Source organism: Siniperca chuatsi, linkage group LG16, assembly GCF_020085105.1.
Source record: "Siniperca chuatsi isolate FFG_IHB_CAS linkage group LG16, ASM2008510v1, whole genome shotgun sequence".
NCBI lineage: Eukaryota > Metazoa > Chordata > Actinopteri > Centrarchiformes > Sinipercidae > Siniperca > Siniperca chuatsi.
This window is the reverse complement of record NC_058057.1, coordinates 8,431,534-8,575,712: the sequence shown is the minus strand read 5'-3', so window position 1 is coordinate 8,575,712 and position 144,179 is coordinate 8,431,534. Positions and strand designations below refer to the sequence as shown.

General features: G+C 41.4%; 4 protein-coding genes across 9 annotated transcripts in view; 1 reads left to right on the top strand and 3 right to left on the bottom strand.

The window, feature by feature from the left end:
• The window catches only part of LOC122862816 (centrosomal protein of 128 kDa-like), a 43,717-nt gene extending 31,996 nt beyond the window's left edge, over window positions 1–11,721 (bottom strand). Inside the window, exons 1-14 of one of the 3 annotated variants that reach the window (XM_044168525.1) lie at window positions 11,505–11,720; window positions 10,916–11,111; window positions 10,610–10,696; window positions 9,881–10,007; window positions 9,520–9,638; window positions 9,083–9,174; window positions 7,943–8,015; window positions 7,261–7,383; window positions 4,522–4,608; window positions 4,004–4,078; window positions 3,678–3,825; window positions 2,506–2,645; window positions 1,095–1,166; window positions 614–799 (exon numbers count right to left, since the gene is read on the bottom strand). In XM_044168525.1, the coding sequence (XP_044024460.1) occupies window positions 614–799; window positions 1,095–1,166; window positions 2,506–2,645; window positions 3,678–3,825; window positions 4,004–4,078; window positions 4,522–4,608; window positions 7,261–7,383; window positions 7,943–8,015; window positions 9,083–9,174; window positions 9,520–9,638; window positions 9,881–10,007; window positions 10,610–10,696; window positions 10,916–11,111; window positions 11,505–11,560 (1,581 nt within the window). In that variant the 5' untranslated portion in view covers window positions 11,561–11,720. Of the gene's footprint in view, window positions 1–613; window positions 800–1,094; window positions 1,167–2,505; window positions 2,646–3,677; window positions 3,826–4,003; window positions 4,079–4,521; window positions 4,609–7,260; window positions 7,384–7,942; window positions 8,016–9,082; window positions 9,175–9,519; window positions 9,639–9,880; window positions 10,008–10,609; window positions 10,697–10,915; window positions 11,112–11,309 lie in introns of all 3 variants that reach the window. The other 2 variants (XM_044168526.1, XM_044168527.1) reach the window with 2 other exon arrangements.
• Window positions 11,722–11,995: 274 nt separating this feature from the next.
• Window positions 11,996–32,539, top strand: tshr (thyroid stimulating hormone receptor). Its single transcript, XM_044168528.1, has 10 exons — window positions 11,996–12,655; window positions 18,838–18,909; window positions 19,953–20,027; window positions 22,969–23,043; window positions 23,710–23,784; window positions 24,547–24,624; window positions 25,276–25,344; window positions 26,681–26,758; window positions 29,567–29,755; window positions 30,233–32,539. Exons 1-10 carry the CDS (start codon window positions 12,486–12,488, stop codon window positions 31,686–31,688), a joined length of 2,337 nt encoding a protein of 778 aa, XP_044024463.1. The 5' UTR covers window positions 11,996–12,485; the 3' UTR covers window positions 31,689–32,539.
• Window positions 32,540–38,163: 5,624 nt separating this feature from the next.
• gtf2a1 (general transcription factor IIA, 1) lies at window positions 38,164–47,075 on the bottom strand. 3 transcript variants are annotated; one of them, XM_044168532.1, is made up of 11 exons: window positions 46,826–47,075; window positions 45,062–45,163; window positions 44,617–44,824; window positions 44,165–44,229; window positions 42,775–42,850; window positions 42,450–42,574; window positions 41,837–41,941; window positions 41,420–41,482; window positions 41,195–41,359; window positions 40,696–40,785; window positions 38,164–39,798 (listed from the first exon to the last, which is right to left on the bottom strand). In XM_044168532.1, exons 1-11 carry the CDS (start codon window positions 46,853–46,855, stop codon window positions 39,691–39,693), a joined length of 1,137 nt encoding a protein of 378 aa, XP_044024467.1. In that variant the 5' UTR covers window positions 46,856–47,075; the 3' UTR covers window positions 38,164–39,690. The 3 variants fall into 3 exon arrangements, with proteins under 3 accessions (XP_044024467.1, XP_044024465.1, XP_044024466.1); XM_044168530.1 differs by having other exon boundaries at window positions 41,195–41,482; window positions 46,826–47,074; XM_044168531.1 differs by lacking the exon at window positions 46,826–47,075 and adding an exon at window positions 45,573–45,716 and having other exon boundaries at window positions 41,195–41,482.
• Window positions 47,076–50,141: 3,066 nt separating this feature from the next.
• Window positions 50,142–110,140, bottom strand: ches1 (checkpoint suppressor 1). Of its 2 annotated transcripts, XM_044169360.1 has the most exons (7): window positions 109,706–110,140; window positions 90,239–90,359; window positions 80,730–81,329; window positions 69,318–69,469; window positions 62,807–62,865; window positions 55,227–55,335; window positions 50,142–54,086 (listed from the first exon to the last, which is right to left on the bottom strand). In XM_044169360.1, exons 3-7 carry the CDS (start codon window positions 81,309–81,311, stop codon window positions 53,528–53,530), a joined length of 1,461 nt encoding a protein of 486 aa, XP_044025295.1. In that variant the 5' UTR covers window positions 81,312–81,329; window positions 90,239–90,359; window positions 109,706–110,140; the 3' UTR covers window positions 50,142–53,527. The 2 variants fall into 2 exon arrangements, with proteins under 2 accessions (XP_044025295.1, XP_044025297.1); XM_044169362.1 differs by lacking the exon at window positions 90,239–90,359.
• Between the last annotated feature and the right edge of the window lie 34,039 nt (window positions 110,141–144,179).

The following is a 144,179-nucleotide window of genomic DNA, read 5'->3' as shown; positions in this document are numbered from 1 at the left end:
AGTGATACCTAGTCAATAAACTGCAGTGAGATTTAACTCTCTCCCGTAGTTTTGTGCTTTCTTGTCTCTCTCCTCTCCTTCTATCGCTTTCAGCAGGTATTTCTGCCTCTGATTGTGGGCCACCATTCCGATTATTATTACTTTATTAATTTTATTACCACTACATTATTCTCTCTCTCTCTCTGCTTTAAAGAGGAACTCCAGTGATTTAGTACTGAACTTCCATGAGTTAAGGGACTTAAGGGGAAAGATTAAACAAAGGCTTTTAGTCCCTAGTACCGGTCAAAGTCCAAAGTCCCTGGATCAAAGCCACAGAAGACATTATACAACTGTTTTCACAGGCTGAGTAGTACTCCTTAAGACGGGTAAACTGATCTTCATGTGTAAAATCAGTGGATTGACCCTTTAAGGTAAATGGGGTGAAATCATTTTTCTCACTTCAAATGCAGTTTTACAAGTCCCCTCCTTCCACTAGCAATATCTTGAAATAAGGCAGATCAGTCCACTAGACTCAATGAGTCGTTAAGATTGATTTTTCAATGTGGAAAGACAGCCAACATTATAAAGATCAGCAGTCAAAAGTGGTGTAATGAAGGCATCTGCCTCAACCGACCTGCGAGGCCTTGTCGGTATGGAACTGAGCCTGGGCCATCGCCTCCTCCAGCTCTTTCTGCAGTCTCCTGCACTTTGCCCTCCACTGGCGCACAGCCTCTTGGGCCCTGGTCTTCAATTCATCTCTGCTCCTTGTGCTCTCCTGGAGTAATGCCTCCGTCTCCCTGCTCTCTGCCTGCCCTCGGCTCTGAAAGGATGAGTGAATTTATAAATAAAGGGTATATTCATTCTTTGTAATCTGAATCAGTGTTTTTTAACCATGGGGGGGGGCTAATTCTGAAGGATCTCATTACTGCAGCGTTAGTTTTTCTATTCTTTACATTGTAATTTTGTGAACTTGTGGTCCAGAATGAGGCACTACACACAGTATGCTTCCAATTTAAATTGCCACTAGAGAAAGCAGCCCTTGTTGCGAGTCCTTGAATTAAATTACCTATCAACTGATGAATTACAGTGTGACGCGATAACCAATATTAAAATACCTGTATCTCCCTCAACTGTTCCAGCATTCGTAGCTGCTGTTGCTCCCGCCGCGCCAGGTCTGATGACAATTCCTGGTATATAGAAAAGAGAAAGGTCAAGGACGTGTGTGTGTGTGTGTGTGTTTGTGTGACTACTACTGCTAATGTGAGGAAAAGGACAGAAAGGCAGGAGAAAGGGAGACACAGGGGTGTGGAGGAATGGGTTTAGAGCTGTGGAAGCTAGAAAAGGGAAGAAAAGGACAGCTGATGTTTAAAGAAGGAAGCAAAAAAGAAAAAAGGTATGAGAGATTTAAAAAAAAAAAAAAAAAGAACCATAAAGGGCGGGTATAGCAAGCAAAGAAGAGGACAAAAGGCAAAGACAGAAAGGTCAAAAAAAGGTTGAGACTGTGTTTACATGCTGTCTACAATTGGATTATCTGCAAGGCTGGTCTGAAAAGAAGTCTGAAAGGAGAGTTGCACTGGATATAACTTAATAGCCACACGAAAATCACAATCACAAGTTTGATTCAAGTCTAAAGCTAGGGCAAGTAAGGTTAGCCTGGTCCCATCTAGGTATTTATACTGAATAAGACTGTCAGTTAGGAGTAATTAGTCATAGACTGATTAGTCACAGACCTATTAGACCGTATATAAATTCAGTCACTGAGAAATTGAATCTTCCACCCTATTCTGCTCATTATACTTAATTTTTGCTCATTTACCATTAGACATTAAACATTTTCAACGTCTATTTTGATCTAAACATAAAAACCATAAGAGGCGCCCCAGGTGCTACACGCAAACACCAACTTCATTTTTTCACACCTACTCTGCAATAAGGGAAGTGTGGGAGTTTAAACACATTTTCAGTGAAATACACATCAGAGATTATAGGAATGTGCCAATGCTTAAAGTGCAGCTATTTCTACTAGCATTTTATTGATACCCACCGTAGCCCTGAATACCCCTGCTTAGCAAGGGAATGTGTTTTCTTTTTTTTTCTAGATTTTTTTATTTATGTCTTGTTACAGTGATGGAAGTGACACATTGCACCAGTTTGAGAAGGATAAATGACTGCTGGTTGACTTCTGATCTCCTCTTCCAACTGTCACTTCATCTGACGATTTTTAAGAGGATCAAGTGGCATGGAGTTGGCGGAGGATGCGACCACGGATGAGAGGAACCCGACAAACTGAAATAACCCTGCTCAGGGTGGAGACGCCAATACGGGAAAAGTCAAAAGTATGCTTGTGTTGTGTTCATTTGCACTCCAGCTGAAAGATCCTCAGTGTTTCCCATGTATTCTTCAGAGTAAAGAACAAATGGATGAACTAGATGACTAAAGAATTACATGCAATGCCTTCTTTGAACCACTGGTTCCCTTGTTGTTTTACATAAAAACCCATTGTCACACAATTTCTCTGATACATACCTCCACCTGTAAGCTGAGTTGGACTCTCTCTTTCTCCTTGCGGTCCAGAGTCCTTTTCAGTTCTTCAACCTCACTGAGGACTGAGGCCGTGCACAGCTGGACGCGCATGTCTGACACTTCTTTTTCTAGGTACAAGCGATCTATACACATGTACATGTGCAAGAACACATGCATAATTAAAGTGTTGTTAGAATTGGTTTCTACATGTGGAGACAAGAAAAGTAGAACACATAGTGACAAGGAACTTGACGTGACTGATGGATTAGGGAACACAAGAAATGCACCGTACCTTCTGCAAAAAGGAAAAAAGCCTCTGCAACATTATTTTGAGTGAGATAAATATTTAAGCAGAGTCCATTTTGAATTATTTTCTAACCTTACTCTGAAAATGTTTACCTCTTTACCTACTATATTGAAGGCTGATATGCATGGCTCACTGTGAATCACATCTCTTGGTCACTTGGGGCAGACCAAGATAAAGGTGAACAGAATATAAATGAAGTGATAAGAGTGAATGAAGCAGGATTCTCCATTATAAACAAAGATGCTGATATACAAACACTAAGTACTATTGGTGATGTCATCATAAAGTAATTCACCATCTGAGTTGAAAATTCCCATTGCATATTGAACTACTATAGAACTTTAGACATTTTTATAAAAATCTGTTATTTTCTAACTTTCACTGCCTTATAAGGCTCTTTGATGCCCTAAAATCAATACCATTACAAAAAACAGTGAGGCACTGAAAGGTAAGATTTTCAATACTTTTACTACTATCTACTCTCAATTTTCTCTCCTTTTATGATCATATATTTTACATTCTTTTTCTCTTCTATTTCTGCGCTATGGTCCAATCAATTCACTCTCAAACACTCCACTTGCCCTGTCTTCACTCTTGCTGGCCCTGTATCGAATCTCAGACCTCTCTCTTCCCACTGCCCTGCATTCACCCATTCTCCTATTCTTAAAGGTATTTTGATCAAGCACTTGGCAATGCATGTGTACTGTCTGAAGATTTCCTTCAAAGAGAAATTGATACACAAAAATAACAAGACAATGCCAGCTATTTCTATGGCTACAGAGTTGGCATAGCAATCTTTTAACCTGTCTATTTAACCTGCATCCATATCCTCTCTGTCCTCCTGTTTATCCAGACCTATATTCAGTACCTGGCCCTCGCTGTCCAACTTTTCCATCCTCCCTGTCAGTGTGGTTGCCATGTGGCTGAGCAATGGGCTGAAAACTCTCCAGCCGGGCCCTCTGAAGCTCAGTCTTCTCCTTCCTCATCCTCAGCAGCTCACCGCTCATGTCCTCCACCTGGGCATCATCAGCCATGTAAGCAGACACAGAGAAAGACATCTGACTGTCTGAGAGTGGCACTAACAGCACTAAGGTTCTCTTAGAAGACGCTGCACTGTTTATTGTTTTGTCTCCTGAGGTTTACTGCACATCCTGCATATACAATCATGTACAGTACACACAGATATAAACAAACCTGTTGAACAAGGGACTCTCTGCTATCCTCAGACTGTTCTAGTAGTCGTCTAGCTCTCTCCAGTTCCTGCTCCATCTAAGGAGAGCACAACAATAACAATGTCAAGACAATACAAGTACATTATGAACAAGTGTTTTGGAAATTGATGTGGAAGTAGCAGGAGCCTGGTGTGATGTGTTCGAAGGTTCGGAATGAGCATGGCCCACAGTATATCATTAGGTATGCAGCATCTATGATCTACAAATTTAGACTGTATACAATTTGAAATAAGGCACAATTATGAAAGTGTTAGGAAGGGGTTCTATTACATATTCAACAAAAAAGTTTTGATATACTAACTGCCTAAGTAAAAATGTGAATGCTAATTACTACTGATGCCAATTTCTGTAAAATGATGCAGAAAAATTAGGCAGGAACTTTTATAGGGCAAACTTTCATAAAATCAAGTCCCTAATAACTTACCAAAGATTTTTACTATTTTAATACAAAAACATTCCATTAAGACTAAATATATTCACCTTGGACATTTCCCTCTCTGCTTTCTGTAGCCTGGCTGTCATGGCCTCGTCTCTCTCATGGGCTTGAACTTGGCGTCTCCCTGAAGTCTACAAAACACAATATACAGTTGACAGCATGTATTATTATAAGAGCACACATATATGAGTAGTGTAAGAATGCAACATAAGAGGTGCTATTGCATCACAGCATCTCCCATCTTGTTTTCTTGGAAAAATATACTGGCATCATGGTGGATTTGTACAAGAGCTTAGATCCCACTCAATCCCACTCATTCTGAGCAGGCTGTGGTGATGAATTACTGGCTGCTAGCAATAACATCTACCCAAGTGACTCATCATCTATTTGATTCACATCACAGCGGGCCCATCGGTGGGGAATAAATGTGCCCTCTGCTCTCCCTCCTCTCCTGCTCTTTAGTAGTAAATGAGATTATTTTCCTCTTCATTTCCTCATTCTTGTTTATTTACCCTTAATTTTTGGACAAATGCATTATTTCCCATCGCCCCGGGCCCTGCTGGTGTCCCATTAGGGCACTACGGAGGAGAGGGATGCGAATGAATTGGTAGCTACTATCATTACACAGTGTGTTGAAAAGTCTAGCTCACAAAGGTTATCAGTCTGGATACAGCTACACAGTGCCCCTCTGTGGTCTACTAATAAACTGCATTAGGCATAAGAGATTTAAAAAGGACTGATGCCATGACACATGATGATTAGCTTTTACAAAACCCTGTCCTCCAAACCAGTAACGAAGAAATAAATGGTTCAGTTATTTAAAAAAATGAACTAACATTATGCTGTTTGTGTAAAATATGAGCGATTTGTGTAGCTAAATGGAAAGTAGCAATGTAAGAGCGCAATAATACAAGATAATGTATTCTTTACCGTGACTGTGGGCACCTATTGAGTGCATCTAGCTGTGAGTCAACATCACTAAAGTGCACCTAATGACAGAGCTCTCTCAGCTATTAATGCTTTAAGACAAAAGCACACCTAAAAAAAACTCCCCCCCCCAAAAAAACATGATTGGCATGAAATACGGGAAAGTAGCAATTACTTGCTTAGTGACCATTTGCACGGCATCAAAGTAATTGCCTAGGTGTGCTTTATAGTCTCATAAAGCCGAACAAGAGGGCTGGGTGACAAAGTGGGAATGCTGCTTTAACATACAAGAGAGGACAGCAGTGCATTAGAGAGATTTCAATAAGATTTTTTTGCATGTCCTGTGATTGAATTTAAACATATTTGATCAACATCACTTGTCAACGTAGTGATAAATGTAAAAAATCTACTGTATCTAATTATGTGGAACATTACTAATCACACCAATTATGGTTGGTGGTTTTGGTTCTTTTCTGACTTCCGTTTTGTCAAAGTGACGAATAATTCACATGAGAATATTCCAGCATTCATTTTTTAACGCCATCAAGCTTACAATTTAACCTTTCTGTACCAGAAATGGCAACCAGAACAGCTCATGATTTTTTTTAAATTGAGCATAAATAAATTGTGTAAATGTCTGTGGTCTGAATTATTACTCAGGAATAACCAACAGGCGTTTATTGCTGCTGCTGGTCCTATGTGGGTAGAAAGTCCTGCTGACTTGCTTTCTCTCTACTGCATCAGCCAAATTTCTCCTTATGTTGAAAAAAAAAATGTTTTTCACTGAATGCCTCTTAGTATTAGTAATTATTAGTAAAATAATTTATGAATGCAATGATTCACTCTCACATATTGCTTGACTAGTTGGTCTCAGAAATGTAAAACCACCCTCAAGCCTTTTGAGAAAGTAAACAATCAAGCTTTGAAGGTCTTAGACCAAAAGCCAAATCGTCACCATCACTGTGACATTTTACTAAAATGTGACATTTTAAGCTGGGACAATTTGATAAAATAATCTGCCATGCCGTTTTCTAAAATACTTAACAGTCTCGCTTTTCCATTTTGACTGACTTTGTGAGGACAACTACAGTAAAAGCAGGTACACTAGAGCTGTCGCTAGAGGTGACTGCGTCAGACCAGTAAAGAAAACTTTCCAAGTCACATGGCTGGAACACACTGATTTGAGAGACCTAATCTATAATACTTTTGCTACAAAGCTGAAAGTTTGGCCACTGGGCGTGGTTTAGCAGTCAGCTGCAGAAGGAGAGGTGGGGGAGTGGCTCAGGTGAGCAGTGTCAGGGAGAGCTAATTGTCAAAGCTGTGGCTTGTTGGACTAATTATGCTCTCCCCTTTAAAAGCAGTAGCGTGCTGGACCTGGGGACGCTCACATACAAGACATGCTGCGAGACTGCTGGCGAGACTGTGGCTCATTGTCAGTTTGGCCATTGAGGAGGAGAAGTAGCAGCTCAAATGATGCCACGAGCTGGGCAATTGGGGGGGGGGGGGATAAATACATTTTAAAAAAAATCTATTTATCTGTCTGTCAGTGGATTCAATAAAAAATGTTATCGGTATGCTGCGTTCAGGTGTCTGTTTCATGCCAAGTAGCCCACACATTTACATCATATTGATGTGAATCAATGTGTGTTGTCTCTGAGAAGTAAATAAATAATGGTAAGTTAATAAGTTTTGTTTTCTTCCATCTTGTCTTGTCCTCATCCCTGCATTGAATTTATGTGCCTTCATGTTGTCTCTAGGTTATTTTTTGGCATTTCCTTGAATGTGAGAGAACCTATGAGTGTCAACATGGAAGTGTGGGATGGCTGGATCACAGCAGATGAGGGGAGGAGTGTTACCTCCTGCAGCTCGTCAGACATGGCCGCCCGCTGATCAGGCCTTCTCTCTCTCGCCATACTGCTTTGCTCAGTGTGCATCTCTCTCTCCAGCTCCTGCAGACGCTGCTCCACACGAGACGACACCTGCAGACAGGGAGACAGAGGACGCCTCAGGTCAAGCAAACATCCCCGGTGCAGGAATGGCAGCAAGATATGATAAATGAGACAACAGGAAATTAAAAGAGTGGGTGACAAAAATATCTCTTCGAGTTGACTGGAAGTATTACTTTCACGATGCAGGAATTCCCTGTCTAATCAGGAAGCATCACATCCACCTGTAAAAGACAGTTAATACATTTTATCTTGTCACGACTGTGGATGTGACAAGATAAAAAATAATAAACATGTTGGCTGTCAGCATATTTGTCACAGTAATGTCGGTGCAGTGAGGAACCATGTGTCAGATATTTGCTAAAGTTAGACTTCACTGAAGTTGCATGTGAAAATGAGGAACCATTTGTTCGTAGCTGTTTTCTATTCAGAAAACTAAAATATTTTCATAATTCATGCTTTATACAGCAGTTTTCATTTATCAATAACTGGGATGTGGTGTCCTTAAATTCAGGATGCATCCACTTCCATCTGAAGTCCACAGAGCTAAAAAGCATACTTGAAGTATTGGTGATAAACAGCTACAACTCACTGAGGCCTGTCTCTGGGAAGTTGTCATGTGTCCTGTGAGGCTCTCCATGGCTCGCCTGGTGTCAATATCAGACCTATAAAAAAATAGACAAATCCAGCGGACTGAAATATTCACACAGTAGAGTTCTGTTGTTTTGAAAAATCCTATTTCAGGACATCATTGATCAAAATGTGAATGCATAATGTGACGCCACTAAAAATTATGCAGTTTCAGAGGTTGAAATACAGTGGTGGATCAATTTAGTCCGGTCAGCAGCACCACGGAGGAGAGATTATTTAATTACCTGAAAATGTCAAATTCTAATGCATGTTGAGAGAGAGAGAGATCTGCTACTGCTTTTGACTTTCCGTCTCTGTTTCCAATGCCACTTTTATCACTTTATCAAGGATGATAACTTTATCATGCATTTGTTTTCAAAGCTCAAGCAAAAAAAATGTATGTACAGTGGGTATGAAAAATAAAAGATCAATATCCCGCAGGCCTTAGTTAGTGTAGAAAATAATGTAGAAAATGTGTTTGCAGACCTAAGAAGAGACTGAATAAAAGTACCAACCTTGCACTTTGTGTGGATTACTAAATTAGTTTGTAATAAATTTGTAGTCTTATTCAAACTGGTGTTAAAACAGAAAATGCTTCTAAATTTAATTTAAAAGCAGACTTGGGAAACCAAGGTCATCTAGTGTTTCAGTTTAATAAACTTTGAGGTGAGTAGCCTTTAAACACTGATTTATTTGGTTACTATGCAAAATGAATTTAAAAAAGTGTTCTAATGATTGTTAGGATTTTTTTTATTTATTTCAGACTTCAATGCAATTAAACAAAAGTATCGGAGAATAAACTTTTTTTACTGTGCATGTCCATTGTCACCAATTTCTATCACTTAACCAGATTTTCAAATCAGTGACAGACTGGCAAAAATGTTTGTATATTCTTTTTATGTGGCTAGAGACTGTTTATGCTACTTCTTACTATGACAGGCAACAAACACCATTTGGAGATTCAATTCAGCTCTAAAAATCACCTTGTCATTTTTTTTTTTTTTTTAAATAAGACTGGCAAATTCAGTTGTGTGCTATATGGAAACAAAAAACACAAGTTTACTGTTTCAATGTTCAGACTTTGCCACCTCCCCTCAGGTACCTATTTCTCCTGAGGATTTCTCTATCCAGATCATCAGACAGTCTTTGCTGGTCACAGCGCAGATCCCTCAAGGATTGGTGCATAGTGTGAACCTATGTGGTACAGCCACAGGTAGATACAGAATACAAAACAATATACACAAGCAAAGCAAAAAGTTGGCTATCATTGCCTTTGCAGAGATGAACATTTATTGCAACCACTGTGGAAAGCATAATCAAAAATAAACTCCTGAACACACTACGGGCCTCTGTAAAAGAAAATACTAACATGAACAATATCTGATTTGAATGAAACCTTATCAAGCCCCTTCAAGATCAGCCTAACAAATGTAGTATCTATGTTGCTGACTCAGTGTGCCCTCTGATGGAAACTTTCTGAAACTACATGACAGTAACAAGTGACACTGATTGGTAGTTTAGTCTGTCTCCATTCCTTACATCTTCTCCTTTCAGGCTAGCATCCTTGAAGCGAACACTGGCAGACTGTGACCTCCTCCTCCTTCCTGGAGTGCCTGTATAGTCCCTTAGTGGAGAAGTAGGGTAGAAACGCTGGCCATCTGAAATAACAGATGTACACATGTTATAAAGTGTTAAAGCAGGAGCCTGAGCTTTTGTAGGCTAATTACTTAAAAAATAATTAACCATACACAAACACAACAAACTCACTCAAGTTGCACAACATTTTTAAGGTATTTTTTTGTGTATTATTTCTGTGATATGAGCCTTTATGTCATCTATTTGCAAATTATCCAGAACTAAGACTACAATGAGAAGAAAATAGAAATCCTTTTCTCCATACCTGAGCAAGCTTCCAGGTCACTGGTATGCAGGGTGGAAGCTGAAGCTGAAGCACTCCGAGCCCCATTGGATCTGCTCAGCCTCTGTGTCTGCAGCTGGCTGATTGACTCCTCCAGGTTCTCCCTGAGCTGGTGGAGGGGGGAAAAAAAGCAGATACAAACAGTAATCTGAGAAAACAGAAAATCTGTTAATAGCATTAAGAAGCAAAAACAAAACTGGTAAAGAATATGGAGAACAGATATCTTGAAAAAAAGGCATAAGACAAATCCCAGAAAAGATCTGGAGAAAGAGGACGGAGAACCCAAGTTTAAAAAGTGAGAAAATGAATAAGGACTGAAAAAACAATTAGATAATGGACAAAATGATAACAAATAGTATTACTAGGCACTCGGATTGGTATAGTATTGTTCTTGAAATATTATGGATATGCACTGAAGATGTGGATTTATGAAACAGCTGACAAATGCCTCACGCTGCCACAGTGTTCTTGCAACTATTGGGGAAAAAAAGTGACATTTTGTCAAATGTTAACTCAGTTAATTTAATTCAAAACAGCTCCAATAAGTATCAATAGAAGTGTTTTTTAGTGCTACAACAACAGGCATTTGAAACAAATCTGACATAAAAACATGACCATATGTGCAATGGAAAGACCAATGTCAAATCACCTGTGTCTTTAAGGTGTTAAAAGATTATTATTAAATTAGAATTAATAGAACAGGTGTCTGACCAGTGTCATGGCTTCAGCGTGATCATCTGTATGCTCCCTGTACAGGCCCAGCATCCGGTCTACTTTGGTCAAGTTTCTACTGGTGTCCTGCCAGAGAAAATAAGTTTTTAGTTAACAATTATTGAAATAAGATTAGGAATCATTGCAAGCTATAAATTATGGTAGGTGGTGGAAGACTCCATAAACTCACAGCCAGAACACTACACTCGGGGTTTGGTAGGACTACAAAACACAGATGCATGTTCAGTATTTGCAGCTGGATGAACAGATGCAGATGTCTCTGGCTCATGAGGCAGAGCAGAATACCTGTAAAGTGCTTGCGAGTGTGCTGATCTTCTCGGAGATGTCTGTTGCTCCACCATCACCTCCACTCGCCCCACCGGCTCTGCCCATGTCCCGGACAGGTCTGCGGTGGGCTTCACGCCCCCGAGGCCTGTGCAGCCGCGTCCTGTCGTATGAATCTGACTCACTGGATGTATCCATAGTTTGTGATAGGACAGGTCTACGATGGAGGCGACGAAAAACAGTTGACTAGGCAAATCTGACGATTAGTGACCAGCACTAGCTTCGTCTGCGGAAAACGCTAACTGTTAACTACAACGTTAATCAGATTAACGAACAAACTGGGCTGGTTTTGAACTTTCTTAACAATAGATATTTTTCTCATAGCTAGCAGAAATGGGAGCTTTGTCATCGTTACCTTAACAACCGGTGGAGACAGAAAGCTATCTGACAAGCAAAACACTACAATTCAAACTGTCCTCTTCCAAATCAATCACTGTGCTGGGCATTGTTGTGGGTGATGCCCCTCCCGGCTAGCAACAAGTGGCTGACTACTGTGAACGTTAGCTAGCTAACCTAATGTTAGCCAACTAACATATCCTTGTGACAATACCGTAAAAACTGCTGCATATGTCCAGCGGAAACAGAGAAAATAAATGCTACCACCATAAAAACGTTACACAAGAGCCGTTGGCTTTTCGGTGTGCGAGTGATAGCTAACAGAACAACCCTCAGCTAAACCGTGCTATGGCAACTTGAACTAGCCGCGTCTGAGCAGGAAAACAACGGACCACAGCGGCTCTAAAGGACGCCGGGAACTGTATGCTGCCCACGGTGGAGCAGTGTGGGAATGTATTATTTGTGAACTACATTGTCCAAATGTATGCGTTTGCGCCAATGCTGCCGCTCTTCAGTTAGAAAAGAAAAGATTTGTTTATCGCACAAGAAAAACTAAACTGTTAATATAAGATAACAGAAGACAAGACATGAAAAAATGGGAAAAACATTAAAACATAAGATTTGGTCATATGATAGACTAGATACAATAAAAATATATATTGAAATGGACAGTTTATTAACCGACTAGTGTATATTTTATTCACTAGAGCAACACACAATATGGCTATAAACAAAAAAGACAAGAAATCAATGATTATATTGAGAATATATTGGAATCGACCGTTTACCACAAGTAGCCTATTTACTGTATAGAACAGAATACAATAAAATACACGGCTCAAGAAGAAAAAAAGAGAAACTATTCTCGAGGCAAACGCAAGAGTGCCTCAGAAGTCCACCCTCCCCTCAAGTCGAAGCCCACCTCCAAACCCACCGCAGAGCTGCAGCTGTCCGTCCTACAGCATCCCCACCTTCACAACCTCACAGAAACTCCTGGGGCCCTGTAAAGACAACTGAGCATAACACTGCAGTGCAGCTCCACTGAGGATTATACACCAGAAACAAATATCATAGACTAGACTGCCTTACTTAAATTGATATATACATATGTGTTGTTGTGAACATCAAGAGGACTTTCAGGTGGAAAAAAACAGAAGTCAGTCTGGGGATATTTTGAACCGAGCAGCAGTCCAGCATGCAGGTGATAACATGTGCGTTGTTTACGCTCGTCACCCTCCCTATCAGCACCGTGTCGGAGGCTGACTCCTGCCCTGCTGTCTGCGAGTGCTCTGAGTGGAAGACTCACACAATCTCCTGCTTTGACATTGATATTCTCCCCAGGTTTCCAGCAAGCACGGAGACACTGTAAGTAGGCGTACAAAACGCATCTGTGAAAGCGATTCTGCTGTTTTTTTTCATGCATTTTGAATGTAAAGTGCGCTCAACCCCGAGGAAAAATCATTATAATATCATGAATATTCCTTCAAAGTGTTCCCAGAGGTACTTTGAGGCTGTCTGTGATGTTAAGTAGTTATTCCATTTTAAGGTATTCTTTTCGTCTATTATAGTATTACTAACAAGCTATGTTCCAGTTGTCAGTGTGACTTTTATAATTGATTTGGTATAATGTAGCCAATCTTGAAATATATTAAAAGAACAATAAAATTATAAATAACTAATAATTGGAAAAATATGTTTCAATGACTGTAATGATCACTTACTAAAAAGATCAACTGAACCACTAATCCACCATTATAAAAAAATACTATGCAATAAAGAACTTACATGTAGCCTAACTGAACAGGTGAAAAAGACAACAGAAATTTCTCAGATATATAGCTGATTTTCTCTTTATTTTTTCCAGTTGGTTGGGGATTTTCATTCGCCTTTTTAATTATCATTAACACATTTACACCTAATATCAACACCTTATTAATTGTTCCTAAGTCTTGCAATTGTAGATTTACTGGATTGAAGATATGAGGACAGATGGAGGGAGAGCCAGTGACAGAGAAGAAGAAACCCAGAACACATAAGTCCAGTTCAGAGGAGTTCAGACATGCACTGTTTTTTTGGAAAACAAAGGTGGATGCTCTTCAGTGCTTGATTAAAACTTAGTGCTCACTACATCTCACTAGCCCTGCGTTTAAGGAAATTGTAGGAAAACAACAACCATACCTGCTCCTACCCTATTGTTTCTCTTGGGTTATAGTAGTGTGCTAACAGCAAAGCTAACACTGACACATACTATTCGAATAATAGGCTCATCTTATTTGCCAGCTATCAGACTAATGTATACACTGTATGTAATGAAGCGGAATCACAGTGGCCCACTTTCCTTTCCAAGGACAGTCAGTCTTTCCACAAAGACTAATATAACAGTACATGTAGGCTACTTTGATAAATCTAAGATAAAAAAAACCAAAAAACCACATCAATACCATTAGCGTGTAGAAGAGGCTGTTTTGTTTGGGACTCAGTTAGCAGTGGGAAATGAAACCAATAGAATTGTAAGAAATTGATCGAACAGCTGATCTGTGCGCAATCTGTCCTCTTGTTATCTGAGACCCCAAAGAATCAAGAATCAGTCAAGAATCATGGGAGCCGACATGATGTCATATGTCAGGGTCACCTCTGAAAAATGTAGCGGGGCTTTTACACTTCCTAAATTGCTTAAGTACAGAGCGAAAATTATGCAATAGAGAGCAACCAGTTTGCCATGGCCTTGAGTGATGGAAACACATGCCCTTCAGAGGGACTCCGTGGCATGTGTGGAAACATAGAACTGGAAGAGTTAGAAAGGGTATTTCCATTGAAATCAGCATTCTTGAATAATAAATCAGACAGTTCTGTTACATTGTATAAACTGATCTTTTGGTGAAATATCTCAACACCTATTGGATAAATTGCCATGAAATGTTGTACAGACATTCATGGCCCCAGAGCAGAAAGCCTACTGATTTTGTTCCCCTGACTTTTCCTCTAGTGCCACTATGAGGTTGACATTTTGAATGAAATGTCTTTACGTCGTCAGTTCAGAATTTTAATTTGTCCAAAACTTTGGTTTATTCCCATCAGCCTCAGCTGCACTTTGTGTTTAATGCTAGTTAGCAAATGTTAGCATGCTAACACACTAAACTAAGATGGTGAACATCGTAGACACTATAGCCTACCTGCTCAAAGTTATGTTATGATAATCATCATTCCTTTCTTACAGTTTATTGGAGCATCCCTCCATCCCAAACACCACTTTGCATCGCCTCCAACAGCACCCATCACATAAAATTATCTCTCGATCACTGCCCCAATTCACATGTCCACGTGCCCCGATGTCCCCTACGATTTCCTCACATTCCTGCCCAAAGTTTACCCAGAGCCCTCCAGGAGGATAGAGAGACATGAAAGCATGCCACCAAACACTGGACTGTCGCCCCTCATGATAAAAATATCTGGCAAATAAGCCAGAAATAGACTTTGTATTGAGCGGGATGTTCTAGCAGATGAGGCGTGAGGAAGTTGGATTTCGTTGTACACACACTGAGGAATGAATGACCCCGCTGCCCTGGTCAGGCCAGTGTGGCTCAGTCCTACTGAGTCCAGCCAGGCCCGGCCTCAGTACAGATTTCCATGAATTGGACCGATGAAAAATCTATGAAATGTTTGGAGTTTAGCTGCTTAGTGAGCTTAAAAAGGTAGCAGGTCAAATAGCATGTGAAAAGTTCAACATTTTGGGTAATATTATCTGCTTTCTGAGTTACATGAGACGATCGATACCGCTATCCACTCTGTGGATACAGCTTGCAGCCAGTTAGCTTAGCTTCGCACAAAGACTGGAAGCACAGGGACACAGTCCAGTACATAACCCCCTATAAAACGGCAAATTGTTGTTTTTACACTTTGGTTTTTGTAAGGATTTAACTAATGAAATATTACGTGTTAATTAGTGAGCTTTAGAGATGCTGGTAGCCAAAATTTGTTACCTTTGGACAGAGCCAGGCTAGCTGTTTCCCCTTGTTTGCAGTCTTTGTGCTAAGCTGAGCTTAATCAAGCTGTCTGCTGACTCTAGCATTAGCTATATTTAGCATACAGATGTAAGAGTGGTATCAAGCTTCTCATCTTACTTTCCAGAAAGCAAATAAGCATATAGCCTATCCCAAAACAATTCCCTTTGAAGCTTTTTTTTTTTTTTCAACATTGGCAGAGGTTTGTGCTTTCAAATTGCTTTCAAAACCCTTCTTTATCAATACAATCATTTTGAAAATGCCCCCATGGGCAAAAACTCTGAGACTTTCTGCATTAATTCTGTTATTAACACAAGAGTTTGGTTAAAAATTCTTTTGTGGACGAAAATGTGTAAAAATTCTATTCACAAAAAACAAAATGTGAATGCAAAGCAGACGTCTGTGTGTGAGTGTGCATATGTGGATACTTAGAGTTTGGAGTCCTTAATGTGTGTGTGTGTGTACTTGTGGAGGTTACTCCATGTGTCACTGGGAGTCAGAGAGGTGGAAAGGAAAGCACAGACACGCTTAAAAGACCTGTGTAGCGTGACTCCTGACTGCGTCTGGACGATGCATTCAAATACAATATTTACTTTTTACAGCACATTTCTCAAACACCCAGAGAGTTCCATTTGAGAATAATTAAGAGGGAAAAAAGACTTCAAGGGAAAGGGGGAAAAACACAGCAGTTCCAGTCTTTCAAAAACCTCAGAATTTTTGGATTTGAGTTTAACATGTGATAACTCGTGATATTCGTTGTCCCTCGATCTCTCATCTAATAAAACTGACTGATGAGTGAAATCCTAATGCTGTTTCCTGAATGGTAACAGATGAGCACTGGGATTAATTGTAAAATAAGAAGTGGGACGTTGAACATCATCATGAGCCGTAGCTGAGATTACTGGAAATACTGACTGTTTCCCAGCTATTAATTTGTACCGATGGATCGTGTAATGGAAATTGTTACTGTTACTTCACATTCTGCAATAATTACCTCACATATTTATGAGAAAACAAATAGGAATTAAATCTTTTATAAAACGTAGAATAAAAATAATTTAAAAGATAAATAGATCAATGTGCACCACCACCTGTCCTAACCACTTTCTGTTTTCTTCCTACACTCATAGCAAATGAGATCAGAACAGAAAAATTAAGTTAAAAAGTAGTGCATATTGAAGCATTCTGACTGAGAAGACATTAAGGGTTTTTATAGAGACAGCATTTATACATGATGGGAGTTTACACTGAATCACAATGGAGAAAGTGCAGGTTGAAATGTGCAGCAGAATATGTAACTGACCCTCTCTACCAGTCACCACAGACCATTACAGCAAAGTGTGACAGAGCCCATAGTAAGCTATGTTGTCAATTCAGTACTGCAATATTATGAATTATGTGGCTTCTCCCCACTTCAAAGTCAATTCACAACCTGTTTGTTTTCTTGGGTTTCTATCCAAAATGACAAATTGGGGGAGTAATTTTCTCCTTAAGACTCAGAGATGGGCTCATTGGTCTTCTCTCCACATTCCTGAGGGAAAATGTATGCTGGTTATTTGGGTTTGAGTGAGGCGGCGAAACACCGTGGTTCTGACAGGGGTGTTTGGTGTCAGCGTCTGCTCTGTGTCCCTCTGTTTGTTTGAGTTTGTCAAAGCGTGTGCAGGGTGCTGTGCTCCCGTGTCTACTGACTGACTAACCCCACTCATGGGCCAGATCTCAGCCTCTGAATTAGTCTATTGTTCCCGTGATGAACCAAAGGTGCATGAAGATGGTGGCTTTGACTGAGTCACTTTTTATACCTGTTTCCAAATGGATACATACAGTGTTGCCAATTGAGACAGGATGCAGTGGAACAAACTCTGAACATGCATCCTACTGCAGGGTGGCCGTGGAATACTGCACGACATCAATACATGTGGCTACCATCTTAATCTCTTTCCTCTATTATAATGTTGTGATTCCCAAATCCACCACAACAAAATCTGCAGCAAGATCACAGGAAAGAAATAACACATTTTCACTAGTGAAGTAGAGGTATAAGTGCCCATAATGTACTCTTAAAGAAAAAATTAGACATTTTGGCAGATTTGCTTGTTTGAATGCTTTTGCCCAGAGTTAGATGAGAAGATCAATATCACTCTCATTTCTGCATATTAAATAGGAATCTACAGCCAGTAGCCTTTTAGCTTCCTAAGCACACAGACTGGAAACAGGGGCAAACAGCTAGCCTGGCTCTGTCCATAGGTAACAAAATCCACCCACCAGCACCTCTAAAGCTCACTCATTAACAGATTATATCTTGTTTGGTAAATTCAATTCCTTATTGCCGGGCAGCCAGCGCAGACTTAAGGAATATACGGCTAGAAACAGACATATAGGCATATTACCCTTTGAACCCCAACATGTCATTGTTACACTTCGGTGTTTGTATGGATTAAACAAACAAGATACAATGTGCTAATTAGTGAGCTTTAGAGGTGCTGGTAGGTGGTGTTTTTTTACCTTCAGACAAAGCCAGACTAGCTGTTTCCCCTGCTTTTAGCCTTTATGCTAAGCTAAGCTAACCATCTCCTTGCTATAGCGTCACGTTTATCGTATAAACGTGAGAGTAGTTTTGATCTTCTCATCTAACTCTAAGAAAGTGAAAGAGCATATTTCCCAAAATGTCATTGCATGTCAAACTATTACTCTTTTTGTTTTTTAATTCTTTGAATTTTTCAATTTTGAAAAATTTCTCTTCTCTTTCTCAAATACTTGCAGCAAGCTAAAAGGTATAACTTGTGGGTTAAATGTAGGAATATAGATCAGATTCTAAATATTTTCTTTGTCATAACTTAACCATTGGTTTTACATAGTGACTGTAACATTGGGTACTAATTTATCCTGAGCAATGTGGGGGTCCGTTATTGTCTGTGAATCCCACATGTAGGTCCTAACCTGAAACATTGTCCTAAACAGACCCAGACTTTGTTTGATTTGGCTGCCAGCTTAGGTCCAAGTCTTTGTTTTTTCCCTTGTTCCTAGAATTGGGGGGTTCTCACCATTTGCTTCAAAGAAACCTTTCATCTGATTCTGAAATGTATCAAACAACAATTCGTCATTTTACGAGGGCTTACGTGACTATTTCTTCGCCAAGGGCAATTGCCAGGCAACCAGCGGAGACTCCAGCAAGTGCTCCAGACAAGGAAATAGTCTGGCACATTACCCTCCGTAAAACCATAATATGTCGTTATCACACTATCACACTGCTTTTTTTCAGATAAAACAAACGTTTAATGTGCTAATTATTGAGGTGCTGGAAGGCAAATTTTGTTATCTTTGGACAGACTAGCAGTTTCCAGTCTTTATGCTAAGCTAAGCTAACCGACTGCTGGCTCCAGTTACATATTTACTGTACAGATGTGAGAGTGATAGAAAGCGAACAAGCGTATTTCCCAGAACATCTAGCAATTCCTTTAAAAATGTCAAAAGAACGCCTTGCTAGAAGTTATTGAGAGTAAAATGTGTTTGTGACAACTAAAATGCCTGTCTTTATTTTTTAAGCAGATGGCTTTTTGAGACTCGTCTGTCATCCTTGCCAGCAGATGCCTTTGCCAACATGGTCAACATCTCAAGGATGTGAGTGGCAACTTATTCATTGGGATTATTCCATTCAAGGCTCGCACACTTTTCATTAACTGCTACACAAACACAAACCCTTCACGGTTGCTCTCATCCACCTGTTGTCTTTCAACTGCTTTGCTTAAAAAGTAGGAACTTATCCCAGTTCCAAACTGCCCCCCCCCCCCCAAAAAAAAAAGCAGATGATACGCTCTCTGTTTAGTATCATCGCTGGCTCCTAATCACAGCTGGAAGCGCTAATGCGTTCCTTCAATAGGAATGTTGGTCCTTCAACCACAGCGGGGCTTGGACATTAGCTAGGTATTCCAGCAGAGCTTTTTGGGTGTGTGGTGATTTTAGACTCCCAGTAGAGGTGGAGTCTCTGCGTGGAGGTAAAATATACATTTGAGCCTTGATCCTTAGCCGCTGAGTGCAAAGTCTGCGTCCAAGTCATGCATGAAGGGAGACAGAGGTGGATGAGATGTTTTCTGTAAACCTCAAACAGCCACAAGTTCTCACAGCCAGTGTTTCAACTGACTCTTTGTTCGTTATCCCGATAAAATGATATACTTCATGACAGAAAACCAACAGAATGTCAGTCAGATTAGTTTGTGAACATTGAGGTGTGTTTTATGAAGTACCTAGTAATAACTATAAGCACACGGAATATATGTTATACGTTTTTTATAGAAGTCATTTTTAAGTTTGATCGAGTGCTAGGTTCATGGTTTATTTGAAGAGCATACTTGTTACCAAGTAATAACAATTGAGAGCAGAGTGACTGATGACTGGGTAATGTATATATGAGGTGCATACCTGTAAAATTACCAGTGACTTTGGAGGCTTTAGACAAGGTGGGTTGATAAATTCAGGAAAGAGTTGCAGGCTTTAGGAACATTTTTAGAGCCACACACTCAAACTCATTTATGAAAACAGGTCTTATATTTCGCTGGCAGGCTAGTACAGTACCTTCATTCTTATAAGTTAGACAGATCGTTACAAAATGTAATTATATAAGATTAAATTATAGATTTGGTATAAGCTTTAAGTATTTCTTTTAGATATATATCGGTGGACGTGACGCTGCAGAGGCTGGAGAGGCACTCGTTCTACAGCCTGAGGAAAATCACCCACATGTGAGTAACTAAAGGAAAGGGCACGCTTCTGTATTGATCTTTATTGATTAAGCTGTTCCATTCGCTCTCTCTCTTGAGAGAAAAATGCTTAGTTTTGAACCTTGCTGGGGGCAAAAGGAAGTGAGAAAGAAACACATTAGACGCTTATTTCTCTCCTGCACACCACTTACTGCTCCTCATCAGGGTGGTACAGAGCAGTTTTGCCTCACTGGCAGTTACCCTGTTGTGGGATTACTACATGCAAATTAGATGAGAAACAATTCAGTTTGATGAAATACTTTACGATCTGGACCGTTATTCCCGAGCCTGGTCTAAACAGACAGTCAAAATAAGCATGTTAGAGCAGAGAGGCCGAACAACAGCCAGTATTTGGCTTCTCTCCTTGTCTTCTTCATGCTCCAGCTCTTGTTGAAGCAGCTCAGGGGGAAAAGTCTAGCAAGGTGCACTCTATTCTCAATTATGGAATAGAGATTTATGGCTGAGTCTCCGGGTGGACCACACACTTTCCAGAAGAACACCTCCTAGCACTTCATATATTACTGCAAGACTTCCTGCCTATGTGAGTGATTTGTTCCAAGTTACAGCATCTTGTAACACAGCAGTTTGTGCGTACGCAATTTGTTTCCACTCTTCAGTTACAGTATAAACTGTGGGCATGTGTAGCCGTTTGAGACAGTAACTATAATTAACAGCTACAGAAATTAATTCGACGTGACTTGATACAGGTGTGCATATCATTTTTATCTTAATTATCCTTCGTTTTAGTCCTTATTAGCTGCCAAGTTCCAGACATCAAAATACAGACAGAAACAATAATTCAACCCACTAGCTGAGGGTTGTATGTGTGTTCTGGTGGTGTATTTTGGATCTCTGGGGCCTATTTGCCACTGATTGTGGTGTAGTGCCATACATCAGATAATAGCATCTCTCTCAGGTTTCCTTCAGGGTCAGACACAAATTAATGCTCTGCTTCCTGTTGGCTGCTTGAGGCCGACAGCAGCTGTGGATCCAGGACTGCAGTCGGAGCTGGGAATTCAGAGGGAGCTGGGTGAATTTTGTATCATGCCACACCTTCAAGTGAAAAAAACTTTCAAGAATTCTTGGTTTTTACTGGCAAGCAAAATGTACAGTTTTTTAATATAGATTAATCTTAGTTTTGGCAATGATCAAACTATACGTACACACAGTTTATGAAAACTTCTACATTCTCAGTCATTTATGGGAAAAAAACCTCTGGCACAAAGGAAAGTATGTAATTTATCTTTACAGCAGCAACAACAGCAGTTTGTTTGGATCATGTACTGGAAATAAATTGGGTAGTTAAAGCTGCAATAATCAATATTTTTATATTAACTATAGGTTAAACTATTATGTGTAAATCTGAAAGGAGTCACTTGTAGTGACAAATTATTGGCCAACTCTGCAGTTTCCTACACCTCTATAGAACTTTATAGCATCTTTAAGCTGATTGTTTTGGTTTTATGGCCCAGCAACTTAATTGTTTTGTGCAATCTCACAGTTCTCATAAACCTCATTTACAGCCACAGACGTCAGCTAAAAAGCTCTGATAAACACATTGTACATTACCTGCTCAACACCAAACAGCAGACAAAGAAAGTTAGTCACTAGCTAGTGAACACAGTGAAGCATTTAGCAGCTAAAGAGCCAGATTTTCCTCAGGAGCTAAATGAATGCAAATGTTACCCAATGTCTGCTGGATGACTAAGTGGGCAACAGTTTGCTAACCTTGTTCACCTTAACAACTTTATAAGGTGATAATATATCACTATTGTGTTTACAAGTTGTTCCGCTGCCCCCAAGTGGCCAAAAAATCGATAAATGCTGCTTTAACATGACCACATAGATATGTAGAAATGATGACGTAGGAAAAAGGCCGGCACACTGACAAAACACTGGAAGAAACTCTTCATATGCAACAAGGATACATTTAATTCACATCTCAACTGTGACAATGTGTGAAAAACATAAAATAAAAGTACATTTTTCGGTCATAAGAGCATCATCAGCACAATGTATTGGTCTTATAATCGAAACATCACTTTTCTTTCTTTGAATTGATTCTCTTTTTTTGTTGCATTTGAACAGCCTCCTCTATGTTTTTGTGCAGGGAAGGCCATTTTCCTGTGTGATAATGGTACTGTTTACCTTGGCGACATGAACCTGATTCTACTTTTTAGAAAGGCTGGATTCAAGAGCGTAAACCTTTTCAGATTGCTTAGTTAACATGACCAGCCAAAGTCACCATGGCTGAAGAAAGAAAAGACCACCCACTGAAATGCAAACATCATCGACAGAAAATTCCCAACCGCACTGACTGACCTTCTGGAGTTCAAAGAGTTGTGACAAAGATTCAAACTCCTCACCTCACCTCCTTGGCTGAGAATTCTCAGGTGCTGGCACTCAGGAGTTTTATAGTCTGCTTGACTATGTAATGGTTAAATTATCTTATAAAATTACCGGTGATGTTTCAGTATAGCTCTACTCTTTATACTGGGAAGATGAACCTCTCCCACTCAGAGACTTCCATTGACCTGACCACGTCTGTCTGCTGGGCTGAGTGTGGTTTGCCAGGTGTGTGAAGAAGGGCCAGGACACACGTTCCAGAGCACCGCACGGCTTCAGACAGAGAGAGATGTTCAGTCCAGCCCAGGGCAGACCAGAGTAAACACACTAATGAAACACTAATTGGACTCTACTTCTGGCCCTGGCCATCTGCACCGAGTTTCCCTTCTCTTGCACACTGGCATGCACTTTGTCCGGTTCTGTCAGCAAGTTTTAAGATAGTGTTTCTTAATGTTTGTCCAAATAACTTCATAGTGGCCACCACACACACTTGTGTGCTTTACTTATGCTCTGACCTATGTGAGTTTTTATGTGGAAGTGCATTTTCAGTACATTTTTGTCTTGTCTGTTCTTTCAGTGAGATCCGTAATGCAAAAAGCCTGACCTACGTTGACCCAGAAGCCTTTAAAAATCTCACAAACCTCAAATACTTGTGAGTATTTTTCATTGCATGTTCCTTTTTTAAAACTCATACCATTTTTGTCATTGAATACCACATATTGACAACATTATGGTAATCCAAAAAGACGAGGGGTGCATATTTAAAATTCTTAAGTCTGGCAATAATTTAGACATCGTGATCTATTCATAGCATTGTGTGTATCAGTATGGGTAAGACTGAGCCATGCTTCATTTGAGTTTAATGCAATGGTACAGGTCGACTGCAGAAAAGTGACTGCACACACAGAACATTTTAGAAGAAATTCAACGTATTTGGCCTTAGAATGAAAGATGTCAGTCTTACTGACTCTTGGCTAGAAAAGTATAGGTTGTTGTTTCCCTACAGCAGGTCAAAACTGTGGTCTCTGGCCTGATCTCATGATTACTTAAATGTCCTTTAAGAATCCCGGGCTTATAACCAGACAAATGGCCTATTTGGTGTCACAAATAAATTGGGCTAGTTATTATTGAATGATGTCGTCTACTAAACTCAGATCTTTAGGATTTTTTTTTGTAATAGCAATTACATTGTTGTCTGATATAAACCCACAGATGATTAATAATAAGAAAATCATATACCATTTTTCATAACATCTTTAAAGGAGCCTCTTTTGTGTCTACTGTATGTCCTGACGGTTTCTATCCTCTTGCTATTCAGGGGAATTTTCAATACCGGCCTTACTTTCTTCCCTGACTTGAGCAACATTCACTCCAATGACATGAACTTCATACTGTAAGTTGCTATAACTTTACAACTTTTAAACAAAGCACACTCATTAATATTTATGCTTGCTAAAACTGCTACTTGTAACATTTTAACGTCAGCAATTCATCGCCACATTAATTCAGAGCTATTACTCTTACTATCATAAACCAACAAGACTGTCAGCAAGATGATTAGCCATTATCAGCTTTTTCATGCATTACATTATACAGTATACTGTTTAAGGAACAGAAAGATGGATGGGTTCTTCCACTGCAGAGAGAGCTTTTAGGTTTTCATAATTTCTGCAATGTTGCAAGGAATAAATAATGAAAAGGCAATGAAGAAAATCACCTCTAAAAAGTGTATTCTCCTTTGTATGTCATGTAAGAAGGAGGGGTAGCAATATTTTTGTTTGGAACACAACATTGTAGGGATTATGGGAAATGTGGTCTCAATTTTGAGAAATGCTACCACTAACAAGACCATTTCCCTTCATACATTTGATTATTGATATACAAAATGTTACATAAACAGAATTTGTATTTTCTGTGTGTGTGTGTGCATCTTTGTTCTTGAGTCAATAAGCATCTGCCTTTTCATGTATAAACCACTGCATGAAATGAGCCACATCTATACACACATCTTCGTGTCATCACCCTCTCATTTAATTTTCCCACTGAGCCATGATATATTCATCAGCAACATTCTTCCCTATGCCACTTTCCAGTGAAAGGTATTTATTTACAACACCACTTCATGTTCCTCTCAATTCGGTGTCTTCCTTTGCAGGGAAATTGTTGATCATCCTTACATCACTGAGATCCCGGCCAACTCATTCCGTGGCATCACCAGCGATGTGCTGACAGTGTAAGATATCTGCAAAAGTAACCACATGCAAGCACACATGCAGATACGCACATGAAATGTAAAAAAAAAGAAACGACTCACATGCATTTATTGTATCATAAACTTTCATACAAAATGCATGAGGGAAATGTGAACTAGATAGAATCTGTATTAAATACAACATTAGTGCTATAAAACCAGTATTGTCCTTTATCCCTAAATCCCATCCAGACCCTAAAATAGCCACTTGAAGAAATGGGAATTGGCCAAAATGACCTCACTTTAAAAACATGTCCTCTCTCTGAACTCACTTGAATCTCACAAAGATAGCAAAAACAAGTACACATACTCATACGCAACAGGCAATCATGAGTATGCGGTTAGGTTTGGGAGCGAGCGAAGAGGGATTGCAATTTTAATCCACAAAACAGACTGCTGTTAGAGAAAATCTTGGGCAAAAACCGCAAAATTGCACAGACAGATAAAACCTCACCATAGAATGTGAAATAAGTAGCTCCTACTTATCTCTGTCACTGCTGCACAGAAACGGATGAAGTTTTTACACATGGGAAATCTTTTCATTCAGTAGATTGGTTATTAAACCTAAAGAGACAAATTCTAGTCAGTGCTATTTTCTTGATGTTACTGTATAAACTTCTTCTTTTGTTCCAGGATGTTGTATGGGAATGGCTTCAGAGAAATCCAACATCATGCCTTCAATGGGACCAAGCTAGATCAAGTGTAGGTATTTTATGTTATGTGAACTCCTTAAACACCTTGTTTAATTAATTTGATACCTGTTTTGGGAATTTAGGAATTTAGGGAAATCATTCCCTTTTTTGCCGAGAGTTAGATGAGAAGATAGAAACCACTCTAATGTGTGAATGGCAAATGCGAAGCTACAGCCAGCAGCCGTTAAAAAATTTGTTCAGACACATCAACTAATTAACACACTATCACACCTAATAATCAGAGCAGCATTATAGCATTGTTACTTGTGTGTTAGGTTCAAGGCCTAATTATTTTTCACTTGATAAGCTTTCACTGTTTTTAAAAAATTAAATTCTTAAGTCACATTTGTTTTTTTTTTATCTGGAAGATCTGTCACATGGGACACCAAAATCAGTCGATTTAGAGGTCTTACATTTCTCAAATAATTAGGTTGCTCAGTATTTTGCCTGGATTAAATCATTTCTGACATCTGGCATGTGTATTTCCTTACTCAAAATTGGACTACAAAAGCAGCGGGATCACAGTTGGGTCTCTACAGGCCTTCTCATATGTACTCAAAAAGGGCCTAAGCCCAGCTCTTGATTAGTAAGCTGGAGTTCTCATGGGAAAATGTGTCCAAAAGAGGGTATCAGGAAGTCTGCATTAAGAGTTCCCCTCTCCCATACACTCAGTGACACTGGACCCTAGATCTGTGTCAGACTTGAAGAAATCAATTTCACACTTGTATATTCAATAGCCTCAGTTGGATAAATTACGAGAGAATGGGTAAGCATTGCTTCCTTTTCCTCTTTTGTCGCAACATGTTTTCTTTCGTCTTGTCACCCCCTGGACCGGAATCCTGCATATTCAGGATATGAGGTATTAATGATATTAATTTAAGACCCTTCTTCTCTTTTACAACACCTACACACATCCCAGGTCCTTATAAGAGCCTAATTAAGCCATTGGTCGGTGACTAGTGAGTCTTCGCACATGGGTGTTTGTGTTGGCGCCTGATCTGCTCTGAGGGGAGAACTGATCCCAGAACAGCCTGACCAAGACAAACACACCCCTCACAGGTCTATTATCCTTAATAGATTTAAGGGACTCAGGGAGATGTGTAGTGAGGGTGCAGTGTGTTTAAGGAGTGCGCCATCACATCTTATACTGTATAATTTATATCAACAATGTGATTGAGACCTTTTTCTGTCATGTTTCACCCCTGAAATGAGAGAAAATAAACAGAGAAATGTGCAGTGATGAGGCCTGGGAAAATATTATGCCATGCCTCACCTCCGTCAGTCAGATTGAAATGTGAAGGATAACTTTTCTCTTAATAAACTTCAATTTGTGCTTTCCTTTCCAGCGACCTTCACAGGAATAAGTATCTTACCAAGATGGATGAAAGGGCTTTTGCGGGCACCATCAGCGGCCCCATGATTCTGTAAGTACCTGAAGAGTTGAAAACTGTAGCCACTCTTATCAACTCTGTTTGTAATTACACAAAATTCTTACCAAGCATACAAGTACCTTTAAATCTTGAACTCATCTCCAAGAGGTGAGCCACAGTGTTTTAAGTTACATCCATTTATGTGATGTTTTGTGATAGTTCTTTGCAGATGTTTTAAGTTATGTGATGTTTTGTGATAGTTCTTTGCAGATTTCACCTTTCTATTACAAAAAAATTGACAAAGCCTGATCTGTTGTATAAATACATTTAATAAATTGATACATTTGTTAAATTAGATCTTGGTGGAATATGGTTTTGGTTACACGCTTAGAGTGCTTGTAGTTTGCAACCTGTAGCCTACTGTAAAGCAAAACTATGTAACTTTTGAAAGAAGAAAAAGCATGTATATTCTCTTACAAATGAAACAAATGAAACTCATGAGCAATAAAACAAACCCTTGCTCAATTCAATACACTCAGGGTTTTACTGCTACAGCCTTACTTGGTCTGGTATGACCACTAGCTAAGGATAGCTAATGTTAGCAAACTGAACATAGATATTGTGTTCAACTTACGTTTTAGTATTTATTTAATTCACACTTATGGCTACAGTGGCTCCTGTTACATGCTTTCACTTTAAAGGAAAAGTTCGACATTTTGCTTATTTGCTTTTTTGCTCAGAGTAAGATGAAACATCAATACCAGTTTTTGTTGATTTAGACAAACAAGATATAAGGTGTTAATAAGTGAGCTTTAGAGATGCTGGTAAGTGGATTTTGTTACCTTTGGACGGAGCCAGGATAGCTGTTTCCCCCCGTTTCCAGTCTTTGTACTAAGGTAAACTGGCTGCTGGCTGTAGCTTCATATTTAACATACAGATATGAAAGTGGCATTGATCTTCTCATCTAACTCTCGGCATGAAAGCAAAGGATTACAGTTTCAATTATATATTTTAAATTTACATGTGGCAAACCATTTTGAAAGTGTATATATCAATAAATAATTGGTAATTTCGTCATTCACACCATGTCAAGTTAGATTTCAACAATTTCCTCATTCATTATGTGCAGACTGGATGAACCATGTCTGCGAAACGGGATAGCATATCATCAAAGAGTAAAAATTATTCCTCCACAGCTGTGTCTTTGACCAGGAAATCTGAAACGCACTGTGTGCAAGTGTGTGAGGGAGAAACTTCCGACGCTTTTCTGATACTGTTGTCTTTTTTGCCGGTCTCAAGTTTTTTTTTTAAAGCTGAGTCACTGTTTTTATAGGCATTTAATGCCAAAACCCTTTACCACGGCTATCTAGTTGCTGTTACGGCTCTGATCTAGCCATTAAGTGTCTGGTTAGGTAAATGGAGTTCGTGTGCAGGTCTTCTTCCTCTGTTCCACTGAGGAACATGTCCTGAGTGAGGTCACCTCCATGAGGTCATGAGCTAAACATCTGGGAATGACAAAATCAGACTAACACTCATAGAGTCTGTGCTGCTTTTTTTTTTCACATCCTTACACAATGTGCCCCATGAGAGGAAAAAAGAGCAGAGGACAGAGAAGCGGGGAGAGCAAATGGGACTAAAAAAGAACAATTGAGCTCTTAGCAAATATGGAATTGTTTGGCTTGTGTTTCTTTTATTTAATCAAATTAATCACCAGATACAATGACTTAGAGGTTTAATGGGTTAGGAAACTAAAGAAAGCAAAAGAGAACGTGGCCTCTACTTGGCCCCTGGAAGGGGGGAGTGTCCTGCTGAACAGCGGAAAGTCCTGATAAAGGGATCACACAGGATGTTGGTGAGATTGTCAATCCCCTGCATGTCTTTGTCCCAATGAGGCTGAGCTGGCTTTGGCATGATGGCCGAGCGCAAGAAATACCACATGTAATAGTTTAAAGATGATGAAGGAGTGAGGAGCTCACTCTAGGAAACAGATTGAGGGTGTTGTTTAATCCATTTCAGCTCTCCAGTCTTATCATGTCTAGCTCCTCTGTAGATTTACTGATAGCACGTTTGTTCAGGGGTTTTGAAAGGTACTGGGTGGTGACAGCTTGTCATTCTTTCAGTTAGTCAGATGAAAGTATAGTACTCTGTTATTTAGTAGCATCCAGTGAGTGCATTCTTACGGGATGGGGGTGTGCAGAAAATTGCATGTTATTAACGGATCAGAGCTTAGCCCCATTTGGGACCTCAGCACTCCATACATCACTCCGTGGTTCGTTCACATTACGTTCCCTACATAAACCTTAGGGGAAAAGTCAAAACATTTAAAGGTATTCTCATGATCCCACAGATGTCTTCTGTCTGTCCGGAAAGATAGAATGTTTGCCAGGGGCGAAACCAACGTTTAAATCCAATATTTCCACACAGATCACTGCCACGGCCTGTGCAGCGGACTTAACGTACATTCCAACAATGAAGAGCAGCGCATCTGTGGAAATATGAATTTTGGTTTTGACCCGGGCAAACATTTTATCGTTCCTGGCAGAAAGCATACGTCTGTGAAATCACAAAATGACTTTTGAATACGCAACCTGCTGCTGAACAACAGGTAAAAAAATATCTTAAGGAAGGCTATGTGACTGAGGAGTAACGGAGTAACGTATGGAGTGCTAAAGTCACAAATGTGGTTAGAACGTAGCCAAGAATTATTGGGCCATGCTTTGGAGGTAACCCCCCCCCACACACATGCACACACACACTTTCCTTTCATCACCACTCTACCATTATTAGAGCCAAAAACAAAAATATATGTTAATGCATCTAATGTATCTTCTTAAATTCTTTCATTCCCTTTCTGTCTTAAAGAGACGTGTCTCTAACAGGGATCACCTCCCTGCCGACCACAGGTATGGATTCTCTCCGGGAGCTGAAGGCGCGCAATGCCTGGGCCCTCAAGAAACTGCCGGCTATCAACACCTTCAAGCACCTCACCATTGCCAACCTCACCTACCCCAGCCACTGCTGCGGCTTTAAAAACCTCAAAAAGAAACGAGGGTGAGCTTTCATCAATTCTTCATTTTGCATTCGTCGAACATACTTATGAGAGTCAAGTGGAGGCATCACAAGCATTGTGTCCATAGTATATAAAAGACAAACAGCGTCCAATAGAATGCTCTTGTAGTCTGTGTTTTGCGAGTGTGTCTGTGAGTGGGGCAGCTGCACTTGTATGGTGTGGATTTTGGCAGGGATTGAATCAACTCTCTGACGTGTTTACCTATAACTTCTTACAGTGGTGCCATAATTAGTGTCACTCATTGCTGTTATTGCAGGAAGAAGGTTGAGCCAGACAAATAATGACTCTCAAAACAGGAATCACTTTTCTTCAACTGGATATCTAAATGATTTGATGTGATTTGACACTTAGTGCTAGTGAGGATTGAAGCCAGGTCTGTGTTTTTTTGTCTAATTTAGGACTACAGCGTTATTTTATGGACTCAATCTCATGTGTATTCATGCGTATGTGTCTTTCAGCTTTTTGGAGTACATCATCTGTAACCTGACTGCTTTCTACGACCAGCATCACAAGCGCTCCGTGGGGCCCCTCCGCATGCCTTCCCTCCAAGGGGACAGTGTGGTAGAAACAATCCCAGACCAGGAGCCAAATGACGGAGGCCACAGAGAGTCCGAGAAAGACTGGAGGAGAGGTGACTTCCATGGCAGCCTCCACTACCACGCCTACTTTGGGGGCCAGCCAGATGAGGATGTGGGTTTCGGAGAGACCCTCAAGAACCCCCAGGAGGACACCAGCCAAGACTTTGACAGTCGTTACGATTATGTGGTGTGCGAGGAGGGAGAGGAGGTGGAGTGTGCACCAGTGCCCGATGAGTTCAATCCTTGTGAGGACATAATGGGTTTTGGCTTCCTGCGAGTGTCTGTGTGGTTTGTGAGTCTGCTGGCTGTTCTGGGAAATGTGGTGGTGCTCCTGGTGCTGCTCACCAGCCACTACAAGCTCTCGGTCTCCCGCTTCCTCATGTGTCACCTGGCCTTTGCAGATCTGTGCATGGGGATTTATCTGCTGCTTATCGCATCTGTAGACCTACACACACGAACTGAGTACTTCAACCACGCCATAGACTGGCAGACGGGCCCTGGCTGTGGACTTGCAGGGTTTTTTACGGTCTTTGCGAGCGAGCTGTCTGTCTACACCTTGACGGTGATCACTCTGGAGAGGTGGTACGCTATCACCTTTGCTATGCGGCTGGATCGTAAGCTGCATCTGCACCATGCGGCAGCCGTGATGCTAGGCGGCTGGATCTTCTGCCTGTTCCTGGCCCTGCTCCCACTGGTTGGGGTGAGCAGTTACCAGAAGGTCAGCATCTGTCTCCCAATGGACACCCAGTCCACGGTGGCTCAGGTCTACATCTTGTCAGTACTGGTCCTCAACATCCTGGCCTTTCTTGTTATCTGTGCTTGCTACTTCAAGATCTACTGCGCAGTGCACAACCCTCACTACCGTTCTGGATCCAAGGATACCAACATCGCCAAGCGAATGGCTGTGCTCATCTTTACTGACTTCTTGTGTATGGCGCCTATCTCTTTCTACGCCATGTCGGCCGTGCTGGACCGGCCGCTCATCACTGTCTCCAACTCCAAGATTTTATTGGTGCTCTTCTACCCGCTCAATTCCTGTGCCAACCCGTTCCTCTATGCCATCTTCACCAAGGCCTTCAGGGGGGACATATTCATCCTCCTCAGTAAGGTGGGCCTTTGTCAGCAGCGAGCACAGTTGTTCAGAGGCCAGACGGTCTCATCAAAGGGCAGCAGCGGGACATCTCAGGTCCGTAGAGACAAGGATAAGGTTAGGAAAGGTGGAAGCGGAGGCCAGGAAGAGGTGCCCATCCATCTGAAGAAGTGCTCCGGACATACCTATCACCAAGCAGTCTGCCAGCAGAAAAGCCCTGAAGAGAGCCAGAGCCTGAAAACGTGAGCCAAACACCAGCTCGAGGTAGTAAAGCAAGACAGGTTCAGGTGGGAGAGGAGAGGCCTTGAAGTGTTTGTGGACAGATCTGTTTGGATATTTAACAGAAAGCTCCAGTATTCTGTATCTGCTTCAATTTTCAGGCCAAGTTCAGCTGTTTTCACAATTTCGGCTGTGATGATTTTAGGGTTCCAGTTGTTGGAGAATATCAAGTGTCACTGAAATATGAGCCCGACTTCATCTCACTTATATTCCTTTTTATTTGGAGGGACTGGCTGGAATAGAACGAAGATTATTTTAAGGAAAATAGTAAAGATAAAACCTTAAACATACATATAACTGAATAAAATCTATTTTTTTTATATCTTTAGTTATATATCGAGTTTAATTTCAAATAATCTTTAGACAGTCTGGCATTGATATACAAGGAAATATAACAGATTTTTTTTAAAGTACTTAATTTTCCTGTGATGAGAAGACCTTTCTGAGGTGCCCTATTTATACTTGGTTATTGTGTTCAAGGACAGCCTGCTGGCTCAGTGCCGTTCACAGTGGAAACTTTATCCAATTTACGAAAATATAAAAACACTGCATTTCTTAATGTCTTATCAATACCTCTGTATGTAATGTAAATACACGATTTCTGGATGAAAACAGGACACATTGTCTGCGATTTTTGCATTTCTTTTGTCTGATTACCTGAAACTGAAATGTAAATATGGACAACTATAGCATAGTACATAGGAAAGCAGACATGAGTGTTTTTACAGTACAAGTAGATTGTAATTGTACTTTTATGTGGCTTATGCACCAAATTGATTTATCACTTCCTTAGATTCATAAAATATTTGTGTACTTTTGTTCTTTATGTTGTGAGCTTTTTAATGTTTATAACCAAATATTGATACTTTCACTTTTTTCACATTGATCCAGCAAAACAGTTTGAAGAGTTACATCCTCATCTCCTGGGAGCATGTGATCCAATTACAAAAGTAAACACAAGACATATTTTGATTATTAGCAATTTTCTACAAATTACAGACAGGTATGATAATCACAAATAGATACTGTTAAAGCCTTGCCTCTCCTTTGGAATGTCATGGTTTATTATCTGGCATGATCGTGATATTTTTCCATCCTCTTACGGAAACAAGTGACTTATACAATCAGCAGAGATAGCTTTGCCTTCGCCGGGAGAGCTTAAAGCAAATACAGCTGAGACATGTGTGAGCTGCACTGCTGTAACTTGTGCGATATTGAGCCATTATGAGTTAAAGGAGGCTCTCTGCCAATGGCAGCTTAACATCTGGTTAGCATTTCATCTGCTGGGTGACATTTTTTCAAGGAAATATACAGATGAACAGGGGGGACTTTCCAGGAAAGAAGGATCATTTCAGACCTTTTTTAATTTCGCTTGCAAAGTCGTCGTAAAGATATTTGAGCAGACTGCTGGACAGTTTGTTTCAGTATGAAAAATATAGCACAACATTCCTAACTCTATATCACTCTAATGCATACTCAAAGCATCAGTAAGTTTGAAATGGCTGAAATCTCTGGAAGGACTGGAAGGATTTCTAGTTTTAAAGTTGAAAAAATTAAGAGTGGCATCTGCTTGCTGTGTTCCAGACTTGACTCACGCTGTAAATTCCTAACAGACTAACAGGACATCATTTTCTGCCGAATGTTTTCCACAGCTTCAGTGTCCATCTCTTCCAATCACCCATTAACAACAATCCAGTGTGGACCCTTCAAATGCTAAGCACACAGAGCTGGAGCATGATGTGCCTGGCTGCGTTTGTGAGGGCGTCCTCCCTTCCACTGCCAGTTAATGTTAACTCACAGTTCATACTTGTTTCACGAGTGTGTGCATGTCAAGGTTGATAAAAATCTAAATCGCTGCACAAAATTGCGTGGGTGACTGGGTGAACACGAAGAGACTGGGTCGTGTGACATATACCTCTGAAACTACACCTTTTGTTTTATCAAAGCCATCAGGATTATCATACAAAATATCAGAGAATTGTGGGTTGTGAGCATGTAGGTTCACAACCAAACCAATAGACAGAAAGGGCCGAACGAACCCATCGAGACTCGGGCTGGATTTATTTTGACATTCTTCATGTAGCTGGTTCACAGGCCTGCCTGATCATTCCTCTCCCAGTATTTCAAATAAACCCATCTCCGAGCCGTTCCTCAAATAAGCAGGGCAGGACCCGATGATGCACCTCGCTAACACCAGATTAGGTTGCTAAACTCAAATACAGTGGGAAAGGAATCATGAGAAGGGCTAAACAGAAAAACTGAGGTTTCTGTCTGGAGATTTAGAATAGCCTCGGTCGCGCGTAGGAGGTCAAAGTCTTCAAGTATCCATCCAGCTCTTGTTCCTGGGAACATAAAATCCCTGCATTTATGACATCATTCCTTACGTTATTCCATGGGCCAGTAGGCATGGACAGTCCTCTTGAAGAGTCAAGTTCCTCTCTCTAATAGAAAACTCTTGAATGACTACTAGAGCGAACCACAAGGTTTAAGTGAAAACATTGTCCCTGTGTTGTTCTGAAAGTGGTTCTACTCATTTTAACTGTAACATTTAGGACAAGAGTTTTATATTTTCAACTGTCACCAAACACTTCACCATGACATGCAGTTGATCCATGAATTATCTATGTCCATGACAATAAGAATCCCATGCCGTGTCTAATCTATTTGTGTGGATGTCTGGGCCATTACAAACTCATTGGCATTGCCCAGGTGGAGTGCATGGCATGTGACCAAAATGACAAAATCAGAATGCCATATTGTTCATTAAACTGGCACAGGAGGAAAACCTAAAAGGCTAAAAGGTCTTTGTCAACAAAAAGTATTTCAATTATATCAACTTTGGCAGTTGCACTTGGTGGTGAACGGGGCTAATTACTTGTGCACTGATCCCTGCGAGGACTGTTCTTGCTACAACTTAATTTTTTCAAGATCTCCTAATTGATACCAAAAGATGCTGGGGCCTTAAGATGCACTAAGTATGCAGATTTGCATACTTTGCTAAACAATATTTGATCTGATGATTGGTCACATCCAGCTTTCTGCACATCATATTTTTCCTAAAGGACCTGTGACCTATCAGCAGGGGTGTGGACTCAAATCACACAGCCTGGACTTGAGTCAGACTCAAGTCTTGAATCTGATGACTTTAAGGCTGGTGTATACTCAAAACAAACTACTCGAAGGCGGGACAAGATGCGATCATTGTTCAACTGAAATGCTAACCAGGGATAACTGTGCACACTTTCATCCTTCCTTTCATTCATAGTGTTGCACTAATTTGTCTATATAAAAAGTGAGAGAGGTCATTGTGTGAAGAACGAAAAAAATGAGAGAAGTTTAAACCCTGCTTACTTTCTCACCTCAAGACACCTGTTCAATCACTCCATGAAGTGCGCATGCTTGTCCTATTTCAGAAAGGTGTTGGGGGAGGACGATTGAGACGCTGTTTGACATCCAACAAGCACTTCAGCTGGAGTCTATTGCCACCTTTAGACTTGACAAAATCAAAAAAGACTTTCAACTTGACTTTAAAGGAGCTGAAAGTGACATTCACTGCCACCAAGAGCACCAGCATCTCAGACCAAAAGAAATGGGCGCTACGGCGCACCAGACTCCATTGAGAAAAACAGCAATTTTACCTTTCAGATCATTGTAAAACACACTTCATTCAAACTAAATAAAACTCACCAAAACCTCTTTGTTAGTCTTCCCACTGTTCCAATAATCACCAACTGGTTGAAATAAATCCTTAATTCACTGCGTTAGATGAGGGAAAAAAACGGTTCCACAAGAGGGACTCACATGCACTAACATGCACGTGCGGCCGGTGCGGCTGTATAAACAAAGCACAGAGAAGCTCCGATAACAACCCAGTCAGAGGTGGTGTGACATCATCATCCTCTGCTCAGGACGCCATTACTCCACTATATCTTTATATAGCAAATAGTTGTCTGCTGCTATATTAAGTCATTAAGTCATAACAGTGTGACAGTGAGACAGAATGCACAATGCCAGGACCCTGAAACTGAAGCAGCTACATGGAAATCAGCCATCATTCATTTTACAATTTACACTTGTACTTTTCCTACTGTGAAATGTGTGAAGAATTGCACAAGCTGAAAGAAAAGGTGTGTTTGGCAGTGCACACCAGCTGACAGGCAAATAATGACTTGTTTAGGAATTGAAATCAGGACTTCGTCTTGATTTGGGACTCGAGATATATACATACCCGAGACTTGAGATTTACTTGTGAATTTTTAAAACAACTTTCTCCCACCTCTGCCTATCAGACGCACTAGATTCATTATAGGACACTGTAAAAGGTATGACACAGGAAAGGAGGAATCTCCATTAGAAATGGATAGAGGCTCTTTGTCCCAAAGAGCTTGACATTTTCTGAGACTACAGTAAACTCAACATGCCACCGCCAACAGGCCTGGCTACTACATTCCACTGAAGCCTACAAACTCTATTTTGCCATGCAGCTGATTGGCAGTCACCGTCAGTTAGCTGGTAAGCAGAGAGAGTTATAGAGTCTAAGCTAGACATCTCCAGGGCCTCATTATAAGCCCCATTCGCCAGCAGCTCAGACTCTTATGTCTGAGTGCCCGGGAGTAACAGGGCCCACTCCATCAGAAGCAGCCAGGGATACATTCTTCCTCCGCTAGGTCTGTTTAGGGCTGAATAAGTCTTTGTGAAGCATGATATATTGTAGAAGTGACAGCCTGCCTCAAATCCATTTACAATCAAGGGCAAAAATCTCCATGTAGTTTCTGATTCAGCTCTAATCCCAGACAGCACCACACCTTTATCTCATAATTACCCACAAGGAAATACACAGGGATTGTATCAGTTTAGCTAGGAATTAGAGGAAAGGCAGGGAGAACGCCCATGCTATGCATACCCTGACAGTCATCCAGACGCTGGATTATACAGCTAGAAAAGTGGAATTGAAGACAGGCTGGGGCAGGTTCTGGGTCTCACACGTCCATGTTGCATCAGACATAGTAAGGAAGTGATTCCCAACCAGGGCTTACTGTACCCCAGGGGGTTCTTCTGCAGTTGCCAGGATATGTGGAAAGATTAGAGTAACTCAGCTAATTTGAAAAAATTGAAATTAAGATTCGATTAAACAATATATACCCATATGGAGTCAGCAATACACTTTGAGCGATTGAGTGTGTGAAAACTAGTTAGCAAGCGAGCAGAAAAGTCTATACAGTTAGCTAAGGAAATCAATATATGGTTTAAATAAGTAGCTACAAGTAATGCATAAACAGTTTCAATATTTAGCTAAAAGTAATGGAAAAACTTGAAATAGTTACCTAAAAGCAAAGTGTTTGAAATTGCTCAAAGTAAAGGATAAATGCTGAGATTGCTTTAAAACATTTGATAAATGGTTGAAATAGCTAAAAGTAACAGATAAATGGTTGAAATGTCGAGCTTCTGCCACTCCAAGCGGTAGTAGTTGACCTGACTTAAATATTGGCAGTTCATTCTGTGAAAAAAATTATAGTAACATTATCCACTTTAATATTAACAGAGTTAAATAACATCCACTTCAAATCATTTCAAATAAACACATTTGGAAAACGGCAGGCGGTATCGATGAAGGGGTATGGACTTCATCTGATACGGCTGTGGGGGTAAGTCTGACAAAAAAGGATGGGAACCACTGACCAATGTAGTAAGGTAATATAATAAGGTAATATTGCAAAGGGTTTGAAGACTATTGCATTGCATATGCATTCAAAGCACACCCTTCTGAGTTTTGTTCCAAACTTGATTTAATTTAGAAAAAATAAATGAATAATATGAACAATACATTTCCTTAATCATCTGAACAGCAGCTGGAACACACGACAAAACAATTAGAGAGCAGAGAATACATTTTTAATAAACATCCTTTTCTTAAGCTCAATCATTTGTGAATATCGGAAAACTGAAATAAAGTTCAAAAAGGCACACACAACATTCAGCGATAAGGAGATTAACATAAAATAATTATGCAATTATGAGCTAATTTGATTTTTGAATGTTGTCCTGAAAGCCCAGGATGTCTTGATTTTTTCTTGAAACAGTTCTCTGGTTGAATTGTGTTAGAAACCTCTCCATTGGCACATTATATTCGTTATTTTGAGGATGGTGATGGGCCATTAACAGTCCCTCTTTGAAAGGGACAGCCTTTTTATGGCCACTTTGTTTTCAGTGTGCTTAAAACAAAATAGATGCATACAATTACTTTTTAGTCAGTGGGAAAAACTCTGCAATAGAAAATTCATTTTATTCCAATTAGATCATGTATGTGAAAATGTAAGAAAACGCTTATTTTTCACTTCTTGGTTTTACAAGTTACCCTAACAGTGCTTCCTTGGTGTTAATGGGGTTTCTTTAAAAACATACTACTCTATAGAGCCAACCATCAACCAAATGGACACAACACTCGAAAAACACGTACTTTATTTCAAATTGCTGCAACAGGGGCACTAAAAACAAACCTCAGAGAAACACACGGGCCCCGTGATAGAAAATATTCTCATTTAAAAGTCATGAATAAAATGAAAGCACAGGAGAACATATGGTGGACGAAATGATTTGGAACACAGCGTTAGGTAGCTTTGTCCAGCCAACAGGGGGGAAAAAAGAAAAAAGGAACACTTATTAGATTATAAGAGCACAGTTTGGTGCGGCTTTCCAACCTTTCAAAAAATAGAATATTTGATAAATTTTCAGGAATAAATAAAAAAAGAAAAAAAAAGAAAATTAAATCTCTCTTTCATGGTTTCAACTGTGACATTTTGAGATTATGGGGTGCGAAAGAAAAATAAACTAATACATTTCCACAGAAAAGCGGTGACAACACACACATCAATCAACACACACATACGTGAATACTCACCACATGCCTGTAAAGTCACTGTCTCTCTCTCTCTTTTTCTCACACACACACACACACACAGAGACAACACGCTGTGGCTACTGATTGACTTGACTGACTGATTTCACAACACATTGATAAACTGACAGTGCAAATTTTCAGACGGCTGCAGAGAACTAAAATAAGAGCAAAGAAGATACCCCAACTTGGACAAACTTTCAGACATTTTGTACATTTCTTAAATGAAGTCAGTGTTGGATCTGCTCTTCCTTTTTTTGCGATGTTTTGGGATAAAGATGGATTGAAGCTCCAGAGAAGCTGATGAGGAAAATAACAGTATTTTTGGATTCAGCACTACTTAGAAGATTAAAAAATGCCTTTAAACAACTATTGGTTATTTTCAGATTAATGTAAGTTTACCTTCTTTGTCTTAACCCTTCATCAAACACATTTAAAACAAATGTTTAAAAACAATAACTGGTTGTTAACTACATAAAACACTCTGGAGCACCATTTTCAGTTACATGAATCATCCGTGAAAAAAAATTTGAAGCCAAAAGGTGATTCTGGCCGTACGAAAGGCAGAAATCTTGACTGGTGGCACTAAATTTGGACTTAAATGTAGACACGAGTCAATCCAGTCAACCGACTACAGTGCATCATGAAGGTGTTTCTCATCTACGGGGTTATAATGAATGACGTCTGACCTCCTGTGGGGGGGCAGGTCAGGTCACCCTGGTCCACTGCACCTGTACGATGTGAAATGCTTACTTTCCAACGTATGTGAATTCTCTCAGGAAAAAAAGGTAGAGAAGCCTGGAAAAAGCAAAAAAGATAAAGAACGCTCCGTTCACAGGTGCTCTCTTCCCCTGTAGGTTTCTCATCAAGGCTAGTCGAGTGTTTTTGACAACACCCAGGTTTTACAGTACCTCACAGTCCTTTGGGTTTGTCAGAGTTCTCAAAGACTCAGACGAGGTTTCCTGAAATGAATCCAGTCACAGGATATGGAAGGATATTGAAGTGTCTGTTAACTGGATAGAAGGAGTTACAGAGGTCCTGCTCCTGTTGCTTTGTCTTTTTTTTTTTTCTACTTCACCATTCCGCATCCCCTATGGCTTTGGAGAAGACATAGTCTCTCCCGTTCAGATTCATGATCCCGTCCTTCAGGTGGAATTTCCATTTATTCTTACTTCTGTGAATCTGGGGAGTAAAGAGAAGGAAATTAATGTTGTGGGCGTCAAGGGCAGATGGACACTGTTTCATCTTACAGTGGACACAGTCTCTAATGTCTATAGCCCATGCACACAGAAGACTCAGCCGGACACATACACTGCGATATTGACCAGCGTTCACCGATAGTTCTTTATACGCACTGAATTAGCATCAAATAGTGTTGTAATACACTTAGGTATGATACTGCCGATCAAACACTGCACTCAAGGCAAAATGTGCATCAAGCAAAAACAGCGTTAATATCCCATAGAAAAGGCTCTCACACACTAAAGGATTGTAAAATGCCTCTTCATGGCAGCCATTTCTTAAAAAAAAAAAAAGGAGATGGAGACAGCCAATAAACAATTTAAGAGGCATTCAGCACTTTCACAGTAAAATATCATAACTTCAAAGTTTTATCAATATCTGATAGTATCTGTTTTATTAAGCTGAAATTACATTCATGTTTTATTTAAGTCCCTCTGTGTAGTAAAACTGTTGCTTTGTTTATATTGTCTCCTTGGTTATCAGCAGAAATACAGGGCCTGGAAAAGTAATTTTGAATAATAAAAATTAAAAAAAACGGTTAGCAAATGATGGTGGTGACTCCTAACTGCATGTAGGTGTAAACGTGAGTGTCAGCGTCAGCCTATATATATATATGTGTTAGTCCTGTAACAGACTGGTGACCTGTCCGGGGTTAGAGAGTTGATGAGCTGAAATTAAACTACAAATGATTTATTGATGCAAAAATCCAACATGCTCTAGTGTAAATTCTACATCAACAGATATAAAGGAATTGCAATTTTGGCACTTGAATATTTATACATGCAGGTTGATTCAGTTTTGTTGTGCCGTATTCTCACAGAATTGATCATTTCTTACCTTGTCATACTGGCACACCACCACATTCTCTGTATCAAACAGCTCCTGGTCCTCCTCATCACTGACATCATCCCCACTGTTCAGTGGCTCCTGACGAGGAAACAAAACCAACAAGTGTAACAATATTAATGTTCTAGATATGGTGCAAAAGCCTTTGAAACTGAATTTCAGGTCTACACAACATTAAATCACAGAGTGGTTGATTATGTTGTAGGAGAAACACATTAGTAAATGATCCATGTTTAGTATCTGGGGAAAAGACGATGTCATCATACAGTATAACATAACTTCTTTTTTTCTTTAACAGGAGAAAACACTTACATTGCTTTTTGGCCAATTGAACTTACTTTTTCCAAACACGGATCCACTAAGAGCAATTCTAATTATTTCTGCAGAACCTGACAACATCCAACACTGCAGTGCAGCTGCCATTCAACAAGCATTTGTTCTGTGTCTGTTTGACTTCAAATTTTACAGTGTTGTTTCCTCTGGTGCCCACCTCTTCGACCTGCCCGTCCTCTCCCCCATCCTTGTCCTTCTCCTCATCGTCATCTTCATCATACTCCTCCTCCTCATCCTCGTCCTCTTCTGAGGAGGTGTCTCCGGTGCCGTCCACCTGCAGCATCATGGGAGGCTGCTGGGCCTGAGGCTGGGGTTGGGCTTGCTGCTGGGCCTGGGGCTGTTGTGGGGCCTGTTGTGCAGCTGCACCCTGGGCCTGCTGAACCTGCTGGACCTGAGCTGTTGCTGCCTGACCAGGCTGCGGCGCCATAGCTGCTGCCTGCATCACCTAACGGGAAAAGGGCCCCAGAAGAGAAACTGTGATTGTCACGTCATTAGTCTAATTAGCTAGTTAGGGTTGAAACAGCATAATAATATGTATGGAATTTATATATGGAAAAAAAACCCCAACACAATTCTAAATAAAGCTTCCTGTCCACCTCTGAGCATGCAAACGTAAACATTAACACACCCAGTGTACTTCAGTCCAAAATAGACAGAAGTCAATCAATAATATGACAAGACAAAAAAGGCAGGAAATGGTGGGAAAACAGAACTATTAGAGAAAACTGCATAAGTGCATAGCAAACTTCCAGAAAAAAATCAATTACATAGGAAATTAAGGAATTGAAGCAGTGCTGACCTGTGTATTGCCTTGGACTTTGTTTCCTGAAGCTAAGACAATCTGCTGTGGCTGGATGATGACTCCTGTTTGCTGGGGCAGGCCTCCCTGCAGAGGAGCCAGGACCTGCACAGACAGTTAACAGAAAGAACATGCATATTAGTGTATTGTGTTGTCTTTGGAGATTTCTAAGGGAATTACATTATTTGTTATTTTATTTAAATCTCAAGTGACTTATTGTCATTTTCAAGCAGTAGTACTGTTTTGTTTAAAAGCAGGGAAAGCTGGATTCTGGCTCATCATGTAGTGATGCATTTTAACTACATTTTACTATTGTTGGTTCAATTGGAGTCACTGATATAAAAGGCCAAATGGATAACATGTCTTAGGGGAAAAGGGTGAGGTTTGAGTGGGCAAGTGTCACCCTGATTTCCCAGAATTATTTTATGTTTTTCATGGCATTTCTTTTCCCATAATTCAAGTTACTATTATTATAACTTATTTCCATAGGTTGTTTCTTCCACTGCTTCAACGCCAGAGGACCCACAGCTATGTGGCCAAACTTCTAGCCCACTTTGTTCTAACTTTTAACTCAACGGCGTTGCCTCCATTTACCAAAGCTAGGTGTTCCTACCTGTTGTATGACCGGTGCCTGCACGCCGCCAGGCTGCATCTGCTGCTGCAGGAGGATCTGCTGCTGGGGCTGCTGGATGATGTACTGAGCCCCATTGGGAGCACGGACCACCTGCAGGATCTGACCTGAGAGACCGCAAAACAGAAGAGACGTGAGTGCACGATTGGTGACCAAGTGCACAATTCTCTTGCAACTGCCAGGGGGAACTTGGAGCAGCATATGTGTTACAACAGTAAATGTTATGAATTAACTTAATTTGGCAATTTGAATAGCAAAGTATTTCTTCACAATCTGATGCACAGATAAACTTGTGTGGGTGTCTGACCTTGGCTGGTGATGAGCTGTTGGTAGGGAGTGACACCTGTGGGCAAAGCAAGGGTTGCTGCAGTAGCTGCTGCACTCTAGAGGAGAAAAGGAGAACACACGTTAAAGAGTGACTGAAACAAGGCAGTGAGGTACACACTCACTTGCACACACACAAACAAAGCCCAAAGCAAAAATTATATCTGACTATACCCTAAAGCAGGATTTTAGGGTTCAAGAATGAGGAAAACAAGACCCCTATAGGGGTATTAAAAATGCACACCAGGTACACACGAGTATTTATGACTGTAGTGTTGGACATATTTCTCCGGAGAGATTAATATTTATGAAATACAGCACAACTGCTTCACAATTAAAGTGCTAATATTCATATTCCCTTGGCTGTATTTGCATTAATTCATTTTATCTGTCAGGTTTGATGGCGAAACGTTAGGAAGTTGCAAGCAAAGCTTAAAAAAGATGTTTGAGAATTAAGACAAGTTTACGACAGCAGCACAGATGCCAGCCTCGACATTAACAGATGGCTTGCTGAACAGAAGTGTTGCTGAGAGAAGGAAGTACAAAAAGGAAGGGAAGTGTTGACACTACGTTGCGCGAAAAGGTGTGTCTGTGAGACACAACGGGAACATGTAAGAGGATGCATTATCCCCGGCTTTATCTCCACTGTAATCCAGGCTACTAAACAACTCTCTGACGGCCCTTCCTCTCCTCTACTCTCTTTCTTTCCATGTCCTTCTGGCCCTCCATCTGTCTGTTACTAGACCAGTCGTCTTGCTCTCAGGAAAAAGCCTGCAGAGACACATTAAGATCCTCTTCTTTTTGGCTAGCTACCAAATATGTGAGTGGGAAAAAAAACTAGTAAGAATTATTGCCTTTTCCTCAATAAAAAATATATTAAACTAAAACAGTGCTTGTACGTTTGAGGTTGAAGTCGCACTGCAACAAAATATGACCTCCAAATTAGCATTTTCTAGCAAAATGGAAAGTTTGTGATGGTGGCAAGTGCTGCGCTTAGCTCTGATCGGCTGAACATATAGAAACTCCTGCTTAGTCTTCTTCACTGCCCATCAACAAATTGTCACATGCAACTTGTCAACAACGTCATATGACTGGTTATAGGCTACAGTTTTTGGTTTACTTCCATAATTTTACTAGTTCTTAAACTACTCTGTAGTACTTTAACTTTTTTTGAGGATTGCACAATAACTGCTTTAACTGTATACTTGTACTACTGTACAGTTGTACTACCAACTTCAGTAAGTAAGGGAGTCACTGTAAATCTGTATACTGTGGAGGTCAGCGATTGTTGCATTGTATCTAATGTTTGTCTTATGAGCGCAAAACCCAAACTATAATTTTATATTCATTTTATATGTATACAATCTACTTACCATCCCCGTTGCACTCATGTGCTGTAGAATCTTGGAATCCTGAACAATGACTTGCTGCTGAGGAGCTATGGAGAGAAACATGTTTAAGTCATACCAAAATATTCCCCAAAACTACTAATATCCTGAAAAGAAAATGAGACAACAGAGGAAAAATGATCCGTGAACACTGATTTGGTGAAGTAATTTAATCCACTACTGGCTCTTAAAATCTAATGTTTAAATAAACTGGTAGTTGTGCATAATAATTTCACTTTCTGCATATCAACTTCGGTCAAGAAAGCCCTTCGATAGAGGAATTTTCTTCAAAAACCCTTTTTTCTAGTGGTAAAAGAATTCAAGAGTGTATATGACTTGTTCAAACGGACATTTTGTGGTGTGTAGAAGTGGCACTGTTAGATGTTTCTACTGTCGTTCTTCACCACCACAGTGTGGTAGTGCCAGTGCTGACCAACCTTGCTGTTGCTGGGGAGGCAGGATGACTTGCTGGGCCTGTGCTGGCTGGGTCACCTGCTGGATTTGTTGGACCTGTTGGACCTGTTGGACCTGCTGCTGCTGTTGCTGCTGCTGTTGCTGCTGCTGCTGAGCGGCCTGCAGGACTGCCTGCTCCTCAGTGTGGAAGCCCTCCACTGCCTTGGACTGCAACAGTTTGTTTTCCCATAGCTGAACCATCAGGTAGAAAAAAAGTGGTAGAAAGGCACAATTAACTTCATTAATGTGTGTGGGAACTTCTCAAAATGAGTAGTTGACATTTGGGAAAACATAATAAAAGCTTGAAACCAGCAGGTTCCTACACTACAATGAACGAGAGGATGAAGCACACCTCACCACACTTCTGCACTAGTGATATTTCCCCTATAGTGGCAGTTCACAGGAACTATAATGCTGGGGGACAGTTACCGTTTTCAGCTCCAGAAGCACTTGCTCATCCACTCCCTCGTCCAGGAACAGCTCCCGCACCTCGTTGATCACATCCTCAATCACAGACTTATATAGTTTAGGCTATGAGGAAGCAAGTACAAAAAAAAAAAAAAGTACAGATAACACATTTTCATTACGGTTTGCTAAAAAAAAAGACCATCAAAAACAACATATCTGGTATGATCAATGTTTACCAATTAGGATTTACTTTTACACAGAAAGGATGGTGTGTGGTATTCAGAAATATGTTTAATAGGAAGACATCAGTTACTACTAGTGCTTCACAGCTGCCTTAACAGTCGTATATAATATCTGGTGTAGGTGTTCTGTATATATTATAGGTAGCTCAACTCTAAAACTGGTCCATGCAAATATAGTCCCTGGGATTTAGCTATAATGTACACACAGCACTGTGTGGTTTGTTATGCTAACTTAATCCATATGAACCATATGTCAATCTGTCACGACCAACAAGGTATACAGTGTATACCGTGGTGTGCATGGCGCACAGCGGCACGACGGTCGCATTTCAACACCAGAAGACAGCGGTACAACGTGATGCTGAAAGCGACAAATACGCAGGCCGCCGCACTGCGCTCTATTGTCCCCAATGTCCGCAGCACGGACCTAGGTCTCTCCTTCCCTCCCCCTCGGCCTATCTGCTCCACTATTTAAAGCACAGTCTGGTGTTTATATGTAGAGCCGATGACGTAGCGTCGAGTAGCACCTTCCCATCCCGGGCAGTCTATATTAGAGAGCCAATATGGCCGTATAAAACCAGGCAGCAGAAAGAAGGAGGGCCAGAACCAGAGCGAGGGGAGACGTGGAAGCCATTTTACAGAGCGGCAAACAGCGCGCTCTACAGCCCCGTACATTGTACAATATGTAGCGGAATGTGAAGGATATTTTCGGTGTAATATCTTATGAGTGTTCAGCTTTGATTAAATAGTATGGCCTTGTCGGTGGGGAGCAGGACAAAAATTTTTATGAGATGGGTAAAAGTGGTGGCTTGGGACGGCTAGCCTGCCTTCTGGTCGTGGAATGGTGGACAATGATGAGGCATTAGACTGAGCGTTGACTACTTTCGGCTAAAGACTCTTTAATTTAAAAAAGCCTAATTCATTCGCAGTGGATGGTGGCAAGGTGCTTTGCATACATCTGCATTTGATAAACTATGCAAAATAAACAATTTAGCTTATACTTAGCTTTTATTTGTTCTTTCCTACCCGACTCATCGACACAAGCAATGTTTTAGCCCTTAACTACAGTAACAGCACAAACATCAAATACCGATAATCCATATCTTAAATGTATTTAGCCAGACAGAAAATTCGAGAAGCCTCTGAGACACTATCACGAACCAACTGATGGCCAACTCGTTAAAACTTCAACCTGACAAACCGCCCATAACTTACAACTTAAAAATTGCATTTTCCCAACCCTAAACCTAAGCTACACCATTTTCACTTATTTTCTGATTTTCTACGAAATACAGCTCCTCTCACGTTAGCCATGTTGCTCCTACCAGATGGTTTTATCTGAAAGAAGAATCTAATGTTAGTTTCGAAAACTGATTAAAATGGCCGATTGACTGAACAAGTCTTCATTTTATTTGATATAACAGTGACGTGTTTGTTAAAGCAGATTCATTTTACTGAAGTAAATAAAACCAACTCGTCGACAGATTTCCATTATCTTTACCCCCATTTCCCCCGCTGACAATCCTTAGAGATTGATCCTTACCACTGGGTTCGAGTTAGCCGAGCTCGCCATTATACGCGTAGTGTAAAAACCACACGGAAATAGGCGAGAAACAGAGCCAAAAATTACGAAAAACGACTTAAAACAACTGGGAACGATATTTTAAAACAGCCGGCATCACTTTTGTAAATAAAACACAGTTTTAGCGGTCTTATTTACAATCCCGGGCTGCGACTCCCCAGCCGTCCTCCTTCACTCGTTGTCCTGCTTTATATACTGAGCAATGGAGCTGCGAGTGCGCGAGACATAGGGCAGGGTCAAACCGCACATAACGCGAGATTTCGTGCGGTGTATGACGACAATAGACTGTGATGACGACCAATAAATACAACTGCTGTTGGGGAATGTAGTATAAATGTGGTAAGTTGTAAAAAAATGTGCACAGAACGCATCAGCTTCATAATGCTCAATGATCTTGCTTACTGAATTAGGCCAAATGTAAATACTACGAACCATTTAAGGCATTAACCACAACGTTCCAGGAGCCATACTTTGCACACAACAGTAGATGATTGTAGATAATATAACATAGATATGGAGTAGTAAATAATTAATTTGTATAACAAATATAAACCCCAAAGAAAAACCTGAATTTTATCTTAAGCTTTGTTGTGTAGTGTTTAGTGATAGAAGCCAACTGATTAAAACAGTGCAAATTGCTGCTAAATGTGATGACAGAGAATGGAAATTTCCCATTTGTCTTGAAGTGGTCAGAATTCACAGAAAACAGACGCATAACCTAGTGAAAATATGACATATCCAACATTTGTGTAGCCCACTTTATGTTGCCTAATACTTAAAAATCAAAAAATATCCTAATTCAAACTCTATTCCCTTCGTTTTCACAATTGCCTTTCTTAGCACCACACTCATTTTTCTTTCCGTTTTCTGTATTTATAACACACATGAATCAACATTTCTGTGCAAACCAACTTACTCCTGAAAACATTTTAAATGAGCTACATTTTGCTACATTTCATCAGTGTGTAGGATTTAGTGGCATCTAGCGGTGAAATTGCAGTTTGCAATCATTTGAATACCGCTCGCCTCACCCCCCCCCCCCTTCCAAGCGTGTAGGAGAAACTACGGTGGCCGCGAAACTCGCGGGGAAACGCAAACAGCCCTTCTAGAGCCAGTGTTTTGCTTTGTCTGTTCTGGGTTACTGTAGAAACATGGCGGTGCAACATGGTGACCTCCGTGGAAGGGGACCCACTCCCTATGCAGATAAAAATGTCTCATTCTAATGAGATGTAATGAAAACACAATGATTCTTATTTTTAGGCATTTATACAAGACTGAAAACATATTTAGGCCTATAAATATTCTATTCCATTTCTGCCTATAGCTCCACCTAAATGTTACACACTGGATGCTCTTTAAGATAATTGTACTTTACTGAAGTATTTACATTTTCTGCTACTTTATACACTACATTGGAATATTGTAGTTTTTACTTCACTCCACTTATCTGACAGCTGTAGTTACTGGTTTGCAGGTTAAAATTTGACATACAATAAATGATTAGCTTATACAATATCTTCCATTTTTAGAGATTAAACTTCTGTTAAAGTAGTTAAAATGAGCTGAACCAGGAGCAGCTACAATATTTAAATCCTTCTTATACATTCATGTATCAGTAATAATAAGATAATAACATATCATAGTGACAGCAGCCATTCATCTGCACAATGAGTGCTTTTACTTTTGATACTTTAAGTACATTTAATATTTCTTTCTACTTTTACTCAAGTAATATTTTGAGTGCAGGACTTTTACATGTAATGTAGTAGTCTTTCCCTGGTGTATTACTACTTTGAGTAAAATGACATTTTTATAATGTAACTGTGCTTCTATGTGGGAATATTTGGAGCCTCTGTTTAATGTTTCTACAGCACTTTTCATGTAGTAACATCTTACCGCCACAAGAGTGTGATCACACTACATACTAGAGCTCCAGAAAACAAGCTCTTGTTTTCTTATTCCATGACAGACAGACACACACACACACACACACACACACACATACACACACACACACACACACACACACACACACACACACACACACACACACACAATCCATTCACTTTGCAGCATGCAACTATTTTACATGTAATTCAGGGGGGTGGGGAGTGAATTTTGGGATGAGCCAAGGTTCTATCTGTTTAATCAAAAATACACCTGTCCTGACTACCAGGGGACAATTTCCAAAAACAATAAAGCTTTGCAGTAAATGAGAGCTGACAAAAGCACGTTACTTCCACTTCTGTCTCCATGGAAACTTGCCCCTGTGGATATGGATGGTATAGACTGGGGAACACTCTGGGGAACACAGCTCTCTGTGCAATCATCAATCCACTTAGCACTTCGGTGTGCCTCCTCTAAGATGGAATGTCACAACTACGGACTTCATTTAATTTATTTCACTGAGGGAAAATTAAAGGCCTGCCTGACACTGATGAGAATGTGCTTTTGAATTCACCTTTAATGTGAAGTGTCGTGAAAAAGACGACTGGAGACTCGTGTCAAGTAGGTGTTTCTCAAACTATGAGATCAAACATAAAGCTGCGTTATCCGTCGCTACCTTTGAGTCTCAAGCTCGGTAACTGAGTAGTATGATGCCCTCTAAAGATCTAGAGAATGCACACTTTTCTCCCCCTTCTTTCTTTGCTGTAGTTGCATAGCAACAGAGGAGCTGCTAGCTCCAGTTGTGTTGGTGGTGGGAGCGTGCAGCACAGGGAGGCACTGGCTCGAGATTAAGTCTGTCTCGGCTTCAATTATGAATGGGCTTCCGCTGCCACACGGCTCCAAAATGGCACCACTCAGATTGATAAGGCATTGAGGAACTCTTTGGTACACTTAACTCTTTTACTTCTTTCCCTAAGGGGGAAACTGAGTTTGACTTTAATCAGAAGTATTGAACCTAAATGATTGGAGGAAGTAAATGAATAATTAACTGGCGGAAGAGGCATGGTTATGATAAGACCCTTGTTGATGGGAATATGTGAGGTTAATGATTGGGGTCAGCCTTGAGAGCAAATTAAAGAGTCTCCAGTCTCACAAAGCTAGCACTTTACCAGTAAATGGGGGTTAGTGTGTGTTTATTGTAATGCTTACTATATTTAACTATGAATTTTGAGAGGAGAAATTGTTAAATTGCTGCATTCGTTAGCCCAGATGAACCGCCTACCAGTGTTGCTGTTATTAAATGTGTCATAGTAGCTCACAAGGGTATTATTCTCTTTGATTATGGTTTTCATGTTTGAGCCAAGTCAGTCAAAAGGAACAGCCAAACTAATCTTCTGCAACTTGTATTTTTTATTATTGCAACCAACTGGAAGACAATACATCACATAAACATCATTGCAGTTTTTCAGAAAATGGAAAACAAAATAAAACAACATTTATATATTTTTTGCCACGGTATTGGACAACGTTGATATTTACATGTAGTGATGAAATAGGTCTTGAAATCATTCTTTGGCAATATGATTGCACAATAAGGAGAGAATTGAACATTTACTGAAAAAACCAACACCTGGGTGTACTCCGCATCACATCTCACAGATCAATAACAGTTTTGCATTTTGACATCTCTAACCTATGGCTTTCCAATATTCAGCTCAGACAGTCACCAAAAATAATGGCAGTATTGTAGATAATTTTGTCAGAGAGAAAACAAAACAGAAAATGAAAAAGCGCATAAAACATCAACAAATAAAAAATGGCAACTTGTTTTTTTTTTTTAGAGCGTTTCATTGTTTGGCAGGTTTGAAAGAAACACTTGATTTAGGGGGCTTCTCAGGCAGTGAAGTATATTTCCTTTGCTTTAAAATGTCTCACATATATTCTATGTGTTGCTCTGTTTTTCCAGGACTCCTAGGTCAGGAGTTCATCTTTCCTGCATGTCACTGAGTGAGTCAGAGGAAAAAAGGTGGTTGCTAAAGCAACACATTCTCCCCTCGACATGCCTCTTGCCAGCTGAACACATTATTAGTCACCACAACAGTGGATTGTTACTGCAAATACAGCAGAGTGCTTGACCTGGGCCGCGGGAGCACTCAGACAGATATCAGACGAGAGACGGATGGCACACAACAAGAACACTGACAGTGTCTCCTTTTAGCCTTTTTTATATGTCGGCATGGATACCATACAAAATGCAAAGCCAGTGATGCATGCTACAGGTGGCAAAAGACTGTACCAGTGGATGGGACATGCATTTGTTTGCCTGCTTGGCTCGCTGACAATCACTCAACAGCTTAAACAAAACCATGTCTGACTCTGCTGCTACAACCAAACCCAGCCTATGTTTTCTCCTACAAAGCTGCTTTTTATATGCACTGCATCTGTGCAAGTGGGGGGGGGGAATTAATACTTTAATGCGTTCCTGTTTCAGCGAAAATAATGCCTGTGCAGTATCTATATCACTTCTGATGCAAAAATGTCAAAGCTCACTACTGCCCTTGTGAATTTCAGTCAAGTCAGTGTTTTCATGACCCTAAGTGAAATACACATATTAAATACTTAAAAAAAAACAACTTCTGATCTCCAGATTGGACTCTTGAGATAAATATGTGATCGACTGTATGCAAGCTTGACATCCACAACGGCAGGTAATTCCTTTAATCAAAGGCTTTACAATACTGTATGTAAACCAAAAAAACAAAACATTTTTTTTTGTTATTTATGCCATCTCCTACATTCTCTCTCTCTTTTCAGTTCAGCTCCCGAGTAGCTTTTTTTAGAGATATGAGGTTTTTTCAGGACACCTACAAAGTTTCCCATGCCCGTCTGATCCATACAGTTACAATGAACAATGCTGATGGAAAATAAGGACACATGTACATTTACACACAGGAGAGAGAAAAAAAAACAATACTGTTATAAATAAAGACAGGTAACGTTCTGTCAAAACATGTCAGAGACATGACAACAGAGGTACTGAGGGCAGGCAGGCAGGCAGGCACAATGTTAAAGGGTGTGTGTTCCTGGGCACACAAACTCACACACTCTACAGATGTGTTCTGAAATAACACTGGGGTTAACACTGAACACCTAAAAATCACTGTACAGGCAGAAGAAGACGGAAGCCCACCCCTAAGAGGTGATTCAGCTGGCCTACATAGCCTGAACTCGAAGCCCAGAGGTGGCACCCTCGGGCCTCTAATTGCAGAGTGATCTCCCACGTTCCTCCCTGAAGACGTGTCTTTGAAAGCCCGCTCAGAAAAAAAGAACCCAAAAGATTCAAAGAAACAAAACAAAACAAAACAAAACAAAACAAAAAAAAAAATCCAATATAATCACGGGTATAAGAATTGGCGGCAAAACTTTTTTTCTTTCCTCTAGGATCAAGGTTTATATGAAAATAAGTCATGCTTCATGCTAAATACATTGTTTATCTTACATGATCTTTGAATAAAAAAGATTTGCTTTTTATCTTATTTACAAGCACCCATGCAATATAACTGAGAAAGTCCTGCAGGTCAAATTGCTTCAATTAAGAAAGGAAAAAAATAAAATATTTTCTTACCTTTTTACAGAGTTGTCCACACGGGACAAATTGCTTATATCTTTATGAGGGTAGAGTGAGGGTAAACAGACACAAACAGAAATCTAAACCCACAGTTTATGTTTATAGTTCTTTGACATTGTCAAATGAATAGGAAGGCGTGGTAGCTACTGGTAGCTATGATATCTATACCAGGTGTCTACGTCTATGGACAGAAGTACTGGGGAAGTTTTAGGGACGTTTACATTATGCAACAACAACAACAAAATGAAGGAGATATTGCCTCAGACCCGGCACACTATCCATCTCTATGGTGATAAACATGACCTTTTTTTATTTTAAAATATCTATTCTTAAATACTATGAGTGCTCTTGAAATAAACCATGTCTTTACCCATGATGCTTCTATTATAAGTGGCGTTAAATAATCTTAAGTGCATGAATATATATATCACATTGGGTTTTACAATTATTTTGACACTTAAGGTCATTCTCTCTAGCTCTTCTTTACTACTATGCCTTCCTTTTTTTTTTGTCAGCTGTCGTATCGGCTACATGAAGCAACCTGGTCGCTTATCTTTGGCACAGTCTCACATTTGTGCTCGTGGATGTAGGCGAGTGATGCCAGTGAGCGGCCGAGAGAGCTCTAAGTCTTGTTAAATAGGCTCGTCTCGTCGGCTCTGCCCTCTTCGCTGGCATCACTGCAAGATTGCTACAGATTCACATAGAAACAAACAGGTAAGACAAACAGCCATCGTCTGTGTTCATGTCCTGTACGCTCCCTCCTCAATGTGATTCAGTTTTGTTGTGTTCAACTTGTCCAAATTAGTGACAAAACAATGCTTTTTTTTATGGCTTTCATCCCCTTTTAAACAACAAAAACAACAAAGACACATGAGAAATACCCATTGATGTTAGTGTTGCTGAACATGTAGGAAAACATAGATTTTTGATATTGCCACAAATAAGTAGGATTCACCTAATGCCCTGCAGATAGATAGAGGGAGATGAGAAGTGTCCGTTGAGACTAATGCTGTAGTAACGTTACCTGTTGACCTATTTGTGTATTGTATGTGAGTGTGTCTGTGTGTTAATGTGTGTGTGTGCGTGCTTTGAGCTGTATACCGTCTGTGTGTGTTTGCATGACTATGTACTTGTTCTACGTGTGCGTCTTAGTTTCTCAGGGCCTCTTTCTGCTCCTTCTGGCCCTTGGCGGTGCGGTTTGTGATGTTGTTGAGGCAGGCTCTGACCCCCGCCAGGTGGAGCAGCGACCCCGCTGCCTCCTTCATCTCCTCGTCGTCACTCTCCGGCGGCTTCTCCACCGCCGCCGCGCGCCGCTTCTTCAGCGGCAGCGTGTCGCTAATGCCCCTCGCTCGGTTTTTGGTCCAGGGCAAACTGCTTCCTGCCAGAGTCCCAGCTCCCGCCCCCGAGCTACGTCTCTGTCCGCGCAGGGGCTGCTGGGAAATGTAGGTAGCGGCGGCAGTGGTGACATGAGAATCCAGCGGGATCTCCCGGGGCTCGGGTTTGATGTCTGATTGGATCTCCACGGCGATGATGTCGTCGTCGTCGTCCAGGAGGGAGGAAGGGGTGGCGACCTCGGAGGAGCACAGCCTGCTGGGGGATTTTGCGGTGCTGTAAGTGTGGTCGTCCTGGAGGTCCTCGCTGCAGGGCGGAGGAGAGTAGCGGGATGGGCTGTCCTGTCCTCGGCTTAGATAATCTCCCAGGGATGATCTGTATGAAGCAAGGACACAGAGCGGGGGGAGAATATTGTTACTCCTGCTGTCACACTGCCAGCCAGGTGGCCTGCCGCTTCACTCCACTGAAGCTGCTCCAGTTTGCTCTGCATTTGGCTGGAAAGCAAAAAAAGTTCAAGTGATAATCTATCACCCCCAAATAGCCCCCTAGGGCCCAATGTGCATATTTCTCTGGTCAGATTAAAACCCTGTATCTCCGAAAAGAGTCAGCTTTTCCTTTTAGAAATAAGCAGACTCATTTTGAGATTGCCACCTTTGCATTTTTCAAATGACACAGTGCATTTTGAGCAGCTCTCGTGCTCCCTAAGGTTGTGAAACTTGCTCAGCACATAAAGGACCTTGCAAGCTTTAAAGTCAGAACGACACAGAATGACGATTCGGCAGCGAAGCCATTTAACCGCTGTCCACTATACATCAGCTTCCACATTATACTGCAACACATATTTAGCTCTATTAGTCAGAAGACAATTTTCTCTGTAAGGCATTAAAGGACAGGGGTGTATTCTGACAACCAATAAATCAAAAGGAGCTTCAGCAGCGTGCCCTGTCCCCCAGACATTTTCTCCCCTCAAAATGAGAGGGTTAGCATATTAATATCTTATAAGAAAAACACCCCTTACAGTGATCAAATATTCACTGCATACCTTTAGTGAGACTTTAGGTATGTTTAATTCATTATGCGGTGCAGGCCATCATACTCTTATGCTCCTATGATGGATGTGCATGTCCATGCATGCTCCTAATGTTCTTTGAATCATGAGGCCTCTCCCTCTAATAAACCTGTTTGTGTGTGTGTGTGTGTGTGTTTATGTGAGAGACCGTTATATAAACATACCTGGATAAAATGTTCTGAACAGTGGGGAGCGTGTGAATGCATCTGACGTTTGGACACAATAAAGATGTAATTATGTAAACTATCAGTGGAAATTTTTTTATGTGAGGTCTGGTTTGTGTGTGTGTGTGTTTGTGCTTTTTGTGTTTGTTTGCAGGCTACTGTATGTGTGCATTTGGGTTTGGGTGCGTCTGTGTATGTCTGTGAGGGAATGTGTTTGTGCAGGGAAAGCCCTGACTGACATTAATTATATGGTTGAGGGCACCAGGAGCAAAGTTTACCCACCTTATGGCCGAGGTTCTGCTCCCCACAGGGCTTACAGGTAGGGGTCTTATCACAGGGAAGAGTGCCTGGCTCCTGACACGGGCGCCATTTTGGATCACACCACGAGGAACTAAAAGAGAGAGCGAGAGAGCAGCAGACACGAGACTTTATACACACAGATCTTTAGTCACATGCAACACACAAAACAGTTTCAAAGTAGGAAGGAAACACAGAGGAAGCTTCTCCAAAACCCGATCGGACCTCGATAAGACCCGTGAGCAGCTCGATGAACATTCACTGACCGTCTGAGGAGGCCAACAGGGCAATATTGATGAGCAAGGCAAGGTTAAATTGAGCGGGAAAGCGTCATAAATGAGTTAAGGCCGCTGCGAATCATTCAATTACCAACGACCGCTGGGCTCGGCTAAATCCAGCCTATCTGATGCTGTGGGCTGAACAGCAGGCGGCTGGAACTTCAAGGGGGATACCACCGATTTTAAAATGTGTGTGAGTAATGACACATTTGTCTTGTTTAAAACGTATCTAAAACTCATTCAATGTATTTAAAGCAATCCACATACAATACTCCAAATTCACAAATCAAACAAGGTTTTAGAAATGTTTTATACATTTATTAGAAGTTAAATTATTTAAGTATGATTCCAGACAGTTTTTTACTCTTAATCTGTGGATTGCTTTCTTGATTAACTGCCCATAAATTGTCCCATCACAATTTCATGTATTGAAAGTCCCCAGGAGCACAGTGGGCTCCATCTTTAAGTGGAAGACGTTTGGAATTACCAAGACTCTTCCAAGAGTTGTCCACCTGGTCAACAGTAACCAGGCAGAAAGGGCATTGGGTTGGGGAGGAGGAGAAAGTGGCCCAATGGCCATGCTAACCAATTTTCTCAGAAACCAGAGAACCTACCAGAAGGACTCTACAGCACTCCATCTAAGTGCCATTTCACTCCACAGGCATATGGCAACCCACCTGGAGTTTACCAAATAGTGCTTTCTCTGATCTAATGAGATGAAAATTGAATTCTCGGGTCTGAAAGCCAAGCATTTCAACTGGCAATAACCAGGCGCTGCTTATCACCTGGCTATCACCTGGTGTCACTACACTGCAGCATGATGTTGGCACCATCATACAAACGGAGCCAAATACAGGCAGGTCCTCGAAGAAAACGCCACAGAATGGGGATTCACCTTCCGGTAGCACAACACCCTGAACCACACATCCAGCATAATGGACTGGCTTTGGAACAAATCCCTGGATGTCCGCGAGGGGCCCACCCAAAGCCTGGACTTGAAGCCATTTGAAAATCTGTGGGGAGACCTGAAGATCATGGTTTACCAACGCTCCTAATCCAATCTGACAGCTGGTAGACTCAAGACTTAAAGCTGTACTCACTGTCAATGCATCTTCTGCGAATGCAAATGAAGCTAGAGCTAGCAGCCGGCAAGCTTAGCCTAGGAGAAACACTGGAAAAAGGGGGACAACGTGTCATTTTTACACTTCTGTTTTTGTAGGAATTAAACAAACGAGATATAATGTGTTTATTAATGAGCTCTTGAGGTGCCAGGATGTACATTTTTTTTTATGTTTGGACAGAGCCAGGCTAGCTGTTTCCCCCTGTTTCCAGTCTTTATTCTGAGCTAAGCTAACAGGCTACTAGCTGTAGCCTCATATTTATTGTAGAGACATGATATGAATGGTATCAATCTTCTCATCTAGCTCTCAGCAAGAGAGTGAATAAGCGTATTTCCCCAAATGTCGAACAATTTCTTTAAAATTTCTGATTATGTTTTCACTTTTCCATAATGAATTAGGTGGGTGTGTATGTGTAGACTACTGGAACTCTAAGAATTAAACTTGGTGGTGCCATCCAGATTTAAAATAAACCCACTTGACAAGGTTAATTTAAGGTTCCAGCATGTCCAGGGGGATTTCTGAAGATACTGGAACATTTTCTGGTTCAGAACCAACAATGTCTCAGTTTAAAAAACACTTTAGAATTAAGTGTACCGCCAAATAATAAGTTAGTTTCTTATGCAGCTTCAGCTTTTCCATCAAGGTCAGAGTCTTTGACTGTGGTTTCCTACTTGTGGAACGACATGACCATTTTCACAAATACTGAATGGACTGTGAAAGACCAGAAGGGAGAGCTACGTCAGTATATGCTTTCAACTCTGCAACAGCTGTGAATCTATAACTATATATTTATTGTCTGTGTTGCAGAGGATAAGATAAGATAAGAGAGAAAGACAAGAAGCGTGTATGTGTACATCTGAGCCAGAAGCTCTCATTACTCAGGGCTGGCTGCTCACCACAGCCATCCCAGTTCACTAAAGCAGCTGTCATTTTCATCTCTAAGGTCAATTTGCATTTCGCAAATGATGACCTGCTGTTTGCTTTGTCAGCCGCATAAGCATTTGTTAAGGTGCAAATCCTAAAAACGTTTTACCATAGCATAGGTTTGTTTTTTTTTTGTTGCTTTTTTTTAATTCTGATTTTAAATCTCAGTGAATTTATGATTGATGTTATGAGGAGAAATTTAATTCGCCCCAGGAACCACAAGCTCATTAAAACATACAAGTTGTCATGGCGAGGCCCCCCAGAAAACCATCCCACAACGTATATTTAGTTCATGTTGTAACGCACAAAGATGAATTATGATAGATCTGTTTGTCGTTTGTCATTGTTGGTGTGTTTCTGTAGCTTTTCTGTGGCCGGCTGTGTCCACAGTAATCTTATTGACTCCAGTTAGTGTGGCTCTGCCCCTGATATCTCCAGCTCTGCTCTCCATAACCTTATAAGTAGGTCCCTGCACAGAGTCTCTTTTATAATCTTGATCACTCGCTGCATGGTTGTGTGTGTGTGTGGGCAGTGCATTAGGTCTCCCCGGGTTGATGTGCACCCACCCCTCCTTCCCCACCTCGCTCCAGTCAGGCTTTGGGTTGCCATAGCAACGGCTCCCCTTCCACATGCCACAGAGTGGTAGATCATGCATCAGCAGAGAAAGTGATAGAGAAAAGCAGAGAGAGAGAGAGAAAAGGAGGAAAAGAATTACCAAGCTGTGTTTGACACGGCCTCTCATAGCTCTGCGACACACTCTTGACCACCTCTGTTTACCCTAGATACACACACACACACACACACCTCCCTCCTAGTACAAGCGCAGACAACTCTCCTCTTATGTGCGTGTTCTGTATCTTCACCTCCTCGCTTTGCTGTTTGAATTTCTCAGCAAACCATTCTCTTTCTCTTTCTAATTCCGTCCTCTCTTGTTGATTTCTTTCCCTCTCTATCGATCGCTGTCATTCTATGTATAGTGGTGACTCACATCTCCAGCTGAGCAATGCACGCCGTCTCTGCAGGTAAAAAGCCTGGGACATATGCTAAGGAGATGAGGTGACAAACTAAGCAGGGAAAGAGCAGGCAGCACACCCAAAGCCCATCCTCACTCACTGAGATTGAGCAATACATTTTACTCAAAGCTCAAAGCAATAAAAAAAAAGAAGAAAAACACTCGGCTTGGTAGCAGAAAGCAGGACGAACTGAGGGAAAAAATGTAAATACAGAAGAGAAGAGGTGTCTGTCTGCATCTCTGCCTTTTTCCTGGAGAGAAAATATCCTCTACTATGTCTGCCCAGCTGATCTGCCTTTCTGTCTGCTTCCTACGTCTTCGCCTGCCGCCCGTCTCCCCCTGCCTGCCTGTTTTCCAGGGCAAGCAAAGCCCTCAGCCTCCCTCCCCTCTCCGCTCTCATGTGCCGTATATGCACTCAGCCTCCCCTGCTCTCCTGTTAAATGAGTTCCACATGGCCCTGCAGGCTGCAGTCTCTGCACGGCTGGCAGAGGAGTGGACCAAGTACACACAAACACACGCAGTCCAAAGGTTCAAAGGTCACTTCCAGCAGACCTTGAGAACGCAACCATTTGAAAGTGGCCTCTTGCTCAGTCACCCCCCCCCCGCCAGTTTGGCTGCTGTGCGTTAAACTGTTGTCTGCCTGGCTGACTGGCTGACTGGCTGACTGGCTGGTCTGACTGACTGACTGGCTGACTAACTGACTGGCTGGTGGGCTGAGAACGCTGGCAGTTTAACTGGATGGCTAACCGGCTTGTCTATCTGACACTACAGCTGAGCGTCTAGGTGGCTAGCTGACTGACATGTGTTATGACTTGAAGGGGGGAGACAAATTAAAGCAACACTTCATTACTGTACCTTAATAAGCTTTCAAAACACAGCTACAAACATGGGTCATATCAGGCCGAATGCTAACCCGCATCCTTGCTGGTTGGATTCAACTTACCTGTTGTTCTTTTCTGTTGATGCAGTTTGCCTGAATTTTGTCACATTTTCTATGATTTGTATTCCCTTAAACATATTTAAAAAAAAAAAAAATCTAATGTTTTGACCTGCCATTTCAAAGATGATTTGGGCTCGCTTGAAATCTTTTAGAGTCTCATATTGCTTTGAAAACTTAAAGGGGCACACATCGATTTTACACATGAAGTTCAGGTTACTCGTCTCAAGGAGTTCTACTCAGCCAGTGAAAACAACTGTATAATGTCTTCTGTGGCTCTGTAGGGAGCTTTGTCAAGTCTGAAAAAATAATCCTGATGATGTCATCAGGGTTTGTAGTCGTGGTTAAGTCACTGCAGAATTAGTTAAGTTATTTTCCAATATTTTGTTCCCAACTGTACAGTGGTGAAGTACTCAGAGGTACTCAGATACGTTACTTAAATAAAAGTAGCAATATCATAATGAATTAAAAAAAAATAACATAAGTAGAAGGTAACTAAGGACATTTACTCAAGTACACATACAGGATAAGGGGCCCAGCTACAACATTAAAAAGTTGTTTGAATTAGTAATACTTTTATAATTAATATAATAAAACCCTCTGAAAGGGGCCATCATTTTGTTGATAACACAACAAATTTTGAATGCAGGACTTACTTACTGCTTGTAATGGAGTATATTTATACTGTAGCATTGCTACTTTTTCATTGGTAAAAAATCTGAATACTTCTTCCACCACTGCTTAAGTAAAAATACAGAACTATCATCAGCAAAATGTACTTAAGTATCAAAAGGAAAAGTACTCAATATGCAATAGAATGCTCCCTATTATTTTATATTATGATATTGGATTATTATTACTGATGCATTAACTTGTAAGCAGTATTTTAATATTGTAGGTGAAGGAGGTGAAGCTAATAATAAATATTTTACAACTACTGGGTAGTATTTCAGAATCAGAATCAGAATCAGAAATACTTTATTGATCCCAGAGGGGAAACTCTTTTGTTAAAGCTGCTCACTATCGCATCAGTGCACACAGGAATAGAAGTTCTAAGCAGATCAAAATATAATACACTATAATACAGGCAAGATAAATTAAGTACAAAGTGGATATAAGTATAAAATTAAAATAAGTGTAAAGTACAAAGTGGATTTACCGGTTGATGATACGGTATAATACAATGTAATAATATAAGTAAGAAGTAATAGTGCAAAAATGAGTACTTTCAAGTTATTTGTAGCTTATTAAGATGCTTATGAGACGGTGGATATTGCACAGCAGTAATAGAAGTATGAATAATTATCAATAAATTAAACTGAAAACAGAGTATATTGCACCAGAGTATTTAACAGACAATACTGGACAATTATTTCAAGTATTGCAGTGATGTTAATGGTCCAATGTCCAGTTTAATGACTTAGGGTTATATAGACAGACACTGTAGTTTCTCTATAACAATGCATCATCATAGGTATAGGTGAAATCTGACTCTGCACAGTAACTATAATTGTCAAATAAAAGTAGTGGAGTAAAAAGTAAAATATGTCCCTGTGAAAAGTAATTAAGTATGTAGTATATTAGGGCTGAAGTAGCATGAAATGAAATACTCAAGTAAAGTACCTCAAAATGGTACTTAAATAAATATACGTAAATATACCTAGTCACTTTCCACCACTGCCCGTTCAATTCAGCTGCTATAATGTCTAAATTATTAAAATAGCTACTGCTCTCTAGCTGTCTGTAGTTTCAATAAAACAAACAAAAAAAAAACCCTTCATCTAAAAAAAAAAAAAAAAAAAAAAAAAACTTGGAAGCCTGACCTTGTCTGCCATCTGAGTAGAATATTCTGAGTTTATTGTTCTGGTAGAGCTGAAGGGAAGTCATTTGTAAATAGATGTAATTCAACAGACGTAAACCCAATACATGTTTGAACCTTGAAAGTGGTTGTGATGTGCAGATATGCTGCAATTAAACATTTAACAGCTGGTCAATTTTTCTATTAACTTGGACACACCCTTCCTTTGCAGCTGACAGGTTAATAAAGCCTGAGAACAGGTTTCTAAATTGAAAAAAGGTTCCTTCTTAAATGAAAGTAGTTAAATAAAATAGGAACACTTAGACCGAGCAGATCCTCTATAATTTAGAGCTATTAAATGATGAACTTTGGGGTGATGGGTTGGATTAAGGACACAGCTGCCATGCATTGTCCTTGTGTTCATCCTGAGCCGGTGCTGGGCCACAGGGAGAGGCAGATTTCAGCCCACATCAGCTCAGAGCGGAGCAGCTCTGAAAGCTCTGGGAATGGGAGATGGAAGTAATAATGGAGGGCACTAACAGCCCCAAACTCACTCTCTCTGGCAGTCCCCCCCCCCCTTTCCTTGTCTTTGCCTCTGGCTGTCTGTCACAACTTTCTTTCTCACCGCTGCCTCCGAATGTCACGCCTGACCATTCTGCACCCTCTCTCCATTCAAAAACACATTAAAAAAGTTTCCTTTTCCTGTCTCTCCAAGTCACATGTGCACTCCGAGTTGGCCTTCCTGACCGTCTCCCTATCTATCCGTCCATCTGTCCAGCCGCTCAGACACATCACTCTCAGATTGTGTGCGTCAAGAGGGAGTCCAGGTTTTCAGACACTCTCTCCAACCCCGGCTCCTTGACCATTACTACTCCATTATCAGTGGCGATGGAGGGCGCGCCGCAGACGCCTAATGTATCCATTTCCCCCTCCATTTAGGACTCGGCAGCCCAGCGAGCTCCTGGAGTGCTCCCTGATTGGGATTGAATGTCCATTTAAACTGCCGTCCAGCCACCAGTGAGGAGATCGGGGGGGAAGAGGAAGAGGAGGAGAGGAGAGGAATAATGGGAAATACAGGGAAACGAAGGTGTATCAGAGTAAAAGAGTGAGACTGTATGTTGTGTTGAATGAGGAAAGGAGGGAAGGGGATTGCTCCCCAGCCTCTGATTTGAAGCTGAGATTTTCTCTCTCCTCTCTTTTCCTCTCTCACTTGCTGCATCTCTATCACTTCTTTTCTTTTCTTTTTTTAACTTTCAAATACGCCTCCGTAGAAAAAGCATTCCTCCTCTGGCACCAAGCCAAGTGTCAGAACTCAGCACTTGGTATTCTCAAGGTGCGCTTCTAAAAAGAGGGATTTGGAATTGAGATGATTGGAGTTGGCACATCCGTAGAGGGTTGGGGGAGTGAGACGAGACAGAGAGAAAGAGCAAGAAATAAAGAAACAGGCGGGAGATCACACACATACAGTACAAGACTTGCGGAGGTGAAACGGTACCTTGTAGGAGAACTCCTCCGTTCTTTCTGAAGAGGGGACTCCCCGACCACAATGGAGGACTAGAAAGGAAAGAAGAAGGGATGGGGGGTGTGGGTGAGAGAGAAAGAGAACACTGGTCAATCATTTGATCATGTTGCAGCAGCCAACCAGCCCAGCAGGCTTCATCACGAGGCAGATAGCAAGGCAAGAATTTGAGCCCATAAGCCAGTGCTTCTGATTATAGTGATTAGATTCCCGGGTGTCCCACTGTTGCCATTATTCCCTGTGATTACCTCGGAGAATTACAGCCTCGCCGCTGTAGTCCATGGGGGTAATTTCTCATGACAAACCCCCACCACCCATCACTGGTCCATTCACACACATTCAATTAAAAAAAAAAAAAAAAAGCCTCATCAACGCACACACATTTAACTCGCGCTCATGTCACACAGGCATGTTTAAGACAGACTTGCGTAGTGTGACACATTCAAACACACGCTTACAGTCATGCTCTTGCAGCAAAGACACACACACACACAGAGGAACACACAAAGCCAGGGACTCAGTTTAGGTGATCATTGCACCACTAATGAGGGAGGTAATGACTGCATTTCTCACATAGACTGAGACATCTTCACTCACACAAGAAGACAATAGATACAGTGCTGCTGGTGAATCCATAATTTTCAGACAGAGGGAGAAAGATGGATGGACAGGGAAAGAGAAAGAGGGAAAAGGAGAGAGAGAGAGAGAGCGAGAGAGAGAGAGAGAGAGGCTTTAAGAGCTTTTTCCAGGCTGAGTGGTCTTTAGCTCCCCATTAGCCAACACGTCCGACTGCTCCTTTCTTTTTCTCTCTGTAGCTAGACAGGCTGTTCTCAAACACAGTCATTGTGTGTCTGACAACATGGATCTTGGTCATATGTACACACACACACACACACACACACACACACACACACACATAACAGACACCCAGGACAGAAAACACCTGGGGATGCTGTGAACTCTGAAAAAGCAACCCACTCGTCGTTTCCACTCATCAGGAGAGTTTCCTTTGTAATGTGAGTCCTGTTTTATGTTCTGCTAAGCTGCTGAATGAGAGGATTTGGACGTCTGCACTTGTGATGTGGCACTCACCTCACCAGATGCAGGGGAATAATGGACATGCAGACACACACACACTTACTGTACATGCACACACACAATATGAAAAAGCAAAAGCAGTGAACGCAAATTTCAGCCCTGAGCCACCTGCTGTTGCCATGGAGAGTTGCCACATTGCGTTGCCACGGCAATAACATATTTTTCCTGCGCTAACAGCCTGTCTGTTTTCACCCCCCGCCCATTTCATTCCCCCCCCCCTCACCCTTTTCTCACTCTTTCTTTCTGTCTCTCTTCCCATCCCTCCCTCTCTCTCAACAAATGGCTTCACAGTGCGACAGCACCTGCCCTATACTACATGTGTTGCCATGGTGGCGTTCCCGTTGCCAAGGCGACCCTGTGCATTTAATGTAGTGGGCGAGGGGCTAAACTCATGGCAGACGCTTATTCTGCAACACCCCCCCCCCCAACATCTCCCTCATCTTTTTTCTCCACGCGAGGGGAGACGTTGGGAGAGAAAGAATAGAGGGAGAGGGTGGGAGCTCCTCCCCAACCCCCTTGAGACACCCTTCCCTCTTTCCATCCATTCTATCCTCCCCTCCTCCTCTCATCCAGATGCTGATGGGGTGTGAAGGAATGCACCATAGAGCTGACCTCCTACCCAGCATGCTCTCTCTCTCTCCCTCTGTCTCCCTTACATACACACAAACACACACACACACATACACACCCTTCTATATGTCAGACACATCCACATACACCCATTTGGAAATGGATGCATAGTATACCTACATTCACACAAACACACACACCGAACAAATAACTGCACGGACTAACACACACACACACACACACACACACACACACACACATACATGCAGATACAGTCATACATACAGACACACACTCTGAAGCAAACTGCAGGTGGGGGTCGACTGGAGCGGTGTGAGTTATTATGGTCCATGAAAAACCAAGAGGTGTGAGCGACAGAGTAGAGGACAAAGAAGCATCATCGCTCTCCCTCTCTTCCCTCCCTCCCTTCTCATCCTCTTGCTCCCCTCATTTTTTTCATCTCCTCACCCTGCCGCTTACTCTCTCTATATATCTTCTTTCTCTTGGTTCATCTTCCAATTCTGAGTTGTGTAGAACTGCTCGAGACAGTCCTTGACCTTAACATAATAGACATGCTGTGCAACCATTCACAGTCATTACACTTCATAACATAATATTCTTGAGAGCGAGTGCTCTTGAGAGAGATATTGTGTTATACTGATTGGACCTTCTGAGTTCCAAGATATATATATAAAGGAAACTGTTAATACCTTATTCCATATGCTAAAATAGACTGTACATTTGATTTTGTGCATTTGTTTTAGTATTCTTCTGGCTAGATTTATTTATTATTTATTCCCTAAACTTCTAATCCTAACCTTAAGACTCATTACTACTAACGTCATACAGTACCAAACAATGACCTTGACCTTAAAGTTCTATATGATGACTTTTTTATAGTAAAATGTGATGTTTACATTTTTAACAGTGTTACTGTTAACTCTTACAAGATTTAACAGAGCATTTATGTTAACTGAACTGTCTGAATAGTATATGGGTGGCGAAATTAAAAGTGATGAGGTTTTTTTGATCTTATAATGGCCAGAAATTAAAAAAAAAAAAAAAACTTATCTTAGCCGTATCAAATGGTCTTCATCAGCAGATGGAGTTTTCTTTATTCATGCAAAAAGGTTTGAATGAAATCATAACATTTGTCGACTGATCCATCTCCATAACAACTATGAGCTGCGATGAAAACTGTGTGATACAGTTGAAAGCTCAGGAAAAAGATAGTAAGTGGACCTTGAGTGGAGACTTTTTTTTCCCCTTGCACATTTTGATCCTCTGTGATCTGCAAGCTCCCGCTAGAACTTGTTCGTTTATTGTTGAACATCATAAAAACTGTAACAAAGTGCAGTAAATTCTGACCTTCTGTCCACAGTGCCCCTATTTTGCCAAGTTATTACACAGAGCTTTAAAGGGTGATATTAATTACCCATAACCTATTGAACCCAGATTTCCCCCTTACATTCACCACTTTAAAGTGGCTTTAAAGTTAGAAAATCCTGTAAATTCCCAAGATAGTATTATATGAATTATTATAAACCTAAGATAAATGTTCTTTATTGTTGCACCATTACATCAGCTGGAAATATTACAGATATCTTGTGTATATTGTACAGTATATACACATTTTGCTAATTCAGCCTGACATGCTTAATATCTTTGGAAACTTTGGGATGTGGATCCAGCAGCATTACTGTATGATGGAACAGCAGCACAATGTTGCTGGAGAGGTTAAAGGACCATACAAGTGGTGTTCATGTTTTAGTACATTAGCAACAAATTGTGCATACTGTACATGCTGTGCCTGTGCTCTATGTTGCTGCTGGCCAATTTCTAAAGCACACCATAAATTCTTAGATTGATTTTCTACTTTCCAGGCAGCCACTGGTTTCCATTAATCTAAGGAGGATATAAAAAAGTCAACTCACAGAGACTTGAACGAAGCTTGTTATTCAATCATACAGTAGGTAACATTTAGAAGCCTTGATATGTTTAGTCAAAGTTTTGAAAGTTGAAAGCAGTGACTTTTTGAAAGCTCTCCTTTTCAAGGATTCAAGGACGTTCAAGGATGCTCTGACATCTGAGAGTCAAAAAGTATTTCTTATGCCTGGACAAAAAAGACAGAAAAATGAGCAAAAATGGAGGCTATGAAAAGGCTAGTGTAAATATGTCATTTCTTGCATTAAAAAGTTTGTTGCTCAGCAGCTCACTCTCGGGTTTTTCATGTTGGAGACTGCTCACATGCACCAAATCCCTGCTCATAACTACAAACTGTCATGTATCTTTGACAAGAAAGGCAACGAAAGATTCATTGTGATGGATTTTGAATTTCAAGCAAGTCTCCGTTGATTTTCATATTGTGAAGAACTGAGTGGAAACTAGAGCTGTAACGATTAGTCAGTGAATCAACTGAATCAAATGGGCAGATTACGAACATAACTGTTAATCAAAACCAATGGCTGCCAGGAAGGTAAGATAACACACACACACACACACACACACACACGTACCGTAGATACACAAATACACACAATGCATGCTCTTCAGGTGCTGCATCTCAAGGGACCCCGCGCTCCACTCTAACCAGGAAATGGACTCTCCTCACTTACTCTCTCATTTCGCACTGTGTGTCACAATGCAAATGAACAACCTCCCCCCTCTCCCCCTCCTCCCTTCACTCCCCACATACTCCGACCTCTCCTCACTACACCCCGCCTCCCCTTCCTCCTCATGTTCCGAATCCGGCCTCCAATTTGTTCCACTTCCCCATACCTCATTGTTCAAAATGACACTTTTACATTTTGTGGTGAACCAATTATTCTGTCTTACACAGTCCGCTGGCTCTGCAAGCCAACCTGCCCGGATCAACTGGGGAGCGGGGTGGGGGGGTGGTGGGGTATTCGGAGAGGGAGAGAGAATGAGAGAGATGGAGAGAGAGAAAGAGAACAAGCGGAAGAAAGGGAGAAAAGACGACTAATAGTACCTCTCGCTGGCATATCCACATGGATGGGCAGAAGAGCCGGAAACCGAGAAGTTTGCAAAATGAGAGGATGGAGGGTAGAGGAGAGGAATGTGGAGGAAACAACACAGGTGGATGCTGTGGAGAGATGTGGGCATGAGTGTGTGTGTGTGTGTGTGTGTGTGTGTGTGTGTGTGTGTGGGGCTGTGAGGGGTCAGAAGAATGAGGTGAATGAAGACAAAGGAGGATTTAATTGAATGATAAAGTGGTGGAGAGAGAGAGTGAAAAGCGTGGAAAGAGAGAGGGAATAAATCACAGCAGGGATAAATAAAGAAGACGGAATACTGGGTGCCCCACTAGTTGTAATATATGCCTGAGGATGAGCGGGAGGGTGTGTGGGACATTAAACGAGGAGACAAGAGAGTGAGAGGAGCGGAACGGAGGAGTGTTAGGAGCCGGAGGAAAAGGCAGAACAGGGGGATGGACAGGAAAGGCTGGGGAGAGGGTGAGGGAGTGAACGTGTGGAGAGAAAAAAAAAGGCTACCAGTGCTTTTTTTTAACCTGTGATGAGCCTGAGGGAGATAGGAGGAAGGATGAGTGTTGTTGGGGCAGGTCAGCTATATAACGCCTTGGGCCAGGTGGGTGGAGAGAGAGCGAAAGATGGAGAGAGAGAGAGAGCAGAAGAGGTGACGGAGTGTATTTGTTTTGTTATATGTGCCTTAGGGCTGCAACTACCGATTATTTTTAGCGATTTATGTATCGATCATTTTTTTGATTAATCGTCCATAAAGCATCAGAAAATAGTGAAAAATGCTTGCCACAATTGCCCGAGGCAAAAAACATTGTGTGCAAATGTGCACACATTCGCGGAGAAAAAGGTTGATCTTGGAATAATAAGAATTGCTATTGGATCATTCAACTGAAACCAACCAGAAATCTATTTTTTCAAAGAGAAAAGCAGCAAATCCTTACATTTGAAAAGCTGACTGGAAAACGTTTAAAGTTTTAGTTGTCACCCAAAGTCCTGCCGTCAGGAGTCAGTAGATGAAAACATAACAAGTTTAGCAGTATTGGTAGTACAGCTGCAGCGGCAAACTGTGACAGAAATAAAGAGTGAATGGTTTTAGCATCTGACATTAAGTCAGATGCTAAAAAACATGACTTTGATGGGAGGTGGTCAAGAGGACGTGACAGTCATGCTAACACTAGATGAGAGAATATTATGCAGAAGGCGATGTTAAACCATCGGGTGCAACAGAGGATGATCCTGGACAGAGACCTGCATAAAGACCCAGGTGCAGCTGTTGGAGTGAGACAACTTTCCTAACGACTGCTGAACTGTATACTGTTGTGCCAAAATATGCCAATAAAATCAGAAAAAAAACAACCTCTCAGTAAACTGGCACGCCATGACAGATTATTAATTTTGCATTTACTACATTTATTTTGGTTATACATTTAATTTGAGTTGATTTCAATATTATATTTTCAACTCCAAATTCATTCAGATTAAAGCATTATGATTTAGTCGAACAAGTGTTTTTTCAGTTGTGGACAAAGTCAAATAATCTGTATGTGGCACAAAAGACACATCTAGATCGCATTTTGTCCGTCCCTAAGAAGAAAATTCTTAAATTAGTTGTACATGCCATAGGAGTGATGGCCATGAAAAGAGCTAGTGATGTGCTGTAGCATCTATGTATGTATGTATCTATCTATCTGTCTCTGCTCTCAATGAATAAAAGGGTTTATTAACCCAGCAAATTAATCCAATCAAGTGGCTAAGCAATTAAGTAAATCAGATATGTCATACAAACTCATCAATCAATCAACCAATTAGATAAAGTGTCTTACCTGTGGTGAAATGTCTGAGGCAGGGTGGGTGGGGAGGTGGAAGGGGTGGCCAGGCCGGGCGAGTAGGGATGGTACGGCGTCTTCTTCAGCGCCTGGATCAGGTTGTGCCTATACTCCGGATCTATGGACCACAGAGAGCCTTTGCCTATGCTCTGAAAGAAATAAAGAAAGAGGTAGAGAGGGAGGGAGGGGTGGAGAGGGGCAGGGAGATAGATGAGAGAGATGTTATTGGAAGTGCTATCGGGCCCCTCAAAGCACATCACAAACACAGCACACCGACATAAGCCAACAAGTCCAAAGCCCTAACACAAGCTCAAAGTCCAGACCTTGTGCCGGATTCTTATTTACCAAACTACCTGTACACACAGCAATGATTCCCATATTCCCAAGGAGGCTAACACTTGGAGGAATGAGAATTAATACATCCTCAATGCCACCTCGCTCAATATTTTCCAATCCGTGGCCTCTCCGCAGAACAAAATCAGGAGGCATTTTTCTGATTAAGACACAGGGAGACTCTTTAACTTTTTCCACTCCAGAGGCGATGCTGGTGTGTATTTTTAGATCAAAGCAGCTTCCCCCTCACCTAATGAAGGCGTTGGCTCCCAATCTGAGTGAAACCAGCCTATAGATTATAGAGACGGGAGGGATCTCAGACGGGCCGCCATTAAAAAAAACACATTCCCTGTCTCTATCTCTCACAGCCTTCTCCCTGCTTTCATCTGCCTTGTCATCTGAATGTGGCAAAATCTGGAGTTTGTGTACGGCAGAGACTGAGAACGGCAGAAGAGGGAGAGAGAGAAAAGCAAATATAAAATTAAAGCCGTCCTGCCTCATGTTCAGCTCACTTTGTAGTGCTCTGTGATGTGATACAGGTACATGCTACAGGGTGGGGAGATGTCATGACTGCAGGCTTCTGATTTCTGCAAGTACTGCAAGGAATCTATTAAGAGGGAAATGTCAGATATGCCAGAGCCGAGCATGTGAGCATTAATTGGAAACAAATTCTAAAACCTGAGGAGCATTTTGTATTGAAGTGGAGGAGAAATACACATCTCATTACTCCCCTATGTCGGTGGATCAGTCAGAAATTCACCAAAATTATAAAAAAGCAGTAACTTGTGGTGTTTAGCCATGCAGTTCATTTTGGTTATATTAGCCCAGGTTGAGAGGTACCAGATGTTTTTGCCACCACACAAATACAGTGGAGGTGAACGGCATTTGTGGTGCTTGCACAGCAATGAACAATTCTACCTAAAACAAGAATGATGGAGGACACTATTTCTGGGAAGACATGTTGCTGCTTTTCTGGTAAATTATTCAGTAATTTGCCAGAAAAGAACGCCAAATTACAGCAATGTCTGAAAAAATAAACAATTAATAATTTTGGATGGCAGAAATATGTTTTCTATGCTTTCCTTCGCTATAATGTTAATCATCTTATGACCACTCAGATTTTATTTTGCTGCCTCTTAGGCTCCTGGGCCCGTGTTCCTCAAACAAGAAATACACAACGCAAAAGACTGAATTTAGTTCTTCGCTAAAAGTGAAGAATAAGACACATTTATTAAGCCACTTACTCCTACTTACAGAAAGGTGTAAGAGTAACCTTTAAGAGCAGCTCTCAAGTGATCACATGATTGATCTGGGGAGGCACAGCCATTTGCCCCAGTTATATGTTATTCTCAGAAAACCTATTTTAATTCTTTAAATTCATTTTGTGTGAAATCTTTAATATCTCCAGGAGCAATTAACACATGCTATTAACAACAATACATATTTCTGACATTTAAATAGGGATGAAATATAAGTAACATCCTATCAAACGTGAGTTTGATGATAACACGTTACAAGAAAGTAGCAGTTTCAGATAGTGGCTATTGTGTCAGATTGTGTGTGCTCTCCACTGTATTGCGCAGCTTTGGTCATGTCACAAAAATGAGTACAGGTGGTGACACATATACCAACCAAACTTTAATATGAAAACACCTGAAATATTATTTTATAAAACCAAGTACATTACTGTCAGTGTAACTGCAAGCGTAGGACACATGTGATCTTGTAGGAATGCAAGACGCTAATAGGATGTGTGTGCACTGTTGATTTGTGTCCCCCCCGTCTGGATCTTTGCATTAGTATGTAAGTCGTGTTGAACACAGGCCATATGTGCCATGTTTTGCTATGTGTGTGTGTGTGTTTGGGGGGGTGGGGTGTGTGAGTGTGTGTATGGCGAGTTCCCTAGGGAGTGTGATATTACCCAGCGTGGTCTGCTCCTGGGAGTGCTTCTATTACTGCCAGCAACGCCTCTCCTGGAGAGCATGATATTACACACACATATGCTCGCTCCCACAGAGGTGACCCCCACTGGGCCAAATTTCCCCTTGCACCTCCAGTATATATATATGTGTGTGTGTGTGTGTGTGTGTGTGTGTGTGTGTGTGTGTGTGTGTGCGCGTACTGTCTGCCTGCTTGCCAGCCGATTAAATCACTGCTCCCTACAGAATCTCTGTCTGCCGGGGCCCCTGCCTCTGCCAACCAGCCAGCCAATCAAAACGCTCAATCTGAAAACCCCCCCAGTCGATAGGCCAATCACAGGGCACAGCTCACAGGAAGGGTCGGTCACCTGGGTTATAGCGGTCGCCTTGGCAACAGGCATCATCTGGGCTTGGAAGCGAGAGGAGGTGAAATGGACTTTTCATTTTCTGACAAATTCCCAAAGTTGAGAAAAAGGCAGCATGTCTCAAAATCGATTATCACAAAAAAGTATTTCAGGTCAGAGACTGGCTTTAAGTTGTCAGTGGGGTTCAACTTTGATACAGTATGACACAGATTTTAAAAATAGGATACCACCACAAGGACGGATCTTACAGCGTAAAAGCAGGTGAGGACTGTGGTCTTGACATTCACCTGAAACTGTGTTTGTGATCTCCATTTAAATGGTTTCCTCTCTCCATCCTTTGATCCCATCTGGTCTCACTCCTCTGATACGAACACTATTTTCTGGATGATGTGTTTATTTGTGTTGCATCTATGCACTGGAAAATAACCACATCACCGTAGTGCTTGCTTGCAGCTAAAGAGCAGGATTACACAACAAATAATCCACAACTCAAAACGTCAACCCCTACTTTAAGAAATAGCTCATACGGTATGAAACAAAAACTGACTAGGCACTGGATTAGACTTTAAATTGCAAGTTTAAGCAATAGTACACTTAAAAGAAATGGATTTAATGATATGTATCTGTGTCACTACACCAGTCTGTAGTAGTTTTGATTAGGAAAGCAGCAGTTTTTATATGCGTCCATGTTGTAAAACTGCAGAATACTGAGCAATGTACAGGTATTTTCATGATGGAGAAAACATACATACTGCAACTTGCCTGGGACACATCATAGCGTGAGTAAAAGACAAAAGGGAAAGAAAGAGGAGACAAAGGCGGAGAGAGAGAGAGAGATGATTGTGTGTTGCCAACATCTGTTTCCTGTGTTATATAAACTATGGGGGCTGGTCTCCCTTGGAAATGGGAGATATTAAAAAGTCCTGCTGCCACTGACCCCGCGAGTAACACTATACTACTGCTACTGCATTCCTATCTGCACTATTATCTTTTCACATATACATTTACCTATCACATAAAACACTGCACATACTGTACAGTATTTTATGACTTAAAATACACTAGGACCGTTCACTTCATTTTAGACAACTAAATCCACAAACAATTCATAGCAGGCAATACTAAGAGTACTGCATTGTTCATCCTAACTCATACCTATTTACTCTGTAAATTAACCAGTCTTTACTCAAATACTTTAATGGGTTAAAGGAATAGTTTGACATTTTGTATTTGAAATACGCTTATTCACTTTCTTGCAGAGAGACAGATGGGAAGAGTGATACCACTCTCATGTCTGTACGGTAAATATGAGGCTACAACCAGCAGGTGGTTAGCTTAGCTTAGCAGAAAACAGGGGGAAACAGCTAGCCTTGCTTTGTCCAAAGGTAACAAAATCTGCCTGCCAGCACCTCTAAAGCTCACTAATTAACACGTTATATTTTGTTTGTTTAATGCACACATTGTGGTTTTATGGGGGTTTATTCCTCTCCTAAAACAAATACATGTTGTAGTTTGTACACTTTATATTAAACAAACAACATGAACAAACAATGTGCTAATTAGTGAGCTTCAAAGATGCTTCAGATTTCTTCTGATTCTTCTACTTTTGGTGGCTGCTTTCCTGTGTTTCCAGTCTTAAGGCTAAGCTAAGCAAAGCTAAGCTGTGTAATGGCTGTTGCTTCATATTTAATGGACTGACATGAGAGTGGTATCAGTAGTATTCTCATCTAACTCTAAAAAAACAAAAAAAAAAAAAACCAAACAAAACAAAAACAAAAGTGAACAAGCGTATTTCCCAAAATGTTGAACTTTTCCTTCAAGGCTGACGACATTCAATATTTTCTTACTGTCTACAAATCCCATAAAAAGACCAAAACAACAACAAATGAATGCTACTCACAAGTACTGCCTGTGTACTATATAGCCTGATATATCTCATTCACCTGTGCCATAGAGCGCCACTGTTTTCCAAAACCTATTAAAACACATCAATGACACATCGCTTTATTACAATAACCACAGCTACTATAGTTTATTCTTCAGTCAATCCCAGATACACCGTCCTGGTGCTGTAAGTACTCACTAGAGCTCCAAAAGTGAATTGTGCCATGACATGGACAGGGTAGAGAAGTCAGAAGGGATTGAGAGACAGATGTATTATTGGTTTTGGTCTTTTTATTGGATTTGATGACAATAAGTAAACATATCCTTTAACTCTTCAATCAACCGCTTTACTATAACAACTGTTATAATGCAGCTATATACTGTCCATCGCTGAAACTACAGCTTTAAATAGTTTAATCATAATTAACAATGGCATCCATATGCTGTAGAGACCCATTTAAACAGTTCATATTGGCTATTAGGAGAGGAGAAAGTAAATTTTGTTTTCAGCTCAGTAATGAAATGAGATTTAAAAAAGAAGTATGATGCGCAGAGAGCACTGAGCTGCCACTCTCTGTGCAGAGAAACATGCAAGGCATCAGCATAACAGGCTTTGTTGTCCAGTGGATTTTCATGAGCAATATGACTTAACCTCTACTACCAATCTGAAGTATTATGACTGGACATCCACAGTCAGGGTAAAAGTATTAACCCTAGTTGTGTTTAAGCCTGATTAAACACAACAACTGTGATACAAGGATCCATCATTACTTACTGGACATATACAGATATAGTATACTGTAGGTAAAGTGCAGCGTGGATCAGATACATGTCTGAACATTGATTAAGATATTCAGTATATCTGAAGAAAAACAACATGAGAAATGAAGCAGAAGCGTAACTGTAATACGCACGCAGAGAGACAAGAATTACAGCAGAGGATGCAAATGTTCTAACAGGGAGAGGAACACAGAGCTTTTGAAGAGGAAAGAGGCAGAAAGAGGGAAAAGTAGAAGAAGACAGGGGATACAGGCCATTTCTGTTCTTTTTGAAGGCCATTTGACAACAAAGAGACAACGGGACGAAGAGGCCCTGTTGGGTGTAAAAGTTACATGTTGGTTGGACAACAGGGTATTTTTGTCAGTACATATAAAAACGGCTCAGGGTACTATGTGGACATTTCTTCTACAGGTGTTATGAATTGACTTTTCTTCCACAAGTACCAAACCTGTTTCCCATGTGGTTTTAATTTCAGCCAAAGTTGGCCCCAGTTAGTGCTTCTCATGTACTTGTCATTTTTACATTTCAGTCATCTGCATTGGCTATTACATTCAAGTCACAGATATAAGTCTCAAGTCTTCCTCAAACATAAATACAGGGCAAACTTTCAAAATCTTTGCAGGTCATTTGCTGAACACTGAAGACATTTCCAGATTTCCCAAAGACTTTATCCTGCTGGTATGAAAAATATTCCATCAGTACATTTTTAAACCCATCACATCTCGCAATATGCCATCTATTTCTTCACCAAACTTAAATCTGTGACAAAAATATAATCATAAATGCTCATAAAGTCTCTGCAAAAACACTGATTACATGAGAGACACCAAACTGGGCCTAGTCCAATGTAAGCAACTCCCAAAGCACCTATGATATGTTGTCACTTAGCAATTAATTTCAGTGAGGTCATTTGGGTTTTGGTTCTTCCATAGCTTGTCATGGTGGCATAACTTTCACATCCAGGAAAGTTCTTCAAGGACACTACCAAGAACCAGTCTTAGAGATGTTTAAATTGCTTCCCTTAGGCTACGCTGAACACATGGTATGTGACAAGCCTTGACCTCATACTCATGACTGACAATGACAGAAACAAACATGTCACACACAAAAATATTACAAAAACAAAGGCAGTCATATATTTTGATAGCTTATTAAAGCAGTATTAACTGATGTTTTTGGCCACTTGGAGGCAGCAGAACAAGCTGCAAACACAACATTGACATAAACACAACATTAACCTTATAAAGTTGAGATGGCTAACATGTTAGCAAACAACTAGCTGTTTACACATCCAGCAGACACAACGCAACATTGGCATTTATTTGGAGTCATGTTTCTCTCCTTTTAGGTCTGTTTTGGTCGCCACCAACTTATAATATCTCGCTCATTAGCTTCTAAATGCTCCACTGTGTTCACCAGCTAGTTGCTAACTTTCTCTGTCTGCTGTTTGGTGCTGGGCAGGTAGTGTCCAGTGGGTTTATCATAGCTTTTTCTAAAACAATCTCCCTGTTGTGGCTGAAAATGGGGTTGAGGAGAGCGGTGAGAGTGAACCAAAACTGTAAAGTTGCGGACCGTAAAACCAAAACAATGAGCTGAAAGATGCTAAAAAACTCCCTAGACCTGAGGGAAAATGCTGAATCGGGTGGTAACTCTTTGTGGGTTTGTCACTATGAGTAAGCCCTTTCATATTACACATAGTAAATGGACCCATTTTTATTGTCAAAATATTGTTTAGTGCAGCTTTAAAAAACATCGATCAAAAACTTGCATATAAGGAGGCGCTAGCTTCATGCTAAAGCCAAAGTGCTGCCACATTATGGCTGGATATCATTAACGTTTTCTTTGTTTTATCACTGATAAATGGTAGTTAAGATTGGCTGAATGTATTATGTTTTTGGGAAAAATGGCTAGAGGAGAAAATTACACCGATTACAAAGCCCACCAGCAAAAGCCTACTTTCTCGTACACCTTTATTTCTTTATTTGATCCTAGCTTTTGTCTTAGTTTAAAGTAATAGTTGACTGCATGCACGTGTTCTTCCATATGCATATTTTAAATCAATAACATACCTTAAGAAATATCATTAATGTGTTTGTGATTTGAGAAAAAATACAGTAAAATTATATTAATTTTTGCAGATACATGGCAGCTACCTGCTGATAAATGAATGTAAAAAAAACCAAACACCTTAAGCAGACAAATCTAAGCTCACTCCAGATGCTACAGTTCACAATGCTCCGAGTTAAAACGTAAAAGAATCAAGGACGCTTCTCATCTGAACAGGGCGAGTTAAGTTAGAGTTGACACACTTGGGTGCAACACTGGGAGAATTTATAGTGATTCTTAGATTATAAAACTGCCTGTTGTCGCTGCTGTGATTTCATAAGAGGCTTTGAGAAATATATCACTGTGAGTGTGTGTGTTCACTGATCTTCAGCACTGATCCAGAAGTCTGAGGGCAACAACACTTGTCATTAAGGCATGTCATGCAGCACAGCGAAGAATCCTGTTTGTAAACAAAGCCATGGCAACCGTGGGACTCACACTCTCTCACGCTCTCTCTCACAAGTTTGCACTTCCACACGCAAGACTGCCACACACACACACACACACACATGGCGCAGCAAGCTTATTCTAAACTAGTCCCCATCTTGTCATCTGCCTGGATATGACCCAGAAATACAGTCACTGGAACAAATAGGCCACTGTCATATTAATCTCCACCTCTGTAAATTGATGGAAATATGATTTGGTGCGTTCACAGTAAGCCATGTCTCCCCGCTTCCTCCTTTCTCTCTCTCTCCCTGTGTGTGTGTCTATGGCTCTAGATCCATCCCTCACAACGGTAACTTGACCTCCTCTTAACCAAATCTCTTTCTTCTTTTCCACAGCGAGCAATGAGTAAAACATAATGCAACAAAAAGAAAGATATCTTAGACCCTGTAATTGCATGCTCAATTCAAAAAGACATAAACAGGTGTAGGAAAAGGCAAAGCAGGGAGAAAAAAATGAGTATTCAAATGCAGATATTCTCAGTGAAAAGCTTTGAATGGCGAAGTCTGACTAAAATTATAGAGATTCTGTAATTGCAGCTTCAGATAAAGCACGGCACTTGGCAGGTAGAGTAGAGAGTCTGCAGAGATGTGCCCTCATTTCCACACCGACACAGCGCTCACGCCCGTGTGTTAGTGCTTTTAAGCATTCAGGCGTGCTTGCAAGTGTGTGTATGCGTGTGAACTTGTTTGTTTGTGTGTCAGACATGCCCTGTGTGTGTTTGAAAGTGTGTGTGCATGTGAGAGAGGGTAATAGGTTTGAAGGGTTAATTAGCGTGCTATCTTAAACGGTGTGCAGTGACAGGAAGACAAGACAGGCTGTCCTTGCCAAAATCACCTCTACACATGCTGTTCCACACACACACGCGCATGCACGCATGCACGCACGCACACACACACACACACACACACAGACACACACACAGACCCACAAGTACATATGTGCACATAACACAAGATGAGGACATACACTCTTTCTCCCCCACTCAGCACCTCACTGCCCATCTGAAGCTCATACACACATGCACATATTTTCACAAACACACACGCCTAAGTCAGTAAAGCCAAATCAGTTTTCCGGTTGCTACAGCAACAGCATACTTTTATGTCAACTGCAACCTAGTTACTATGGAGATATGTATACAAGAGAAACTCTGTGCCGTTGTAGTCAAGGGCCAGATGACAGCATAGCGTGAGGGTGTGTGCACAGACACACACATGAATACACACACACACACACACACACACACACACACACACACACACACACACACACACACACCATGTCCTCTTCATCCATTTTGTTGCTCAACACACACACACACACACACACACACACACACACACAGCTCACTCAAAAGGAAAAGTTCAGGTTCACATGCTGGTCAAGGAAAGCATAAAGCGCTCCCATCTCCTCCAGTATAATCTCAATCAGCTAAACACGCAAAGCTAGCATTGATCCTCGCTGTTTGTCCCCCACCCCCAACACCCTGGGGCAAGATGAAATCTAAAGTCTGCTGGCATCTGTGTTATTAAATCCTCCAGTATTAATTTAGCACTAATTGAGTGAGGGATTCATTCCCCGTTTACCCCGAGTCTTTAATGGAGTAAAATCTGGATAGGAAAGCCAGTATAAAAGACTGTATCAAGACTTAAATCAAAAGCGAAATGCTGTTCCCACTGGGGAAGCGCAGAACGTCTGAGTGAAAGAGAACTATGAAAGCAGAGATCATCAACTATTGATAAGGCCGAATCTGGTACAGCTGTAGACAAAATACAGAATATGTTTGACTTCAAGTTGGATATGCCTGGAAACCGCTGATAACTGTCTGGCTGTGAAATAAGTTATAACCACACATAATAGAGTGAATAATGGGCTGCGTATATACCATGTGGCTGCTGTGATATTTTTTCCATATAGGCTAAGTATTCAGAATATGATTGATGAAAAGTGATTTTAAAATCCCTGCGTTGGTTTGTATTGGGGCTGGGCATCATTTGAAATGTCCTGTACCTGAGTCAGTGTCTGTGGAAGGATTGTCTGGGACAAACTAATTGGCCAATTAATACTATTCTATGGGGCTGAAAACACCTGTACACACTACAAGGAAATGATGCAGGAATTGATATTAGACATATTATATATTTTTTAGATTACGTTAAAGAAATTAGAACCTTTAGGAAATTATAGAATCATATGGATGAGTATACCCTTTATTTTACCCTGGCCTAATTGTGCCACTGAAATATTTTATCAGTATTTTACTTCATATTTTACTTGGAAGTCAACTTCAAAGAGTTTGTGTGTATCTACAAAACTAGATCAAATAGCTCATATGCTATATGGGCTATATGAGATAATAGCTTAATTACTGGGATACTTAAAATTGCTTAGTAATTATTCTCAAACATAACATGGCCTTTTATTTAGTGAGGACTGCTATTCAGTTTCCACTTTTGCTGCTAAATTAACGTTAGCTAGTTTTGCATAATGACAGAACAAGCTGCTGTTCAGCCCTGAATGTTCTGGAGGTCCTGATTAAAATGATCTTAAAATATTGATGTGACATGATTAAAGGTACAACTGACAGATTGCAACTATTAGTTTGCTGCTAGTGTTACCTGTTGGTCAGTGTTCCACTGCTATGTAGCTAGAATGTACAGAGCTGGAAACTGACATGCGCAGTAATCTAACGCTAGATTGTTTATCTACAGAAAACTCTCTACTCCGCTGGTCTTTTTTTATCGTAAAAAAAAAAAAAAAAAAGACAATCCACTCACTATCTTTTTAAATGATACATAGTAGCCTTTTTCCCACGACAATCCATCTTTGGCCGAGCGCACAGAAATTCCAGTTTGGCTATATCACAAAATTAACAGTGATTGACTACAGCACATAAAATCTATAAAAAGAGAAGCTTGCTAGTAGCATTAATTCTGCTCTTTACTTTAACAGGAAAATTTGGATGCGGGGAGGTCGCAAGACATCTCATGTTTTAAGGCGGTTGTTGCCAGAATGGTGGGCTCTGGATCAAACCCTGCTGAGTTTTGACACAATACTCCAGTGATACTTTGCATTATGTTGGAGTATAAACCTTTTTTTTTCAATAAACCCTTTTTTTAATTTAACAAAATAAGCTAAAATTCTAAAAGCATTCTTGTTTAATGCTGTATTAGCACATGCAGTCATATAAGAACTTCCATCCATCCATTAGCTATACCTGCTTATCCTGTAATGGGTCGCGGTGGACTGGAGCCAATCCCAGCTGACATTGGGCGAGAGGCGGCGTACACCCTGGACTGGTCGCCAGTCAATCACACAGCTGACAAATAGAGACCAGCAACCATTCACGCACACATTCAGACCTTTCAAACTGGAGCACCACAGTGCTAACCACTGCACTACCGTGCTGCGTCATACAAGGACTTTTACAAATTAGCAAATTTTCCTGATGAGGTCAGGAAATGAATGATTTGATGATCAACAAATTATAAATTAAGTGAAATGACTCATATTACAACTTTCGATACAACTTTTTTTCCACCATTTCTCTACACAACTTCTGATGTCTTTACCTGGCTCCGGTCTTTATCCACCTTCTTGAAGCACTTGTTGAGCGATAGATTGTGGCGCACTGAGTTCTTCCAGCCTGTGGGGGCGCTTGCAAAGTAAGGGAAGTGCTCCAGGATCCAGCCGTAGATATCCTTGACCGGCAGCCGCTTATTTGGCGCATCCTCGATGGCCATGAAGATCAGGCAGCTGAAGGAGTACGGTGGTTTTCGGTTGGCCCCTGCTACCAAGTCATACGCTGAGTGTGCATCGCTGAGCAGGGGGTCGTCAGGGGAGGGAGACGACGAGGAGGGCGAGCGTGCGTGCTGACCGTCGGGGTCCTGCAGGGGGGAGACGCTACGCAGCCCTGAGTGGCTGAAGCTGTTGAGGAGGTCGGTGCTCTCGTGGAGCCAGGAGAGGCTGGTGAGCTCCTCGTCCTCGGCCTTGGAGAAGGAGGCGGACAGGGACAGCGAGAGGTCAGCCGCCTCGGCCTCGGATGCTGCTGTGGCGGCGTCCCCCTGCCGGTACGGTGGGCTCATACCCTGCGAAGCACTGGCTCCACTACTGGGGCTCTGGGCCTTCTTACTGGGGGGCATGGTGGGTCCCATCCAGCCCAGGGCTCACTCCTGGAGAGGACAGCAGAGAGAGGAGAAAGGGGAGGGCAAGAAGAGGCAGAGGGGAAGGAGGGAGGGAAGGAGAGCGCAGGGGTGGAGAGAAGGAGGAGCAGGATAAGAGAAAAAGGAAAAGGAAAAAAAGAAACGAGGTCAGCTTGTGAAATTCAGTTGGCTTCTCACAAAAGCCTTAATTTTTGTTAAAGGCCAAAGGGTGGGGACACGCAACAAGATTTTGACCACATTCCCAATTAGGCTGCGTTAGATCTGAGGGGAAAAGTATACATCATCATTTTTCTCTGGGGCTTCCAGAGCCCCAGAGAAATCCAGTTCTGACTGGGATGGCAAATTTAGTGCTTCATTGGTTGAGGAAATCTCGCCTTGTACAACTACCCTCTAATTACTAGCGTACCAGCAAAGTATTGACATTACATGGGGTTGCTGTCATAACATATGAATACTGTTAAAGGTCTAATAGTTGTAGGGTCACAGAGATGATTCCGGTGCTTTAACATCTCTACAGCAGGAGGAAATGTAATTGTAAAGGTTGGAGCACTGAATGAGCGCAGAATACACTTTAACTGCCAATTTACAATATTACAAATAGTTCAGGGTCCAATGGTCAGAGTCAGTTCCACAGCAGGATGTCTGTGACCAGAGATGATCATGATTGGGGGGATTTGCCAAGAAAAGAAAGAAACAAACTTGAGTGTGAGTTCAAATCCATCCCTATTCTAATCAGACCATTATTCTTCTAACGGAGAAGCAATGCTGTGCTCGTTAGACGCAGGCAGAGTGTGGTAATTGAAGAGGACTGGGGCTGAACATCACACCACAATCAGAAGGCTCACAACCAGGCCTTTGATTGTCCTCTAGCATAGACAGCTGTGGGAAGGACCCAGGCAGCAGCTACAGCTAAATGTAATCTGCTCCACTCACCCTGTGAACATGTTTCAGAGTCTGGAAACAAATACACACCCTCGCTAGGATGCACGTGTGCTACACACACACACACACACACACACACACACACACACACACACATACACACGCACACATACACACGCACACACAGACACATGCAAGCGAACCTAAATTTGCATGCACACACAAATTCCTAAAAAAAGGGCCGGGTAAAAAAAGGATGCAAAACTAAAAGCATACACACACATGCAAACATGGATGAATACACACACACACATGAAAGCACACACACACACACACACACCCCCCCGAGAGCAGCATCATTAGGACATGGGGATTACGTCCAGATATGTTCTGGCTGGCCCCTGTGCGGTGCGATCGCTCTCTAATCCAAGGTGATCATCGGCCGATCTGTCCCCTCACTCTGCGTGATTGACTGACAGCTGTCACCCATGGCAACCCGCTGTGCCGTGACAACTGTCAGTTTGCTACAGCTCCGGCCGTCGAGTCACCATGGCAACAGAGCAAAACAACTCAGCTCCTCTCTCGTTCTGATGCTTTTCTCTTTTTTTCTGTTGCTCTTCCACCTATACCCCCCGTCTCCCTTTTTTCCCCACTTTTCTACCAGCGCCGATAACTCTGCTTAACAGTGTTGATAGGCTGTAGTGGAAGGACTGAGCTAAATATAGAATTGTGATGTATAGCTGCTGTGCTGTTGTTCCACGTATAGTTGGCCAGCCTATAGTCACCTCGCTGCTCCATCCGACTCTCTCCACGGCGCAGGGAAACGCTCGGCGGAGCTAGTTGTCTTTGATCTCCTCTCCACTTCTCCTCTCTTTTCACTTCTCACACTTTCTGACAGCACGCACGCTCATTCAACAAGCTGTACCTGTCTGAGGTACAGCGTTGTTGCACCAATATTGACATTGAGCGTAATGAATTCAAATTGCCCCTGTGACGATAACGTCGCAGCTGAAAATAGTCAGCGCAGAATCAAAGGGATGGGCGAGTTGGAAAGGATGTTTGACATGTTTTTCACGGTGTGTGTGTGTGTGTGTGTGTGTGTCTCTTTGTGTGAGTGTATTTATGCATGTGTTTGACAGGCTTGTCACGGTGTGTGTGTGTGTGTGTGTGTGTGTGTTTGTCTTAGAAGGGAAGGAAGGGCATCGTAGTGACATTGTTCCTGGTAGGAGTCCACTGGAATGCAGAGATTGCTCTGATGCTCTCTTTCTCTCCATCTCCTCTTCCTCCTCCTTGTTATGTTGCCATAGCGGCAAGGGGGCCATGAAACATTACGGCTGACAGTAAAGTCATCTCATTTTACTGTTGCTATGACAACAAACTCCTCACTGTTGGTTGGGGCCAGTGCGAGCTGCCGCCCAAGCCTCGTGCCTGAATGCGTGCATGAGTAGATGCATGTGTGTGTATGTGTGCCACCATGTCTCCCATGGGCTCTCATAAAGCTTAACACACTTGCTCAGCTCTAAACAAACTTTCATGCAACTTCTACAGCGGCCCCTCAGGACCAACTGCTAAAGGACAAAGGCAGATATCGCTCAAGTTCAGACTAAATGATGCCTGCTGTGTGTGTGTGAATGCGTTTGAGTGTGTGTGTGAGAAGCATCCTCACATTTGTTTGACAGATGGGACTGTGCTATTCTCTCTGTCTTCTTCATTCTCTGGATCTCTTTTGTGTTTGCATGCTTTGTTTTGATTTGTGTTCATCTCTGTTTGGCATGTCCACATTTGGCTTAGCGTGTGCATGTGTTTTTTTCCCTGTGTTTGTGTGTGTGTGTGCGCATTAGACTGTATGTACACCCTCCTTCTAAGTGTCTGTGCATACCAACGCGATTTAAAGCAGCTGTAATCTGTACGGTGTGTCTCTGTTCTCACTGTGACCCTGGCACCACACTGGTTCTGTTTGCACTGTGCACCCAGATAACAGGGACTTTACAAGACGCCATTGAATGAGAGTAAATGGCTTTCTCCACTCTTGAACGCTTAGAGTTTGGTGGTACACTTAATTGAGATTGTTCCTATTATTATATTCATGGCAATATACGTTTCATTTACTCCACAAGTGAAACTGACCACTATTAAGTGACATTATTATAAATGACGGCAGAACTTAGTGGACTAATCTATAACAAAAATCGATCAGCAGAAAATTGTAATCTACAACAGTTTTGAAAATCGATTAATTGTTTAGGTGATTTATCGAGCAAAAACATCATACATTTTCTGGTTTCAACATCTCAAATGTGAGCGTTTGCCCCTTTTGACTGTTTTAAATTATTGTATTATTATTCTTTGGTCGGACAAATCTATTGATCAATTTGCAGAAGTAACTTTGGGCTCTGGGAACTTGTGATGGGCATTTTTTTGTATTTATTTGACTTTGACAAAACAGTTTGAATTCAAGGTCCATTTACTAACTTTTTTCCATGGCTTTCAACCATATCACATGGTCTTCATCAGCAGATGGAGTTGGCTCAGTTGTCAAGTTAAAAGAATAGTTCAACATTTTGGGAAATACCCTTAGTTGCTTTCTTGCCAAGAGCTAGCCGTCCTGGCTCTAACTTAATTTTTAGCGTAAAGACATAGGAGTGGTATTGATCTACTCATCTAACTCTAAGCAAGAAAGTGAATAAGTTTACTTCCTAAAATGTCAAACTATTTCTTTAAGACCATTGATGAAGACTGTGTGATACAGTTGAAGGCTCTAGAAAAAAACAGTAAGGAGACCTTGAGTTTGGAATGTTTTGTGAAACTACTAATTTCATAGAATACACAATTAATAGAAAAAACGAAGTGCTAAGTTAATCAATAATGACATACAAAGGCAGCCAAAACCCACAAGTATCCTTTCTATCTCCTCGGAGTCTCTAATTTGCGACCCGATTTTTACCCCAATCAAAAAGTAGCTAAATCTGCGCTAAATCTGTTTTAAGAGCAATTATGCTTTTGCCAGGACTCGTCACTGCATGTCTGACAGGATTTTGACAAACCTAAAGGTTCTCATCCTAAGTGTGCTGCTTGGTTCCAGCCCTATCGAGCCTCAGCTAACAATTGTGCGCCATTAAAAGCAAAACATTTTTAAAATCAATATCTGTTGTCGTCTGCAAAAAAGAATGAAATGGTAAGACACAGTGCTATTTCAGATTCAACAGCTAATAGTGCACCAATTAACATGATCCAACCACAGATTAGAAGTTGTCAAAGATACTTCTTTGGCAATCAACCAACAAATTTCAATGAACTGAGATGAGGGCTTTGTTTGTTTTTTTGGTTCTAAAGATGACCAAAATGGATGAGACTAAACGCAAACCCAGAAAATGTGTTCATTTTGAAGAATATCACTGACCTCGATGTAACCCTGCTGACCTCTGGCCAGCTCCAAACTCTCTGAAGCCTTTGTAACTGGAGGCAGAGGCCACCAGTGTTACATGGAGGGGAGAAGGTTAACAAACTCCTCTGAGAGTGAGAGGGAGTAGGCTACTGCATGTGCCCTAATTGACAGCGTAATCATCTAACACTGCATTCATGCTCTTGCAGATACTTGTCTAAATCACATGCCACATTTATGTAATCCTCAGAAGATCTTCATTCCATGTTGGCAGCTTTTTCTGTCTGACTTGCAGGCGCTTTGTGTGCCGAAGCCAGAAGAAACATTTCAATAATACTTTATTTCTTGTACTGGAGTCTGCTGCAATATTAGCCAAACTGACTTTCAGAGAAATCCCCAAGTCATCAAATTACAGCTCCCAAAACCACATCAATGCAGAAATATTAAAATAAAACCAAAATAGGCTTATGACGTGCTGTCAGCAGCGCATTTATGCTCTGCTCTGGGCCTCGGCGGACTGAAGCGACTATTACAACTTTGTCAGTTTGATCGCAGCTCGTGACATATGTTGCATGTCACATCCTCCTGCTCCTCGCTTTCCTGTCAGTCTTCACTATACAGCCCAATAAAGTCAGTGCCGTGAAAATAATCCCCCTACCCCAGAATGGAGTAGTAATAGTAGTGTAGGAAATAGTGACAAAGAATTGAATAGTAGCTGGTAGGAGTTTTTTTTTTTATTACTTTGCAGAGGGGTGAGCTGAACCTTGTGGCTCCCCTGACCACAGTGATAAAGCAGAGAGTCAGATGCACCGAGGCAAAACTAATCTGGAGTTTTGATGACAAAAGGACGACCTTTATCCCTCCTACACATATGCTGGATGGATGGAAGACCAACAGAGAGAAGGAGAAAATGAGAACTCTCTGGGAAATAATAACTTCTGCTACATATATGTCAACACTGGTTGTAGGAAGCCTTGTGATGTTGTCCATTTTCAGCCCTTGAATCCCCCCCCCACCCCTTCTGTATTTCCTGCTATTCCATGACGGCAAATATCCAGGATTCCAGAGGGCTTTAAGGAAGCAGAGCAGGATCAATCACATCCTATAAGGTCTGAACGTGTCTTCCTTTTATGTCATCCATAGCAGCAAAGAGTTATGGAATAGAGGTCAGAGGTCAGGGTGTCCCAGGGGACTGCTCCTGACCCCTCGGCCCTGGCTGCTGCTCTCTGCTACCTAGCGACTCACACAGTCGCACACGCATGCATACATGCACACACACACGTAAACATGCACGCATTCAGACATATATAAACACACAGAACTGAACTTCCTTCACTACAGGAACTGTTCTACTTTCTTGAAAATTTGCCTGTTTCCAGTTTTTGGCCATTTGACAGCCGTGTATGTTAAAAAAGCTTAGAGTGCACTTGTTTGACATTGTTTCTGTTCTGTAAAACTGATTAAAACTAATAGATAATGTAACTAAGTGTTTCCTGCTTTTAAAAAAAATGACATTGTCTTTTTTAGGGACACATTTTCTTCTTCAGTTACAGGTATTGTGATATATCGTATATGACTTGCTTGCTACTATATATATTGTATATCACAGATTCACTTGTGTTGTGATCTATTGTTATCGTGGCAAAATATAGCGATAGAATTGTATCATAAATTCACCTGTGATTCTCACCCCTATTCAATTAGCTATAAATGTATAAAGACTAGGAGTCTACAGCCATGCTAGCAGCTCTGTAAGGCTATATTTGGGCGCAGCAGTGCTTTGAGGTAAAAGCTAATACTAGCATTGTAATATGCTCACAGTGACAATGGTAACGTGCTGATGTTTAACGGGTATATTGTTTGCTCACCATCTTAGTTTGTTAGCATGCTAACATTAGCTAATTAGCACTAAACACAAAGTACAGCTGAGGCAGATTTTTGCAGGTATTTGGCCATAAGCCAAAGTACTGGACAAATTAAAAGTTTGGCCTGCCAATAGCACTAGATGAAAAATTAAGGGATCACCAAAGTTATTACAATTCATCCTGAGGGGACCATGAATGTCTGTACAAAGGTTTGTTCCAATCCATCTTGCAGATGTTGAGATATTTTACTGGAAAAGTTTGACCTGCTGGTGGCACTAGAAGAAAAGTCAGGAGATCACCAAAGTTAGTGGGATACATCCTCAGGGTATGCCATGAATGTCAACAAGATTCCACGGCAATCCATCCAATAGTTGTTGAGATATTTTAGTCTGGACCAAAGTGGTGGATCGACATTGTCATCCCTAGAGCAATGTCTTGGTTCCAGCCTCGGAACTGTGAGGATTGGCAGCTTTCCTCTGTTTTATGCCACTGTAAATTGAAAATCTTGGACAGTTGATTCAGACAAAACACAAAGATGTTACCTCTGGCTCTGGGAAATTCAAATTGGCATTTTTATTTACTATTTTGTAAAATTGTAAACAATCCATTAATCAATCGGGAAATAATTTAGACATTAGTTGATCATGAAAAGAGTCATTATTTGCCGCTCTAATATACTATATATTGTCCAAAGTACAAAATTGAGTTTCGAGCCTGCCCTGCTAAAGGATTAAACACTACCCCCTCTGTTTATTGGCAAATCAACTAAACAGATAATAAGCACATAATACAGAGTATATTTAGGGGAACTGAGCCCCAGAACTTTCAAATTGAAAAATGATAGAACGTAACACATCAATGAGGCCACTGCTTATGCTGTAAGAACAGCACTATACTGTTTCACTAAAAAAGCAGATATACACACAGCAACTAAGAGGCAAAAGCTCAGAAAGGACACATGTAATGTATGGTACAAGGAAATCAAATATTGCCAGTGAATAATTCAAGATGACACACACGCAGGCACGATCAGCCTCCGTCCTCCAAAGTAGGCTAACCAACAAAGCAAAGAGACATTTGCATCAAGCAAACACGGAGTAAGTTTGGTATGATTCATCAGCAGCCAGCGATCATGAAGTCACGCTCACCCTCACTCTCTGAGGATGGCGAACAATCAGGCTCAGACATACACACACACACACAAGCAAAATGAGGTTGCGAATGTGGACGCTTGAAGGTGACTTGTGTGCGTGTGTGTGTGTGTGCAGCCCAGAGGTCCCTTGGTGGAGTGCAGGGATAGTGTGTGCGTGTGTGCGTGTGTGTGTGTGTGTGTGTGGGGTGGACTGACTGCAACAGTCAGGTCAAGCTTAAAAAAAGCCCAGGCCCAGGGCTCTAGACTTCCATGGTAATGGCCATGACACACCACAGGCCCACATGCAATCACATGTTCGTGCACGCTCACTCAGTTACTCGCTCGCTCGATTGCTCATTCGGTCGGTCCAATCTTTTCGCAGTCACTCAGTTTCAGGTCAAGCCAGTGTGCTCTCTTTATGTGGCATTCAACATGTGTTGTATGTGTTAGAAAATAACATTACCACTTCTACTACTAGGCGCCAATGGGGTCGGTTTCCGTATTGGATCCGGTTCTAAAATACCCAAATTGGATAAGCTACGAGGCTAACAAATCCATTATTCAATCGTTTGTCTCTCCTTGCTCTATTTATATTAGCAAAGAGCAATTAATGTATAAAACATACAAGTCACAGAGTTCTCCTTTATACCCGGCACTGATCATTGCTTTTGCCAGTCAAAATGACAAATGTAGCCAAAAGGCCAGAATGAAACGCTTGACTGTTGTCAAGTTAATGTGCTCTTGCAAGACGGAGGGTGTGTTACGCCAAAGATCATTTGTTAGAGAAAGAAACAGAACTTTCTAAAACCACTTTTTTTTGTGAGCGGACAGTGTTTTTGCAGTTCAACATGACCGACAGAGTGGTGAGTCTCCCCTCGGCAATCAGCTGATTGCGTCAAGTCAGTTTCAGTGGTCAACTTTCATATATCTTGCATATCATAAAAATACTTTAAAATTATGAATTTAAAGGAACAGTTCAACATTTTGGGAAATGATATGCTCAATCGTTTTCTTTCAGTGCAGAGCTGGAGGTGGGAGGCAATTAGATTAGCTTAGCATTAGCATGTTGTATCTTGTATCATGTTAGTTTAATCCAAAATACAATCAGAAACGTAAAAATGATAATTTGTGTGTTCTTTTGCACTTAACTCCCCTTTAAAAATTGTCATTTTCACATTTTTACATGTAGAGCCAAGTTAGCTGTTTCCCACTTCTTCCAGTCTTAATGCTAAGCTAAGCTAATCACCTCCCAGCTTAACTGTTGGAAACAAGGCAAATAAGCACATTTTCCAAAATGTAAAACCATTCCTTTAATGTACTCTTGGTGTGGTGAGTCTTAGCTTGTAAAATTATCAGTTTATTTGCGGTATGTACATTCATCATAAAAATTGTTGTTAAGCTTAAAGTAGCTTATGGATTTAGTAGTCAAATTTAAGACATGGCGTGAAAAAGTAAGAAGACTACACCTGCAATCTTTGATTTTTTTAACTTTATTTACTTGCAAATGTTGAAAGCGGAACCTAAAAAAATTCAACAAGGGTTTGGAAAGGATTCTGATAAAATAAGCAGATTTAATGCTGGATTCAGATTTGATCAAATGCTACTAAACCCCAGATGCCAACAAGAAGAGTAATAATGATAATAAGATAACACTCACTCTCTCACTGTTGCCACCTTTTCCTCCTCTCCTCCCTCGACCAGTCCCTCCCTCGCTCCCTCTAAGGCCTCCCTGTCTTTTGTCTTTGACAGTGAGCAGGTCCCTGCTGGCGCTCTGTGCTCTTTTACAATATTGTGGGAAAGGAGAGAGTGAGACAGAGAGAGAGAGAGAGAGTGAGAAAAAGAAAGACAGAGGGAGACTGCCAGAAACACTATACAATATCAAAGCGACCAGTGCACAGCCAACAAGAGCTTTGATAGCGGGCAGGGAGGGGTGCGGGTCAGAAAAACGCAAGGAGAGAGGCTCAGTGAACTGTTTAAAGAGGGGCGCATGATCTATCGGGATCCCCACATTGAGGGGAGAGTGGGGTGCATGAAGCTTTGAGGTAGTGAGTGTTTTTCAGCTGGATGTCCTGCAGTCAAAAAGAAAAAAAAAAGTTAAGCAGGGCTCCCTCTCTGTGTCTGTCTGTCTCCCTCTTTCTCTTTCCCCTCTGGCTTTTCCACTTATCTTTAACAAACAGCAGCGCAGGCTCTCAGCCACTGGCCGACAGTTTGTCCCGACAACAAAAAACCATGGCAACAACCACTGGAAGAGCCTGTCCGGTTTCAAAGGTCCGCCCTCTCTGGCTTCTCCGACTCGCTCTGCTCTTTGAGCCTTTCGCAAATTTGGCTGAAATGGTAGATTGGAATCAATAAGCAAATGAGCTAAAACTTGGTGATAGAGGTTTTTGATCAAGAAAAGCGCATGGCCTCATGTTTGGTAGAGAAAGCATATCCAGATTGAAGAGTTGATTAGGTCACCTTTGGCAGAGAAAGGCGAGCACAAAAAATGTGTTCTGGTTGAGAAGAGAAAGTGGAATTTGAAAAAAGCAAAAAGAGAAGGACAAGGGAGTGAGGCAGCAGTTTGTCAGTAGCCTATACAGTCCTCTCCAGCCTGCCTTTGCTGACGATACTTACACCGCTTCTGCTGATGATACAACTCTGCTTACATCCTTCACTCCTCCCTCCCACTCCTACAAGCTGTTTTTAACACTGCACAAGATACCTTATGTCAACTGAAACGTGTTCTGAATGCTGACAAAACAAAAATTCAGGCTGTTTACAAACTCACAAACAGGCCAAAAAAAGGAAAAGTGATGAGGAATCACACTAGTTATGGGAGTTTCATATGCTTTTCTCTTCATAGGGCATCTTTCAGCTCCTTGCTGAGAAGTTAATATGCATGTTTTATCCAATTAAATAATACATTACATGAGGAATTTATTTACTACTAACCATTTTCAAAGGATATCTGTCTTTTTTTTTTTTTAAGTTATCTGAATATTTGCACAATCCCAACAGATCAACTGTGCATCAACTCTATGTGTAAGCAAATCTTCTAATTAAAGTTAACTTTTAACTTCTTAATTTTTTTTTTTTTTAAATAAGAGGAGGACAAATCAAAATCGCCTATGTTTGTGTAGTGCTGGGTATCAAAACATACTTTTTTGGTACCAAACTAAAATGTGTCCATAATACACAGGATCAAAAAATGTCAAGTATTAAAAACTGGCATCAAATGTCTTATTTAATTCTTGATCAAATAACTTCTAATAAGTTTTAGACTTTTAAGGACTTTGATGGACGTGCAATTAAAGATTTCTGGTTGGAAGGGAACCGGAAACATTGCATTTACATGGTATGCATCTCAGACCACTCACGCACCAGGGGCCTGTACTACAAAACAAGTTCAACATACCGAGGATAGTTTTTTCGTTATCTGGCTTCCCTAACCCTAACAACTGCAATCACGCTAAGGGTCACACAACGGTGGTTATCAACTCGGGTTTCCCAATCTAGCCACGAGTGCGTTCACATAAAAGGGGCGGTGTTTGCAGCATATGACCAATAGCAAACACTGACAAGTCTACTGGCAGCAGAGTGGCATATTTACAAATGAAGAGCAAACTATAATATTAGAGAAGTTAAAGTTAAACTAAACTGGCCTTAAGCAACACAGTTACAGCTGCCAAATGCAGGAAGGACAGCTGGCAAAAAAAAAAAAATCACTGGACTGTGTGAATGAGCAAATTAATAGCCTTACAATATCACTGCCCCATCATTAGGGAACGAGATCTGATTATAATTACATTTATAATAATAATAATAATAATAATTATAGTACAAGTTTATTTGTATAGCACTTATCAAAACCAGCATTACAAAGTACTTTACACATAAAACACAACAATAAAATACACAGTGAATAAACAGGCAGGCATAGAAGAGGAATAAAACTTAAACACAATGGATGATTAAAAACCATAAATAAAACACAGAGGATAAAATGTGAAGACAATGGGCGAATTAAAACTTAAAATAGAGCAGTGCAAGACTTAAGCGCAGCATCAAGAATAAAGTATAATGTAACTCGATAGTTAAGAATTAAAATAAACTTAAAAATTATGAGAAAAAATATAAGAAGGTAGGAAGATTTGTGTATTCCATTAAATGAATGTGTTGATTAGATGTATTCTTATGTGTATGTGCATGCGTGTATGATCAGTTTAGCCTTATTCTTTGAGCTGCAACCCGAGCAAATAAAAGACAAATTGAAAGCGGTAATTAGACTTACTTTCATATCTTATAAGTACAAAAAGTACACGGCTTTAGTGCTTCAATCAGGATGATATCGATATACAAAAGCACAAGGGTTTTGTCGGCCTCGACATTCTTGCCCTCCTAAGAGACCCTCTCACAATCCAAAGCTTTTATTTTTTAATTACTTTTTATTCCATGCACCAAGCTCCACAGGATATTCTATGAATGGTGATGCCATTTTCCAAGTGAACTGATTGGTCAGTAGCCTAAATAGGCTTTTATAAGTGTTGATCTCTTATCGCGAACAAAACCTGCTCCAGTTACCATGGTACTTTACAGTCGAAATCAGGTTTTATTTACACTAAAGTCATAGATAGAAGATGGAGATAGAATGGTTGCTACTACTGCCATGCTAGCACTTGTTGCACATGTTGTTTTATATTCACATGCATCACCGCTTCTTGTCTTAGCTACTGTAGCACTGAGCTGTATAACTGACTGTACCTCTGTCTCTCATCAGTGTCACCTTCTATGCTCGAGCTGACAGCCACCCCGTCCGCTGCTCGACTTATTCTCCGCTACAGTTTTATATATAAATATAGAAGGCCATTCTGGGTCTGGTAATTCACAGTTTTCTTACATCGTTAAAAAAATAGGTGAAAAATTACTGTTTGCAGTCCCAGGATTTGTTTTTGTTATCTGTCCCTGAGGTCAGAGCTGAATTAGGCTAAAGTGCCTTTATGTACTCTGCTCCCTCTTCATGGAACTGGCTGCAAACTTATTTAAAGCTGAAAGCTCTCTCGGTGAGTTTACACGGTTAATGAAGGTTCTTGTGGCAGACTCAATAAGGAGCTGTCTTTGCTTTGTTTAGTCAAGATTTAAATAGGTTTGGCAATGAGCCTGCTGGTTTGACGCTGAAGTGTTGCCTATTGGAGCGGTTATAAAGTAGTCTCTCGGCTATGTGGCTTTGATTATATTTTGCTTTTGTGTGTTTTTCTGTCTTTTATGTTTGTCTGGATGCTGCACCTTGGCCGGCCTCCCTTGATGGAGAAGATTTTTTTTATCTGTGGGGCTGCCCAGTTTAAATAAAGGTTAAATAACATTTGGACAGAAGCTCGTCTTCACATTAACCTTTAACGACTTTGCTTCCCAGACTGTCCACATCCAGTTTGAGTCATCTTACAGAAAAAAAAAAAAAGGTATGATTCATTGTTTCCTCTCACACCCTCTCCCTTGCATTTTCAAATCAGCAGATCCAGAAAGTAGCAGTGAATAAGAAAGAGGATGACTGCAAGTGCAAATGACAGGAGTGGACAAGAAAGAGTGAGGGGGAGTAAAAGAGAGAGGGTAGTTATATCCTAGGGTCATTAGCAGCATTTCAAAGTCACCCCGTCTTTCAGCGTATGCTGTTTGACAGGCCCTGCCAACAGAATTAGGGATGAGGTATGATGGTGCCGTGATTAGATGTGTAACTCCATGGTTACAGGACACTCACACTCATGCATGCTGTAGAAAGAAACTGATCATGAAGAAAAGGGAGGAGGATAAGAGATATGATAACCCCAGTCTTAAGATGTGGTCAGTCATCGATCAGATAGCCCCGAAACTCTCCATTTCAATGCGCAGACCTGATGCTAGTCAGCCTGATAAACACCACAGGCTCCCCTGGCTCCCCCTATGAATGAATTCAATCCCCAAATTACCAGGCTTAAGATAACATACCTGGCTAAATTGCCGCTCTTTATAAAAGTCTCAAATCTCTTTGTAGATATTCATCAAAGTCTGTTTCACTCCTGATGCGGAGAACACAGGAGATGGGAAACAGGAGAACAACACACAATGTGGTTCATATTAAGGCCTCTGATCTTCTATCTCGAGTCCCTCGTTTTCCGCTACATTCCTTTAGCCAGGGGTGATGTGTGGGAGAAGAAGGGGGGGTGGCATCCTCTCTGCCAGCGCAAAATATGTGGCGAAGCTTCCTTGTTAGCTGGAGGTTTCTAGAGGAAAGTGGAGGGCAACTGATGCTTTATCTGCCTCTGCTTCTTCAGCCTTTTATTATAGCAAAACATGATCTAGCTTTGCTTGAGCTCCAGTGCAACAATTGTACACTTGTTGTACACTTGCAGTTCATCTAACAGCTTCTTCTCTCATTCCTCCCTGACATCAAGCAAAGTCTGAAGTTTCCATCTGCCCAGTGCCAAATGAAGGCCAGTGATAGTAGTGTTTGTTGGATAAACTGAGAAGGGTCCATCTGTTGGCTGCAGACTAACTCAAAGACACACCCACTCTAACATTAACCCTAAACACAACCAACATGCCCACTCAAAGACAGGCAAACCCTTAAGCAGGCCTCTAAAAAAACTACAACGGGCTGCGTGGTTGTGTGCGTGCTGCCACATGTACTGCTAAGATGAGGAAATGCGATCCAGGAGTAGTAGATCCATGAACTGAATGGCTCATCAGATGCCAAAACTTCACAGTGGTACATCAATATTATGAGGAAGGATTTTACAAGATTACATCCTCCGTCATGATAAACATAAGGTAAAGCGGTAGAACTTGGCTGCTCACGTTGCAAACAAATCTATTGGGGATGTGCGCTTGCACGCATTTTATTGGCCAATGCAGTGTGCTGCCAGATGACGTCGCATTGCATTGTGGGAAAGGTTAAGCAAGATTGAACTTTTTTGCCAGATGAGTGGGTTTTTTTTTGTCGGAGCTCTTTGTGTGTGGCACCCGCACTGCATCAACGCAGTCATACAGTGTTATACGGTCTACATATAGCCGAATACCTTCTTCAATTTGGATACGATAAACAGATTTTTAACCCTGGTCGTTTTATCTTTAATCGTGATGATTGCAAGGTAGACAGCAGAAATACACCATTCACATTACAAAGTAACCTGCCAAGAATATGCGCTTGCACGTATTTGACTGGCCAACGCAGCGCCTTGCCGGATGACGTTGCTTTGCGTCGCCAGACGACCCTGCGTCTTCTTTTGACTGAGCCCCCTGCGCTGGCACCGCCGCAGCGTGAACAGACTGGTCTCATTCAAATTAATGAGGGGAATGCAGCCTAATTTAAAGTAAAAGTTAGTGTTTTGTTTCTTGAGCATGAATTTGACAGGTCTTGTATACACAGAATTTATGATGAATCAGCTTTGAGCTGAGCTCAGCCACTGCAGCTCATACAAAGTAGACCATGGCGTCTTGGCTATTTTGACACAGTTAGGGAGGGGCCACAGAAACTGCAAAAAAGTTTTTACACACAATATGTGTTTTGTTGGAAGAATCACCTGTATTAACATCATATGCCAACAAGAATAATTTAGTGCGTTGTTCCTCTTTAACTTAACCCTATCGATAACTGACTCTTAAGGGGGTGTGTCTCTAACCAGTCATGTTCTGAAGCATACACATCTACTCACTGGGCCAATGGCTGATAACATAAAATGCCTCACTCTACAGTATTTCTGTTTTAGCCTCATCAGAAACTTCAAAACTGCACTTCACGTCTGCTCACTTGATCCAGTGTCTGTGTGAGCTTTAGTTTAGTTTAGTTTTAGATGAATAGGTACTTCATTATATACACAAAATGGCACCGAAAAGTACGGTGACATATTACATGAAAAATGTGTATTACTTGTGTACTAGTAGCAGTCACAGCTGTAGTGAGACTGGTAAAAATGATTACTGGCAGGTTCATTTTTTTCGTTTAACAGCCCTTGGCAGGTGAGCCAAAAAGTTAATTTCAGTTACTGCTTCTGAGAAAAACAAAACCACAGCACGGAGACAAACCATCAACTAGAAGGCAAATAAAACTAAGTTCTCCAGTGTTTCCTCCATAATACACATGCATGTCGAAGCCGGAGAAACCGGAGAGAGTGGTAAAAAGCCTGTGAAACAGAATCACTGCAGATCTCTTATTGGGAGGCAGTGGAACCCCAGTGGAACCCATACTAATGAAATATTTTTAGGTGTGCTGAACGCTACTTCAATGAAAAATCCACCTTTAAACATATAAACCTGAAGGAAGTCTGGTCCCATTGTTGTTTAGTGATGGATTTTAGACAACTTGTGCAACTAAACATGACTTCTCATCAGCAGCTACAAATGAACAGCTATGAGGTTTTGGGCTCTGCTTTTCAGGATCAATGAGCAAGAGCTTCTTTCTAGAGCCTCCAGTTTGTAACAACATGCATTTACACTGGGAGCAATCCATCGTAGAGGAGGCATGCTTACAATTTTCGGCAGTGACAGCATTCATGGTATACCATAATGCAATGCAACCACAAGACATGTGTTGCTAACATTTTCTGGACTGGAAAAGAAATCCTGCTATAACTCTCTCTACAGACGTCTTACAACAGTAGCTAAAAATCAACAAGTTAAGGCACATTCTCAGGTGGGGGAAAGAGTGGGGAGCTAGGGTGTCAAGAGGCATTCTGGGAAATGTAGTAAACCACTAACTGAAGTTGATGAGAGAGGCTGAGGGAAAGTGGATACCACGAAAAGGCAAATGACAACCCACTTATTCACAAAATAACAGAATGCGTTGGACATCCCAGCCTGATGATTTACAACAGCGTAGGAGCAGCTGAGGATGGAATTTTCCTCTGAGGCAGGGCGTTCCATTCCGTTTACACTTGCACAAACACACACACACGCTTGCATTCCTGCACAGATACACACACAAAAACAAAATATGAGCTGAAAAAAAACCATGGGCATTTATATGCATTTTCGCATACATGCACTTGTTCTCTCATTCTCTCCTTCTACTCCTTTTGCTCTTTTACAGCTGTTTCCTGCGCACACTGTCTACCTCTGATGGTACATTCAGAGCATGAACACCCAGAGTCAGCAAGTCTGGACCCAGCTGCTGAATATTCAGCCCTGCACTCCCGCTTGCTCTCCCTTTCTCTCACCATCTCTGTCTTCTCCCACCTTAAACTCCTTGTTTTTCCCCTCTCTTGCTCCAATCTTACTCTACTTCTAGCTCAATTTCTCCCTGCCTCCCTCTGTAGCTCTCTACGGCTCTGCCGCCGCTGCCTCTGCTCTCTGTGCTCCACTTTCATTAAGGGGCTCTCCTCTGATAGCCCTTCATATAACACTTAATCATCATAACAATAAGAGCACTCTCTCTCTCGCTTTCTCTCTCAGACGAATCACCTCGAGGGGCCGGTCCTAAAGATCCTCCGCTAACTGATGTCATTAACTGCCAGGGCTCCTGATTGGCTGGAGCAGCACGGGAGAGCCCGCCCCAGGTGTGTGATGGAGGGCTCAGTGGGAGCACACAGGTCGGACAGGCCAAGGACATTCCTCTTATGGAGAAGAGCGGAGAAAACACACACACACACACAAGCGCCGGTGTGTACGCGGGCACAAAGGCTCTTACCAGGAAGCAGAAGACAAGGCGTGTTTGGTTTTGCAGTCAAGAGAGAGATGAATAAGACTATTGAATAAGGGGGAGGGAGGTTTGAATAACAGTATTTTACATGAATGGATCTTCAGGGAAATGACTGCTCCATTGCTGCTCTCTATTTTCAGCTGAGATTGAGTGTGTGTGTGTGTGTGGGGGCTGATTGAGTCTATGCCGCTGTGGAAGTGACGGTGTGCCATATTACGTTGTTGCGGGTGTGTGCATAGATGAACAGTGACAGCGGCTTCACGCACACATACCCAAAAAAAACAATACTGCACACATACACACGCCCTCATAGACACACACACACACACACACACACACACACACACACAGACACTCATCCAAACCACAGTGAAATCACAGCTGTTCTCAGTTGCTATGCGGCAGTCGCACCATCGTCTCAGATAACACACACTTACGCACACACACATACGAGTGTGAGACAGGGAAAGTAACACCAAACCTGGCAGGGTCGGAAGGTCACAGGGGTATTGTGACAAAGTTGCCTAGCAACAAATACACCGTACATATAGTTTCCAGTGTGATCTGCTGTGTGCCCCCTGACCAGATCTGAATGTAGTTATGAAGAATATGTTCCCAGACTTTCGTTGTTTTACACCTGGCTCTCAGCGTTTGTGGAGAAATGTGTTGAATGTGCTGGTGCTTCATTATAGACCACAATAAATCTTGCACCATTGTTAGCACTCCACAGTGAAACCAAAGGGTACAGTTAGCAGCATACTAGCTCGTTAATTCGGGGCCAGTGGTGCTCGTAGGTGTAAAAAAAGATAAAACAGAGTCACGTTTTCGGGTAGTATGTTCTGTATTCCAGTTTAAATGTGTGACAAGATAAATCAAGTGCACACATTATTTGGACACTTGCACATGGTGGCTTTAAGTCCCCTTTAAGCTTGAAACCAGCAGTAGAAACATGTTTAACACCAAAAGCCACAACAGGTCACATTCTCCCATTTTAGCAAACTTTGGTTCAGTTCGGTCCTTACTAAACGGGAGCTAATGCTGTCAGTTCTTTATTATTCTGTTTTCCAATATTGTCCCTTGAGGCTTCCCATACCCCTGTACTCCTTTAAGCCTGTACAGCATACCCCTGCAGACAACGTCACCAAACACAGAATACAGTAACAGGAAAAAGACATTGAATACAACTTCAATACAACAAAAGTGTGTTTCATCAGGACTGCAGGTAGCGCAGCCCATCTGTGTACTGAATTCTTTATAGGTTATCACAGGAACAAGGCTCCTGTCCTCTCTACCTCTATCCCTGTGTGCACACTGGTGTTTCAATACATAAACAGTGAGCTGGGGAGGAAATTTGGGGTTCTGTAGAAGCTGAATTATGCACCGTTTTTAGGTAAGAATGCACCTGTCCAATTAGCCTAAGGCCGCGTTCAGACTGATTAGAGCCCTGCATGAAAAAACGCAGCCCTCTCAGTCATTTGAATGGAGCCAGTCCGTTGGCCCAGAGGGGGTACCGACACAGAGGACTCCAGCCAAACAACGCTGGGTCGTCCAGCAAAAAAGTTAAACAAGGCTCAACTTTTGCTCAACTTTCTTGTTTGTCTGTGGGCATTACAAACTGTTGTGCAGTGTTTTGGCGTCTGATAAACCTTTAAATGCATTAATCTGTTACTCCAACTGGACTTCCTGGATCAGATTTCATCTCTCACCTAAAGCAACCTAAAACAACACGCCCCCACCAACACGGCCCCCTGCGGTGATTTAACTCAGGGCTGTTTTTGGTCTGAATGCCCGCTAAATGGTAAATTCCTGCTTTGTTCCTTGACACAAATACTTTTTGTATCAGCTGTCAAAATGAATTAAAGTGTTCGGTCTGGACATGGGAAGTGACAAATAAAAAATTAACAGAAATGCAAAACTTGCAGCAGCTAGCCAGCATGCGGTCTGCTTAAAGGGAAACTTGATCAATTGTGTGACCCAAGATCAGTTTACTCGTCATGGGGAGTACTACTCAAAATCTGATCCTTTCTTTACTGAACTTCATTGTGTTTTGTCACCTCAGCCTGCTAGTGTTGCAGCGCTGCTTTGCTAAATGACAGCCGGGCTCTGCACTGCGAGCATTTCACTGCATGTGAGAGCGAAAATTAGAGTGTGTTAATATAAAAAATGATGAAGGTCGCACCAGTGACTGACTGTGTTCTGACACCCGAGTTGGCAAAATACACGGATTTGCTAAGCTCCCATGGTAACAAATCTGTTATCTCTCCTCTCTATTTTTCTTATTAGCAAAGCGCAGTTTACAAAACATTCAGCTAGCAGCTTCTCATTTTAAGCTGGAGCTGACCGTCGTTTTCGTCGGTGAAATTACAAATTTTGCCAGAGGTCAGATCATATCAGCTGTCACTAATTAAAGTTAATTCCGTGAGTTTTATTAATATCATATTAATAATTTAAGGTAATAAACTTTATAGTTTTGAACTACAACAGTATCAGATCGTGTAGCTCGCGATAAACAAGATGGGCCGGGTTTAGAAGTGTGCGTGTTCATTTCAAGGTGTCAGATACATACATACATTTCAAGGTGTCAGATACATATTTAATCAACATTTAGGTAAATATACGTATCGGATTGAACAATATTGATGTGTGTGGGTGTCAAAGGAAGAGATGCTGTTGAGCTGCATTATGGAAAGTGTAGGAGGTGTTTCTGGAGCTTGACTCATACTAGAGCCTAAAAGTCAGAATATGGCTGCAGCTCGTAATCTTTAGGCAAGTGCAGTACTAAGTCGCTGGAGTGCCCCTTTAAGTTAACTTTAGCGGCCGTCAGTATGCTAAAATCACACAGTCTAGCTGTAATAATTTGATGTTGTATTCAAGCATATTGCTTCCCTGGTCTATAGGTTTAAATACTTTTCTGCATTTTAGCTTAGAGTCCTTTCATGAGTTATCTGTGACAATATACGTAAGTCAGTTTGACATTCTCTCATATGCGCACACACACACACACACACACACACACAAACTTACAGAACACATCTAATATGTGAGTCATGTATTAAAAAAAAGAGAGGCCTACTGAAGACTCAATAATTACATTTTCTATAAAACTGTAAAAATAATGAAGTTCACTCGCTCGGCATTACTCAAAACAAAGTGCTGCATGCTCTAAAACCATCATAAAATCAATAAAAGACATTTTTAAAAATTGAGTTTAAAGCAGTGGCTTTAGTTAGTAACGTCACATGTCAGCCCCTCTGTCTCCTCCGTCTCTGCCGTCTCTTTCCGCTGTGTGCAGTGGAACAAAGCAGAGATGGCAGAGAAACGTATCTTTAAAAAGAAACTGCACAGTGTTGTGGAATAATTTGGAAAACTGTCACAGAGAGCGAATCCTATCTCAGAGAATGCCAGTCACACGCACACACACACAAGCTTACAAGCATGCGCACACACACACACACACACACACACACACAGGGACTTTGGTGTTTACATCATATGGGAAGGTATTTTTTCCCCTCACACTGCCAGGGAACAGGCCCACGCATGGACACACAGACGCTGACTAAGGCCCTAAGACTCCTTGGGGGGGGGGTTTGAGCGTGCGCGTGTGTATGTGTGTTTTCATGTATATAATTACTGTAGTTGTGTATCTGTCCAACTGTTACTTGTTGCAGTGAAGTTCGGACATCATTTGGACTGCATCTATGATTTATTTGTGCTGTTATGGTCTAAAGTGTATGTGCGTGTATGTTTGTGCAGTGGTATCAAATCATCCTGTTCAGTGTTAAGCTCTTATGTGGTTAGTGGAATGTACAGTAGACTGCTTGTGGTTTGGTCTGAGCAGGGCTGTGCTAATGCTAATCAGTTTATTAGGCAAATCTGCATATTTTGTGTTTGTGCGTGTGCAAGTGTGTGTTTAAACCACTTGTATGTGTGCTGCTACTGAGTTCATAAACTGTTAAGTCACTGTGTGGTGTGATTTCCCTTCGGTTTGGCTTTGGGGAGAGAAAAGTGGGAGTGAGGACGGCAGAAAGACAAAGTGTGTGTGTGTGTGTCTTTGTGTGTGTATTCAGGTCTGTTAAGAGCTCCCAGTTCTCCCATCCAACGCTGGCTGATGGCTGATGTTCAGAGCTTCAACCACAACGCTTGGAGAACACAACAGGCAGCCTATTCAACCCAAGACACAAATAGAGCACTCTTCCTGTGCTTAAAACCCCGCAGCTCAAACAGCGAGCTAAAAACAGATATTTCTGTTGAGAGCTGAAGAAGGCCAACCACCAAATCATTCCTCTTTCTCCATGACGCTGTGTTTTCTTTTGCTAAAATAAGAACTGGCACATACAGTATCTGTGGAGACGACCCAGCATCATCTCTTTCTCCTTTCATTCACTGCCTGCCTGTGATTGTTGGTGAGTCTCGGGATGAGAATCAACAAAGGTCAGACAGTCGCAGACGGAGGGCAACATGGCGATGGAGTTACCAGTTGCGAGACACCTAGATATTCATTTCAAATAGAAGCCTCTTCTGACGGGCTACAACAGTGTGTGTGTGTGTGTGTTGCAGGAGCATCTTTAATGATTCATGTTGCTAAGACCAACACATACATAACAATAAAGTATCTATTAGCTGCAAAGGCTTTCCACTTCAAGGGAAAGGAAGAGGGGAAAAGAGGGGGTGGAGTAAGCACATTATATAAATCAGATGGTTCCTCAGGTCATTTTTGTCTCCACACACGATTATGCATGCCAGCATACACACACACAAACACACACACACACACACACACACACCGTGTATGGCTGCATCCACTTATGACATCACTGTAGCTAGCCAGAAAGACAGGAGAGTCAGAGAGAGCCAAGCTGACGTCATCCCGTTCACTCAATGTAAATTACGTAATCACGGGGTCCAACGCCTGCAGGACAGACATGCTGTGCGTGTTTTTTTGTGATCGCATGCAGGGTAAGAACACATAATTGCAATCTCATGTGTGAGAGGAGACATAAAATGAGGCATGCTGATGACATCATTAGTGGGAAGCGGGAAGCGGCCTGGCGTGAGTGTGGCGGCTGTGACATGGTGAGAGTGTTTGGGTAGAAGAGGAGGAGACAGCGCTGCAAACAGACCTGGCTAGAGCCGTTATGCAATGCAATTCCAACTCAACAGACTAGAAAGGGCCTTTTCTGCCTTTTCTCTGTGAGTACAGTGTATACACAGTGTGTGTATGTGTGTGTGTCTTATGTGACTTTTCTGTAGCACTTTTACTTGAGGCTAAGGGTGCATTAAAAACACAAGCACTCTAGCATACTGCTGAAATGCACACTGAAATCTACACACACACACACACATGCATATACATACACACTCACTCTCCCCCCACTTATAAACAAAGCTTCCTAAGGACAGGAAATCCTTCCACCCACGTTCCTGTGTTGCTTGGCAACCAGAGCAGCGTCACTGTGTGCATGCCTCCACCGCTGAAATCAACACACGCACAAACACGAAGACAGACAGACAGACAGACAGACAGACACACACACACACACACACACACACACACACACACACACACACACAAACAGCAACTCCTTGAACTCTGCTCCTTTAAAAGCACAAAAAAACAAAAAAAACAACAGATAGCTGAGCCAAAGCTGAGCAGGCTGATACTCGCCACAGCTGCCCTCCAATTCGTCAGCTATGGATCTAAACCAAACATGACATCATCCGTTGTAAACATAAAACACTTTCCCCCCGTTTATAAGCTCTATTTTTACACCCGTTGACGTCTTTCTATGCGTGATAGTGCGCGTGTGTGTGTGTGACTGTGCTCATGCTCGCTACTCCGTATGTGTCAGTGTGTATTTATGTGCATGCACTTGTGTGCCACTGTGTAAAGATGCGACCAGCAATAGCTCAGCACGACTAAGTAGAGAGAGGCTAATTGAGCAGAGGTGCCCATCACTGTGGACAATGAGTCCATTTCAAATCAGCAGGAGGCCTATTGAAGACAATTATAACCTGGGGGATACAGAGGAGCATGATTCTTCTAAGTCATCTTGGCTACTTAGGCCGGCTGTGTTTCCGCTGCAATTTTAAATCGTGCTTTTAACTCCCCAGTTGTTTTAACACATGAACCAATACATGAAAAGCACAGGTCAATAATAATCCAACTGTTTTATAGGGAAACAAGTGCAATGTGGGTCCAAAAGTCATACATTTAATTTATTGTCATCCACATTTGCCTCAGTGATGATGCTTTATTCTGGAGTAGGGTTGGGTGATGTCTACCAAACTGGTAGACATCGGGGGGGGGGGCATCCTCACCTTCTCACCTTTCTTTCTATACTTTTCCTTTCTATTTGTTATAAGGACAACGTGGCTCCTTTAAGGAACAATGCAGTGCGTAGTGAGTGTGTGGGCAAGAGAGAGACAGAGTGATGGTGCCTGCACTCAGAGCAGACAGGTGTGTTGGCGATCGGAGCAGAGGGAAAGGTTAGCAGCGCAGTTGTCTAGTGGCAGTAAATGTACAGTGTAGGTTACAGTTTGCCTATGAATAAACTCTGCTTCTCCTCAATACCCAAGATGTTCCTGTGTCTTGCTTCCCAGCTGCTGGGTAAACGTGAAGGGGGTTAGCCCCGAGGTTAGCATCAACTTCAGCCCCGGAGGAAAACATCGGCGATGGATCGTTCATCTGCCCAACCCTATTCTGGAGTGAATCAAAATGACACTTTCCTTTAAAGTTGGTGCAAGTAACAGTAAAGCAATGGCATTAAAGATACACTCTGTTTTTGTTTTACAATTTCATCCCTTACTATGTTTTAAAAGCTCAACTACGAGCTGTTGACTTTCAAAAGGTTGACACACCGATCTCTTCGGCTGTCGCGGTTCCTCCAGCCCGCCCTGCGAACAACCGGACTGTTCGCTCTGCCTAGGCCAAAGACACTGCAGCAGTGACCGCAAAGTGACCGCGAGAGGACCAGCAACCCCGCCAACTCCGTCAAATACACCGCGTTCGACTTCACCACCACCACAGACTGTATGTAGCTGCTATTTGCTAGCTGTAGCTCTGTAGCTTTCTAGATCTGGGTACAAAAAGGATTGAATGCAGGTATCATTTGACTGGAGAAGTTTTTATACTACTTGGTATTGGGTTATTTCGGTACCGATACCAAGCCCTAGTTATGATGCATTAACTGTTTAGAGAAATTTCATAGATGATTAAAAAAAAAATTCTTGGGAGGCGTCTTCGATGCCTAGTGGGTAAGATGCGTAACATAAAACCACAATGTCCTTGGTTTGATTCCAACCAAGTACCTTACACCTCTTTCTCAGGGGAGACTATTGAGGGACTGCTACGACCTACAAGGTGAGGGTCACATGGGGTAGGCAAGCTAGTGCTACCGCTAACAAGCTAATCTGCTAGCATGTTTACTGCTGATTCGGTGATTTGGTCGGCCATAAAATAAAATAGGGCTGGTGTCGTGCAGTCAACCAATCAGAGCTTTGTAGGCAGTAGGGCTGCACAATTAATAGAAACATTATCGAAATCGCAATATGGCAATATCCAAACTGCAGAAGCTGCAATTTTTTGATAAAGGTCAAATGTGTGATAAAACAGCATTATAATGAAGTACTGCAGTGCTGCAGAGATGCCCAGGCCTATTAATCGTGTTCTCCAGATGTAAGATACAGACCCCAACAAATGTCACATCAACATGATTTTAATAGTTTTTTCAGTGAAAATGAAAACTGGGATGTAAAAATGATCATTCCCAATAATCATGAATTATATCGCAATCTTAATATCTGTCAAAATAATCGCAATATGATTTTTTTTTTTACCATATCGTGCAGCCTTAGTAGGCAGGATTAAGAATGCAGACTACTATTTTTCCTACATGGCTAGCTAGCTACCTTGCTACATCCATGAAAAATAGTGACAGAAAAATGGCTGCAAATGTAGATGAGACTGACGCAGCTGTACAGGTTGTTGTTAATCAACTTAAGAAATAACAACTCTTAAACCAGCATATTTGACTAGCAACCACAACCGTAGCTTCCGTGTCAAGTGAAAATGATGTGGACTGATACGTCACTCACTACTTATTGGTTAGGGCAGAACAGAAATTGGTTATATTGGCTGCTATCCTAATGACCACTTTGGCTGTGGCTTTGACAATGTTGTTTTATGAGTTTTTTTTTGTTTTCACTGACAATGGATACATTTCAGTAGGAACTGATTATTAAAAATTACATTTGTTGTCTTTTTACTAGAATGGCATTAAGCTGTGCCCTCTTAATTATCTGATAATACTCCAGCCAGTCATTCTGAGCAGAGTTGGTGGAGGATGTTTTGGTGACAGATGAGAAGAGGGAAAATTCTGTGGCAATACTGACTGACTGTAATAGAGAAATATGAAAGTATTTTATATTGAAGGGATCCGAAATGTGGTTTTCAAAATCTGATGAATTATTAGTTATGTTGGCATGAATATTCTTGAAGGGTATAATGTCATATTTTGGAGGGAGTTTAGTATGCTACATGTCTTTATTTAGTTTGTTTTTCTCATGATCATGGGTGTTTTAACATTTGAATCACAGTGATAAGGTACAGCTTCGTCAAAACTAAATAGATGTGAAAAAATAAAGAAACACTGAAGGTTGATTAACAAGCGTTACCACATTTTTCCTTTTGCTATACAGTTTCACAAATTTTTCAGGGACAGTTAAAAGTTTTGCACTGATCACCTTCTTACGGTACAAGTAAACAAGCTAGCAAGGCTAACAAAGGCAAGGCTAACAAAAAAGTAGCCTAATAATGCCTTTGGCTGTTTTCATCTGTTAGATGAATGTGGTAGCAGTCCCTAAAAGAACTGTTTTGGGTGCTGCCAAAACGTTTCCCTGTTAATGATAGTGTAGAAAGAGGCAGTGATGGAAGGTACAAGGTCATTTCCTTTGTGTTATTTTCATGCGATCTTTAGTCAGGTTTTCAATGACCCAGACATGAAGGGTTAATGACTTCAATGACCAAGCTGCTTTAATATTTTTTTTTTTTTGGAGAGTGTGAACGATGCCATTAATTAGTTTAACTATATTTAGTGTGCTCGGATCCAGTGGGAATCAAACCCTTGGCAGTGGCTGTACCGTGATACTGTGCTGAGACAGAAGTGCCTCACTCTTGCTCTGGATGCACAGTGGCTGAATCTTTAGATTACTGCGGCTTTGGAAAACACAACAACTCACTGTTATTATATATTACTATATGACTGCACAGCCAAGGCGCAACACGGCAGTGACACGCCAAGACACAACGTCAACACTGTACCCTCTACGTCCTCTTTTCACTGAGTAAACACGATTTAAGTCCATCATACCTATAAAACTAAAGAAGTCAGGATATTCATCACTTTTGCTGATAAGGTGCACTTCTATAGTGTTTACCTTTCAGAACTAAATGTACCTCTGCAGTACACTTTTTTTCTGACTGTGCATTTTAGACACTCTGCCATATGGCTCATGGGCCACAGCTGACCAGTGCACAGCGGTGGGTTATAGTGTATAGCTCCGCAGCTGATACAATCAGAGATATCAAAGCAGCCATTTTTTTAGTATTTATGCTGAATAAATCATGCGCTGGCATCCAAGAAAACTGTCAGATGCTTTTATTCAAAACACAGACTATTCAATTCATTCACACATGAATTATAGATCCATTATGCACTGTTTTAGCTGTGTTGAGGGAATCACACTAACAACAGTTGTACCGAGAGCACTAACCCACTGAGCCATCCATACCAATTATCTGTGTCTAGGGTGGAGTCTGAATCCAATATTCAATTTACACAATTCAATCTCACATCAGAGCTTCCAACTGAAAAACTACTGGTGTCAAAAGAGCCATAACGGACAAAAACAGTGTGGCCTTTTTCTCTGAGAATCTCAACTGTCTCCAAAGTGAAAAAGAAGAGGGCTAACTGAACGTCGCGCCACAGGGGTGTCCATTGAGAGACAGCGAGAGGTGGAGGGGCGAGAACTCCATTGAGCGCAGCCATGGGGGGTCTATATGTGAATGAACGTTTGCCATGGAGGTGAATTATGAATGAGCAGCACTCCGAGCACTCCTGGAGAGAGCATGTCAGCCCCCCCGTCTTCTTCACTCCGTCTCCTCCACGCTTTCTTTTCTTTCCATTTCTCCTCCTCGTCCACCTGTCCTAAAATCTCCATCATCCTTTCCTTCCTCTCTGTCTCTGTTTTCATCTCTCGCTACTGGATTCATTTTTGCATCTGCCTTACTCTCGGTCATCTGATCGCTTTTCCTCCCTCCAGCCTCCCCCCTCAATCCTCCTCTCCATCTCCTGCCTACAGACCGGAGGAGGGGGGGAGAGACAGAGGTAGACACACACGCTGTCTGTCTGAAGAGACGACAGAACATTCTTTCCCAGCACATACATATTTACACAGCCTCAGATGGGTACACACACGCTCACTCGGAAACAAACACACACACACACACACACACAGTAGCAAAAGATAATACAAAAGCAAACAGTCCTGCACGTGCAAAGGCAGATGCACGCATTAAGTGAAATGCTCTCAGGCACACACACACACGCACACACACACACACTCACACACACACACTTCTTCCAGCTGTTCTGCTGGCCACAGAGCTTGTGTGTGTGCGTGTATTCGTCTGTGTAATCCAATGTGCTGCTGCTCTGCCTGTGCCACGCTCTCTCCTCTGTTGCTGTGCGTCTGATCAGATCTGCCTCCCTCAACCTGTTTGCCGTCTATGGGCACACACACACACACACACACACACACACACACACACACACACTCTTACTCTTACACACGTATATCCACACATGCAAGAAGCTGCTACTACTTACATAGCCTCATTCAAGTGTCAACCAAGCTTTCGGAAAACAGAAAATTCGTCCTGTGCTGCTTTTGCAAAACCTCCAACCAAGTCTCCAAAGACTGCGCGTGTTACCTGCTGCACTCAAAACTCTGCTCACACACATGCATATGCAAACACACACAGGCAGAGTGGTGGGGGTAGCAAAAATGGACTTCTTAAAAGAGAGTGTTATCCCCCCCTATTTTTAATCTAGCTTAATTTAAAGTAGTCTACCTGAGAAGTGTGTGTGTGTGTGTGTGTGTGTTGGAATGGGATAACGCTGTTCCCTAAAGTATCCACTCCTTTTGATCCCTTCACTCCAGTTTATAGCGGTCAGCTCAGCTTGCTTACACACTTTGGCCCCCTTTTTAGCTTGTGGGAAAACAACCCTAAAAACTCACACACACGCAAATGTATATATAGGCTACACACACGCGCGCGCGCGCGCACACACACACCTCCACTCTTCCCTTTAAGTGCAGAGCCATGCAGCACATGTCAACACCCCCCACAGACACACACACACACACACACCTCTGCCAGACCTGCATACATCCATGAAAGCCCCATAAAGTCACCTTAGGATCCTTCTGTGTTCCAGACGAGCCCCTTCTTCACAGTCTTCCTCTCCTCTGTCAGACTTCTCTCTCTCCTCCTCTCCTCCTTTCCTTCCTTCCTTCCTTCCTTCCGTGCTGTCCGTCCGTCCTTCCTCTCTCTCTCTTTCACTCTCTCTCTTCGTCTCGGTGCTCGGTCAGTTCCCAGCGTTTTTCCCGAGCCCCTCCATATCCGCCCCGCCAGTCGTTTCTACCACCGAGCGAGCGTACCTACACACACACGCGCGCGCGCACACACACACACACACACAAGCCGCTGCGTTCCTATAGTCTCTCTCTCCCTCTGTTTATCCCTCTCTGCGCTCGCTCTCTCTCCTCTGTCGGAGAAGAGCTCGGTGAGCGTGTGTACGTGTGTGTCTCTGCATGAGTGTGTGCGTGGACGTGTGTGTGTTTCTGTGCTCTGCCTTGCCCCGCCAGCAGCAAAGGACTTCCCCCGGTGCCCGCCCTGGGTCCTAGCGCTAGTACAGTTCACTGAAAGAATGCTATTGTGTACGGAAGGTATAGCCAAAGATCGTCTATGATTTTGACAAGACGATTCACTCTTTTTTGGGGGCGGGGGTCCTCATTATTGCATCTTTGAGAATGCCCGTAGCCATGTCTAACCATGTGTAGAATAAATGAAAATGAAAAATAAATAAAATAAGTAGCTATTTCTTTAACAAGAAGAAAAAAAAAACAAGATTGAAACAACAAAAAACATATTGTGTTTAGCCACAGCACAAAATATACTTGTCTTCAACAAAGTCTATTTTGGAATATGCCATGTGCACACAAACACACACACACACCATCATATAATTAAGCAAACTAAGAAAATGAATGGGAAAAAAAATGCACAAAATACTTTAGCCCTATGTGTAATTATTGTGTTTTCAGGCTGCAAAATTATACATTGGAAGCACGTAACTTTCCACATACCACAAACATAATTGCAAAATGCATCAAGGCAGAAATTTGCAGACCATACAAATCTGCTTGCTATAGGCTATGTTGTCTTTAACTGAGAAACTAGCTGCCGATAGCTGCTGTTCAGCCCATCTAAAGCTCATTTAGAGCAGTTAACATCCAAAGATAATGTAGGTTTTTGTCAGTAAGTTGTTTTGAGTCTGTACCTGAGTGGTCGCTATGGCAACAGCAGGGCAGAAGCAGAGGCAGAGAGCCATGCAAGGGTGTATGAGCCATTATAGATGGAGGATGGAGGGGACATGTCCTCTGCACATGATCACTTCTGAGCTCTGTCTGACCTATTTGTTCAGACTATAACTAATATTTTCAAATTGTCTGTGCTGAAGTCAGGGTCTAGTCGAGCAGCCTTTAAAACCACTTTCTTTATATTGTGTGTGAAAATCTATCCCACTTTAATCCCCCCCACACACACACACACACATAAGGTTCCCTCTCATCCACTTTCCTAAATAGTGTCTACACTGCATTTCTGTAAATGTGAGAGACGACATACATTGTTGTGTTTCCGAGTGAGTCATCTTCTCAAACATACTCAATCTTTGGTGCAGCTACCTTCTTCCTCATCTCCCCACACCTCCCTCCTTTTTCTCCCTCCCATCCTTCCTCAGAGCGTCATCAGGTTGCCATAGCAACGGCCCGCCTATGGGAGACAGAGATCAGATCATTATGGACCATGGGATCCAGAAACTGAAGGACATGATTTTTTTTTTCTCCTGTGAACACAGGAAGTGGGAACCCTTAATAGGAAAGCTTGAACTCGTTCTTAGTTAGACACCCAGTGTAGCATGCATGGCTTTGCAAAAGGAAGTTTTGCTGAGTGCTGTTTGGGGTAAAAAGGAGGTCTGATGATCCATTTAAAAACCCTTCAAAAACATAAGTAATGCATGTCTACTGTCCCAGCATGTTGCTGAAAATAAACCAAATTTGATGAGATATGCAAAATGGACTGTTTTGAGATGTAAACATGTTGCCTCAAGAAACGGTTAACCAGAACTTGCTTGCACACTTCTGAATTAATGGATCTGACAGACGTGGCAGTGATCGGCCTACTAAAAGCCCACAGTCAGGAAATCCAAGTGTGCTCTCATTTTATTTATGGGTGGGGAAATCGAAGCGGGAAAAGTGCATTGCAGCATGTTCAAGTTGAGAGAGGGAAGCACAAAATACACCAAGGAAACTGTTTTGTTTGATAAAGATCAAAGAGAATTGTAGGGAGAAAGAAGGGTGTTTACGAGTCCTCAAATCCAGGCTGCCTCTCCCTGCCCCTGTTATTAGTGGGAGACCGTGTGTGTACGTGTGCGTATTTGTGTGTTTGTATTGAGAGCCCAGGGGGCTGCATTAAGCTGAAGTGACAGTGCGGATCTTTAAGATGTCTTCCAAAGTTTGCCATTGAGGGAGATCTTATCTCTGAGCCCCAAAAAACAGCAGAGGAGAGGAGAGGAAGATGAAAGGGGGAGTAAAGAGAGACGAAAGACAACAGAAAGGTAGTGGAAGAGCAAGGCAGAGTCCATAGGTTTACTGTAGTAACCCTTTTTTAATGATGACTTCTTCTTCTCACCATGTCAAACATTTTGCCGTTATTGATCACAGAGATGCTTGAACTTGATTGTAGTGAGTAACCTAGGTAACCACCTGAGTCAGACTCATTGTGATCAGATGACCAAATGGCTGGTGGACTTGTCAACAAACATGGCGCGTTGTTGGGCAGATTTTTTTTTTTCCTTGAAAGCCCAATAAACAATTTTGTCAATCAACTTCTTATTATGACCTACACGAACACAAAATATTCTGCCAAAGTTAGAATCAGAGATTCATCAGAGATTTCTGTCTGCTCTTCTCACTGGTTTGAAGTGGGCGGGGGTCAATTGGAAAAAGGTGGCCACCAATCAGGATTTAGTATGAATTTAGTATGAAACATTTGAATAAAGTCTGATGGCAGTTGTGAGGTTGTTTGCCGATGTTGCCAATAATCAATCTACACCCACACAGTCCTGATGAAGCAGATTAGAGTTTTTGAGTGCTTTTATTAAACTTTCATTGTTGCGTACTTGGTTTTCAATATTAAAGGCTATAGAGAAATACTTAAGATTGAAACCAACTTTTCAGGGGCTTTAGGAATGTGGCCAAAGTGTACAGAATGCATTTACACCTGGCTGATATACAATCACAGTATGAGCCAGACCACCGTCAGACACCTCCAGGTGTGGTCTCGCAAAAATTATAGCATTTCACTTGCAATTTACTCCTTACATTTATATGTGTTTTTCCCATTGACTGTATAAAACATGGACGTAGTGTCAGCCATAGGTTTCTGAACAGCCATTGTAAAGCTCAAAGGTGGATGCAGTGGCTCCGGCCGTCGCCATCTTGGCAGTGCCTGACTCCAGCTAATCCAAAAATGGGCAAAGAGGTGGAGCTGAGGTGGGCCGAATGAAGCCTGGTTGATGAAACCATCTAGCGGCAAGCCACCTGAGAGAGCACCCACCTGTCTCTCAAAATGGCCACGTCCATAATTATGCATAACTTTTAGCCTTAATATAATTTAAACAGGTGAGTTATATAAAAATTCACCCCCTGTACAGTTGTCATGAACCGTTTTTGGTACCAGGCTGTAAACATGTCTATCTCTGCTGTAAAGTTGGGCATTTTATCATGGGGGTGGAGATTGACTCGCCTTTGGCGCCAGCCTCAAGTGGCCATTCAAGGAACTGCAGTTTTTGGCACTTCCGCATTGGCTTCATCATTCAGCCCTGGAGGTTGCCGCTTGTTTTTTCCTTATCCATATTATCCACATACAGACTGCATGTTAATACCAGGTGTAAATCATTTTGGCTACTTGAGAAATTGTTATTGCATTTATTTTTCATCAGGTTACAATGACTGTAATCCTATGGTTTGACATTGATGTGCACAGGTTTTAGCGGAGGTGTAGTGTGATATTTTCCCATGACCAATGTCTTTAATGAACGGTCAAACATGAGTTGAACTCTATCAGCCATGGGGGGATTGTACGACAAACAGTTTATTGCTGTTTTCTGCTCTGTATGGCACCAATGTCCTCGAAATAAAATAATACTTGATTAAAATGACAAAAGTCTTGTGTTCAGGTAATGTCACCAGAATCCAGCTGGACATTACATGCCAAGACCAATAAACTGCAGCAGCCATTCTGGTAGGATTAGGAGTTAGAGAATCTAACATTTGCATGCACACATACAATATGCACTTACTGTAAATACACACACACACACACACACAGACACACGCGTACAGCCCAGAGACAGTGAGCGGCCTGAGAGGCGTCCATCCATTCATGATCCTTCATTCTTTAAATGGGGCTGCCTTCTTGGCCTGTCTACCCAGAGGCCTCAGCTGGGCAGAGGGGTGGGTCAGCAATCATGTGTGTGACAGGAAACAGGCAGGCGTATTGGCTGTCAATCAAACAGCCTCTTTATTTCCTCTCTTCGCTCTGTCTCTCCATGTGTGTTTCTCCGCTTTTCACTGTCTCTTTTTTCGCACCCCGTCTCTCCCTCAAGTCTGACAAGCAAAAGACTTTCACTTACTTCAGAGAAGGAAAATAAGTGAAAGGGAGGTGTAAGAGTCTCCCTGTCTCCTTTTACCACCACCACACACCCCCCACCACACACACACACACACACACACACACATACACTCTTTGTCTCACATGTCTGAAAGACAGCTAGCAGTGGTTTGTCATTGTAACAGTTTAGTGGACTGTGTTTCCAAATCATCCCTCACACTTTTTCTGCAGACAGGCAGACACATAACATTCCTCAGAAGACAAGCTAAGAGAGAGAGAGAGAGAGGAAGTAGTATACTCTCTCTCCCTCTCTCTCTCTCTTTCCAAATGCAGCTGAGTGCTCCACACGGATCGATAGTAATCCTCGGTGGGAGCCGTTTATTTTGGAATGTGTGTGAGGCCCAGTGGGTGACAGAATCCACATTCACACTCACACATGTGTGCAACATTATAAATCTCGATGCAGCTGTAGTTGGTGCTGCACTCTCACACATAAGCACAACACCGCACGCACTGGTGCAGACAAACTGACACACAAACTTACACACACTGACAAGTACACACTCAACAAGCTCAGGGCCTGACAAGCACAGCCTCCTGTTGGGCTGGGCTCTCTTCTCTCCTCCACTGAGTAGAACTCACAGGGCTCCAGGCTGGAGGAGGGGACCCAGTGTGTCTCAACACTGTCCCCTGCCAAGGTCTCTGTTTCTGGGGATGGCAGCTCTCAGCAGCTGGCTAGGCTGGAGCTCTCTGTATGCTGACTCCAAGCCACTGGCTGTCTACTTCTGCCAGGAATTTATAATTCTGCACAAAGGAACGTTTCCCCTCAGGGATCAATAAAGTATTACTGATTCTGATTTTCCCCCTCACCAATAAAAGCAGTGATTTGATTTTTTATTATTCAGACACTGTACAAAAAAGACCAAATTAGTGATATTCTTTTGTAATAAAAGATCCGATCACACCAGCATTCAAAACGGCAACATTTCGTGGCAAAATCACTTCAATTTCAATGGAATCGGCGCAACCACTGGATTCACTTGTGGGGGTGAAATTAATTTGATAGAAACACAAATTTCCTTTGTTTATCAATAGCAAACTATCTTGACAGTGCTGACCTTTGAGGGAAGCTAAGCTAATAAGCCATGGTAGTTCATTAGCTGTGTGGCATCATCCACTTTTTATTCAACCCTCCTCTGCCATAGAAGAGACATGGTATTTAGACATTTATGTGCAGGAGTTGATGGTACGAATACATCTCATGAATAAACTGTGTTAATTTACTGTCCCGTTAGCGACTGAGCTAACAAAGTTTACTAACAGACAGGTAGCGGGTTAGCTAGCTCGCAGAGGTTTTTTTTGTGTGCCTCTCTTCAATAACTCTTAAATGATATACTATGTTGAGAATAAAATGCCAGAGGAGAGTAAACAGCAAAGTACAAAAAATAAAAAAAATAGAGACACACTAATGTTAGCTGTTAGCTTGCCAGCTACAGTAGTTAACTAACTAGTCCTACATCAGAAAGCCTTTAGCACCGCCAGTTTCATGAAGATGTGCAGATTAGCTTTGCTGTGCCGCTTTCTGGTGTGAATGGATTGAAAGAAGATATTTTTAGCACTGCCAAGTAATTAAGAACATCATAACTATGTTGATCCATTGGCACTTTTACCAATTAACACCCCTTTCCTGCGCATAATTTAAGAAATCACTGCAAATAGGCTTTTAAACTATCAGATAGGATGCTGCGAATGATTTGTATTGGGGTCCAATAATCACAGCAAAACCTCTGGAGGGTTTGTTTGGCAGCATGCTGTGAGGGCTTGTCTGGGCTTGCTGTTGGACTTTTTGGGGGATCAGTTTGGATCTCTGGGTAGAAATGTTCCCCTCAGAGGCAGCCAGCCAGGCCCACACATACACACATACACACATACACACATACACACACACACACACCTGTGCTTCGCCTGAGAGCATTGCATTATCTGAGGCAATCTAGCAGCACTTCGAATCCTGCTGCCATTTCTGTGGGGCAAAGTGAGAGCAGTAAAAATGACCAAAAGCAGGAAAAAGAGCATAAAGTTGAAAAACGGTCATTTTCAACATGAAATTACATGGTATGGAACACCACGCTGCAGTAAACACTGATGAGGAAATTGATCTTAGCTAATATGAATCCATTTAGTTAATGCGTTTACACTGAATGAGCAGTTCAGTGTATCATTACATGAGCTGTGCAACACTGTCTAGCCGATATCCAATTTTAAATACAAGGTCAAGTTTAAGTCACTCTAACTCTAGTCAGATATGGGACCCTTCTATTATGAGATGATATATCTAACCACTGAGCAACCTTAGTGCCCTTAAAAAGTTCAGTAAGGATAGAATAATGGTGCAGTAGGGGCATATGCTGTATGTTGCTCTACAGGCACATGGGACCTGACCACTCAACTATCTCTGGGCTTTGCAGCAGTCAGCAATACAGACATATCCTCAACAATACACTCTTATCCTCAGCAATACAGCCAGCTTAATAGTGAACCTCCTTCAATGTAGTATAATCACCTCTTGTGACAACATCCCTGGCTCCTCAGGAGTCTATCTACCTCCTCAAATACCCTCACACCATAAGATAAAGACATTAGAGACTATGGGATTTGGAGAGAGTTAAGAATTGGGTCTACAGTCTGTGATGCACAGTGATAAAGACCTGGAACGCATGGGAAGTTTGGGATCTCTCTAACAGATTCCATCAAATGAGCACAGCAGAGCGGCGGGGCAGACTGGAGCAAAGCTCAGCGTGTTGCTGAGTGGTTGGGAGGGTTTTCTGTTGTTCGTAGCTGAGCCGCCGCAATGCAAAAAAGGAAAAGCGTTTTAAAACAAAAAGACAGCGGTGAGGGAATTATCTACAGGACTCCATGTGGGACTGGTGAGAATCATAACGCATGTTTGCTGGGAATAACTTACAATGATACGCACAATCGGATTAGCATAGCATTGAAATAAAAGGTCAATAAGAAAATGCCCATATGTCTTCTCTGTGAATCTATAAACTAGCTTTTTCCTCTCCACTGTTGTGTCACCCCTCACACTCTCCCATTCGTCTCCTCTCCTCCCTCACTCGCTGTCCCTGGGTGGGATGAGTCATCGAGGAGAGAGAAGAAAAGAAAGGAGAGGAGGTGTATCTGTGTGTACTGTATATGTGTGTGTGTGTGTGTGTTTGTGTGCAGGCATGTGTTGTGTCATTCCTCCTGAGGTGCTGTGCCCTTCACACTCCTTCTCAGCTTCATGTCAGCCTTGCTGCTAGAGTGCAGACATACGTAGCAAAGGAACACACACACACACACACACACACACACACACACACACACACACACACACACACACACACACACACACACACAACTACTCTGATACCTCTAAATGCCATGATATACTGTACATTAAAGTCTCATTCTGCAAAGATGTGTTTGGGGTAAAAACTGTCTTTTGTTCTAATATACAGGTGATTTCATTGTGTTAAACCTCACCATTGTGTAAATATTTCTCATATGATAGGATGAAACCACCTACATTGTGACCACCTACATTTGTTCCTTGTAGACAATGAAGTCACCCACAAGGGCTTTACAGTTGCTATCCCTAACAAACAGGCACAATACAACAAGAATACCATTTTAACAACTTTAGTGTGATCATTTCGTACCTTCTATTTTATTTGAAGGTAACTTAACACTTTAAAGCCCCTATATGGTATTTAGAATTTAAAGGTACTCTCTTGAGTTTTTTGAAAACACACAAAAGTATGTTTTCATTCAGTGATCATGACTAAAATGATAAAACATTTTGAATCCTTTTCTTTACTCAAAAGAATAAATACAACACATTTTAAATCCTGCATTGTTTACATCCATGTTTGCTAGCTTGCAGTTTTCCTCTTCCTTACCTTTGCTACATTTCTTGGCATATTTCCATTAGAAGCTACTTCTCTTATAATACAGGTTATGATAACAACAAGACTCTAATGGCAGATTATCTAGAGCACCTAAAGAGCAGACAAGGGCATAAACACCAAAAATATGCATAGGTCTTCTCAGGACGGCCAATAAATCTTTGTCACTTTACCACCTGTATGGTTGTCCACTTTTGACAAACTGGCCGAGATGAAATTTATCAGTCCTGTCACTGTGGAAAGTGATGGATTAGTATAGATATTTTGAAAACGACAAAGGTGCATGAAATGGTGATAATATGACTATAAAAACATTTCCTGGGAACAAGGTTTGGGCTAACTGTAAGCAAATGACCAAATAAGGTGTACTTAGGAATGTGAGCAAGCCACGTACAATGACTCGATTTGTGTGAGCGGTTGGAGGACGATATTCCCCCACAATGCAACTCACGATAGAAATGCAGGAGCTACTCAGAAGGAGCTTCTTGGAAAAAAGTGAAAAACTTGGACACGTAACCACTTTGCACAAAACAGATGCTCACAAGACAAACAATAAATAACAGTAAGTATCCCCAATGTATCCTCCAGTAAAAGAACAGTTTGAAGCTTGAAAAGCTTAATTATAAAGAATTACAATGATAATAATAATTTATCTAAATGACAAAAATGGCCCTTAAAATGGACTGAAAGTAGTAAAACCGTCTATTGTGACACATTCATGGATAATGAAATAACATTCCATTGTTATATTACCCAGCAATCATGACTTCATAATTGCATGAAATATTTAAACTGATGCAGTAATGTTTTTTCCCCCAATTCAATGGGGCTTTAATAGCATGCGAAACAGACGTTTACATTGCCAAAGCAAGTGTGAAATAAAAACATGTACAGAAACAGAAGAATTGTGCTATTAAAATATATATATATATATATATATATATATATATACAGATAAGTAAAATAAGATAAAAAAATAATAACTATTTAATAAAAACAAAACAACTAATTAATGTGTGTATTACACAACATTGTTGTTACATCATATCTTTGATTTCAGATCCCATGAAATAATAGTTGTGGATTAATGTAATAATGTGATGTTATTCTTTTGTTAATATTCATACTCATTTGGAGTGATGTTTTCACTACATTCTGTCATTGTGGTCATCTATTAGCTGTACACTGTGTACCCAGACTATCTCAGATGCCTCCACCACTGACCAAACATGAGAAATGTAACATTCATCATCAACCCCAATTTAATCTGAAGCCTGTTTATTTCACACAGCATCAACAGTTCCTGTGCAGCTGTGGCTGTTGGAGGCAAATCAGTCCAAATACTCAATGATAGGGAGTCTGATCTGACCGGACTGCCACAGAGCTGTCCAAAGAGACGGATAGAGACAGAGATGGACACTTGGACACTTCAGTTCTCTCTTTCTCCCTCCTTCTCAGAGTCTCTCTCTCAGAAAGCCAAAGTGGATCGGCTGTAAGATATTTGGCTTTCATTTGCAGTGACAGGTCGGCCTCTGTGCACTCTGGCCAAATGTGCACCGTAGTCGCATATATATATATATGTATATATATAAATAAGTAAATAATGAAGCTCCCATCATGACAAACCAAACACTCGGACATACGCATAATTTGTTGTGCAAGACCGCAAACACCGGCTGATATTCGCACAAGCTTTTAAATCCTCCCTGTGCATACACACACACACATGCACACATGGATACACATACAACACACACAAACACACATTAAGTAACCAAGCAGCGTGCAGCCCTCCAGAGTGCTGTACTGTCATTTCCATAAATACTCTTAAAAGGTGCAGCCAAAACCATGGAAGGGTGCGATTGCCTCTCGGCTAGAAACGCACAAAAAAGCTCTTTTCTCTTTCAAGAGACTGTAGGAGAGGATGACCCACTTAATCGAACAATTTGGAGCGCCTGCGTGTGTGTGTGTGTTTCTGTGTGTGTGTGTGTGTGTAGAAAGGCCTCTCAATGCCCGGAGACAAACAATAAACAAAACCTACGAGCTTATGGTATTGCAGAGACATGGCATGATGGCTGTCTTGCAAGAGTTGCATACGTGTTTATGTGTGTGTGCAGAAGAGAAGTGCGTATGTGCTCTACATTTATGAGTCACAGCTTTTATATCTCCATCTACTGTATAGGTGTGTTTAATGGTGGGAACACTGTGCAGGGCATAACCAGAGGTTTATTTATTTATTTTTTTTGTAGCATCTGCGTGTGTGTTTGTGTGTGTGTGTCATTCCCAGAGCTGCACGCAGTAATGATGCCTTCCATCTGCCGTTTGGAGCCGGGTAAAGTGGAGTCGGACTGGGGTGGGGGTGTTGTATACATGTCTCTGTTATGTGTATGTGTGTGTGTGTGTGTGTGTGTGTGTGGGGGGGGGGGGGGGTTGGTTGGTTGGTTTAACCTCTAACTGCTCCTGATGTCACCCGTGCCACTTTTTAAAAATGTATTTGCTTATATTTCCTTCTTCTTTTACGCAAGAATTACTGCAGAAAGTAATTGTTCATTTTCATTACCGGCTCATGGAAAGCTTTCATTTAATTAGAAGGCACCATGCTAAGGGCATCACTGGATTCTCTCTACCGCTCTTTTTTTCTTGTGCTTTCCTCTACCCCCAGCCATTGAGATCCACTTTCATCTCATTTTATAAAGCCGTGAAACATCAGGCAGCGGCATAAATCTAACATGTGATTGCTGTAATGACCATGGGCCGCAGCATCGGCAACAGGAGCCTGACGGATGCACGACTCACGCAACACACGCAGGGTCAAGGCCGCCATTGTGTGCTGTGTGCCGTATCAGTGCCACATAGCCGCGCACACACAATGTAGAGTAATACAACTGAGCCCGCTTCAACATAGCTGGCTAGTTTGACATGCTACTCATGCACAGGCTCGCAGAGTACAAGACATGCCATAGAGGGGCAAATCTCACAGCTCAGATAGCGCTGTATACACATCCAGAGACACAGGCTGAATAGAACACTAATGGGATTCAATTTGCTTGGTCCTCCAGAGCCCTGATACAAGCCGTACAGCCTAACACAAATATCACTCACAGAGCACACAACACAGAGAGTCATTCACAAGAGAAAGGACAATGAATGCAGGCACTTTAAACAGCTCGTCTTCCTACACGCTGTACAATTTCATAGAAACACAAGCTCTGTCAGGCAGCGGCAGTGTAGCAGAGAAAGCTTGTATCACTATCTGTCAGAATTTTAGGAATTTGGAAAAAATGCATGTTAAAGTGCATTTTTTATTGAGTGGCTTCAGACACATGCCACTGTAATAGATACCAGTCCTCCATTAGTGCTGTAATCGTTTTTTGGATGATTGTATAATTATCATATATTATATCAACCTGTTAAGCCATCATTTATTTTCATGTGTGTGAATGGGATGGGATGGATTTCTCTTGGGGTCGAGAGGTGTTTCTGTAAGTGGGTTAGACCATTGCCGTCTATTACAGTGGCTACTGTGTGTCTGATTGTTTCATACACGTCGGCTGTATGTGCTGACTGCATTTGCATGTATGTGTCCCCTAAACAAGAAAATATCTGCAAAACATTCAACTTATTGTAATTGTTTTCACTACAATATCTGCAGCTCGTAACTAAGGCATGATGTACGTCAACCACTTGGTTAAGGTTAGGGGGAAAGATCTTGGTCTTGGCTAAATATTGAAAGAGTAAACGCTGACTTGAAGCATAAGACAGGTTGTGTTTACTTCTCAATATTTAACCAAAACCATGATCCTTCCCTAACCTTAACCAAGAAGTTATCCGTACTATCTAACCGTACCTTGACTGTAGGGGGGACATTTCACAAAACCGACATTTTAATCATCTTTGTAATGATCATTTGTAACAGTTTTGAACTCCTGAAATCCACCCTGACCTCCCCACTTTGACACTTCCTGAATTGGAACACAACATTGTCAGTTAACATATTCCAGGCAGCAATTATGTTTCCTCCAAACCGTATTTAGCAGAGAATATTTGTAGTATATGATGTATTTTGTTAGAGATGGGGTTCAGAAACAAGTGACAAGTGTTTTATGTCACATCTTTATAGATAAAATGGAGAATATGTCTGTCAGAGCTCTTTGAGTACTTTTTCTGTTTATGGAATGTTTCCAATTTGCACTGCTCCTTTAGTTTTTATGTAATATGAAACTGTTATACAAGCTTACAAACGCAATATATGCCAAAAGTGACACTAAGGAGAGAATGCTGTATGTTTGGTATCAAGTTCTGGAAGCAAGCTGTCGATGTTTTTGATAACTAATGAAGTTTACTTGACAGTAAGAAAACCTCTCATTTTTTACATTTAGTGGTATTCCCCTTTAAGCAGAGCCAACATGCATTTCCTTCAAAATGCCGTAATGCTTTTGGCTGTGTGAGTGTTAAGTGCGTCCTCATTGAGACAGGCCTGACCCTGGCGGCAGCGCCGAGGGCCCTACATCACTGTGACCTTTTTGAGCACCGCTGCAGCCCGCTGCCTTTGTTCGCCTAACGGGTCCCACACAAAGCGACTTTTGACCAACAACCGAGAAAGAACGAGGGCAGAGATGGAGAGATAGCAACAGAGAGGAGGGGATGAATGGATAAAGGGACAGGCGTCGGCTGGAGGTCCGCGCTAATGGCCCCTGTGTGTTTTGTAATTAGGAGCAGTGTCAAGAGACGCAGGGGAAGAAATGGGGGTGGTCAGAGGAAAGGCAAAGAGAAACAGGCCGAGAGAGAAAGGAAGATGGAAAGAGGACAGATATCCAGACAGACAGAATAAAGCCAGTGTAAGAGAGAGGAAGAAAGAGAACACAGAAAAGAGGAGATTAAGGGCCAATCAAAAGAGAACCGGAGACTTCTTGACTTCTAAAGAAAGCCAAGAGAAGGAGCTCCCATCATCTGATCAGTAATTGATGTTATGCCATTGTGTCTTCTGCATCCATATGAGTGTCTGTGTGTGTGTGTGTGTGTGTGGGGGGGTTGCAGTTTAAGAATGGACTTCTCATACCATTAAGCCCTTGGACAGCACTTTCTGGAGGCGAACTTAACAACCACGCGGACAACGATGATAAGCGGAGCACATGTTTTTATCTGGTATTCAGGCTTATCAAGCTTACTTTGAAATTCAAGTCAAATTATTTTGCTATGCTGACAGTCTCCAGGAAATTCACTTGTTTCATGATAAAATACCCATATTCAAGACATTTGCTTGAAACACGAGGGGATTTTGTGGGCTGTTCCTTGTTCCAAGTTGTTGTTTACTATAGTAATAGATCAACAATACTGTATGTTCTTGATGGATATGAGACTCCTTAAGGCCAGGGTAATTATTTAGGACAGGGGCTACTGGTTCCAGGAGTATTTTCCCTATTTTGTATTTTTCTGTAAGCAATATCCTCAATGTCACTTAACATAGGACTCTCTCAGACAATGTAACAATCCTACAGGTGTATGTTATGGGCGCCAGTTTTATTATTTCAACTTTGTTTCTGAGAAATCATGTCCGTCAGTTTGGCATGGCAGATGAGTCTAAATACTACAATAACCATGAGCCTTAGCCAATGTTGCCATGGAGAAGAAACCAGTCAGAGGCGCAATTCAGAGCTGTGGCAAATCCAAGCGCTTCGTTGTTGCAGTTGAGAACAAAACACGGCACCATGGCTGCTGAATTAATCGACAATGTATCCAGAATTCAAATGTGAACTGATTTAAGATTCACATTGTATTATTGGGTTTTCTCAACACTGTAATCTTTAGCTTTAGCTCACCGTTAGCTGGGCACATAGCAGAATCTGAAGCTCTGTGATTTGGTGTTTCTTGCCGAAATGCACCGTTAGAGGTGTAGTTAACTTCTCCCCTGATGTTTTTATGTACACAAACTTGTACCTTTGCTTTCTTATCAAAGAACCAGATATTTTCTAACACAGCTGTTCTTCTTTTGTGCAGATTATTCACTGAGTTTCATGCCAATCCAAGCTCTAGAAGTGCTTCAACTCTGAGTCACGTAACACTGTCTATGGGAAAAATGAATGGGACTTTTTGGAACCAGGGGCACCTGAAATAGCTCCTCCCACTTCGCAACTCTATAATACTGCAGGTAAGACTGGTGATGACAGCTCATGGTTGCTTTAGTAATGCAATGTGCTTTCTGACAAAAGAGTTTTCCATGTGCACATAATTCAGAAATAGCGACTGTCAGAGAAAACAATAGAAAGATTTGATACAGTAAATAGAGCTTAAGAAATGCTAATACATTTGATTAAAAGAGCTAAAATCAGACTGTACAATGAAAGCTACTTGTCTTACAGTATTGCGTGGATAGGAAAAGCTAGCTGTCCCACACTGTAATGTCTCGTCTGCAAGAAAAACTGTCAAATGCAGCAATGGTGCCAAATAATGGTGCCAAATAATGGTGCCAAATTCAGTCTGAATAGAAGGGCACTCTGAGAGCGCAGACCTCCGCCAGGGCCAATAGTCCAGTCTTCTATGATATGCAAATCTGCAAGCATTTGGGACTCCTCCAACCAGAGAAAATGTTATGTTATTTGACTAAAAACTGTGCATTTTCACATAATTTTAGACCATTATCATAACAATAGTTATTTAAAAAAACACAAAGGTTGTAGTTTTTCAAATTACACTCAGACATTAGCAAGAAAAAAAGTGAAACAAATATGCTAACTGATGAAGTAGGCCCAAGCAAGATGTCCTGAAGTTATCCTTCACATTTCTGAGTGATTGCACTGTGTGCCATTAAAATAATAATCACAAAATAACATTGGTTAAACAAGGCTCATAGTGAAGGGATTTGAACTGCGATTGCTCATCCTCCCAAAGTCAGGGTGAATCCATAACCAGCTGTAGGGGTGGGTATCTTTGGATTGTATCGTCTTCTTATCCATACTCTTAAATTTGTTAAATTAGCATTTAAAAAAAAGAATACATTCAGAACAGGATTAGAATTGATTTATATTTTAAAAATAACTAAATATTGTTTCTAGAGCAGCAACAGTAAAGTTCACAACAGCACAGTCACTATATAAACTCAATAATATCTCAGTGGAAACAAATCTAACATGTCAGTAAAATAAAAAGCCTAATATTCCTGACATCAAAATACTGAGTGAAGTTTAGAAAGAATGAAGAACACAGATATCATTCAGTATCAGTCCTTCCTCCTGTCCTCTGTCCTCCTCCCTCTGCTGCTGCTGTGATTCACTGCCTGCAGGTATCGTCTCAGCCAGTCAGTTTACAAGAATTTGCTAAATTTTATGATTTGTGGCAAACTAAGATAAACAGTTAGACTACATACAGACAGCCTACATTTTAGCTTGTTCGTAACAATTCGCTATTAGCTTAACAAATGCACTGTGGTTGTAACAACAACTGCGGACAAAGCAGGTGAATATATCGCTTTTCTACTTTTTCCTCGAGTTGTCGTCAACCGTTACCTTCACTTCACCTGGTTCACTGTCTCCACCGCAGCCTCTGCTGCCCTGCTGTCTACTGTGTGTGTGTTTGTGTGTGTGTGTGTGTGTGTGTGTGTGTGCGTGTGTGTAGGAGCTGAACCCCGCCCTCGGTCAAACACGCAGAGGAGAGGACAGAGAAGCTTGCGCGAACATAGAACATTTTAAAATACTTTTTTGCCGTGGATACGCTCCAAAATTGAATGGGTTCTTCCATGGCCCATGCTACACCCTTCCACCAAGTTTCATGAAAATCGGGTCAGTAGTTTTACCGTAATCCTGCTGACAGACAAACAAACAAATGCCCCCGAAAACATAACCTCCTTGGCGGAGGAGCCAGCAAAGATCTGGAATACTTCAAACGACAAAGATAGGTAAATAAATGACAGAATTAATGCATGGTGTCATGTGTATTTTTGTCTTTGAAAATGTTAAATGTAAACTAAACAAAATAAATACATTTAACCAATGAGCTAATTTAATTCTTGTCCAGTGTTTAGTTTAAGCTCATCAGCTTATCTGCACAGAAACAAAATAATACGCTTATATTATTTCAATTAATACTGTCAAAAATAATCACTGCGTTGCAATGGCTTAAAAAAGTTTAGGAGCCACTGCTGTAAATTCAGTACTGCTCAGTGTATCCATGCCTCAACCATAACGAATGCTGGGAAGAACCTCATTTACACTGTGTGTTAGAGAACATATGTGGGTTTTGTATGTGAGGCTTTCTGTACATGCACTGTGTGTCTATGCAGCTCCTTGTGAGAGTGTGTGTACTAGCATGTATGTATGTGTGAACGCCTTTGTATGTGTGTGTTTGCCGCACGTGCGATGAGGGATGAACATCACCAGGGCAGCGCTACGAGTGAACGAGGCAGATCAGTCAAAGACGTAAAGCCCTGCTCCCCAACGGAGGAAATGGACAGGCTTTGATGTTGATGTGAACAAATAAAAGGAAGCCAAAATGAGTGGAATGGACCATTATCCGCTGTGGAGAGGCCCTCCCATGGAACTGAGCCTGCCCGCATGCTTTGCCTCCAATCAGGAGGGTGAGGAGGGGGGGGGGGATTGAGGAAGATGGAGAGAGAGAAAGAGGAGAGAGTGTGTGTGAGGGAAAGTCACACACAAAAAGACTGGGAGAGAGGGGGTAGGGGGTCCAGAATCCTATTGATTTCACTCTTGTGCTAAATCCAAATACTGCAGTGTTCTATCTTTGCTAGTGTGTGCAGCCTCTTACAAAGGACATTTGTATAGGCCTATGCAATATCCACTTTAACACTGCAAGTGGCCAAATGATCATCAGTGGAGCATGCTGAAAATGCTTGATATATATACTGTATATCCACCTTGCAATATATGGTGTAGACTATTTAGATTAAATGTTTAGAATACTAAAAATGCTCTCTGTTGATAAAACAAGCAAAAGACATCACTGAACTGCTGCACTGAGTGTCTGAGTATTTTAGTGGTACTAATAATAAGACTTGGCTAGTTCTGTTTAGCACTGCTAATGTTAACTCACAGAGAAAGACACAAGGCCCTTTGCCAAAGCCACAAATAGACAAAATCCAAGAATAAAATCTGCATTAGCCTTATGCTGAAGCTAAAACTGGTGTACCAGTTACCAATACCTACATTAAGTAGTAACTAAACAGAAGTAGGCCAACTATTTTCAATTAATATTGTATGTTTGTCATAGGCCAATTCAAGACTTTACCAAAAGCAAAGACCAGCACACAAAAAAGGTCATTCATTCTAGAAATGAATAGAGGCGTATTTTAGGTACAGGGAACTTGTTTGCACAAGCTGACACATGTTAACCATCTTTTGTACTGGCTGGAAAAAGTGGGTCAGACGCACGACAGCAAATGTGTACAGGGCTAACAACAGAAAGCAAGATAGACAGAGGGAGAAGGATTCATACACCACTGACCCACAGAGGACAATTCCTTCTTAAGAAATGGCATGTGGAGTGTGGTTACAGCATATCATTAGTGCCAGAAGTGATGCAGCATCTCTGCATGTGAAAAGAAAGATTCTAAAAAAAGGGATGTTTGGACACAACCAGGAATTTGGTTTAAAACAGAAAGATGTGGCTCAGTTCAACTGTGACTTTCGCAGTGATTAATACGTTTTGTTGTTTCCACCTTTTTAGCTATACAAGCAGAATGGCTCTTGGGATGATGGTTGGTCCACCACTTTGGCTCAGACGGAAACATCTTATCAACTTTATGGATGAATTGCCATTAAACTTTGTACAGACATTCAAAGTCCCCAGAGGATAAATCCTACTGACTTTGGTGATCCCCTGTCGTTTCCTCTAGTGCCACTATGTGGTTGACATTTGTGGTTTTGAGTGAAATTTCTCACCAGCTATTGGACAGATTGCCATGAAATTTGGTACGGTTATCCCCCACAGGATGAATTGTGATAGCTTTGGTGATCCTCTGACTTTTACTCTAGCGCCACCATTCCCACCAGCCTCAGCTGTACTTTTTGTTTAGTGCTAATTAGTGAAAATGTTAGCATGCTAACATGCTAAACTAAGATGGTAAACATTATACCTGCTGAACCTCAACATGTTAGAGTTGTCATTGTGAGAATGCTAGCATGCTCAGGATAGCATTTAGCTCAAAGTGCTAGCATAGCTTTAGACTTGGTGTGTGCACTTATTCAATACATTGCCTTTCTTAAAAAAACAAGGTAATTATGATCATTGTCTTCCAGCTGGTAAGATATTCCCCTCGCAAATAAAATTAATATGCAACAATCCAGCTGGGGATCTTTGTTTCATGTCATTCTCCATCTCTCTCTCCCTCATTTTCTGTCATCTCTTTACTTTAGACTACCAAGGCATAACATGTCCAAATAATAATAATAAATTATCAGGAGGAATAACACAAGTAGCTTAGTTTCCAATAATTGTTTTTCATCCCAAGTGGGTAAATGAGAATCCATGAGAGGGATTGAGATAATGCAGGAAATTAGATAATGGATCGTTGAGACTGGCTGTGGCAGGAAAGCTTCCCTGCAACCCTATAGCTCTGATGCAGTTAATAATGAATAATTAAAAACAGGACCTCTTACCTGCAGGATGATATGTTGGAATAAAAGATTCAGTAGGACTGAAGATGGTTGCTTAAGTGAAGTGAACTGAAGTGTTTCCTGCAGTGGACACTTGTTGAACTTCGAAACAAAAGCCCATCTCACTTTTTACTAGAGTGCAGGTGCGCTGCCTCTTTCTAAACTTGGAAATAATGTATCTACTCATGCGACATATTCCTAGCTGATATCCTGGGCCACTTTTTGTTTTTTCTCCTGACAGTGAATGAGGGTTTGGGGCGTCGGCTGCTGAAAATTGTAATTAGTTTGTGATGCCGGGTCTGCTGAAGGGCAGTCATCTTTAATGAACATCAGCAGCCCTAATGGAGTGTAAAATGACACTAGGAAATACAAGATGTCGTGGTCAACAAGGGAATGGCTGCATCAGTCAGGCCCTTCATTCCCTTACATATGCTTCAGTTTAGAAAGACGACTCAATGATGAGGACACTATCTCTAGCTTTCTCTAACTACATATCTAGACTATGACATCGCATTTATGCACAAAATAGATTTTCTACATTTAAACATGCTTCATTTAACTTTTCTGGACTCACAGCTTCAACAACTTGATCTGTCTACTTCAGTAAGAACTGCTGAGATGCCCTATTTATTATGCTCCTTTTATTCTCCTCCCTGTGTCTACTCCTCTTTTTATTTTAATAACTTTAAATATTTTCCGCAGGTTTTTTGTGCTGTGGAACACTGAGCTTGACCGAGGCTTTGGTTTATTCATGAGGTCCAATGAGGAAGGCCTTTGATGTCCATGAATTATTTAAAGGCAACACTTTTCTGAATAATCCCTCACTTTGGTAAATACTTCCTCACGCTGCCCCACCATGTCTTTATCTTGTGGTGGGTTGTGGGATGATGACACCTGGACAAATATAAGAGACAAAAGTGAAAGGGGACACAATGGTGTCCACAGCTGAAAATGCCCAAGGCTGGGTTACTGTATTTTATATTTCAGTTCTACAATCTTGCACATTTTCTCAACCAGTTTTTGTTCTATGCTTTAAATGTTTTCATTTGGTGTAATAAATTATTTCATAATATGTAAGATATACAGTATGTGTCTCTTTTTATTTCCAAATGGCGGGCACAGTATCTTGGAACAAAACTCTTCTTATCACAGTTGGTTGATGCTATCCACAATGTGTTTTGCAAATACAAGCATATATTGATATGTTTAAGTAGTGGCCCATGAAGTCCTAACTTGCACTCTCTCAGCCACGTAGCACCTCTTCATTTCTATCTTGGGGACAAAGTCAGAGGAAACGATAGGAGACGTGAGATGATGTTGGCTACTCTGCTTGGTCTTAGCAGGATCAAGGCTGATGTATGCTTGAAAAGAATTAGGTTGTCCGATACTTAGTCCAAATGTGTCTAAAGGCAAAAGTGTTTATAGCTGGTTTTAATGGCCACACTTGAAGGAGAGGTGGAAAAACTGCCCAGGATAACAGCACACAATTTCAGACAGTCTATCCTCGAAGGCGTTATTGGTGTTGGACTCGTTAGTGCATACAAAATTTGACAGAAGTAGCTGTGTGAAGAATAAAAGCGAGAGCATGAGCGAGAAGAAGAATGGGTGTGAATGTCGGATTGTCAGTTTCAGAAAATTGTTGGATGCAGCTGTGCGCCAATTTTGACATCGGAAAAGTGTGGGGGCAGGGGGTTTCCGAAGCTCTTCGATAATCTGACAAGCAGTTTGTTGGAAGCACACTGAGCTTGGTTCTGTTGCCTCCGACTCAATGATTGAATTACAGCCTAGAATGGAATTAAAAGTGCCTTAGGTTGCAGTTCGGTTCATGTTAAATTTGAGCAAAATAAATATAAAAATGTGTCCAAAGTTTTTTAGAAAAGTTTTAATAATCATGAAAAGATGTCTCCTAAATGAATGTTCTAGATTGTACAGTGTTTGATACATACTGTCTTGCTGCCCCTGCTTTTTAAAACAATTTTGCACATTCTAATTTAAATTACAAGTGCAATATTTTATGTGCAGTTTTCCTCTATTTTTAGTAAGCTATCTTGACAAGACTATGTTTCGCAATACGCAAGTACAATGAAAATAAAGCTGAACTGAATTGAATTCCTCATTTTGAAAATGTCCTCTTTTGGGAATGTCTTATTAGTTAAACAAATGCTGGTTTAGTGTATATAGAATACCTACCAATATGGTGAAAAATAATGCATTTAACATTTATTCTTATTGTTGTGTTCAGCATCGTCTAATAGAAAGGTGTAATATTATGTGCACAGTTGATAGGCCTGGTGATTAGTGATAGCTGAGACCTTTAACTGGTCCTCAATGCTAAATCCAGTGAGCAACACCAGAGCTCCCAACTAATCTCAGCTTGTCTCTCATTTGATTTGTCCACTGAGTGGTCACAGAGTCCAGTCTTATATCACATTGTAAAACCACCATTTCTATCATGTACAGCAGCAGCATTACTCTTTTTGCTCTGGCAGTTCTCTCTCCGTCTCACTTTCTCATTCACATACCGGTGCAACAAGCATGCACGCACAAATTCACTCTCCCTCTCCCTGTCCCTGTCCTTCCTCTGTCTTTGAATGGTGATATTATACGATAGCATCGCATAATGTGGCGAGGGCAGCGGAGAGAGCAGTGACTAGGATCCTCACCCAGCCGCGCTCTGCTGTTTTACCCCATGCGGTGGCACACAGCGCATGCAGGAGTGATATAATTAGAATGGAAATTACAGAAAGTTACAGGCGAGCTAAATCCCCCCGCGCATCGCATGGCTAAAAATGTCCCGGGCAACGCCAGTGGATGTATCACCATAGCAACAGCCTTCTTCTGCACTCTATTTTCAGACTGAAAAGGCAGAACCATCCAGAGAGAGAGGAAGAGAGCGAGGGAGAGAGAAATGCAAACATTGCCGTTTCTGTAGAAATTGATACATTATTCAAGTAAGGAAAACATCTCAGAGTGAGTGCTGGCGGATGGGAGGTAGGCTGCGGCGTGTGCTTGCCTGTCGGGGCTAAACTGAACTGTCTTGGGGGCATTAGTGTGACGGTCATACAAGGACAATGGGGTTGACTTACACGTCTCAGCAGAGGTCAATGCTGAAATCCACACCAGCAGCCAGAGATGTTACCATCGATGCAGCTGTGTGATGAAGCTTCCTAACTGGCGTTGCACTGGCTTCTAATTTCATCAATCACACATCAAATGGTTAGAGGATGAGCTGCTGTGGAAAGTGAATCATCTTGTGTAGGAAATGGAGTAATTTGGGCATTAAGACCAGGCAATGAACCTGAGTGCCAGCTGGCGTTGAGGTTCAGCATTGTGTCAAGGGCACAGTGTCATTGATTTGACACCCAATGAGTCAAGAATCAGATTTTTTTTCAATATATTTCCAAATAGCTCTGAAAATGAAATTCAAGATCAAATCATGAAAAAAAAAAAACATCCCAATGCACTTAGTCTCTTTTTCTCACTTCTTTTCAGGTGAGTTCAATTTATTATAATTCATTTCAGCACAATGTGGTTTATTGGCATGGCAGTTGAAAATGAAATGCCAAAGCACCAAGACAAAAGATCCCCATTTTTCTCTCTTTCTCTCTGCTGGTCTCTGATCAGGTCTTGAATGAACACATACTCTCTCTCTCTCTCTCTCTCTCTCTCTCTCTCTCTCTCTCTCTCTCTCTCACACACACACACACACACACACACACACACACACACACACACACACACTGTCCATCTTTCCGTCTCCTAATGTTTCTCTCACCCCCCAGGGGGTCTGATTGAGCCGGCTGGGAGGCATGGATCTTTCTCTATTGATCTGCCTGCTGAATCACTTATCCCTTTTCCAATGGCCTTCATCACCACACTCAGGTTTTTAGCACTCTCTGCATGCAGAGATTTCCTTACTTGTACAGCCAGGATCCTGGCTTGGAAAGAAATGCTTAACAAGTGAAAAGAATATAGTAATTGGATTGCAAAGAACTTGCTAACTGTAATGAATTACAGTTTCCAGAGAAGAAACATGTAAATCACACTGATCAGATGACAAATACCTCAAGGAACAAAAGGCTATGTCCAAGATGAACCCAATTTCCAGCAGTAATCAATGAGGTTGCTAAAGGAAATTGGGTCATTGTTATATATAGCTACACAACATACGTAGCAAGGAAACATCCTGGCCATGCTAATGGACACAGATTCTTGTTTCCGACAGATGTTGCAGTTAATTTAGAGCTCAAAGCAGGAACAAATAGCATGCAGAATTAGCAAATGGATTCCCATTACTAGTTTTAAAGGTGTGAAATCTGTCCATTGAAGAGCGTCCAGAAATACTGTATCTAAAGGCTTATGGACAGAAAAATGTCTAAGGTCAGTGTCCATGAAGTAATGCAATTGATTTATGCAGCAGGAAGAATAAGTAATGACAGTGTCATCATGTGGAACCACTCACAGTTTTTCATCTACTGTGAAATGCTGAGATCCAGTTCTCAGTTACTGTGGCATTCAGTGGTCACACTGTCCACAGTTCGCTCTTTCTGTTCAAAGAGGCTTGGCTTTAATCTCAAAACAAAGCCATTCAAAGCTACACAACAAGACTTAGAATCGGATCAAAACAAAGCCCGGACACATGTAAAATTCCATTATGTAACTCGACCACATGCAAAAAGTCAAATAATAATAATGATAATAATCAGTTGAATAAATACCAAGTCACCAGCTATTTAAGTAAATAATACACATTTTGGTCAAAGCCCACCATTTTTTAGCACTAAACGTGTGCAATCAGAATTCCACTACCTGTATCCATGTGGCTGTGAAACTATGCAGACAAAGCAAAGCTGAGACATATATTTCTATGGCACACTACAGTATGTAGGCTACTGGAGATCATCTGAATGCAGCAGTGCCCTATGCAAACCTTTTATTATCGCCATTAATCAACTTGTCACGCATCATTTCTACTTCTGCTGAGCTGGCCGGCTGAAGAAAAGATTAAGAAACAAGAAACTGTCTTTACTGGTTGCAATTCGAGCTGTGTAAATCAATCAACAATCATTTGATCATTCATTTATTAAGTCAATACAGAGAATAGAAGAAATTTCATCTGAGGCCTAAATTCTTAGGGCTTCTGGATTCAGCATATTGCTAACCTTGTAGGCCTTTTTGACTAGGTAGGCTATATTCAGCATGATGCTGGTGTAGACCACTGTAAACATGTTTTAAAGCGGTGTGGGTTTTTGGAAAGCTGAAGTGTTTTCAACTTTTAGCACCTGGCATACTGAACACTAAAAATGTGTTCTCTCCCATACTGCTGGGAATGCGCAAAAACATGTTCTTACCATTGAAAACAACAAGGAAAAGAGGCCAACACTGTAAAGACAGGTCCCTAGTGGTCATGCAAGCTTTTTGCAATGTCAACCAGATGCCTGTGGGCTGACACAGATGCTTTCATTCTCTTAGCAGGATGGACTCACTAGCACTGCCAGCCTCTGTCCGGGTAGAAAACAAGTCCCTGCATGCATCCTGATAATGCCTATCTGAGTGTTTCTGTCTCTCTCTGGTTCACTGTCTTTGACTCTCTCTCTCTTTAACTCTCACTCTCTCTCTTTCTGTCTCTTTTCATTCTTTTACTTCTTCTGCCCTTTTTTGTCCTCTCTCTCTCTCTCTCTCTCTCTCTCTCTGCCTCCCTCGTGCTTTTGTTTGACTTTATTTTCGTCATCAAACATGACGATTCGTCACTTCTGACACAATATGCTCTGACCTCCAGTGCGCTCCGTCACTTTGAACCTTCGCCGTCCTTCTGTTGGGATGACTCGCACAGACAGAGGACACACACACACAGAGAGAATATAAGAATAATGATGAGCATTTAGCACAGGGTTGAAAGTCCTCTAAAAACAAGGGCGCCAGATCAAATGAGACAAAAGCAAAGATGAAAGCAGACAAAGACTAGAATTACCACCCCGCGGTTGTATGCAACCAGTTATGTTGCAGTTTACACTGAATACTTGGAAGGAATTGAATCAAATTGAATATAATCTGTTCCTGAGTTATGATGTTGAATAATGGCCAAAAAAAGTATTTTTCCAGAACATTATAATGTCACAGTGAAGTTGACCTTTTGGGTAAAAATATGTCATCACTTTATTGTTGTATCCCATTAAACATCTGTGTGAAATTTTGTCATAATTACAGCATCTGTTCTTGAGTTATAGCCCGAAAACATGTTTGTCAAGGTCATTTTGAGGTCACAGTGACCGTGACCTTTGACCTTTGAAAACCAAATTCGAGTGCATCCTTGTGTGTGGACAAGTGGACGTTTGTGCCAAATTTGAAGAAATTCCTTCCAGGCGTTCCTCAGAATGGGATGGACGGACAGACAACCCTAAAACATAAAGCCATTACGGCTATCGCCGGCGCAGAGGCATAAAAAGTGGATAATTTCCCCCCAAAATAGTGACCATCTTTAACACCTCTCAGCTAAGATGCCCATATTGATGTAGTATCATGTTAACTTGTCATGGCAGCTTCCACACCTGAGCGCAATGGGGTCATGAGAGCTATTCCTGGCTGCCGATGTAAGGATAAATGTATGGTAACACGTGACAAAAACACACATACACATAAATATACACACACACACACACACACACACACACGTATAAACACACATACACATCTATGTAACTCCAGCTTGCGTTCACAGCAGTCAGTCAATTATAGATTTAGGTCAAATGAGCAGATGGTTGGACTGTAATGGTTGACTCAGATCAGTAATAATAGGCTGTGGTATCTGGGACTGTTATGCAGAGTCAATACGAAGGGAGTGAAGGGGGACAGAGAGAGAAAGTGGGATGAAGGAAGCGAGTAAACAAAGAATGAAAGAAAGAAGGGAAGAAGGAAGAAAGAGTTGAGAGAGAGGGAAAAAGAATCCGAATGACAAAGTGAGTGTTAAAGCGAGAGGCAGGAGGCAGAATGAGGTTTCCAGGAGAAGCAGATTTCTTGCTGACAAACTCTGGAAATGCTGTAGGTCTGCTCCAATACTCGGAGCCCAAAGTGACTGTGTCAAGAAGATTATGACACCCCTGATGAGCGCGATTAAGTATACGTCTTGTGTGTGTCTCTCACGCAAAGAGGCATTTGGTCGCTTTCAGAAGGAAGAAGAGGTTTTTTGAACATTCGCAGTGTGTTCCTAGGACTGGACTGAAACCAGCATTGAGAGAAAAAAGACAAGAATGGATAAACGCACAACCTGTTTCTGCCAAGTCGCCAGTGGCCTCAAACCAACATTTTTTTTGTTTCATGTTGGAGCCAACAGTGCTCTCTAACAATCAGAGCATTTTGGGGTTTATTTTAGGACTAATTGTGTCTTCATGTGCTCCTCATCAATTTGTTTTTACAGTTTCAAAAAATTGTACAATATGTGTTCCAGTAGGAAATAAACCGGACGGATGCAGTTGTTTTGTCATTGCAACAGGCACTGGAATATACAGCAGCAGAATGAAGATGAGAGACTGCAATATGTAGATATTAGATACGCAGAAATCCATATTAATCCTGAGATCTTTAGTGGGAAATCCTTATTCAATCCAAAAATCTTGAGCAAACAGTCAGTGGCTCTGACATATTTCGAGGCAAACACTTTATACCCCTGTTCATTTTCCCTACAGTCTGAGAAGGCGAGGGAACCTGATTGTTTCGGGTTATATTTGAGGATAATTTGAGCAACAGTAAGGACAATAACTTTATCCCCAATCCACAGTTTAAAGACCCCATAAAATGAAGAGTTGAGCTTCCTGGAAAACTGTGTAGCTGTACCACAATTTATAAACCAATACTTATTCAAATCAGGTTTTGTTCAGAGGAGGGACAAGATCATTGTTTTGTATGTCAAAAGCGATCTCAAGTCTTGGCTACCAACAAATCTCAAGTCAAGGTAAAGTTTGTGTTTTCTAAAGAAGTTGTTATGGAATTATGAACAGCTTCAGGCTAACTCTTCTGCTGGCCACCCATGAATGACAGATAGCTAATGTTAGACATTTCTGATTGTTAATTGATTTTAAGAGACAATATTTAGGCTACCAAATCTTGGCTGCATCTTGGATCGTTACCACGCTGACTGTGTCGAGGGCTCATTGATTTAATATTTGCCAGCTCTTAGCTAACCTTAACTTAAGCTATATTCGGCCAAAGAACATTAACGCTAGCCTTAACTTACTACGTCGTACATTGAGACAAGTGTTTTGCACATTGCCGACATGTAATCCAAGGTATCATCTGTTGTTTGTTTGCGGTGTGCACTGCCAAAAGCACTTTTCCTTCCTGCTTGCACAACGTGATAAGGCCTGTTTCTCGGCAGACATTTTGACTTGTTAAAGCAGGAAAAGCACAGGTGGAATTAATAACATTATTGACGGCTGCATTACATTTAGGTGAGTCAGTTCCAGGGTCCTCGTATTCCATCCAGATCCTAAGCCATTGCTCTTCACCACTTCACCACCAACACCAGTGTCTAGACTCCATTGGGGGGATATTCCTGTACACCTCATGTAATCACTACCCCCTCAAAATATGACGTCACGATGGGGTCTAATCACCAAGGACTTTTTTATCAACTAACTGTTACAGTAAAACCCTATACTATGTCGACAAGCACTTTATTGTTTTATAGTATTACTATATTGTACAGAATGTTCAATGGTAACTTCATACTGCACATGAAGGCCAAATAAACCAGTAGATCAATAAAACCTTCACACATTAATGAACAACCTTTCTTATCAAATCGGATTAGCTGTCTCTTTGTAAGTAGTATCACATTGATTTACACTTGAGAATTATCTACATTCACAGTTTCTGCAAGAAGCAGTGAAGCTCTTGTGCGGAGCATGATGGGATAACTGAAGGCGAGAGATGGACAGGCTCAAATACTGTATGTGAACAGAGTGAAAAAATCACTGCACAGTATCCAATCACACCTGAGATCCAAGGTTATATTTATTCTAAATAAATGAAAATTGCAGCTTGTTTTTATTCCTGCACTGATCTCTATGATCTGTGAACCTAAACTGCAACAACAATGGAAGCAAGCGGTGAACTGCATTTGGATTGACAGCACGATATATCTGCCTACAAGCGGCCGATTGTGAGAGGTGTCGGCGCTGCCTGACGGGCTCACTGTGTTTTTGTCCAGCCTCGACATCCAGTTTCAACAGGAAGCAACACACACACACACTCACACAGACCTTGTTTAGTTACACAGAACAGTCCTCACCTGTGGATTTTCATCAATCTCTAATCAACGTGTGTGTGATCAGCGTACACATGTCCATGCGCAACGCTACGTGTAGCTGTGTAAACTGTATAATATGCCTGTGTGCCACACACACACGCAACTGATGTGTAACTTTGTGATTAGCAGGAGCTGATTGAGAGCTTTACCTATAGAGAATGACAACAAAGGGAGTGCGGATGTTGCAGAGGGAGGGAGAGACAAATGAACAACACGTCACTCTGGTTGACTCTGTATTGACAGTAGAGGTCATGCTGAGAGATAGAGTCTACCTGTAGCTTCAGCACAGGGGGCAAAGTAAAGGCCTTTAGTGGCTAAGACAGGGTGTTAAGGGAGGTCATGTAACATGTCAACACACAACTAACAAGGATTTCTATTAACCGATCTGCTGTTCTTAATTAGACTGTGGGTCCTCCCTGTGCACATGGGCAAACAAACACACACACTCACACACAGGCAACCACATATATACATCACAAACATGTATGTATGAGTGGCCATAGGTTCCCCCTGCCAACCTGCTGCTCTATATAACCTCTCGCCAGGGCTCCCCCCGAGGTGAAGAGGACCAAACACACACACACACACACTGACAGACATACATACACACTTTGGCGGCAGCAGATGACTCCAGATATGTAAGGATTTAATCCACACCTAGGGGGCTGCAGAGGTATTATGGACAACAAAGGCCTGATAAAGATGCCATTTTAGTCAATTTAGGTCCGGGATATGATTAGCAACGACCCACACCAGGTGAGACGCCTGAGGCTACTGCGCCGCTACGCCAATAATGTTAGAGAGGGATGGAGAAAGAAAGAAAGATAGGGACAGAAAGAAAGCGAGAGAGTCTGGGAAGGAGTGAGTGGTCATCTTGTAGGGAAATTAAATGCATCTTTAAAGGAGACAAGAATGAGAGGGATAATTTGGTAAATGGGACTAAATAAGAGTGGGAAGGACAGAGTAGAAGTAGAAGTAAGAGGTTTCAGATGATTATATTATAAGCAGAGAAGATGCACGCCTACAGTTGATGACAACACGCCAGCTCTTAAGTTATATTGATTCAAAACAGACAGGAAAAAATAAAGCAAAATTTCAAAAGGACCAGGGGAGAGGAGGAAATGAGGGAGGAAGGAGGAAGGAGTATGAATGGGGCAAAGGGAGGAGATAGCAGTAGCTCTCTGTTGGGCACAGCAGGTTAATTTGCTCTTGTCAGAACGAGGGCTTTCCCTCTAACCGTCCTTATCTTTGTTGTCCTCCTGGATGTTGGTGTCAAACCAAGAGGAGGTGTGTGGATCCCGCCTCGGCACTGTCACCTCGCTGGTTGCAGCCCAGCAGCCCAGAGTGGCAGATTTACACTGTAATCCGGTAATTATGTCAATTAAGGGGCTGAAGAATTGAGTGGGGAATCCACATTCCTCTTGTAAAGAGGGGAAAGTAAAATGGCATACATAGGTACAGGCTATACAGGTACAATGGGACACATACATACATTACAAAAGACATGAAGACCACAACACAATACTGAAAAAGAGGATCTATGCTCAATTAATTGTGCTTTAATGAGTCCAGATTTTTCATTTGGTTAAACAAGGTCCAATGACTGCATTACTGAGAGCTACCAAAAGAAAACCAGATACAGCTGGAATAATGAAGAAAAGAGCAAAATGCAAATTCAGGATTGGAGTGTCAGGCAAGAGGACTTAGGGAGCCTTAAAGTGTTGTACATTACCTCAAATAGGATTTACAGCAGCTATAGAGAGAGATTACACAATAACACAGAGTACATGTACTAATCATGTACATGTCAAAATCCTGTGGAGGACCACTGTTTGTTACTTGTTTTACAGGCTGTCTGTTCGGAAGACCAGAACATACAAAAAAAACAAACTCACTGAAACATGTTGTAGCAGCTGGGGACGGTGTTGAGCGTTGGTCAAGGAGTAACAACTCTGATACAAATGCTCAAGTCGCTCTAATGGTAGATCAGGAAGGAGAAGAGAAAACCATGTTGAGCCGATATGTAAACTTAACAAGAAGCCCTTGACTGTAACCCTGAAAAGTATGTAAGACTTAAAACCGATGTTAAGGAAAAAGACACATACAAGACCGAAAGACAAACATTAAAAAAAATGTTCTTAAGAAATTCTGCATATACCAAAACACGAGGGTAAAAACACAAATATTAAGAAGAAACGCAGTTGAAATTTAGAAACCCAAGAAAGCTGATGTAACTCGGAAAACATGGTCTTGTATGCATAAACGATGCCATGCCATTGTTCCGACAGCCCATTATTCTGAAACCCCAATAGTCTGAAAAATGTCCCATTGGACCGAGAGCCCATTTGTCTGACAGCCCGCTATCCCAGAAACCCATTGCTCCAAAGGCCCATTGCTCTGAAAATACGCACTCTTCCTGCAGTTGTTTGTTCAGTGACTGCCGGCCCTGTCCATGGTGCTGAATTGGCAGGGGTTTTGCCCCGGGGGTGCGCACCAACTGAGGTAAAACTCTCATGATTTTTATTCCAACATTGGAAATTTGTCTGCGACAGTAAAATGCCGGAAATGTCGTTTGGTGTAAGGCCAGAAAGATAGCCTATTAAGGGCTAAACCCCCGCTGACACAGGACTTCCACTCAGGAGACCCCTGTGCGTGTCCAAACCAAAAGTCAAGATTGACTTATTATTTTAACCTAAACCATGATCTTTTCCTAACCAAGTAGTATTGGTTCCTAAACTGCGACCGTTTCACAACGTGAACCACCTGTTAACTGGCAGAAAGGCTGTCTGTCAGAAAGGCCTGAGGGCAAACTTCTCCCATGGCAGAAAGGCTTGAAGGATAACTTCTCTCATGTGCCTTCGGAGCAATGGGCGTTTGTTTTCAGGATAGCTGGCTGTCAGACAAATGGGACATTTTTTGGATTATTGAGGTTTTGGGAATAACGGGTGTCGGAACGATGGGCAGTCCCCGCATAAACGCACACAAGACCAATTTCAACAAATTAAAATAGCAATATTTATGTGAACTGCTATAATAGACTTTTTTCACAGCAAACATTTTCACATGTCCTGGAAAAGCCCACATGTAATCAATAACATTAATTAAGCAATATCATACTCTAGGGTGTCATTTGACACCACAGTGGTGAAGTAAGCACACCCCCGAGTGTAATATTGCGATTATACAACAGTTACCAACAAAGTAGATAGAGTATAATCGATAAGATATAATCAAAATGTATTCATCTTAGATTATTCCAGCAAGTAGGCCGATCCTTAGTAACGACCTAGCAACAGAGCCGATTTCTAGTCCCTGTTGAGTCAGCCAGCCAACTTGAGCTAATGCTTTCTAGAGATCGTGGGATTTCCCAAACTGAATACCACACATATAAATACAAAACTGCCTTGCTAGCTTAATCTTGTTGTAACTAAGATATCTGCTGAAATTTTTTTTTTTCCCATGGACAGATTTAGCAACTACATCCGCAAACTTCATTTCAATTCAATTCAATTTTATTTATATAGCGCCAATTCATAACAGAAGTTATCTCATTGCACTTTTCCTATAGAGCAGGTCTAGATCATACTCTTTATAATATTAATTACAGAGACCCAACAAATCCCACCATGAGCAAGCATTTGGCGACAGTGGCAAGAAAAAACTTCCTTTAAGAGGCAGAAACATTGGACAGAACCAGACTCAATGGTGGGCGCCCATCCGCCGCTGCCGTGTTACTTCACATGTCTTTTTTCACCCATTGTTTAATGTTGTCATTGAAGCCTGTGCCTTTCCTGTTTTGACAAGTCAAAATGTCTGCCGTGAAAAAGGCATATTTAAGAGCACAACAAGAATCTTACGACCTGCGAGCAGTAATAGTAGCATTGGTAATAGTGTGTTAGTGAGTTAACATGACTAATATTAGCTAACTTTTTTCAGTAATGAGTAGTGTAGGCTTGAATTTCACAATTACATTACAATTACTAATCCGGGAATTCTCGGTTACTTTGACATTTTGAGGGGTTAGCTTGTTTGTTGTCTTACCAGGAGTTGAACGAGGGTTGATAACAATTTCGTCTCTGTTAATTCAGTGGACAGACTGATCTGGGACGTGTAAGCTTGGTGCAAGAGACAAGGTGTAGCGAGGAATACGCCTTCCGGTAGCTACAAAGTTGTCTCATTTTCATGTTGTGTCTTCTTCAGCTGGCTAGCTAGTCACTGGCAAGCCTACATTTAGTAATCAGCTGGTTTTGTTCAGAGCTGGAGGGTATGGGTATACCCTGTGAGGACAAGACTTCTGTAAAACTGCATGAAATCACCAGAGCTAAGCTAGCTGAAGGTCAGTAAATAAATACTTTTAAACTGTAGACTTTGGCTGCTTGTTAAAGCGCAGTTTCTTCTTTTTTATTTCTACATGTGTTAATACAGAAGATGCGACAGGTGAGTGTGGCAGCTTTGAAGTTGCTTTGAAATTTGATGCAGCTGGGCTGAGTAATGGAAATGACTTACTTAATTACTTTTGCTGTTTAGTGAGTAGTAATGTAATAACCTTTTCACTCAGTAATTATGTAATAAGTAATTGATTACATTTTTCAAGCAGCTTGCTAGTAACTGCTAATAACCCACAGTTCTGCGGCTGTTTGGTATTTTTATAATAATAGCAAAGCAACATAGCAAAAATTTCAAATCAACTTTTTCATTGTCCACACATAAATTCTTGGCTCTTGTGTGTCTATTTGGTATGTCTTTTTTATTTGCATTGCTTCTGACTTGTATTAGGTTTCCCCCACTTTTATGAAATGTTTTGGTATATGTAGCATTTCTGGACTTGGAGCACATTTCCCTCAATGCCTGTGCTTTCGCTCGTGTGTGCTTTGATATGTGTAGTTATAGATTCAGTTTAATATTTGTGCTTTCCCATTTGTATTTGTTTTGTCTTTGGGGGCCACAGTAAGTTACACTCTTCGAAAATATGTTTTTGTTTGACTGAAGTTAAAAAAAACACAAATGTTTATTTTAAAGGTTCTTTTAATTTTGCTCCATGGGATGTGAAAACTCTCCAAAAACTCAAAAACTTATGCCACACGTCCACAGTAAATAAAAGCTGCGTTTTCAAAATAAAAACAAGCGATAGCTAACTCTCATTCTTTTGCACAGTTCCAGTTTGTGCTATTTAATTGCAACACCAATTAACAAAGATGAATAGATTTTCTTGTATTATCGGGAATAAAGGTAAAACAAGCAGACACATCGATGTGTAGTTGATGCAGTGTTATTCTTGTTTTCCACCTCATTACTGCAGGCTACTTAGCTTCTCTGTGGTTCTGATCCATGTCAGCCATCAGCAACGACCCCCCAGGAGACGTCCCTCGTTGATGACATCATCTCTCAGCGTGGGAAGTTGATGGATCCCTCGCCATTTTGGTGCCCGTGGTTTTGATGAAGTGGTGAGCAGGTAGCTGGGGGGGGGGGGTGAAGGGAGGACGACTGCCAAAAACACCCATAGCGCTTTGTCAACGTCAGGGAGGAGCACTCAGGGTCCCCATGCAGCCCAGACAGAGATTAAGAGCAGGGAGGATAGTGGAAGTAGTGTGTGTGTTCATGTGTGTGTGTGCTCACACCATCATCAGATATATCGGGTTATCTCACTACAACACCATCTATTATATAGTGAAATATCTCCTCATGATTCACTACACTAGCGGCTGGGATGTGAAGTCACACTCCCCCATCCTGTGATTCCATTCAACCCTTATTGAACCTTTAGCCTGTGAACCAGCCCAAGATAAAGAGTCACGAGGGGAAGTTAAGTAAAGAGACGAAAGGAGGGAGATGGAGTGTGTTGCGCTCTCTGTGAATGTGTAAAGTCTCTGTTCTTCAAACGGCTTCGTCTCACTTTAGTCTTGAGTTGTATCGGACCAGCAGGGGGCCTCGCAGCCGGGGAGCTCGCCACGGGCTCATACAGTTAAAATGTAATTTAACTGCATAAAAGCACGTGTGTGGGCATATGGATATGTGTGTGTGCGTGTGTGAATATGACACTGTATATATACTGTATATGAGACAAGGACAAGGG

What these genes read in the sequence shown, in the direction of transcription:
- tshr (XM_044168528.1), top strand. Translation starts at nt 12,486, where the DNA reads ATGCAGGTGATAACATGTGCGTTGTTTACGCTCGTCACCCTCCCTATC. An exon ending in CTGAGGAAAATCACCCACAT is followed by an intron (nt 20,028 to 22,968) that starts GTGAGTAACTAA and finishes CTGTTCTTTCAG; the next exon opens with TGAGATCCGTAATGCAAAAA. An exon ending in GGGACCAAGCTAGATCAAGT is followed by an intron (nt 25,345 to 26,680) that starts GTAGGTATTTTA and finishes TTTCCTTTCCAG; the next exon opens with CGACCTTCACAGGAATAAGT.
- ches1 (XM_044169360.1), bottom strand. Translation starts at nt 81,311, where the DNA reads ATGGGACCCACCATGCCCCCCAGTAAGAAGGCCCAGAGCCCCAGTAGT. An exon ending in CCTCAGACATTTCACCACAG is followed by an intron (nt 62,866 to 69,317) that starts GTAAGACACTTT and finishes TTTCCTTTCTAG; the next exon opens with TCCTCCATTGTGGTCGGGGA. An exon ending in AGCAGAACCTCGGCCATAAG is followed by an intron (nt 54,087 to 55,226) that starts GTGGGTAAACTT and finishes TGCTTCATACAG; the next exon opens with ATCATCCCTGGGAGATTATC.
- gtf2a1 (XM_044168530.1), bottom strand. Translation starts at nt 46,855, where the DNA reads ATGGCGAGCTCGGCTAACTCGAACCCAGTG. An exon ending in CGGCTAACTCGAACCCAGTG is followed by an intron (nt 45,164 to 46,825) that starts GTAAGGATCAAT and finishes GCTTCCTCATAG; the next exon opens with CCTAAACTATATAAGTCTGT. An exon ending in GCCTCCCCAGCAACAGCAAG is followed by an intron (nt 44,230 to 44,616) that starts GTTGGTCAGCAC and finishes TTCTCTCCATAG; the next exon opens with CTCCTCAGCAGCAAGTCATT.